Here is a 144,179-nt window from a genome sequence, read left to right on the forward strand (position 1 = left end):
TTACACTCGGTGGGCGTGTCAGCAGCCTGAACCGGAGAATGCACGTATACGAGAGAAGCGCGTAACTGCAGGTGCTAGCCCGGCCTCTCTAACGGCAACATCCATATTTCTTGCATTATCCGTAAAGACAGCAATTGTGTGATTAGGCCTTTCTAGCTGCCAATTCTGTAATCACCGACTTCAACACTTCAGCAATGTTCAACCCCGTGTGTGTTTCAAAAAGGGGGCGTTTTTGAAGCACAACATTAGCCATTTCCCACTTGCTGGTGATTACGTGGACTGTGATGGTGATAATAACTCTGTGTAGCCCTGGATGTCCAATCGCTATGCTAGCAGCATCTCTGAGTGTCTGAGCCACCTTTATATTTGTTTTGTTGTAAAGTGCCAGCATTACACGCTGGCCGAAGTGCCAGTGTGATGGGATGTGGTATTTGGGCTGAAGCGTGTTTACCAAAAGCTGAAATTCATCATTGTCAACAACGTAAAACCGCCTCATATCTTTAGCCATGAAAATAGCAATGCACCTCGTCATCTCTTTGGCTCTTGCACTTGTTTGGGCGAGCTGGGCTGCAAACCGGCCCGTCAGTGTGGTTTGTCCATTAATAATGTTTTTTTACCAAGGGGAGGTGACTGGAGCTTCTCACTGTGGTATCGGGTTAAATGCTGCATCATCCCGCAATATGCTGGAAGACTGGCATTTTGCCTTGTCCATTATTTTCTCACCTCTTTCATTTTCCATCTTGGGGAATCCAAAATGCTTCCACACCACTGACTTAAAACAAGGTGGTGCATCCTCAATTTAATTTTTTTGCTCCGCACCTGCCATGTTAACGCTTGCTCCACAGATTGTAAATGATAGGCTAGCCTACAACCAATCGTTGTGCTCTCCTGGCACTGACGCTCATGTCACGTAGGAATGGCGTAGTTCAAACAAGAGAAAGATGAATAGATACCGCCCTCTGCTGTTTAAAAAAAGTACTGTGATATATCGAGTATCGATATGAACCGTGACACCTATGAATCGATTTTTAACTGCCTTGCGATTAATCTTTACATCCCTAAAACTAATACATGACAATAATGGGTGACAATGGGGTGAATCCACTCATCCACTTTGTCACAATCTGGTTGTCTTTTTTGTTGTGTTGCTTGACACTTTCATTTTTTTTTTTTTTTCAGGGAAAGGTTGTGAGGGGTTGCTGTCACCCAAAGCAGATTATTTCTGTTGACTTCTTGTGTTTCTTTGCCAAACAAGGAGGACAGTGAGGGGGTTGACAAAATTTATCTTGTAGTTTGTTCCTGGTATTCCCCATGATATCAACTCACTTCAAAAGACATACAATGTCAGTCGGGAATCAGATTTTTCCATGTAAGCCCCCAAATAAGCATTCACCATTGTATTACCTCAACATTCAGTGAAAACACTAGAAATGTGTTGAGAAGTCACTTTGGCAGAGTTTTTAGAGTAACCTCAAGCGACCACAGAAAGAATGAAGTAAAAACACTTCTATGCCTCTGTCTACAGGACTCCACATCCCACATCGCAATGCACCAAACTTTTCCAGCATTGTCAATAAGAGAGTATTTACAGTGGAGATCAAATAAACTTTCAAGATGCATTTCAATGTGTTACATATTTAGGGGTGGAAAAAAACCTTGGATTTATTGATCAATGAGGCCTACACTATGTCTTTAGAGAGAGAGAGAGAGATGTACGTTCCTAAGCTTTTGTTCCGACTCCCTATTGGGTCTGGTATAAAAATGATATATTAGGTAAAGCAAAAAAGTGATGAAGAAGCAGAGAAAGAGGTGAAAACACCTCATTCTCACTGTGGGGTGCATAAGAAGCTTATGTCACGGTAATCTTTTCTCCCACTTTCCCGCAGCAGATCAAAGACTGTCTCTACCTTCAATTAGATGGATTAGTATCAAATGAAGTTCTGATTTGCTTCCTGCTGTGATACTTACGGCTACACAGGCAAGAGAGAACGTGAGGTCCCAACACACACTCACGCACGCGCACACACACACACACACACAGAAACAACACACACAACAGAACACAATGCTCTAATTAAAGGAGGTGGCTGGGAGGGACGTAGGGGTAGTGGAATGGGGGCCCTCGTCAGTGGGAGGCCCCGGAAACATGCCTTAATGGGTCCTCAGAGGCTTTCAGCAGCAACAATAGGTGCTGACTCTTTTTCCCCGTTGGCTTGCATTCATTTGCTTTTTCATGTGTAGCAAAGCTTCAGATGGTTTAAAAATAACACGGAACAGAAATCCAGTTCCAGCTGCTGCAAAGTCACTGGTAGCCACTGTGCCATTTGTTGGATGTACTCAAAAGTAAACATCTTTTAGTCTGCCAAATAAACTCTTAGCTTTTAACAAGTGTTGTACCGTGACTAAAATTGATTTAGACATTCTTTGACAGGAATACACACATGTGCATGCTGGACTGTGGGAGAAAACCTTAAATGCACACACAATAAGTATGTCCTACATGAACAGCATTAATGCTTTCATCATTAATGAAATTAATTAATCATGTGGGGAAAGCTGGTATGAAAGTAACAGTTTTCAAACAAGTGTTTATATCCAAGACAACATCACACATAAATGTTATTTTATATTGTGATAAACTACTAACATGTGGTCAGTAAATACAAACTGTTATATTGATCAAATGTGTAATGACTGTTGTGATGTTGACTGGACGTTGTGCATTGTTGCGTTTGTCAATCATGGTCAGGACGAAAGTAACACACAAGTATGACAAAATAACAAAGTATAAACTTGGTCTGTTTTTTATTATTTTGTTTCATTTATTTATTGAGGGATGAATGGTGGCTTAATGATTAGCATGTCGGTGTCAGTAAGAATGTCCTTGGCTCAAGCCCTGGGGTGGACGCTTTGGAGTTTGCATGTTCTCTCCGTGCTGTGTGGGTTTTCTGCGGATACTCCGGCTTCCTCCCACAATCCAAAAACAGGATTGTTAGGTTGATTGGAGTCTCTAAAGTAACTCATTACAATGATAACAGGGATTGATCCCAAAGTAAAAAATTCTTCTGTTTCAAACTTCAGGACGTGTTACAAGCCCACTAAATGATCATTAACATGTCACATGAAGCAATAAGCAACTTTTGAATCAAAAAAGTTTACCCCTCAAATGATTTACTCGCCAGCAGCAAAAATTTTATTTCGGATGTAACTTTGCCGAATTCACCAACAATTGTTCCGGGGTTGAGCACTCAGCTGGATCTGAATAAAGGCTTTGAAACTTTGCTCCTGCTCTCCCCTACTCCCTGCAGACCCTGTACAGTTCCCTATCCTCTGGCGTTTCACCTTCCACAACCACCATTAACAGTAAAAGTGTACATTTGTCTTGAGGTGAGGAAAAACAAGAAAAAATCCATTATTCATTATCATTATTCTAAAATTACAGGTAGAACCTAATCAGAGTGAGACATCAGTCAGATTTCGAGGTTGCTACTTAATGTGTTTGCTAAATGATCTGCTTGGCACAGCGGGTGTTTTTATATTAGTCAGGGGAAACACAGATCTATACAGTTCTGACAACCGGCAGCAATCAATTAATGAAGTAATTTACTGTTAAGACAGAGCTGCCAAGCCTCACGCTTTGAGTGTGACAGTCACGCAATTTGACCCATTCTCACACCACACTTGACATTTCCCCATTCAGTACTCTTTTTATTTTTTTCATAATAATGAACTTTGGTCCTCATGGCTTGCCGTAGCTCGAGTAACTCTGATTGACTGACCGAGATAACTAATCCCAGACCAATCCATGTCTCCTTGTGCCTAAATCTAACCAACCACGGCAGGTATCACACAATAATAAACCAATCAGAAGCAACGTTTGCGACTGTCTGTCAGAGGCTCAGTGCAGATGTCTGTCTGTCCTGCAAAACTCTATCAGTGTTGTAATCTGAGTGTTGAGGCACTGAGAGATGTTAGAGGAAACACTGCATGTGTTTCTCTTTTCTAACTAACTGTCGCTCCTCAGCAGAGATCTGCTGCTGCTGAAGCTAACGGGGCTGTTTACACATTCTTAAAAAGACAGTGTCTTGTATGTGATTTACTTTAAAAACTATTTTCAGCAACTCAGGCTGCCCTGACAAAAGCAACACTACATAATGCAATCACATTTCAGCCTTAATGAAGGGAAATGTCAAAAGTGACACAAAATGTTGTTATTGTGCTGCTAGTGATAAATAAAAGGGTCTTTGTGGCATTTTTCTCCACTGACTTTGACCCATTATTGTTTTTCTTGTAAAACTATTGATAAAAAAAAGATGGTTCATATCGCCTATTGCCATTTTGAGGAAAAATATAGAGATGTATTGGTCCATTTCACCCAGGCCCAATGTAACCAAAGCAGAAACGTTTTATCTTGTACAGGATATGATTGCCTAAACTGTGTGAAATGAGGAGTTCAAACACTGCTTAAAGTAGGATTTTATTAATATGTGTGTGTTACCTCAATAACAAATACAAATCACGAGACTGATATGCTGTCTTGTTATGTAGCAAGTGATGCTAATGCTACACCACTTTAGTTAAACTAAGTAAAAAATCTGTGACTTTAAGAACTTGTCAGTCATTTTGTTTGATGTTAATTGTACTTGGAACCAGTTTGATAAATTGCTTATATACAATTTTAAAAAATATTTGAAAATTACCTTCTCTTAAATTATCTTTTATTCCTTTTTTTCCATTTAGGGCGATGATTTTAAGTGAATTGGTTTGTTTTATTGGTAAATAACTTTAAAATAGTCTAAATGATTTGAATGAAAAAAAATTGTATTGTGATCGTGATTTTACAAAGAAAAAATCGTGATGTGATTTTTTTTTTCCCATATCGCCCACTCCTACGTGTGTGTGTCTGTGCTAGACATTAACTTAAATTAATTGAAACTCTTATTCAGCTACTGAATTGCACTTGTTGGTTATATCAGCATAAATACATAATAAATGAAACAAATTCCTTGTCTAATCTAATGTTCATTTGAACTGTTCTTATTTGATTATTTTTGTATGTAATAGTGTCTTTCTATGGACATTGAGTCTGCTGCTAAGACATTCATTCAATCAAAAATTGCTTGATGTTTTAATGTTTTTACATGATTAGCTTTTTAATGACCTCCTTTCTGTTGCTGACAAGGAGAGTTGAGGTAAAGGTAGCACTGCCTTGGGCCACAGTGTTTAAAGTGAGAGTCCTCTGTCATCAAGGCATCAAAATCTGAGACAAACACCTACAACATGAGACATGTCCTCAGCTAAATGATGGAGAGTTGGTTGAAATGAAAAATGTAATAAATGTATTTTGTCAAAATTCTTGTTAGTTTTCATTTCAAATTTCTGGTTGATTAAAACTAGCATTAGGAGGCCACAGTGCAGGAAGAGCTGCTGGCATGGAGGTGAAGACATCAGTCTTAAGGTATAAATCAACGTTAAAACAGGCCGAAGCGATGTTTAAAAAAGGCCACATTTTTTTCGCCGGAATGCATCATGTCACTAAAGTCTCACTCTTGTAATTTTTTAAAACTTGGCAGCCCTGGTTAAGAATAGAGGAATTGATTCTTCTGAGTTCGGAGCTTGGTGGAGGATTGTTAAACCAAAATTAAAAACCATGATGGACCTAAAGAAAGAGCGATTAGTGTCACTGCATCATGGATGGTTGAGCTAAACTGATGGATGTGAGAGAACCAGGAGACGCTGGTGAAACTGCAGGTACACACTTTCACACAGTCTGAAGTTATAACTGACGGCTTGTGTTTCTGGGAGGGAGCTGCTAATTCGGTGTCTTTAGTTTCATTGCATTCCTCCTGTTCACACTGTGCTGCTGGCAATGAAGCTAATGCTCCCACCAGGCACAGATTAACACTGTTGTTCACCCACTGGGACCCTGGTAACCTTTGACACACTCTGCAGTCTTCACTGGTTTCAGTCTAGTTTAACGGGAAAGACACAGATAAACAAACACTGCCTTACACATATGTTACATCAACAGGAATGATGGGCCAACTCACTCTGTGTGCAACATATTTATTTCTGCAAAATCAACATAAACAAGCAGTATTAACAGTTAAGACACCGCTTCGCTCATCACGTACTGACTGAGTTCTTCTTGTCAGCTATTGATGGATCCCTCTTCTGGTGAAACTGAATTTTATCCTTGTTGAACACACTTACTAAATTCAATTAATAAGGGGCAACTATTTAATGTACAATTAACCACATTGTGCCACACTCTCCACCACAAAAATAAACATCTCCTGAAATTACTGTCCATTATACAGTAGTCTTTGTACACCTTAACAGCCCAGAGTCTCCAAAAGGTTTTAGTCTTTATAACATGGGTCTTTATCTTACAGTTTCTCTGAACCAAAATTGGCTGTCCTAAAGTGTCATGACACAATACCAATGGTTGCTGTTTCTGTCGTTGAGATGACTCTTACCTACACTCTCCACTGGGATATCCGCAACCAACTCACCGCACTCTGGCCTGTCAAGGTTAACGTCAGATCCCTGGCTCTGCACTGGCATGTCCTCTAGAGTTGTTACTAGCAAATCCTCTTCTTGATTTGGTGTCCTCTTGAGGCTGGAAGAGTTTCACCGAAGGGTCGAGTATGCCCTAACTTTGTCGCCTTTCTGGAATCGGCCAAAGATGCCACTGGAATGTGCCGCTGCAGTCACTGTTAAGTCCCCCAGCTTTTTCAGGAGCTGGGGGACTTAACAGGCTATACAGCTTCACGAGAGAAGTTTGGTATAAAGACTGTTGTAGAACAGGAAATCTTGTATTTGAAATACCTCTCCAACAGTTGTAGGTGTCTTCTCTTTCAGAGCCCTTCCTGGTGCCAACTCTACCGGGTCCATAGTGTCGCCTTCTCCAGTCACACGCTTACCAAGAAAACTTTACATTGCTCTTAAAACAGTTCACATTACTTTGGGGTCAATTTTACACTGTGCTCTCTGTATCTCTGAAGGACGAGACATACTGTATATGCTCTAAGTCAGTGGTTCTCAATCTTTTTTGTCCCATCTACCCCCTTCACATTTTTGTCTCATCATGTATAGCTCTTATTCATATCATAAGTAGCCTCTCCATAATTTCATATGCTTTTTCATTTGTGGAACAGCGGGCTCTCCCAAACCCCTAAATGTGTCTCTAACTTTGGTTCCCTAAGGCTTAATCAATAATACAAATTCAAAACAATGAGTCAAATTTAGTTAAACTTTTATGTGATTACTTCAATAGTAAGAAAATACAGTCTCCTTTGTAAAATGAATAGCTAATTATTGTCTCCTATTGTCAGAACTGTGAATAAAAAAAGGCCCCTACACCATAAAATAATCCTGTTTTAATAAATTACAAGAAAATATAGTATCTTATTGAGCAATAGTTCTGTTAGTTTTTGGTGAATTTGTCAAAAGCAATAGACTAAAAAGGAATTAGGGACATTTACTCATTATTTTTAATTAAATATTCCCGATTACCCCATGTAATGTGCTCCTGCACCCCTAGGTGAACACGTACTCCAGTTTGGGAACTACTGCTCTAAGTGGTCTTCAAAATTACTGCCGTGCACTAGGTTGTCATCCAGGTACAAGAGGAAAAAAAGAGTATCTTAGCACTGTTAATACCGTCAGCAGGTGCCAAGCTCAGGCCCAATAGAATGTGCACCCATTCGTTTAGTCTCCAGGGTGATGAAGGCAGTCAGAGGGTGGCTCCCTTCATCAAGGAACCCCTCATGATAGGCTTTCCAGTGATCGAACACTGAGAACCATGAGCTAACAAGTCTTAAATCCTGGGTATAGGATGGCCATCTGCAACTGACTTGATTCAGATTCAGATCACTTTATTTATCCCCAAGGGGCAATTCAGTTTCAATTCTGTTTCCAAGAAACATGAAAAAAACAATCACATAAACATGGGAGTACAGGAGCAGGAGTGCTGTGGGTTGCCACAAAGGCAGCGCCCCGTTTCTTGGATGAAAAGTGGAAAACAGGCGTAAATGAGAGGGAAAAAGCAGATCCCAAACTACGTTCCTTTAGAGGGAGCACAGTGTAGGACTAGTAAAAAACCCCTCAGCACATACAAGCACCAAAAAGCACAATCTCAACCAAATTTCAGGACAAAGCCCATGGGCAGGGGGCGGGGGAGGGAAGGGTTATTGCAGCCAGTCGCTGGGGGGTGCGCGTGCAGCCTTATTCAAGCACCTCGCTCGCCCCTCCTGCTACCACTATCCTAGAGAATAGAGAGATAAACTGGCCTTGAACGGCTGGCTTGCGGGGGAGCCAATGTAGATAAACTATTTGATTTTGGCAGGCTAAGCACAATTTCTGTCAGCATTGGAGTCCAGGTCTCAAGCAGTATCCAATATGGTGGCCTTATCTTGAAAGCTGAGCTGTTAACTTCTCCAAGTTAGAATCAATCTCGCGTAGAGAAAGTAGCATCCTCCTTACTTTTGAGTTTGTTTACCGCATGAGTCTGAGTGTTGTCCTGCACAATACATCAGAAATGACTGGAAGCTTTCCAAAGGCAGCTGCCAATGTAATCCGAACTTTGCGATAGATCAGAAAACTGCCAGCTCCAATCAGCAGCTTACCTACTATCATAATTCCAATTATGTAGACGCCTTCCACGTCCTCAACGGAAAGAGTAGACAGACACACAATCCTCCACTTGTCCCAGGAGTCCATCTAGTATCCAGCTGGAAACGTTCCAGCGGGACAGGCGGGCTCACCACTGCCCATTCTTTTTGTCAAAAAATTTGGTCGATTGCATTGAGAGACCAGCTGATCAATTCCATAATTTCGGTTTTTAAATAGAGATGTAGAGAGAGGCTCCTAAGAGATTCTGACAAAAGACAGTACAAGACAAAACAGCAAGCAGGGGCAGATGAGGGGGGAGGGAGCCAGAGAAAAAGTGTCCGCCTTTGTTGAGAGCAAGAACAAGAATTGCGATCGAGTTCTCTGAAGTCACAGAAAAAGGCGAAGGCTGCCATCTTCCTGCCGGACACACACGACTTGTGAAGCGTATGGTGATCATGATGGTATAATCCACCCTTTTTCAAGCAGGTCCTGCAGTTACCCTTAAACTTTGTGCAGCATCTTTGGGACCAACATGTAGGTATTTTGCACTGGACTAGTGTCATGAAGAGATATGTGTATTCTTAGTGAGGGTATACAGCTCACATCATCATTGTCAATTGCAAAGGCTTCACATAAACAACTTGATCAAGCTGAAAACTACATAAAAGACAAAAAGCCACTGCTTATCATAAACAATGTAGTTGTAAGGTTATTAAATGGTTAGAATATTAAGAAGTTTGATGGATTTGGGTCACCGGGGCCCCTTCCTGGAGCCAGGCCCGAGGATGGGGCTTCTAAGTGAATGCCTGGTGACCTAGCATTTACCTTTGGGCCAAGCCCGAAGCAGAGACATGGGGCCATCTCACAGTAGGTTCACCACCTGCAGGAGGAAGGTATGCAGTCGGGTCGGGTGCAGTGTAGATCGGGAGGCATAACAAAGTAGGGGCCTTGGCAATCCAATCCTCGGATACAAAATTTAGCTCCAGGGATGAGAAACGTCACCTCTCTGGTGGGGAAGGAGCCCGAGCTGGTGTTCAACATAGCAAGGGCTTCGTCTTCTCAAGAGGGTTTGGACTCTCATCCACTCTTGAGTTGCCAATGGTGCAAGGCGCCGGACCGGGGGTAGCAATTCAAACTTGTACAGTGGAGTTTACACTGGCGGATGAAAGTGCAGCCTCCCACCACCTTTGGGTGGGGGAACAGACCCTGACTGTTGTTTGTGCCTATCAGCCAAACATCAGCTCAGAGTATCTACTTTTCTTGGATTCTGAGTAGTGTTTTGTTATTGGCCCCGTGTGATCATCACAGATTGTCTATATCAAACACCATGTTCAAGCATAAGGGTGTCCATATGGCATTTGACACCAGGACACCCAAGGCTGCAGTTTGATGATCGACTTTGTAATCGTGTCGTTGGACTTGCAATTTTGGGAGAGGATGCCGGTCAGACCCTGGCAGATACAGACGTATTGTGAGAGTCTGTCGGGAACATCTGGCAGAGTATCCTGACAGAAGAAGTTTCAACTCCTGAGGACATATTAAGCTAGCAACACTAGCACAAGTAGTATAACATCTTGACAGTGAGCCCTTTTTTTGTTTTGTCATTGTATTTGTATCCTGTCATACGTACTAAAATGCCTGACATTTTGCAATAAAGATACTGTATAAACAAAAAAAAAGAATAAGGGTTAACTCACACCTCCGGGAGAGCAACAACAATGTCTTGTGGGAAGCGGGAAACATTGAGTCCAAGTGGGCCATGTTCTGTGCCTCTATTGTTAAGGCAGCTGTGGCCGTAAGGTAGTCGGTGCCTTTCGTGGCAGCAACACCTGAATCTGTTGGTGGACACCGGTGGTGGGGGATGCCGTCAAACTGAAGAAATGAGTCTTGTGGATCCTTCTTGGCCTGTGGCACTCCGGAGGCAGCAGATAGGTTCTATGTAGGATGGCTCCTGGAACCCTCCCTAGTGAGGTGTTCAGGGCATGTCCCACTGGAAGGAGACCCTGAGGAGGACTTAAGTCACACTGGAGAGACTATGTCTCTCGGCTGTCCTGGGAATGCCTCGGGATCCCACGGGAAGAGCTGGATGAAGTAGCCGGGGAAAGATATGTCTGGGCTTCACTGCTAAGGATGCTGCCCCCACGACCTGACCACAAATATGAGGCAGAAGATTGGTTGATGATTGGATGGATGGATAGATGGATATCACTGATATCTTACCGATGCTCACACAGTTTGTGTACTATTGGACAAAAGTCCATCACTCATCTTATATACTCAAACACATCATCTGTAAAAAAAGTAACAATGTTTCACTGCAGAAGGTGGAAAGACTGTAGTGTTAGCTGTTGTTAGTCAGGGACCTCATCATATCTACATTTTTACTTATTGGTAACACACCAGGGAACTAAAACATCATGAAGATATTTAAGATGTTGATTGTCATGCACACAGATCAAAAACAGTGACCTTCAGCAGTTCACTTACTGTTTTGTGAGTGTGTGTGTGTCTGTGTGTGTGCTCACACCACTCTTTGCCTTGCACAATTATGTCCAACACGGACATTATCTTGTTTGTCGATGACATACACACAGTACAACTTAATCATTAGACTATGTTACACAAATGTCCTGATTTATTGTGGAGGTTTATTCACCACATTTGTGTGTCGCATTTGTTAACATCCAACCACACGAGCCAAACAATCCAGACTCTAGGTGACAAAGTGGCTTTGGACGTGGCACGGATTGGCTAGTGTAAATGTTTCTGCCCTACATGGTCTAAAAGGGAGAAGCATTGACAGGATGATGGAAGGATGAGTTTGATTGATGCATGTTTGAGGTGAAGGTGGAGCTCTAAACATTGAAGAAGATTATGCAGATTCTGATATTTAAGAAAAGCGTCACAACACACAGATCATCACTGTTTTTCTCAACCCAGTGGTTCATAATGTTTGGTTCATTGTTCAATGTAATTAACATAAACCAGCCCCTTCAATGATTCCATGCACAAACTGGGGTCTCACTGGGTTTTCCTAAACCTCCTGATCGGCCCTGATTTGCTGTTGGTGGCGTGTTGAAGTAAAGTCTGTGTCAGACTGGTTAATCCAGCAGCACCCAGGCCCATCTCACAGCTGAGTGGCTGGGCCTCTGTCTTTATGGTACTGGCAAGACACTCCAGTACTTTTCCATCCCTTTGAAAAAGCCCCAGACAAGAGAGAAAAGGAGAAGCCAGTAGAGAGGAGGAGGAAACAGAGATGGGGGGGGTACCAAAATAGGATCCCCCACTTTACTTGCCTCCTTTCCACCTTTCTAGACTGAAGTGTTTTTTAATTGTGTAAATCATGTGTTGCCTTGCCATGGAGTTACATGTTGCCATGAAGTTTGATATGTTGCTTAAACTTGCAGGATTTTGTTAAAGGAAAAGAGCAAACTGTGGGGAACTTGTGCTCCTCCAGCTCTTTCCCTGGCAGCTGTGGGCCATAGTGTGACTGAGAGACATTCTGTCATAACCCTGCTGCAACACAGGGACCACTGCAGTCTCAAAGGGCAAAGGACATGAAAAAAACCAAGCGGGGGCTCCAGGAAATAAAGGATAAAATCAAGCATGCAAACAAAATGTTGCTCAGCTGCAGAGAGGCTGACACAGAACGGAAGGACGGAGGGTGGGAAAGGTAGAGAGAGGAAGTGTAGATAGAAACAGATGTTTTTTAGTGAATACAGGCATACTCAACTACAACCATGCAGCAACCACATGTGGATTGAGAGGAAACCCTGCTTAAAGTTCACACGACTGCTCTGCACGACCAGCACTAGCACAGGTGGCCATAGAAGACGGTACTGGGACTAATCTTATAAAAAGTATTTGGTTTGTAACTTTAACAGCACAGACCAGATAAACTGTATGACAATGGTTCCCAACCTTTTTGTCCTGTGAACCCATTCTTCATATCATAAGTACCCCTCTATCATTTAATGTCGTGTTTCATTTGAGTATCAGCAAACTGAACTTCTTCCTGTGTCTTAACATTGGTTCCTAAAGCTAAATCTAAACTCAAAATAAGTGTTTTTAAAAAAAACAACAAAAATAACACAACTCCTTTATAAAATATATCTAACTAATTAATGTCTCCTCATCTCAGAAATGTGAATACATGGTCTCTACAGTAATTTCAACATTAATGCTCCTTAGTTTGCACATTCACGTATAAATGATATATATTACGGATGCACCGTATTGATTTGGCCCGATATCCAACATGCCGATATTTTACAAGTCATGTGGCCAATACCGGTTATTCCCTTACACCTAATTTCACGGCTCATCTAGTTACTGAGGTGGAATTAACAAACAGCTTTATACTTCAGACTCTTTATCATTTTGGCCTGATGGCAAACACAGACACAAGACAGATGTAAAATGTAACATCAGTAATCATTTCTGTGCAAAATAAGAAAAATACTTCAACTTAAGTTCTGTAAAATATGTCATACTTAATCATGACAATGTTTTCAAATGCAACAATGAAGATACTTGCAGCCATTCTTATTTAAAACACTTACTACCTACTTAAATGTTTGTATTTCAGGGTAAAAAACTGCATTTTTGTAAATCCAAGCATTCTGTGTCAGAGCTTTATATGAGGAAAAAATATAAGCGTTTGCAAATGTGTAAATTCAGTGAATAATTGTACTTTGAGGTTGTTGAGTGCCTCTTACCTCCAGTGATTTACATACCTGCAGTCTGTTCCACACGCACAAGATGGCAGCGCTAAGTCCCGTTTAGTCTACGTAAATTATGTCGACTAGTACAGTGCCCGTCGGAAGTATGCATTCATGTGGGAGCATAAGTACAGTTGTCAATTATGGCCAAAAGGGTATGTGTTTTAAGGTTGGATGTACAAAGAGGTGTATATACTCTGTACTCTGTAGTGTTATAAAGGGGTTTATTTGCAGGTGCAAAGTAAAATAATGTGATTTCCCTGGTTTAATTCTATGGGACATGCACATGACAAATGTGTTGTTTTTTTTACTCATTTTATATTTTTTTTGTTTGGTGTATTTTTATGTAATGTATGTTTTTTGGAGTCATTATGTGTATTTTTGTATCTCTCTTGTCTTTTTGTGCATTTTTTTTCTGTAATTACAATTTTTTGTTGCTATTGTAGTGTGATTCTGGAGTCATTCTGTGTGTTTTTGGAGCATTTTTGTATATTTTGCGCATTTCTGTTGTCGTTTTGTATAAATATTTTGTTTTTTGTTTTATTTTACTCATTTAGTATATTTTTATAATAAATACTGTGTGTGTGTGTCTACCTCCATCTCCTCCGTGCGTTGCCTCTCACACACGCTTGTCATGCACATAATGTTAATGTTTACATTGTAGCTGCTAGATATTAACACAGAATAATGTAAGAAGAAACACTCACCCTTGCGCAGAACAAACAATATTCATAGTGGAGCTGTGTAGTAGACCCATCCGCTCACAAAAACGTTACATACCTCTGTCTAAAGAAGCAGATAGTTTGTGATAAGGTCGGCTAATGACCATCAGCACAGCCACCGCCCACAGTCATGAGACGAAGGAGGAAGTGAAGTCCGTGACCCGAGATTTAAAGAAAGTTTGGAATCACGGGAATAATAATAAATAACCATGAAATAATAACTTAAATGACTTTTAGCGGTACAAAACCTTTTTAATATTGACCTTTTTATTTTTTTTAACCTAACTGCGACACAGTGATGTCATGAACCCGGAACCGGAAGTAGCGCACTCAATACCGCGCTCATTACCAAGAGGGCTGTAATCTTAAAATTAACGTTTTGAACGTTTTGCTACACCAAATTACTCCAAAATAACAGATGCACACACTTGGGTATTTGGAACCCGTTGACTAAGTTTCAGGTCGAACTCACGTCGGGGAGCTATTCGCTCCACACACACCACACACACACACAGACCCTTTTTTGCTTTTATAGATAGTTTCATCAAGGAAGGAAAGCCTGTTATTATATCGGAGAAATGTCCGATACTCAATTTTAATCAGCCAACACTCACAACATGCCTATAATATGTACCACACTACAATATAAAGTATAGCTGTTAACATGTTTTTATTGTGTTTATGCGTTATCATATCATCAACTAAATAATAATTTTAATGCACGTTATTCACAATTTTCTGTTATTTTTAAGGCATCCGTGGTTCATCTGAGATTAGTTCATAGCGTTGCGGGCTTGGTTCCATCTTAAATGATAATGCATCATTGGAAGTTGAGTCCTGGAAAGTGTAGTTGTAGTTCCACCGCTCTCTCTCTCTGTGCGATCCAAAGTGTGCACGGGCTGTGAACGGCGGCGAAGTGCAGCGTCCAGCTTGTGTCAGAAGAGAAAAAGAGCTCCAGATGTCATGTGACTTGTTTTGAGTCTGATTGAAAACTGTCCAAGGCTGGTTTGGTGGATATTAGACCACAAAAAAAGCCAGTGAAAGATTCAGGTAGTAAATTATGAAGGTACTGAGTAGTTAATACAGACAAACCAAGCGCTGTTTGGTACTTTTTTTTTCTGGATATCAGCGCAATCTGTTCCATAGAATAAGATGGTGTTAAAACACAAGATGTCAACTTCTGCTGGTGGTTTCTTCTTGTTCAAAGAAAGTTTCTTGTCTCATCATTGCTGATGCTGCTCATTTTGAAATGTTGACTTTTTTCCATTCAAAACATAACTTTGTATTTTGTCATTAATGATGACCTATTGTATTTGGCACTGTATAAATAAAGTTTGAGTTGAATTCAAGGGACTGCCGTGTTGTTCTCCCTGACTTCCTGTTTATTGTGTCTTTGCTTTGTGCTGACTGTAATCCAAGCCCAGAGAAATGTGCCAGTTGGCAAGTGAACAATCACCAGAGCATATAACAGTGGAATAATTACAATTCTGAACACAGAGGAAGAACTTGAACAGATGCACTTGTTCCGTCCAGGTTAACCAATCCAACGCTGTGAGCCCTGCAGCCATGGGGGATTCCGGTCAGGACGTCCCATTGAGAGCAGAGCTCGTGTGCAGGGCCTTTGATGTCTCTGTGGTGCGTGCAGAGAAAACAAGGAGCAAACACGAGCTAAACCAACCATGACCACACTCAACGACTTGTAACTTTACAAGTCAGAGGCTAGTTATGCTGCATGTTGTCGTGAGAAATCCATTTTCTCTTTTTATTGCTCACTTCTCACCAGGAGACGCTTAGTCGTTGTTTATCTTTGCCTTGCATCATCTACATCAAAAGGAGCTTATTTTACTCACACTGAGTGAGTAGAAGCTGATCTGCTGTGAGGATGAGCAGCTGGACTGATGTGTAGTGATGGGACTCCATTAAAAAAAATTATCTAATTAATTGGAAACTTTGTAATTATTTAATCGTTCATCTGAATTAATCGCCTAACAATAAATGACACCAGAAGCACAGCTTGTCAATTTCATGGATTTTGGTATATGACTGAATCAATGAAAACAATTAATGAACTAAAACTACAAATATGAATTTTTCCTCACTGAGTGCTAACTTAATGTGCAATATGAATAAAGAATATTATGATTGCAAAGCACAAATAAATTTAAGTAAGTTATATTCATGTTTTTCCGGATTGTTTGTAAACTTTGTCAAACAAATTTGTTTGTGTATTAAAGTAACAAAACAGCATTTAGTACAGAACATTCCAGAGAAGTGGAAACTGAACAGTGCAAAATAGTTAGAATATCTGTGGCATAAAATAAATAGATTGACTGATGAAGCTGATTAATTTCACTTGAAAATTGTCTTTCTACAGTACATAGCAGTTCATAAGTTGGATAGACGATGCTATCTGTAGCACTGTTTCTAGTCCCACCCACTTCCTTTACCACCGAGATGGTCGACTGTCCACTACAATCATTTATCCGCTGAGTTTGTTAATTTGTCAGTCATGGGACTTAATCATTTTTGGCTCTGAAACCCTGTGTCATCATGTCCAGTGTGGATTGGTAACACTGCCTGCTCAGACTATAGGACCGTTGTCCGTGCTAGCTGCTACATGTTTAGCACTGAAGTGGTAGCGGAGCCCCTAGAAATCCCCGGTGATCTGCCAACTTTTTCTTGCACAATTTGCACACAACTGGCTTTTGTTTTTCATCCTGTGTTTTTTTTTTTTTTTTTTTTTTTAAACTAAAATTAACAGAGAAGTCGTTGCTGTTGTGACTTCTCTGGTTCTCCTGTTTCTTGTTGTAGTCTGTGCATCTGTATATAAAAAAAGTTTTATGCTGTTTTTCTGTAATTCATTAATGGCAATTAACGCGATAAACTCCAAGGACTAGTTTAAAGTAAAGCCCAATGAGAGCCATCCATATAATTTCACATATTATTGATACTTTATGTGAACACCCTATGGATCTGATTGTTTGTGTAAAAACGTGAGAAAGACAGAGACACAATGATCTACTAATGCCACACAATCCGGAATATCTCTGTCAAACATGCAAAATAATGACGAGCAATCTATGAAGTAAGTTTTCCTCTTGTGAATATGTAATGAGCAGATCAGCTACGATGCGCTAATTATCAGGATTGCTCTGATCATTTATATATTTACAGGCAGTGTTCATTTTCAGATTTACACATGAGATCTTTTCTGTTTGAGTTTATTCTATTCTTTTTCATTTGTTTTAATATCAAGGATGGATTGATAAATAATTGAAAAGATAGATGGATGTAATTATGCAGGGGTGGATGGTTCAATAAATGGATGGATTGTTGGAAAGATGGATGGATAGATGGTTGGATCCATGGATGGAGAGTTGGGTGGATGTTGAATGGATGGATAGTTGGATGATTGAATTGATAATAGATGGAGCAATGGATGGATGGAATGGATGGATGTCTGGATAGATGAATGGTTGGATTAATTGTTGAATGGATAGGTGGTTGGATATATGGATGGATGTTTGGATAGATGGATGGTTGGATTACTTGTTGAAGGTATAGGTGGTTGGATGATTGAATTGATAATAGATGGAGCAATGGATGGATGGAATGGATGGATGTTTGGATAGATGGATGGTTGGATTAATTGTTGAATGGATAGGTGGTTGGATATATGGATGGATGGTTGGATTAATTGTTGAATGAACCATTAACACAAAGTTGTCTCATATTGAGCACTTTTCTCTTTCTCTAATCATGCTCTGCCATCTGCAGATCAGTCCAAGGTTTTTATCATTGAACAAAAAAATAAATACAAAATGATGCTTTTAATGCGTGAGCTCGTCTGTTTTTGGAAAAGTGCTTTGAATAAATCCTCTGAAAGGTGATGCACTAAACTACAACTAGTTTGAACGATGACTCACCACTGCCCCCTGTGCACTAAAGTGGTAATGCTTTGTACTTGTACTTTGTACCTTCAACAACCAGTCTGTGATTATTCATTGACATCTAACAAACCTTATCATTCTCATCTTAATAAAACAAAAACATTTCATCATTGATTTGATTACATCCTGGACCTATAAACTATCTACCGTACATTCAGTATATATATTAACAAAATAAAGTCCTGATCCAACATTAACATCAGTCTGATACATCATTTGTTTTTAAGGTTATATATTATTAAGTTAAACTAGTGGTTTTTTTGTTTTTACTGGATTTATTGAAGATATTTTTCAGGGTCTCCTTTTTTATTCTATTCAATTGTATGTATATGGTTATATTTAAGTTGAACTAGTTATTTTGCATTTTTAAAATATGTATATTTTTAGTTTTACTGGATTTATTGGGGTCTTTTTTTATATTTTAAGATTTTTTGTCATCTGTTTGATCTTTTTCTGTTCAAGGTAACAGTGGAGCTGAATGTGATAATGTGGTGAAGGAGGAAGGAGCTGAGATGCTGCCAGTCTGCACGTAGACCACCACAGGGATGGGGGTAGGGGCCACACTAGTGTCAGCTGGCAGACATGCGATGGGAAGTCCTGACCTCAAAGCATCACGTCACTGCTCAGCATGAATGATTTGAGTGAATATAATTCATTCATGTCAAGCTCAACTTTTGCCAAGCTGAATTAGAACTGGGGAGGGAGGAGGGGTTTCTATCTGAATCTCGTCATTCTCATGAAAATGCCAGTTCAAATATTGCTGGTTTAGTGAGCTTTGATATTTCCTAATCCATTAAAGTGAGAGCAGCAGGTCCCCGTGCAGGAAGACTTGAAGTCAATGTTGACATTAGTCATGATCTGTTCATCTTCCACGTTTAGCTTGTTTTTGTTTTTCCAATGGCAGAATTTTGACATTTCCACTTCAGCGAGCCTGACTGCCTGTGATGGTAATCTCTGACCAACACTGCCACATTAAACTCATTAAAACCTTGGTAACAATAGAGGGATAATATTTTAGCATGTTAGCCTTATTTTATATGTAGTTTATGGCCCTCATTTTTTCAACTGTTCATACTTTCAGGTTTGAGCGTACAACATGCGTTCAATCAAATTCACGCAAGCTTTGGTATTTATCAATTCTGACGTGATCAAACACTATGATCAGATCCCACGTCACTAGAGACTTAAATTCACGTATTAAAGAAGCCTCAGCTGTCATTGGTGCATAAGCAGACACATTCAAAACAGATCAAAAAACAATTAAAACACATTTAACTAAATAAAACAAGTTTTTAAAAAGTTATTACTGATACCACTCTTGGTTTTCCTTTTACGATATACTGTATAATAAAAGTTGGTAAATTCTACATACACACACACACACACTCCCACACCCATGATGCGCTGCTATGCTCGGCGTTGGAAAATGAGGTCCTATTTCTTCCATACAGAAAATCACTGGGGGCTGTCCAGAGGAAATTGGACCTCATTATGTAAGTAGTTCTTTAAACTTTTACTAACGGGCTGCCGTATTTAATGTGTAATGTGAGGAATTATTGGTGAAATTGTCTAATGGTAAATGGACTTGATGTTTATATAGCGCTTTACACCACACTGAAGCAGTCTCAAAGCGCTTTACATATCAGCTCATTCACCCAATCACTCTCACATTCACACACCAGTGGGACAGGACTGCCATGCAAGGCGCTAGTCGACCACTGGGAGCAACTTAGGGTTCAGTGTCTTGCCCAAGGACACTTCGACACATAGTCAGGTACTGGGATCGAACCCTCAACCTCTCGATCAGAAGACGACCCACTACCACCTGAGCACGGTCGCCTAATAGCTTTATAAACACGGTAGGGACATTTTTAAATGTTGTCCCTACTGTGTTTGATTTATTCCATGTTTGTACCATGTTTTCGGGGAGTGGACAACGGAGGTCGACATAAATGTCATATCTGTGTGTGTCTCCAGGACCTCGCAGCGCACACAGGGAGGCAGACGTCACCTGGCTGGTAACTGATCCTCTTCCACAGAGCGTTAAAATGAGTTCCTTTAAGTCCAGTTTTCAAGCGTTCAAAAAAAAATATAATCTTTGTTTTGCTCCACCTCTGATGTGAGAATGCAGATTTTTATCTTGGAAAAGCTTGTTTTTTTGTTTGACTTCAGTAGGCGGGGCCTGCGAAACAGGAGGGGTTAACAAGTTAATTATAATCGAATTCAGCTGCCGCATTATCAACGCTCGACCCTTCGTACGCTGGGATTGATTAAATACAAATATTTCATAAATCACACGTTGGTCCTGTACAACCAAACGTGAGCTCCAAGTTGCACTTGTTTTCATGCAAGGTTGATAAATGAGGGCTGATATGTGCCAGTTGTGCTGCTTCAATACTAATATCTCCTTTTGCGTTATACTGGTGCTGTTGTGTTTTAATGTATGGCTGTGCTGGTCGGCTGAGAACAGAAGTTAGCCCCCGCTACAATCCTGCATGTTTACATCTTAAATGTTAATTAACATGTACCGTCCCTTTTATAAATAAATAAGTGTCAAATGTTGGTGGTTTCACTGAACTCTTCAGTTTCTTCCAGTGGTAGATTCACTGGGAGCAAGAGCCATCATCATCTTATTTAATCTTTATCTATTTATTCAATTTTACTACCTTTTGTAGTAATTACTTGCTAAATACTAGGATACACAAATATAAAAGAAAATACAGAAACTAGCATAAAAAAAAATACTGTATACAAAATGTTTCCTTTGTCGTTTCCAGTGTTAATGCTCACATTGGTCATGATTTTAATGCTGACATGAATGCTGATTGTGTGAAAATGTTTGTGTCAGCGTGTGTTTCTCCTCAGCCTCGTGGCGAGTGATCCAACAGCCTGCCGTATCAAAACAGACTTTATTAGACTGATTTCATAACATGATACAGCTCTCATGGATAAAAATACATAATTTGGTACTGAGCACTTAGACAACATATTGACATCTCTTAAAAAAGCATTGATGAACTTACACAACACTTATCAGAGGAAAAGTCTCATGTGACACAGAATAAAAAATAAAGTGTTTTCATTGATACATTCATCATGTGATCATCATCGTTCAGCATCCAGAGTCCAGCTACTCCCAGTACACACATGTGCAACAGACAGTGCACCAAATGGAAACACTGGAAACACAACCAGTACATGTGTTGAACCCTTTTTCATTTCATACAACTCCATGTGCAGGAGGCCATGGAGAAACAAAAAGAAGAGAATTTTAAAATGGTTTCTAATCTTTGAACTGTCATTAATGAATAGAAGACTTAATTAAAGCTGCTGGAGACGATCATGTTTTATCAGAATAAAGACAAAGTGTCGGCCTCAGATCAATAAATGAATAAATCCAAAGAAAAAAATATTTATATAAAAGATTGAAATTGCTGCTCCAAAGTTTGTTCTGATCTCCGCTGTAAACACAGTTATTGAAATTGTTGGAAAAGTTTAGTGCATTGTGGGAAGTGGAGTCCCACAGAAGTGTACTCACTTCTTTCTTTCTATGATTTGTTGCGTTCCTTCTGGTTGACTTAGCCCCCATTATTTCACCTCACATTCTCTTTCAGATAGATTCAGATCTTTCTGTGTAAACCCCAAAATAAACACCTGACATTGTTTTGCTACAATGTTCAGTGAAAACAACAGAAATGTGTTGGAAGTCACTTTGGCAGAGTTTTTGAGGCAAACACAGTACCGTATTTTTCAGACTATACGGCGCATTCAAAATCCTTTAATTTTCTCGAAAATTGACAGTGTGCCTTATGTATGAAATTAACTACTGTGCTTCAACATACTGAACTGAAAAAGTGAGTGTATTGTTCTGTATTTTATGTGTTAAACCTGAACAATGTTGAGAGTTATTGTTAATGAATTGAATAAAGTTTGACTTATCTGACTATTTCATTTCGCTTAATGCGTCTTAATAATAATAATAATAACAAACCGGTGCATCTTATAGTCCAGTGCGCCTTATGTATGAAAATAGACCCAGTCAGACCCATTCATTGATAGTGCGCCTTATAATCCGGTGCGCCTTATAGTCCGAAAAACACAGTACAATAAAAAAAAACAACTTCAGTGAATTAAAGACAAAGCTTTTCTTCAAATGCAGGCTATTCTACAGGCCTCAAACATAGTTGGTGCCGACACTAAGAGATGCTCACCTTCTTTACCATATTAAGATTGGAACCAATACACTTGGCTTGATTTTTCTCAGCTACAGAAAGCAAAGAAAACACAGCAGGGAGTGAAAAAAGAAGAGCTGAAATCATATTGTTTGAGACTTTCTTAAACGTGCTGTCCACAGACACTACAGACACATTTCAGCTGTTCATGTGGCAGGTTTTAAACCAGGGTGGACAGTGACACACTGTTCTTGTGTTTCCCTTTGACTCCAGAGAGCAGCATTACAAATACCATCCATATAAATATCAACGTCTCCTGCATTGTTTTAAATAAGACATCAGATGCAGGTTATTGAGGGTTGGGATCTCTGCATATTTACCTGATGCACTCTTTCGTTGGAATACCTGAAGTGATGGAGGGTGGGGCGTTCCTCCAGCAGCTTTGATATAAACATGTTACGTCCCTTATCAGTGGAGCAGAAGCAGCACCAGAGTACAGAGGTCAGGCCATGGTGTAGCCATAGCTCCCACAGTGCAGAGCCACCAGCAGACGGTCTCTCAGGACCTCCTGACTCGGGTATTCTGGGAGCTTCAGCATGTTGATGCTGCAAAGGAAAAAAAACAAGCTTTAGACAATGATTATATACATACAGACGGGCAGCTTTAATCACAGCAGAGCCACAAACATGTGAGTGATCTGATCAGAGGGTCACATGATCAACATTCATGTCAGTATTCAAATAGTGACCAATCTACGCATTAGCAAAGGCTTTCTGTGTGTTTCTGTTGTTTTGTACATTTGCTGTTATTGTTGGATTCATTTTTGTGTTTACTTGTCATCTTGTACATTTCTATGTCATTTTGTATGTCCTTTTTTTCATTTTGTGTTTTTTATTGCCTTTTTGTGTGTTTATGGTGCCATTTTGTGGTCTTTTTGTGTATTTTTCTCTCATTTTGTACATTTAAGTTGCTGTGTTTTTCCTCATTTTGTGTTTTTTGTCATCGTTTTGTGTGTTTTTTTGGAGTCATTTTTGTGCTTTGGGAAAATTAGAGCGATGACCGCATGTGGCCATTGGTATAAATAAATCTGAATGGATTTTCCTGATATTTGGTCTTTAAATTGTAGAAAGATGTAATGTTCATTTTTAACATTTAACCATAGCGAACAGGTTGTTTCTCTTTCCACTACTGACGCTTAAGTTCACATCTCTGTTGTTTCCCAGGTTGAAAGCTGATGTTTATGTTGCAGCTTTTATGGAAAAACATTATTGGGCTGTAGCTGAATGTGTGGCAGTGACCCTAATATCAGGAAAACTATAAGCTAAATCAGAAAAAACTGGAATCAACCAATCTGGTGAAGAAACACAAGAAATTCCAGTAAGAATGAAGGAAAAACTCTTCAATATATCCGTTTACAGGACTCTACATCCCACAATGCAATACACCAAACTTTTCTGAAGCTCAAGTCACATTACTATTCATCAACAATGTTTGATTTATTGATCTTCGAGGCCACACTTTGTCTTTATCTGACAAACAAATGATTGTCTCCAGGCAAAGGTTCTTAAGCAGGTTTTTGGAAACCTCGATCCAAACACCTGCTATCAGAAACGTCCAGTTTCATCCTTAAGGATGATGATATTTTGGCACACGACAACTATAAGCACATGCACATGTGATGCAGGGGGAGTACCAGGTGCTGGAGGTAGGCAGGAGGTTAGATGTGTATGGCACCGCTGTGATGGTGAACTTCTGTAGGCCGCTGCCGCCCATCAGGAAGGCAAAGCCACCATGAGGAACTCTGGAACTGAGAGGAAAAAACATGAATTTATTAGTATTATTATTACTAGTATAGAATGGCTAAAAAACTATTTTAATTATGTTTGCACCTAATATGAACAAACTGAGCTGCAGTCAATGCCAGAGCATTAAACGCAGAGGCATCAAGCTGAAATTAGATTAGATTAGAGCAGACAAACCTTCCAGTGACAAACTGAAGCAGAAGGACCCGTTCCTCCTGGGTCAAGCTCTTTACCACCTCCCAGAACCACTGGAACAAAAACACAACACACACACACACACGTGTCCAGGTCAGACAGAGAATGTTTTAAAAAACAGAAAACCAAAAGTGAGGGTGTGTGGAAATGGATAATGACATGATTTAAAATTATAAGCAAGCAACTCTTTGGATCATTTATTCTGTAGCTTGATGAGGGTTGGTTTCTACAACCTTTTTTCCTCAATATTCATAGATTAAATAAAGGGTATTTGTATAACTTTGGCATGCTTGCTACAAGCACACCAAAGTATTGACCATCAGCATTTCTAATATGTTCACATTTACCAGTTCTCGACGGGACAAAATATGTTACATTTACTTATATTTTATCTGTGCCATCCACTCCTGTTCCTGGGAGCACGGTGGGTGCTGCGTTACGGAGCTGATTAGCTGTGTGCACCCGAGGTGTGCGCCCCGGCTACAGCTTGTTACAATGAAACTCTGACAGACGTCAGACTGATGCCCAACTATTTTAAGCCACAGTTTGATCCACTATAAGAGTAAATAAGTGAAACATTGATGACAGATGATGATGATGACGACTAATGCGCGCTGAATGCAGAAATGGAAGATGTTAATAAAACCAGGCTTTCCACACAAATAGACATTATTCTGTCATTAGTATGAGGTGAAAGAAGACAGATTTTAACTGTGGTTCTGCAATAATCCGATCAATAATCTGATCAAATCAACCTGTTACATTGTTTATCAATGAAGGCGTTTAAAATTAAAAGTGCGCTTTATAATTTTCACGGTTTTCAATGACATTTACAAGTGTTGGGAAAACTCCATGTTCCTTGATTTTCAAGACAGGCCCAAAAAATGACATCATGGCCCAGTCCTCCTCCTTTGCCTCCTTGCTTTTCTTCATAGACAGACTACGCGCTTTTGGTTGATTTACGAGCAGTGGGCGTGTCAGGAGCCTGGACTCCAGAACACGCACGGGAGAGGGGCACGTAACTGCAGGCGCGTAAAAAAGTGCTTAAGTCCAGACGGGAAAAATCTGGCCCCTATAACCCATGAGGAAATCAGCTCCAGCTAAATGGATGGTGAAGTTTTGGAAAAGTGGTTTCCAAACTTTTTTCTGCTTTGCCCCCCTTTGAAAAATGAAAAATTGGGTGCAAAACGTGTGACCTTTTTTTTGAAAAAATGTAATTAAATTTGGACTATTCTTCAAATCGCATAAAAATAAAAAGAATTGACGATTCTTCATATCACAAAAACTACATAAAAAAATGCAATCTCATATTAAAGAACAGTAAAAAAGCTCCTTATTAATAAAGTGCAAAAAAAACAAACAAGCAAAGCTAGTCTAGCATTTATTCCTTTATTTTTCTATTGAATTATTTTAAATTTACTTGTAGAATATTATTTAGTTTTAGGTTTAAACGTCTGTAATCCATTGGTTAATAATAAATAAATGAGTCAGTTTTTCTCCTACGATTCCTGCTGATGTCGTATTAGATCAAATCAGTATTTGGAATATGCGAAACAATAATATCACTATTGCATTGGTAGTAAAAAATATAGCTGTATCAAGGTCCCTATTGCAGACTGCTGGCCCGGGCGCCACATGCAGCCTTTGATCTAATTTTGTGTGGTTCCCAAAAGCAAAACAAAAAAAATTGCTTCAAAATCACACAAAATAACAGAAACAACCTAGAAAATTACAAAAAACTCAAATGTATAAATTTCCTCCAAAAACCTTAAAAATATTCACAAAATACTGACAACCCCTCTTTTTTCTATAACTTCTTCTCATCAATCTCTAATAATTCTAACTGTCCAATCATCATAGGAAGAGATTTTAATAAGTCATCGACCCATCCATAGACAGAAGTAATAACACAAACGGCACTGGCAGTCATCTGAATCAATTAAACAATTCATGAATGATCTGGGACTTGGCGATAGTTGGCGGCTTCAACATCCATCTACAAAACAATGTTCATTTTTTTCACCCGTTCACCAGTCATTCTCACGCGTTGATTTATTTCTCACCAGCAATTCAATTATTTCAAATATTTCAGAAACAAAAATCCACCCCATCATCATCAGTGATCACGCCCCTGTAACATTCACTTTAAATAAACCCACACCACACAGATCTAACACCAGATGGCGCTTCAATACATCCCTCTTAACTGAAACAGAATTTATTGATCTCATTACAAAAGAGTGGGCATCCTTCCTAGAGATAAATTATTCCCCAAAGTCATCTCCATCCGTTCTATGGGAATCCGGTAAAGCAGTACTTGGGGCCATAATCATTTATTTTCTGTACACAAAACAAGAAAGAAACAAGAAGAAGAAAACAAAATTGGAACAAAAAAATCAAAGATTTAGAAGACATTATTACAAACAACCCAACAGAAGAATCCCATAGTGAACTTAGAAATACAGATTTAAACTAATTAAATACTAAATTAAAAAAAAAAACAATTCCAGATACACAGACAAGAAAACTTCCATCAAAATAACAAATCTGGAAAATACTTGGCAAACCAAATAAAACAAAACAAAGAAAAAAATACTATTTCCACTATCCAAAACTCAGCAGGAAAACCAACAAACTAACCTGAAGAAATAAATGACATTTTTAAAGAATTCTATGCAAATTTATACTCATCAGAAAATAACCCAAACCAAGAAGACACTGTTTCATTTTTAAATAACATTAATCTACCCAAACTCAATGAAGACCATATATCCACACTAGAAAACCCAATAACACATGAAGAACTCTCCACTGCTCTGCATCTCATGCCCAACCATAAATCACCAGGACCCGATGGCTTCCCTGCTGAGTTTTATAAACATTTGTGGTCAATCTTATCCCCACTTTTAAACAAAGTAATAATTTAAATGAAACAGCACTCAAAACTACCTCCACATATGAACACAGCCACAATCTCACTCCTCCTCAAACCCAACAAAGACCCATCACTCCCATCCAGCTACCGCCCTATCTCCCTACTCAATGTAGACCTAAAAATAATAACAAAAACATTAGCACATAGAATGGAAAAAAATATTCAACACATAATCCACCCTGATCAAAAAAATATAAAAAACAGACACTCATCCACCAACACTCGCAGACTCTTTAACCTAATGGAACATTCATCACAGCAACAACATTCATCTATCATTGTCACTCTGGATGTCGAAAAAGCATTTGATAAAGTTAACTGGTCTTTTCTCATTTCCACAATGCAGAAGTTTGGCTTTGGGGAATCATTTAGCATGTGGCAATATTAGAATCGCAGATTTACCATTTATCAGCCAATCATTTAAACACCACCCATGTTTTAAAACAATAACAATATCAACAGCTCTGGCAGCCTGGTGGGAATGTTAGCTCTTGGTTTTATGTTCACCTTGCATGCCCTACAGCTAGGGGGCTCTAGCGCTCCTTTTTGAGGACACATGTTGTACACATGCTGTGTGTGGGGCGGTTATAACTTTCATCTGGACGGTGTTGTTATGTTTTTGACTGAGAAGAAAATAAAGTCCTAACGTGGAGTTGATCTTTGACTAACATTGGTAGCAGAGGATGGTTAGTAACTACAGAGTTCCGCCGCCGTTTGAAGAAGGAAAACCCTATGAAACCTGGAAAAATGAAGTCGGCATTTGGGCCAGAGTCACGGACTTGGAAAAGAAAAACAAGCTCTCGCTGTTTGCTTTGTCACTGTCGGGCAGAGCACGGAGACGTCAATGGAAATTCCGGTAGAACGATTTAAATAAAGACACCGGAATTGACACTCTGCTTGGTAAGCTTGACAATTTTATTCCTGAAAGAAGAGAAAGATTCGGATCTATGAAGCATACACTGACTTTGACCGTATTGGTTAAACATGAAAACGTGTCCATGGCGGACTATATTATTGATTTTGAACAGCGGTGTTCACGTATGCGCAATACAAAAATGGAGCTACCCGATGCAGTTTAAGCGTTTAAGCTGTTGGACACTGCGTGCTTAGATGGGACAGACAGGCAGCTGGCTTTAACAGCGTGCACAGATCTAACATTTGCCTCAATGAAGTCCGCTTTGAAGAGAATATTTGGCGGTAAAATGAATGCTACAGAAGGAATCAGTCAGGAATCCGTGTTTGTGGCGGAGCAGCGGCGGAAAAGAAACAAAACCTGGCAACAAAGCAGCAGACCTAAAACTCCACAGCCCGGTACAAACCCGCTGGACAAATTCGGACGGCGATCAAAGTGTGCAGTGTGTCAAAGCACGTTTCATTGGGCCACAGATTGTCCACACAAATGTGAAAGTGTTAATGTAAATGAAGATAAGACAGAGGAGTGTAACATTACGCTGTATGCTAAAGAATCACCAACAGATGGAGAAATATTTATGACAGAATGCTTTGGCTCAGCTATAATAGACACTGCATGTACAAGAACAGTATGTGGACAAGAGTGGTTAGACAACTACATTAGTGTGTCCGGAAAAAAAAAAAGAAAAGTCAATGAGAGCAACAGAGATACAGTCACAGGCCCTTCAAGTTTGGGGATGGAAATGTGGTGTACTCTGTTAAAAGTGTTAAAATACCAGCCAAGATTGGCAACACCAAGTGCAATATTGAAACAGAAGTGGTCCCAGTTAATATCCCCCTGCTTTTGAGTAAGACATCTTTAAAAAGGGCTGGAACTGTTCTGGACATGGAAAATGACAGTGCAGTGATGTTTAATCAAACTGTCAAACTGGACTTTACGAGCTCAGGACATTACTGTGTGAACATAATGGATAATGAGAGCAAATGTCCTACAAATGCTAATCAGATATTAGCAACTACTGAAGAAGAGGAAGAAGTGCTTACAAACACAGACAAAATGAACACAAACGAGAAGATGAAAGTTTAGGAGAAACTACACAAACAGTTTGGACATGCTTCTGCTGACAAGCTACAAAGACTTTTGAGTAGTTCTGGCAATAAAGATAAAGAGTGCATTAGCTTACTACAAAAAGTCATAGGTCAGTGTAAAGCGTGTCAAAAATACTGCAAGACCAAACCTAAACCTGCTGTCGGCTTACCACTGGCTTCAACATATAATGAGACTGTTGCTGTAGATGTACACGAACTTGAGCCAGGGGTGTGGTATGTACATGTTATTGACCAGTTCACTCGATTTAGTGCAGGAAGTGTCCTGACCACCAAGAGGTCTTCTGAAATAGTAAAACATTTTATCCACGATTGGATTAGTGTTCATGGCCCACCACAAAAGTTGTTCAGTGACAATGGAGGTGAGTTTAATAATGAAGAGGTGAGAGACATGGCTGAAAACTTTAATATTGAAGTAAAGACAACACCCGCCTACAGCCCTTGGAGTAATGGACTGTTAGAGCGCCATAATCAAACTTTGACTGAGATTATACTAAAAGTGAAAGCCAATACAGGATGTGACTGGAGCACTGCCATGGACTTGGCTCTCATGGCAAAGAACTGTATGCAAAGTGTCCATGGTTACAGTCCACATCAGCTCGTTTTTGGGTAGAATCCAAATTTACCCTCTGTGTTGATTGACAGGGCACCTGCTCTAGAGGGCACCACAAATAGCGAATGGGTTGCCAAACACATTTCAGCTCTGCACACTGCACGGAAGGCCTTTACAGAAGCAGAGTGTTCAGAAAGGATACGTAGAGCACTAAAGAAACAGGTGGGTCACAACAATGAAAGGTATGAACTCGGAGACAAGGTATTTTACAAACGTGTGGACTGTGCTGAGTGGAAAGGACCTGGAGTGGTCATTGGGCAGGACGGTGTCGTTGTTTTTGTTCGACACGGAGGCACCTGTGTCAGAGTTCACCAACTCAGGCTGAGGAAGGTCACTCAGGACCATGTGGATCCTCTGATTATCTCTGAGAAAGAAAATGGTGATAAAAAACACAACACATGTGACCTAACTGAATATACAGAAGAGACAAGTACAGAAAACATTGACAATGATCCACTGGATGCTCCTGAGAATGGGAATGCTGAAAGACAAGATGCTGGAAATGTAAATGTGAAGACTGGTCAAATTGTGACATTCAGAAATGGGGAGAGTGGTGCCTCACAAAAAGCAAAAGTGTTAGGACGTGCCGGAAAAGCAAAAGGAAAATACAATAATTGGTACAACTTGGAGCTGCTTGAGCCTGCTGAGAGGGCAGGTAACAGTGAAGCAGTTGATCTATCGCAGTTGAAGGATCTCCAAGTTCAGGATCAGACACAAAACGCTGATGCATGTGAGGATGTTTTTATCACAAAGGATGTGTCATTTGATGAAGCAAAAATCAGTGAAATGAAAATCTGGATACAAAATGATGTGTTCGAGGAGGTTGAGGACATAGGACAAACGTGCATCTCCACTCGATGGGTGTGCACTCTGAAAGAGACAGACAATGGACTAGTACCAAAAGCCAGGCTTGTTGCACGTGGATTTGAGGAGCTACAAGTTTCTGAACTGCAAAAAGACTCTCCAACCTGTGCCTAAGAGTCCCTGAGGCTCCTGGTGGCAGTGAGTTGTCAAAAACAATGGGAACTTCATTCAATGGACATCAAATCGGCCTTTTTACAAGGACTAGAACTGTCTCGAGACATTTTCATCAAACCTCCTCCTGAGGCCAATAGCACAGGGACACTTTGGAAACTAAAAAAATGTGTGTACGGTTTAGCTGATGCTTCATTGTATTGGTACAACAGAGTGAAAAGCATAATGACTGAAGCAGGGGCTGTCTTATCTAAAGTTGACCCTGCAGTTTTCTACTGGTTAGACGAGGAAAAGCGTGTAACTGGTATGTTAGCATGTCATGTTGATGATTTCATTTGGGCGGGTACACAAATGTTTACCATGAATGTCATGCCTCACCTCAGATCCAAATTTAATGTAGGTCGTGAAGCTCAGGATAGCTTTTCATATGTCGGTGTTGATTTTGTTACTTCAGAAAAACAGGTAAAAATTCACCAAGAGACATACATTCAGCATTTACAGCCCATACCTCTTGATCCTTCACGGGCCACAGAGTCAAGCTCGCCCCTCACTGAGACGGAGAGAGATCTGCTTAGATCCAAGATAGGGCAACTTTTGTGGGTTGCCAGACAAAGCAGACCCGATGCCATGTTTGATGCCAGTAACTTAGCATCAAATCTCAAACAGGCTACAGTACAGACCATTAATGAAGCAAACAGAGTTGTGTGTAAACTCAAAGCCAAATCAGTGGAGTTGAATTTTCAACACCTTGGTAAAGACAGTAACTTGAAGATAGTTACTTTCACTGATGCATCTTTTGCTAATCTGTCAGATGGGGATACTCAGGGTGGACACCTTCTTGTTTTAATGGGTGACAATGGGCACTTCTCTCCAATATCATGGCAGTCAAAGAGAATAAAGAGAGTTGTCACAAGTACACTTGCAGGAGAAACACTAGCAATGTCTGAGGGTATTGATAATGCCATTTTTCTTTCAACATTGTTTTCAGAACTTAGTGCAGGTTGTACGGATCACACTGTACCAATAATCTGTGTCACTGATAACTTTTCTCTTGTTGATGCACTGAAGTCCACCAAGTTTGTGACTGAAAAAAGACTGCGCTTAGAAATCAGTTCTATCAAGGAGCTGATCCAAACCAAAAAGGTTCAACAGGTGGTGTGGTCAGATACAAAAAATCAACTTGCAGACTGCCTAACTAAAAAAGGAGCCTCCTCAGCTATGCTCCTTAAGGCGCTCCATGAAGGACAGTGGGATGTTGAGTGAACACTTGAATGTGCTGTTTTGACACATATTTCTGTTCATTAATGTTATATGCCCATTTTGTTAGGGTAAAAAAAAAAAAAATAATAATTTTTTTTTATTTTAAGAGAGTGAGTTTGTTAGCTCTTGGTTTTATGTTCACCTTACATGCCCTACAGCTAGGGGGCTCTAGCGCTCCTTTTTGAGGACACATGTTGTACACATGCTGTGTGTGGGGCGGTTAGAACTTTCATCTGGACGGTGTTGTTATGTTTTTGACTGAGAAGAAAATAAAGTCCTAACGTGGAGTTGATCTTTGACTAACAGGAATTCCACAAAATGACTGACTCCACTGCAGCATCATGCAAACTCACACCCATCTGGAACAACCCTGACTTTCTAAGCAATAAAAAACCACTTCACTTCTGCACATGGTCAGACAAAGGCATCACACATCTGAAACACATCTTTTTAAGTAATGAACTAGTTTCCTTTTCCCACCTGGTCCAGGAGTGTGGCATAAGGAGCAATCAATACCTGGAATACCTCCAAATCAAATCATCCAATAATGCAAAATATAACACTGCAGACTTTGACCTACATCTCTCACGTCCAACTTTAGAATTTGTTAATATAACCTCTACAAAAAACCTCCTATCAAAAATGTACAAAATAATATCTAAACTAGACAGTACCATAACATTACCAACAACAAAATGGGAAACAGATTTACTGATTGCTCCTGATGCCGACTTCTGGAACCACATCATCCAAAACATCTACTCCATGTCAAAAAATGCAAACCCACAACTAATACAGTACAAGATTCTTCACCGAACACACCTCACTGGGCAGAAAATGTTTAAAATGGGATTCACTTCAGAAATCTGTAATAATTGGACCCTAAACACACCAGACACCTATACTCACGCCTTCTGGCACTGCCCACCGGTTCAACAGTTCTGGAATGAGGTCACCAAATCACTCTCCTCTCTAATGGGCTGCCACATCCCCATGTGCCCATCACTCTGTCTATTTGGCGACACATCAACAACAAACTTGAATAAACAACAATAAACTACTCCTCACAGCCCTGACTATCGCCAAGAAAACCATACTCGTTAACTGGAAATCAAAAAAAAAATACAAACTTCACACACTATATAAAACTAATCTTTGTATCATTATGTCAGCTATTATTATATGTATTTTGGTACTGTATCATGGATATTATATACAAATCTATTATATATTGGATTATGTAAATTGTATTTATTTATTTATTTTTCCCCCTTTTTCTTACTTTATATATGTGTATATATGTTTATCTTATGTTTATTATTATTATTACTCCCATAATTATTTTTATATCTTCACGCACGCACGCACGCACACACATTTCCTGTATATATACTTAGATTGGTCTTTATTCTGACTAGTACAGTGCTCGTCGGAAGTATGTATTCATATAGTGGGGGCTTAAGTAGAGTTGTCAATTATGGCCAAATGAGTATGTGTTTGAAAGTTGGTTAGTGTTATAAAGGGGTTTATGTGTGTGTGCAAAAGAAAATAGCGTGTGCGATTTCCTTGGTTTAATTCTATGGGACATGAACATGATAAATTGATAATAAAGTTTGCACCAATGCGGCGGTTTAGGTAGAAAAGATAAAAGATAAAATCTGATAAAAGACACAAATTCGTACAAATAAAACTATTAATTTAGCATTTAACATTTCTTAGTGCAGGGGTGATTTTCGTCCAAGGTTAGTAATTAATATACAAACAGATGGAACTTTGTAAGCATACTGAGAATATGTGTTATTATGGTGAGTGATGTGTATTGTAGGTGTTAAGGTCCTGTTAAAACCCTGGCAGAGGCAATCCTTACCGTACCGTTGCCATATCAATATACTGACATTCTATCCGTACACAGCGCCCCTCATTGGCCAGTTTAGGTCACGTGACTAAGACTAAACCTAACTGTAAACCTATCCCTAACCCTAAAAATTGTTTCGATATAGGGTTATACCCCAAACCTAACCCTAACCCTAAGACGCAACGTACGTGTACCAATAGCACCAGGGGTTGTCCGTAAGGCAACCGTACAAATAGATATTTTCTAAAACCTTTCCTCTTTGTGGTTGTAGTACCGCATAAAAAAAGTGCATGTACCTACGTGTGTGTGCGTGTCTCGCTACCTGTCCATCTCTCTTCCGTGGGCTCATTCTCACACACACGCACGTGCATCAACCGAGCACATGCATGCACACAGTGACTCACATCAGGTTGAAATGCGTGTGTCTCACGCCCAATGCGTGAGACTTGAGAGCTTTGCTATTATATCAGTGTGAGCGCGGCTCCTCAGACGCCCCTCCCCCCTCTCCGGTCTAACCTTCCGTCCGGTGTCATGTACTGAGTGAGCATGAACCATGATTGTATATGCGCATATATGTGCGCACATGCGCACTACCGGAAAACACATTTTTGCGAATTATTTTTGTTTTCAAAGTGAACGGACATGTGTTTTATTTGTTTATTGGATTAGGTTAGGGTTAGGGTTAGGACTATAATCTCAGTACGGAGGTAAAATCAGTAAGTGACACCGGTGAACCTGTGTTGATTCCGTGGTGATTTCAAAATAAAATAAAATAAAATAAAAAAATAAAAACGTTTTGAGACGTAATCACCAAATAAGTCCAAAATAATGGATGCACACACTCGGCGTGTGTGCAAGCTTTAAAAAAAGGTTTCAGCTCGAACAGACACCGCGTCAGTGAGATATTCACTCCACACACACACACAAAACTAAATTATTCACACAATGATTACACAACTGCACACAACCAATGGAGTTGGAGTGGAACAGTTTCATTCTGACCCGTTTTAAACAAAAATCCCACCTGGATGACGGGCTCCTGAGGGTCGTAGCCACTTGTGTACTCCGTGTTCCTGCACCAATCGTGCACATCGATCTCTGGCATCCCCGACAGCAGGAGCTCCTGTACTCACACACACATACACACGCACACACAGCATTAAGAACTCCTGCTTTATCTGATGAGACAGAACGCGCTTCAATCCAGCATGTCACCAACCAGCTCGTATTCATCAAACAGCTGAATGAGTGAGGGGGGGATGAAGGTGTGGAATCCCTGCAGGAAGGCGTTTATTTGAGGCTGAATGGCTCGTGTCATCCTCAGCTCAGTCACCAACTGCACATACTCGTCCTGAAAAACACAACACACATCCTGTTTCAGCAGAGACACAAAGACAACACTACATTACTGCCTGTGATTGGCTGAGGCTGAGCCTGGTTTGATAAACCTTTACTTCCCATAGACACTCTGTGTGCCAGCATCAATAAAATGTGGCTGTAATCAGAGCAGGACCTTAACGTGGCCAATAAAAGCACTTTATGCAAACAAGATTTCAGTCACATCAGTGGTAAGCTACATCTGTGGCCAGAGTCTGCTAGGATGATCACTCCTATTCTGCTTGGCCTTGTCAGACAGAGCCATCTACAGGAAAGTGATGGCACTGCAGCACTTTTGGAACAAATCCGAACCGATAATCAACACTAAAGAAATAAAGACTTTCCTGAAGCAAAGGCTTTGATATGATAAGATACATTTTGCTTTGGAGCAAATCATTTAACAATCACTGATTTCTAGCCACATGTGGCCCTCGCTCGAATTGTGTGTGGCTCTTAAAATAAATGCACAAAATTACTCCAAAAACACACAAAATAGTAGGAAAATATACAAAAAAACAGCAAAAGTACAGACACACAAAAAAACTACAAAAATTCACAAAATGACAAACAAAAAACATACAAAATCACAAACAAATACAACACAAGGCCAACACATATGCATGAAATTACTTAAAAAAAACTTACAAAACAACAAAAATATACTGAATGACAGAAAAATAAATACACACAATAACTAAATGACAACAAAAAACAAACCAAATGAGTCATATCCCACAAAATAACAAAAAAAATACACAAAGAGAAAAATGCACAAAATGACTCACACAAAAAACATAGAATTACAAACAAATACAAAAAAACTAACAACAATGACACAAAGGGCCTGTACTACGAAGCTGGTTTTCCTCTTATCGTGATAACTTCCAGGATTTATTCAGTGTGTGCTGTACTACGACTCGAGTTATCTTCTTACTGAGGTAAATCACCATGGTAACTGATGCTGAACACCAAACCTAGTCAGGACCAGGTTAGGATGAGGATCTGAGCGCGTATAAAGCCTCGCCCCTTGACCAATCAGAATGGCCAGGTTATTCATTCATTCAAATATTCACACTGTTATACAAATACTGTTCACTTTATGAAGTAGACGTACATCATAACATCACAGACTGCACCACAGGCAGATGCATGTATAGAAATGCGTCTGTGCCTTCATAAAGTAAAAATGACTAATCAGAGTTTATCCGTTTTTTCTCTAATGGATAATTATTGTATAATCGCTGACTTAAAGGGGACATATCATGCTTTTAAATCCTTCCTTTTTACATATAAATCATATAGTTGTGGTCTATATAAAGCGGAACTGCAATGCTTGGGTCTGAATTCCTCATTATTATAGCTCCACAGGCCCATTTCTACCCCTTTTCTGATGTGCTTCTGAGAGCAACTTGTTTTGGTGAGGTCTCTTTAAATGCAAATGAGACACTTCATACCCCACCCCCTCTCCAGGATGCAGAGGTGATACTTGGGTCAACTCCACCCTATTCGGCCATTTTTGTAGTTTGATAGAAGAGATACGATTATTTAGCGGCGCAGAAAATGTTTATTCACACGTTATTTACAAAATGTCAACAACAGAAGACTTGTCCATCCAGCCTTACATGTTCGAGCCAGAGTCTGACCCGACGGAGCGAGATGAAAATGAAGATGATGAACCTGCAGAACCCTAACAAGTGAGCTAACACAAGCACCGAGCTAACGCTAGCGCCAAGCTAACGTCATGAAATGCATTTTAATACAGTCTTTTTGGAGACAAAAACGGCAACATTTATTTATTTATTTTTATTTATTCAGTTTATTTCCGACATGGTTACATTCACTTTTTTTTTTTTTTTTTACATTTTTTGTACATGCCGAAAAAGGAGACGAGAGAAGCAGTTTGCTTATCTGGGTCCCGTCCCCTGTTTTACTTTTTTTTTTTTTTTTTTTTTTTTTTATACCATCGCAAATTTACATGGGTTTACATGTCTCTCTGGTGAAACATTCTTGAGTTGTTCTGAACAGTCCTTTCTTGTGTATTCTCATCTGTAGTCAGTGTTGTCTTGTTTTTATTCCTCTTCGTCTCTATCGTTGTTCGTGTTGGCCTTGTTCCCTGCCAGACGTTGTTAGCATTCCTCCAGTTCAAGAATAGTTCCTCTTTCGAAGTTGTTTGGAAGTTTTTTGTTTTTTTTTTTCCCTTTTCATCCATAATGTCACCACTAAATGACTAATGAAAACTTTAGACTTAAATTAAATCACGTAGGCCATATCATCAAGGATCTAAAACGAACACACAGCACTAACATATGAAGACGGTGCAACTGCTAATGCTAACAAAACAATGACAGGGACGTCTTATCATCACACTTTTTAGCGTTATTTACAGCTTACCGAAGTGCTCTGTTCGTCGTCTCCAAAGATAGAAGGAATTGAACCCTCAATCAGACAAAGTCTTTCGGCAAATCCTTCTTTATACTGGCGAAGCAGTCATCATTGAAGTGCTTCGCGCACACAAAAATGACCTTACCCACAGATGTGGGTACATTTCTGTGAAAAATAAAACTCAACCAGGCACTTTGAAAAGGTGTAATGAAGCGTGTGGGTTACTCCCGCCAACAACCGAACATTTTGACTTATCCTCTCGTAACTTCGGCATCCTTGAGCTTGGACTACAAAATAAAAGCGAGAAATAAAAATGGCTGATTGCTCAAAGTGTTGCGCCTGGAGTTGATGTCCTAATTTGGCAGTTCCGCTGCAAATACTGTGACGTTATTGTTCAAAAAACGTAATAGAGAATCAAAAAATCGAAACAGATTGAAAAATATGACCAAAACAGAATATAAAGATATCAACGGAGCACCTGAAGAGACTAATTTGAACTTTTCTGTACTTCTAAACACTCTAAATATACAACAAAATGCATTTAAGGGCTAAAAAAGTGGATTAAGCATGATATGTCCCCTTTCAGTTAACATGTTTATAACTTTGGATGTTTGGTTAAGTGAAGCTAAATGAGAAATATCTCTGATATACAGTATTTATCCAACTTCATAGTACAGGCCCTCAATGACTCATAATGACCAAAACAACAAAAGCATACAAAATGACCAAAAAATATACAAAACAGCACAAAAATGACATCAGAAATACACCAAAAAAACACTAAATGACTGATAACGCAGAGAGAAACAAACAAAATCACAGAACTCACTAAACAACAAAAACAAAAAATTATAAAAGTCATATACCACAAAATAACAAAAATATACAGAATGACAAAAATACTCCAAACACACACACACTGTTAATGCTCAGATTGGTCTTTGTTCTAATGCTGACATGAATGTCAATCATGTGACCCTCAGATCAGATACAATCCCAGTTTTTTGGACCTAATGTGATAATCTGCCCGTCTATAATCTAACTGAGTTTATGTGGCTCACACTGGCTCTCATTTATCAACTATTCGTATGTTCAGACCTTAGCGTACGGCGTGGTGCATTCGACCAAAGTCACGCAAGCTTCGGTATTTATCAATTCTGACATGAGCACACACTACGATCAGGTCTGAGCTTGTGTACGATAATCTGAATGTGTGAATTTGTGGTGCAGCAGAGTCTGAAAATAAAATATTAAACAAGCTTCAGCTGCCATTCCGGCATAAGCAGACACACATTCAGAACAGATCAAAACAAATTATTAAAACTAATTAAACGAAACAAAATTAATTTTAAAAAGCCAACTTTATAAATGATACCACTTTTTTGGTTTTCCTTTCACAGAATACTGTATAACCCCGCTAATAAACTTGAACAGGAGTGCATAGGTTCAAATGTGCTGCAGTAATCAGTAATGTGATGAATTACAGGTGAAATTGGTTGAAGGCATAATAAACACAGACAAGGGACAACATTTTGTCAATTATAAAGCTTTTTTAAAAGCGTTTTGATAGTTAATTCCTTTGAATGTGATAATTATTGCCTGAAGCGTGCCGACTAAGGTCGATATACAGTAAACGTCATATCCGTGTGTGTTTCCAGGATCTCTGCTGTAAAGTTGTTCTCAGCACACACAGGGGGACAGATTTCACCTGCTCAGTAGCTGATCCTGCACGTAGTGTTTAAATGTGCATCTTAAATTCCAGTTTTTGCACTGTCAAAAAGCAAATCTTTGTTTTGCTCCACCTCAGGTGTGAGGATGCCGATTTTCATCTTGGAAAAGTAATTTTTCTTGTTTGACCTCAGTGGGTGGGGCCTCCGAAACAAAAGGACGTAACACTTTAATAACAATCAAATTCAGCCAACATTCATCAACACCTGATCATTTATACGCTGGAATTGGTCAAATACAAATGTTTCATGTCCTTTCGTACGACCAAACAACCCATTTTCATGCAAGGTTGATAAATGAAGGCAAACGTGTGTAGTGACCAACCTTGTTGTCCTGAGTAACCAGAATGCTGGTTCCACCAGGTTTCAGAGGCACCTCCTCCATGGCGCCAAACACATCAGTCTCCACAGAGAAGGTAAGCTCCAAACCAAGGTCACTGATGTCGTTGTCCAGGATCCACTGCAGGTTCTTGGCATACTCAGGATCGATGGACGACACGTCCTGATAGTTCACTGGGATCCCTGTAGAACATTCACAGTCAGACAGAATGAAAGAAAAGCATTTAGGAAAACTGGAATGCCAGGAATACACACACACACAAGTAGTACTAGTCGACCTAATGTAAATGAAGTGGGACATTTTTAATACACAAAAACAAATTTGTTTTAGGAAGTTTACAAAAAGTCTTGAAAACCATGAATATAGCTTACTTTAATTTGTGAAAAATGCAGACATAATCTTTATTCACATTTCACATCATGTTAGTACTCAGTGATGAAAATAATATTATTAATTATATAATATATATAACTATTTTGTTATTAAAGCTCATTAATTGTTTTCATTGATTCAGTCATAAACCAAAATCCATTTAAATTGAAAAACATTGCTTCTCATGTCAAATATTGTCATGCAATTTATTTAGATTAATCGAATTAATTCATTACAAGGTCTGTAATTAATTTGATACTTATTTTAATCAATACCCACCACTAATTATAACCAAATCCAGCTCACTGATTGGTTAGAATATTTTTCAAAGCCAATGGCAAGCCTGAATTTGCTTTTAAACCAAAATAGAGTACATGTACTCCAAATGTGAGTACGAGGATCTGTTCATGAGCCGTTGTGTGTGCTCTTTACCCAGGATGTGTTTGTAGAAGGAGCGAGTGAAGTAGATGTTGACCAGCTGTCGGTGGTACAAAGCCAGGCCCAGAATTTGACCCGCAAACCTGAAGTAGTTTAGGTGGTCGGGATTGACCGATGAGTTGCTGTTGGGCTGAAACGTTGTACCTGTAAATCAGAAGCATAGTCAGCACCTGGGACAGCGCTGTGTGTAGGGTTGGGCATCAAGTATCAAGCATCGATTGGTTCCGGGACGAATATTCCTATTCTACCAGAATCATTCAAAATTTTATATTTCAATTCCTACTTTCAAAACCCAGTCCGCCGACCGGAAGAAGAAGCCACCGAACACCAACAAAAAAGAATCCACCGGAACTCACTCAATTCAGAAAGTCAAACCCATATATGATATAGGCTCATGACACAGAGTGAAACATTTCAAGCCTTCATTTCTTGAAATTTTGATGATTATGGCTTACAGATAATGAAAACCCAAATTTCAGTGTGTCGGAAAATTAGAATATTACATAAGATCAATAAAAAAGGATATTTTAAGGCTTCTGAAAAGTGTGTTCATTTCTATGCTCTCAATGCTTGGTTGGGCCTTTTGCACGAATGACTGCATCAATGCGGCGCAGCATGGAGGCCCTCAACCTGTGGCACTGCTCAGGCGTAATGGAAGCCCAGGTTGTTTTGATAGCAGCCTTCAGGTCATCTGCATTGTTGGGTCTTGTGACTCTCACCTTCCTCTTGACAATACCCTATAGAATCTTTGTGGGGTTCAGGTCAGGCACATTAACACCATGGTGATTGAACCAGCTTTTGGTACATTTGGCAGTCCTGCTGGAAAATGAAATCAGCATCTCCATAAAGCTTGTCGGCAGAAGGAAGCATGAAATGCTCTAAAATGTCCTGGTAGATGCTGTGTTGACTGTGGACTTCAGAAAACACAGGTGTGTGTGTGTGTGTTTCTTTCCCTCTCTGCTTCTCACTTAGCGCTGCGCTGAGAAGGACAGTTTTTAAAACTTTGAGAAGCAGTTTACTACTTGTTTGAATATTTATTCCTGTCAATGTTGATGCAATTTCCAACAGAAACTTGAACAGTTTGTTGCTTAATGCACATCTGACATCACATTATTTTCCTCCGCTAATTTATGTTCTGGAGTTGTGTTGGGATGGACTATTATTCATGTTTTTTTTTGTGTTTAATACTATAACTATATATCTTTATACTCAATAATCCTGTTCATAAAATATATCTTCAATCAGGCCAACTTTTGTCAAAGCTATTTCCAGGACAAGGACGAACAGTTCTCTTTCATAATATTTCATGAATGTCTCACTCTGTTTTTTATTTTGTGTCGTTCTACCTCACCTTTGTTAATTTCAATAAATGTTCCCTTTTTTAAATTGAGACTTGCACCATTTGTTATCATCATTGTGTAATTTTTATGATGTAAATTGAGGGAGCAAAAGTAGTATCGGCTCCAAATATCGGCAGTCCGTATCGGCTAAGGCTGATGAAAAAAAAAAAATCAGCATTGGCATCGGCCCTAAAAAACCCATATCGGTCGATCCCAAGTCAGTATAGTCAAGAGGAAGGTGAGAGCCACCAGACCCAACAATGTAGATGACCTGAAGGCTGCTATCAAAGTAACCTGTAATTCATGCAAAAGGCGGCCCAACCAAGTATTAAGTACATAAAAATGAACATACTTTTCAGAAGACTTACAATTTTGTTTAAAATATCCTTTTTTGTTGATCTTATGTGATATTCTAATTTTTCCACACACTGAATTTTGGGTTTTCATTATTAAGCCATAATCATCAAAATTTCTAGAAATAAAGACTTGAAATATTTTACTTAATGTGTCATGAGCCTATATCATATATGGGTTTGACTTTCTGAAATGAGCGACCAAAAATATTAAACTGTTTCAAGATATTCTATTTTCTTTAGATGTACCTCTATATACTAGTTAAAAACAGCTCTGTGAAAAATTCCTTGTGAAGTTCATAAAAAGTTAAAAGTTAAAACATGCAAACTTTTTTGATTCTGCCTCTTGACAGAATTGGAATCAAAATCATTCAAATTCAAGCAATGCCCAACCCTAGTTGAGTGTCACCATGACGACGTGCTGCGTACCATCGGCTGACTGGGTGAACAGAGCGTAGTCAGGGTTGATGATCTCATTGGACAGGATGTCAAACCACTCCCGCACCACGCCCTGGCCCTGAAACACACACATCACAGGATCAGGTTCCTCCAGCTGAAGCCATGAGAGCCACGTGGAGCCAACTCACCATGCCCTCCTCGCCATGGAAACGCACCGCAATGCCCTGTTTGAGCTTCTCATTGGTGGACTTGGAAACCATGTCACAGCTGCTCCTGAATATGGAGTCTATGAGTGAAATACAAAACTAAAATCATTGCAGCGTGCACATACAGTGCCCTTGAAGCTCTTTCACTGCGCGCGCATGAAAATGGAACATGGTGTACCTCTATGAATCAGCAGGATATCATTCTCGTTGACGGGCCGATGAACCATGTCTGAGTCTGGTTGGCTGGCCATCAGATGCTCATAAAACCACTCAGAGCGATCCTTGAAGGGCTGAGGAAGGAAACGAGGACTCTTACATCTCCCCTTTAAATGAAACTTCAGCTCAGAGTTCTATAGCATCACTTCTTCATTCTTCTATTGTTTATCTTCCTACAGAACCTTAGAATCTGCTACTAAAACTCCCTTTTTCATTTTGATCTATTCCTTACTTTGCATTCTCCAACCACGAGGTTGTGAATCAATGTTGGAGCATTTAAAGCAGAGATGGAAGCTGTTATCACAGTAGGGCCACAACACTGTGATTAAGTCTGACAGTTTGTGACACTCTGCATGTAACCGTCACATTCACGCAGGTCCGTGTGCACAATGAAAGGAACCAAAATTGACTCCAACTCAAGTAAACGTGTTACTTGATAAAGTCGTGCTTAAAGCAGCAGTTTGTAATTTTTTTTTGCTTCATTTGGTCAGAAATTCATACCAAACTTTCATCATATTGTAATTCAACGTGTTCTGAGAGGACACTGAACCTCTGCTCCTTCTCTTGGTTCTGTATTTGAGCTTTAGAAAACAAAGAGTGGGATGCTCTTTTTCAGCCAAGTTATAATACCGGTCTGTAATACCGGTCCGTCGGAAACACTTCCGTTGCGGAAACCCGGTGGCCGGGGAGTGTCAGGTGAATGCATTTAAAGAAATGAACACAAATACAAAAAGGTCACAACACGAATGCAAAATGGCCACAACGGAAGTGTTTCCGACGGACCGGTATTACAGACGAACACGTTTCTGGCGGATGTTTTTAACCCACCAGAACAGAGAAGAACAAGAAGAAGACATCGAAACGCATATGAAAGTAAGTGAAAGTTGATTAGGATACTCTTATATTTTTCAAATCAGGTTATCACATCATAATACCCGTCCGACTGTAATACCGGTCCGTCGGAAACACTTCCGTTGTGGCCGGTTTGCATTCGTGTTGTGACCTGTTTGCATTTGTGTTCGTTTCTGTAAATGCATTCACCTGACACTTCCCAGCCACCGTAAGTAAGCATATCCAAGGTGGAGAAAACGCAAGCAATTCAATTGCAGTGTGGACATGGAGTGGTGTAAATGGTAAATGGATGGACTTGATTTATATAGCGCTTTATCACCACACTGAAGCAGTCTCAAAGCGCTTTACATATCAGCTCATTCACCCAATAGGTGAATGAGAAGTGTAGGTCTTCTCTGACCTGCAACTGGGATCACTGTGACAGTCTGTGAACTTTGTGGTGGGAGAGAGGCTCACTACTGTGCCCGCTCCTCATTGAGGAAATGAGCTTTCATGTCAGAGTCTCGAAAACATCAAAACATTTCTAATAACACAAGATAAAGTTGCAGAGAGGAGTTGGAACGATACCAAAAAGCTCCACGGTTGTGCGCAATCATTAGGATGCGGGTAGATTCAAAACAGCGAGGGGAGGAGGGAGCGTGGTTTCGATCTCACCTTTCTACATACTGCAGGTTTAAGACTTGTCAAAGGTATGTCAAGATTTCAAGAGTTGCTGCAACAGTAATGAAGATGAATATCCATAAAACTACAAGTACTCACCTGTCCTTTAATGATGTGCATAAAGCGGGACATTAACTCAGGGCATTCCAAGAGAAAGTGGAAATGGTTGAAGATAATTTTTGGATTCCTAAAGAGAGTAGACACAAAAAGTGTGAAGTCAATGCAGGGTCAAATCAACTCAACGGTTTAATCCCAGACTCTAACTCACCTGGTTACAAAACACTTCAGCACCTCATCCTGCTTACAGACAAACTCAATGAAGCGAGGCGACGTCATTCTAAGGAAGGAGGGAGAGGAGATGTGATGAAGAATTTCCTGACAGTAACAGGATCAAACAGTTGCACCAAAGTTCTTACAGCCAAAACTCCAAAGAAAACTAACACCAACCCCTGTGGCATTTGAGAGGAGCAGCACATGTAGAAGGCCTGGATGACTGCGCTGAGCCGATTGGCCGTCATGGATATGACTTCCTCCCCGTCAACATATCCTTCAGCCTCCAGGTAGATCTGATGGTCCAGCAGAGAGGGAAGCTTGGGCCCAGACCCAGAATGATCTGACTCCCGCTGTTTAAGGAGCAATGAGGCTATCTCGCTGTTGGAGGAGGGCAAGGATGGGTTCTTCTTGGTTCTGTCGAGCTCTGTGGAGATGAGGACCAGCCACTCATCCAGGGAGTGCCAGAGCAGCTCCAAGGGCTGCAGAATAACAGAGAAACCATGATCCTGATCATGGCACCGTGATCATTCACACTTTGAAGGCTTGGAAGACATTTCTATCCCCATTAAAAACCACACAATAGAATCAAAATGTATGGACACGCCTATTTATTTGAGAAATCACCATGAAATGTGCAATCAGATCCAAACCAAATGGAACTCTGAGGACAACAGAGGAATCAACCCAACATAAATGAGTTAAATTTTTATAAATTATGAACTTCGATATTTTTTAAATGTCGCCATTGATGAGAGAAAAGGAATTTTAGATTTTTGAAACTCAACCAAAAATGTATATTAATCCAGATCCCCTGCAAAATTTAATGGACAATTCCATGGCCTAAGGGTCATAAAATGTCAAAATACGTTAAGTACTTTTGACATAATCCTGCTACAGACAAACAAATAAACACCAATGAAAATATATGAGCTCCTTTGTGGAGGTAATAAAATATGAAAATAATTTTTGACAAAAATACTTAAAACAAAATGAAAGGTAAATTTTGTTTTAAAAAAATGTTTAAAAATATGACATATAGGGTCAGAAAAAAATCAGAAAAAGAAAAGAAATGCATCTCTGTTCTCAGGATTTTCAAAAAATTAACACTAAAATGAAACAAAATGTCCCTTTCAGTTAAACAAAAATCACACCCTCAACAGAATCAAATATATCATGTCATATGTCATATTGATAAACTGTTTCAATAAACTACACTGCTATTTAATGAGAGAAATTAATTATTGTGTCAAACATTTGCATGCTTGCTGTGATGGTCAGCCTGAGACACTGATGCTTGTTTGTGAGACTGTTGTACTTGTTCTTCATTCAATCTGAGCCCTGATTGGTGGAATAGTATCAATTAATCAATGGCATACATTATACGCCTTTTATCTTTTTCCCTTAAAGCAGTTTCCACAGCAGATCACCGTCTGATCATCGTTTATATGACACACGCATGCACGGTCAAAGCGTCCACAATCAGAGGTGTGACCCACTGCGCTATGCAAAAGTAAAAAAGTATCTTTGCCCGACTTTAAGGGCTTCAGATTTTCAGTGATTGCAGAAGACGGACAAGAAAAAACTAATTCACGTTCTGAAAAGGAAAAATTTATCGGACTCTTTTATTTTCCCCCCTGTTTTTATTTAAAATGAGGCCAAACATGACAGACACATGCCCATTTTTTAACAATATCAAACATTCACACGCAATTTTTCATCATTTTTCATAGAAAACTAAATGTCTTGAAAGTTTGACAAACAAACAAATGTTTCCAATTCCGCCCATAATCCCATTCAAAATCTCTCACTACGTGTAATGGTTGGAGTTAGGGGTGGGAACCTCTGGGTACCTCACGATACGATACAATGCGCGATACAAAGCTTGCGATAACAATTATCTCACGGTATGACGATACTGTGATTATCGATATATTGGTCAGAAATCAATCTACAATCATTTATGACATAACAAGAAAAAAAAGATTAAGTGAAAAAATAACATTTTTATTTCATATCTCTGAAAGAAAGTAAATTGAAAAAGCGTCCTATGAACAGTGACACTATTTTAGTGCAACATTTTTGACAATAAGTGTCAACATACCAATGTAAATGAATAAGTATCTCCAATAGTGCTTTTTGTAAACAAAAAATAGGGTCTTTCTTACCAGTGACACCATTATAGTGCAATATTCCAGTAAACAATATATTGGTTCTTTCAACAAACAGTGACAAAATTTCTGTGAAGACATACCTGCACATTTTAGTGAAAAAGCAGAACAGGTTTTGAAAAAAATAAATAAATAAAATAAAAAAATAAAAATAAAAATAAAAATAAAATAATAATAATAATAATAATAATAATAATAATAATAATAATAATAATAATAATAATAATAATAATAAAAAAAATCGGAGAAAAAAAAAAAAAAAGAAAATCGGAAAAAATCGTTACTTAGCGGGAGCATATCAATAATCGATCGTGCGGAAAAAATATTGTGATATATCGCCGTATCGAGATATCGTCACACTTCTAGTTGGAGTAGTGATCCTGTTATCCTGTGACTCAAAATGAATCCAGAACTTGGTCGAAAGTGTGTTTTTAATGTGTTGTGGTGAACAAATGGCTCAGATTATGATGACTGGTACAGGTTTAGCTGATGGTGTATATGCTGGAATGGTGATCAGTTTACCTTGTGACAAATCACAGCAGAAGCATCTCCAATAACACGGCTGTGTAGGGTTAAGTATAAAACGTGAAGAGGATTGGAGGTAATTAAAGGTTTCATAAATAATGTTTGGGAACCGTATCATTAAACGAATGACAGAGTCAACGGTGTCGCGTTCGGACATTGCAAAGCTCTCCTGAGCTATTAATAATATATAATAATAATAATGGCTTAGATTTTTTCAAGGAGACTCAAAGCACGTACAAAAACCATTATTCATTCACCCCAGTCAATCACATAAGTCATAACGGTGGTGATAAGCTACAATGTAGCCACAGCTAACCTGGTGCATACTGACAGAAGTGTGACTGCCATTTCGCACCTCTGACCACCAACATTCATTCATGCACAATTCATACCCATTCATACAAGGCAATGTAGGTTAAGTGCCTTGCCCAAGGACACAATGGCAACGACTTAGATAGAGCGGGATTCGAACCCCCAACCCTTTGGTTATTGGACGACCTACTCTACCACTGGGCTACAGTCGCCATTATTTTACATTAATAACAGTGATTGACTCCATTAACCCTATTCAGCATGTTTGGTACAATGGCCACGTTTGCATGGGAGCTGTTAATACCTCTTTAAAGCAGAATAAAAGTAAATTCCTCTTTAAACTGACCATGTAAACACTTAATTCCTAATGCTAACTTAAATCCGAAATAAGTGGCTGGTTTATTCCGATTTTAATTCCGAATTAGATAATTCCTCTTTCTTGTAATCACTTAACTTGCTTAATTCCGCTTTAAGTTAACTGAAATAGTTCTGCGCTTGCGCAACTTGCGGCGATGACACGCTGGCGACGACATAATCCAAGATGGCGGCGGCCCAGACTCTAGCCTGGACTATTTAATAAGAGCCTTAAAAGACATAGATATAATGATAAGAGTGGATGGACGGAGGCATGAACATGCAGACTTTCGCACTGACAAACACGGACTTATTAAACACACGGACCTCGGTAAACGGAACAGGCTTCATCGGACGGCTGGCACTAGGACCCGGAGGCGGAGTAAATGCGTCCCCGTACTGCATTCACAGGTTGTAATATCCCCAGTTTATCATTTTACCAGTTGTTAGAGCTACTATCTTAACCAGGGAGCAAAAATTTGTTTTCCAGACTTTTACTGGGCTTTTTACCATTGATTAGTTCATATCTCTCTTCTGCACCGTGGTCCAAACTGAAACCATGTGTTATTGTCGAGCTGCTGCTTAAAAACTACAATCAAAATAAAAGTGAAAACATTTCTTATGTGTGGTCCTCTGTATTATAGCCGAAAATAAAAGGTTTGTTGTGTGTTTTTCCTGATAGACGTGATATGTCACCTTCGCCCACTGTCCAATCAGAGCCTTCCCAACCCACAGACCTAAAGCGGAATTACATGAAGCAGAAAAAAAACAGTTTTCCATGTAAACCTCAATTCAGGAATTACCATTTCCATGTAAACACGAAGCAGAACACTTTAATTCCGAATGATTTAATTCAGAAAAACTAATTCCGAATGAAAAAACATCATGTAACCGTGGCCAATGTCAGGAAGTTGAAAAGCAAGTAAAGTCATCTAAACAGAGAAAAATTATGAAACGATGCGGACGTAACGTGACTCAGAAGCCTGCGACATTGAACGCATCACTGACACGCTGCAAGTGAAGGCAGTAACGGAGCAAAGACGAGAGACCGTAGAAAGCATGTTCAGTGCAGAGATTTATGAGAATTGTTCAATAAAAGGAAGTAATTCCGCACCAGCTGCTGTGAAACATACGGATGTCTGTCTAATAAACATTACATGATCACAGCAAATTTACACTGCTGACCAAACAACACACACGTGAGTGAGTCACACACTGAACAATGCGGCTACTCACTGCTGTACACACTTCCTCTACAAACCTTAAAGACCTGGCTGCGTGGCGTCTTGTTGCCGTTGTAGCACATGTCGCTTCCATTGTTGGGTGATGAAGGTCCAAGACGATACACATGGCAGAAAATACGAACAATTCTTAGCAAACTCTTCATCTGAGCTTCAAAGCTGCTGGAAAGGCTGTGATTGGATAGAACAAAGCAAACAAATACATCATCAGCTGTTTACACCTTTAAAAATATTTGGTTAATCTGTGGTGAAAACACATAGGGCCTGTACTATGAAGCTGGATAAGTATATCCTAAAATCTCTATGTTAGATTCACCTAACCAAATATTCTCTGTCACAGAGCAGCTGTACTATGAAGGAGGATATCAACATGTTCACTTAAGCCAGGTGATTTCAGACTGACTGCGTGCGCGTTCACATGAAAAGGGTGGAGATTGCAGCATCTGACCATTCACAAACACAGAGAAACCATGTGGAGCAATTTAGGTCACAAATGAGGAATAATTCTTTAGGATTATAAGAATTAAATATAAGAATTAAAATCCATAATTCAGACCAAAACCAAGACTGGTGCTGCAGAAAAAGCAGGAAGAAAGAGACACAGACAGGAAGCTGCTGATACTATCATTGAGTAAAAGTGTAAGATTATACAATATTAATCCAGTAGATGATAAACAGACAGCGCTATGATCAGTTTCACTTTATTACAACACAGACGTGTTTCCATTCAGGTAGTCCTCAATTTATCACACACACACACACACACACACACACACACACACACACACACACACACACACACACACACACACACACTGGGATGAGAGTGCATTGTTTCACTGTAATATGTTCCTGCTGATACTGACAGTGTCATCATAGCATATGTATGAATGAATGAAAGAATGAATGACTTAATCCGGGCTTTATCAGCTCAACTTTTGAATCCAAGTACTAGTCAGACATATGTCTAACTAGAACATTTTGCTCAGAATTCTGTGGAAAATAACTTTAAAGAATAATGATGGAATGAATAAGTGATAACACACAGTCCGTCATTGTGAAAAGGGAGCTGAGCCAAAAAGCAAAGCTCTCGATTTACAGGTCGGTCTACGTTCCAACCCTCACCTATGGTCATGAACTTTGGGTCATGACCGAAAGAACAAGATCACGGGTACAAGCGGCCGAAATGAGTTTCCTCCGTAGGGTGGCTGGGCTCTCCCTTAGAGATAGGGTGAGAAGCTCAGTCATTCGGGAGGGGCTCAAAGTAGAGTCGCTGCTCCTCCGCATCGAGAAGAGCCAGATGAGGTGGCTCGGGCACCTAATTAGGATGCCCCCTGAACGCCTCCCCAGTGAGGGACGTGCCCTGAACGCCTCCCCAGTGAGGCGTTCAGGGCACGTCCCTCCGGAAGGAGGCCCCGGGGAAGACCCAGGACACGCTGGAGAGACTATGTCTCTCGGCTGGCCTGGGAACGTCTCGGGATCCCCCCGGAAGAGCTGGAGGAAGTGGCCGGGGAGAGGGAAGTCTGGGCCTCCCTACTGAGGATGCTGCCCCCGCGACCCGGAAACGGCTAAGCGGGAGAAGATGGATGGATGGATGGATGGACACATTTTGTAAATAAGTGAATGAAACAGTATTTAGTGCCTCCTGAATAGATTTATTTCTATAGTTTTTATCATTTATGGTCATCTCCCTCCTGGTGTGGGACCAAGACTGACTCTAGTATTTTCAGTTCATGTTCTAATCAAGATCATTTCTATGATCAATTTGTGGGGGGGGGTGTAATTGTGTGTGTTTCTGGCATTATTTTGTGTATTTTATTGTTGTTTGTCTGCTCTTTTTATAATTCAGTATATTTTGCTCTTACTTTGTGTGTTTTGTTGTCGTTTTGTGTTGCTGTTAATATTTAGTGTGAATATAACTTTTAACTAAAAATAAACATAATACAAAACCCCATATTTTAATAATTTGTTAATTGTTCCTCTCTCTCTTTCTCAAATACCCCCTATAATGCCATTGCGCACCCCCATTTGAAAAACACTGTCCTCGGTATATAAAAAGATTGCATTTATCCATTAACATTCTTTCTTTCCAAAGCTCAGCTGTCAGACCTGATCAACAACCAGGATCTTCTAAGAATGGGCAGCTCATTTTCCAAAATAACTAATTGGTCAGGAGGTGGGACTCAGATTTTATCCAAAACAAAACCTGGTGCCAACCAGGTTAGGTGCTGAGGTTAAGTTCCCATTGTTATTTAGCTTGGTAAAAGATTATTGCCAGCATCAAAGTAGAGGACAACCAGAAAAAACTCCAGAAGTTAGCGTGATAAGGGGAAATCCAGATTCCGGTCCAGACCTGATATGATGAGAACATGAAAATATTTACCTGAGCAGCTTGTGGCCATTGGTGGTGGCCACTTCAGCCAGACTGGTCAGGATTCTGTGGTAATGAGTGTCACTCTGCTGGGAGACATGCTCCAGAACCTGCCTGAGCTACACACACACACGCACACACGCACACACGCACACACGCACACACGCACACACACACACACACACACACACACACACACACAAAATAAACACTAACCCACATGCCCATAGGGATCCTCTGGTATGTTGCAGAGAGCCTCTTCTCACCATGGACTCTTTAATATCATCATTCTGAGTCATCTGAATGAGGGTCTGAAACAGTCTGCCGTGGTGCTGGATGAGGATCTCACAAGTCTCTCCATATCCGCCCTGATTAAAGCACGCCATCACTCACTCACAGATCCTACATGACACGTGGAATGAGAGTGAAACACACCTGCACACACAGATCCAGAGGAGTTTTTCCGTTCTTGTCGGCGAGGTACTTGGCACCACGAGACAGGAGGATCTGGGCTGTGTCCCTTTGGCCGTGGCTACAAAGGAAAAGTCACATTTTAACAGAGAACATAGAGTTGGACCCACATTCCCACATTTTTTAAAGCAGCACAGGAGCTAAATAAGCTACTTTGAGACATTCTAAAGAGTATCATTATAATAGAAGTGTTAACTTCTGGTATTATTTGTGTTCACGCGAGAGTCTGTGAGACCTGTGTGCGTCACTTCCCAATGCGGGTGTGTGTGTGGAGTGAAAACAAGAACGTGGTCTTCTATGAGTTTACACAAAGACTGTGAGGGGAAGTGATCCTAAATAAAAGCACATGCTGCTTAAAGCTGCTGGAGATGTTTATATCGGATAAATCCATAGTGTAGGCCTCACAGATCAATCTTCTATTGACAATGTTGAGAAAGTTCGTGGATGTTGGTATGGGTGGGACAGGAACCCTCCATCCACTAAAGTAGGGGTGCAGTCAGTTCCCCAAGATGAAAACCATTCACTTAAAAAGGAAGCATACGTAACAGCGCTATGCTAAATGCTATACGTACGATCACAGTGCATTAGTGAATATGATTGTTCATATTTTCTACAGTGAAAGGAAGGATTGACTTTGTGGATGCGCCTGACTGAGGCTGTTCTGAGTTGTTGTTGTTGTCGTCGTCATTCTCTGTGTTTATTCTCTGTGTTTCCAACACAAACAACGGTTGTGCTGCTGTGTCATGAGATATATCTTGTTGGGAGAGTATGGAGGCTATATTGAATAAATGTTTATGTTTCTTTAATGGTTTTTACGATGTTGATTTTGTTAGGTGGCTAAATACTTGTTCATGTGGATCTTGTTGGGTTTTTTCTTTCTCATTATGAATTTTATATTTTGATAAGCGCATTGAGATGACTTTGTGGTAAATTGCGCTATACAAATAAAGTTTAATTGAATTGAATTGAATTAACATTTGCCAGCAGAAACATGAAATTGTATCACAGGTGTACAAAAGAACTCAAATGCAACGCAGGAAGGAGTAGGAAGAAACTGAAATATCTACAGATTGAATAAACGGGCCCCAAAGAAAACAAGGAGGATAACTGAAATATGCCCCAATCGGATTTGTTTATTAAGGAACACAGATTCCACACTTTGCACTCAGAATCAGGAACTCTCAATAATTTCAATGAGCTTGAAAGTCTCTCTTCACAGGTTGACAATCTAGCAAGAGACCGACTGAACTGAGGGAGTATATACAGTGGTATGCAAAAGTTTGGGCACCCTTGTAAATGTTCATGATTTTCCTTAATAAATAATTGGTTGTTTGGATAACAAATTCCAGTTAAATTTATCATATAGGAGACAAACACAGTGATATTTGAGAAGTGAAATAAAGTTTATTCGATTTACAGAAAGTGTGCTAGAATTATTTAAACAGAATTAGGCATGTGCATAAGTTTAGGCACCCTTGCATCTTATTGATTTTAATACTCTTAGCACTAATTATTGGAACTCAAAATTGTTTTGGTAACCTCAGTGATCCTTGATCTCCATACACAGGTGAATCCAATCATGAGTCAGGGTATTTAAGTAGGAAAATTCTAGGTGTTTCCTCTTTGCATCTTCTCTGATTAGTGGCAACATGGGAGCCTCAAAACACCTCTCAAATGACCTGAAAACAAAGATAATTCAACATCATGGTTTAGGGGAGGGATACAAAAAGCTATCCCAGCGATTTAAGCTTCCAGTTTCAACTGTGAGGAACATTGCGAGGAATTGGAAGACCACAGGCACAGGTCTAGTTAAGGCCCGAAGTGGAAGACCAAGAAAGATCTCCGAAAGGCAGCGGCGCAGGATGGTGAGAACAGTCACAGTCAACCCGCAGACCAGCTCCAAAGACCTACAACATCAGCTTGCTGCAGATGGTGTCACTGTGCATCGTTCCACTATTCAGCGCACTTTACACAAGGAGATGCTGTATGGAAGAGTAATGCGGAAAAAGCCTTTTCTCTGCACACGCCACAAACGGGGTCGCTTGAGGTATGCTAAAGCACATTTGGACAAGCCAGCTTCATTTTGGAACAAGGTGCTGTGGACTGATGAAACTAAAATAGAGTTATTTGGGCATAACCAGGGGCGTTATGCATGGCGGAAAAAGAACACAGCATTCCAAGAAAAGCACTTGCTACCTACAATAAAGTTTGGTGGTGGTTCCATCATGCTGTGGGGCTGTGTGTCCAGTGCAGGCACTGGGAATCTTGTTAAAGTTGAGGAGCGCATGGATTCCTCTCAATATCAGCAGATTCTGGAGAACAATGTCCAGGAATCAGTGACAAAGTTGAAGTTGCGCCGGGGCTGGATCTTTCAACAAGACAATGATCCTAAACACTGCTCAAAATCTACTAAGGCATTCATGCAGAGGAACAAGTACAACATCCTGGAATGGCCGTCTCAGTCCCCAGACCTGAATTATTGAAAATGTATGGTGTGCTTTAAAACGGGCGGTCCATGCTCGGAAACCATCAAACCTGACTGAACTAGAGATGATCTGCAGAGAAGAATGGTCCAAAATACCTCCCACCAGAATCCAGACCCTAAGATCAAGGATCACTGAGGTTACCAAAACAATTTTGAGTTCCAATAATTAGTGCTAAGAGTATTAAAATCAATAAGATGCAAGGGTGCCTAAACTTATGCACATGCCTAATTCTGTTTAAATAATTCTAGCACACTTTCTGTAAATCGAATAAACTTTATTTCACTTCTCAAATATCACTGTGTTTGTCTCCTATATGATAAATTTAACTGGAATTTGTTATCCAAACAACCAATTATTTATTAAGGAAAATCATGAACATTTACAAGGGTGCCCAAACTTTTGCATACCACTGTATAACCTCCTCCGACTTGACGAGGGAATGAGGAGCAGCTGTGGAGAGCAGGAAAACTGGGCAGGCAGGAAAACATGGACCGGAACAGGCAAACTCAAGCAACAGGGAGACTAACTAAGCAGACTCATGACAGAACCCCCCTCTCAAGGGACGGCTCCTGCCGTCCCAACAGCAACCACCACACCGGGAGGGAGGAGGGGAACACGGTGGAGGGTCAGAACTCCTCAGAATGCCCCGAACCACCCTCCGAACAGACAGAAGAACCACCACTCGATTCCTCCACAGAACCACTGTTGTCCAGCTGGTCATCCAAGGCCGCAGGAGGAAGGACAGAAGGCACCCCAGAACCAGATCGGCCAGAAGCAGTGACGGCCGCCGAAGGTTGATCCGGATGCTGCTCATGGAAGGCTCGAATGAGACGCGGGTCCAAGATAAGAGCAAGAGGACTTTCATGGACAGGTTTAACCTTCGAGACATGGAAAGTGGCATTAATACGCATGGCCCTGGGTAACTTGAGGCGCACCGCCACAGGGTTGACCACCTTCTCAACTTCAAAAGGACCAATGAACCTTGGAGCGAGTTTCTTGGACTCAACTCTAAGAGGGAGATTCTTTGTGGAAAGCCAAACCATCTGGCCTACTTGGTATACAGGAGCCTCAGAGCGGCGGCGATTAGCAGAAGCAGAGGAACGATGTGCTGAACGGAGCAGGGCTTTTCGTGCCTGTTTCCAGGTCCTGTAGCAGCGTTTGATGAAGGCCTGAACAGATGGACAAGAACCTTCTTTCTCTTGGGATCGAAATAAGGGTGGCTGATACCCATACGCACATTGAAATGGTGAAAGGCCTGTGGCCGTACTTTGCAGAGTGTTATGCGAATACTCGACCCACACTAACTGTTGGGACCAGGAGGACGAATTTCTGGAAGCCATACAACGCATTATGGTTTGCATCTGTTGATTAATTCTTTCGGTTTGGCCATTTGATTGAGGATGGTATCCTGATGACAAGCTGACAGTGGCCCCTAGAAGCAAACAGAACTCCCGCCAGAAAATGGAGGTGAACTGTGGGCCCCGATCCGAGACAATATCAGTAGGTAGTCCGTGCAGACGAAAAACATTTAGCAACATAAGTTGGGCGGTCTCCTTCGCCGATGGAAGTTTAGGAAGAGGGATGAAATGAGCCATCTTACTAAAACGATCAACGACTGTCAGGATGGTGGTGTGTCCGTCAGAAGCAGGTAAGCCAATAACAAAGTCAAGGGATATATGGGACCAAGGTCGATGAGGAACAGGTAGGGAATGAAGATGTCCAGCAGGTGCTTGGTGTGTAGGTTTTGACTGATTGCATACAGGACAGGAATTGACAAAATCTCTGGTGTCTTCATCCAGGGAAGCCCACCAAAACCTTTGCCGCAGGAACTCTTTAGTCCGCTGGATACCAGGGTGACATGTGAGTTTAGAACTGTGGGCCCATTGCAGAACATCCGACCGGAGATGTTGAGGAACAAAGAGAAGGTTGTCAGGGCAGGTGCTGGGTCCAGGACTGTCCTCCAGAGCAGCTTTGACCCGTTCCTCCACGTCCCATGTAAGGATGTCAATCATGTGGGAGTTGGACAGGATTGTCTCGGGTTCTGCAGTGGAGACTTCCGAGGTGGAGAACTGGCGGGACAGCGAATCCGGCTTAGTGTTGCAAGAACCAGGTCGATAGGTCAGAGTGAAATTGAACCTAGTGAGAAACAGAGCCCACCGGGCCTGCCGAGAGTTGAGGCGTTTTGCAGACTGAAGATACTCCAGATTCTTGTGATCTGTCCATATCAGAAATGGCACCTTGCTGCCTTCGAGCCATTGTCTCCACTCCTCCAAGGCCAATTTAACTGCCAGCAGTTCCCGATTACCAATGTCATAGTTCCTCTCTGCCAATGTTAAACGTCGAGAGTAGAAGGCGCAGAGGTGCAACTTCTGATCATCAGGTGCTCGTTGAGACAAAACCGCCCCCACACCCACATCAGAAGCGTCGACTTCTACCACAAACTGCCCTTCAGGATCCGGAACCCTAAGAATGGGGGCAGAGGTGAAACGCTTCTTTAGTGAATTAAAGGCCTCCTCCGCCTCTGAAGACCACCTGTAGGGTACTTTGGAGGAGGTAAGTGCTGTGAGTGGAGCAGCAACCGAACTGTAACCCCGGATGAACTTTCGGTAAAAGTTTGCAAACCCAAGGAAGCGCTGTAACCTCTTACGGGACTCAGGAACAGGCCAGGACGCAACTACTTCTACCTTGGAGGAGTCCAGGGAAATGCTTCCCTGACCAATGACATAACCAAGAAAGGCAACAGATGGGGTATGGAACTCACACTTTTCTGCCTTGACAAAGAGTGAGTTTGCAAGCAGGCGTTGCAGGACGGATCGGACGTGATGAACGTGTTCTTCCTTGGACCTTGAGAAGATCAGGATGTCGTCAAGGTAAACAAAAACATACTGGTTTAACATGTCACGGAGAACATCATTAACCAGGGCCTGGAAAACTGCGTTGGTGAGACCGATTGGCATAATCAGATACTCGTAGTGTCCAGTAGGAGTGTTAAAAGCAGTCTTCCACTCATCCCCTTCCCGAATTCGGACCAAATGGTAAGCATTGCGTAGGTCAAGTTTAGTGAAAATGACCGCATCCTGCAGGAGTTCAAATGCTGATGAGATGAGCGGAAGAGGATAGCGGTTCTTGACAGTGATGTTGTTAAGCCCTCTGTAGTCGATGCACGGCCTTAGCGTCTTATCTTTCTTCTCAACAAAGAAAAAGCCTGCTCCAGCGGGAGATGAGGAGGGCCTGATTAAGCCTGCAGCCAGAGACTCGTTGACATACTTTTCCATTACTTCTCTAGTCTGTCTAGCCGCTCCATTGGACTTTCCTTCTGTGATGCTGAGTTCATAGCGTGGTATTGTACTATCACAGGTGTACAAAAGAACTCAAATGCAACGCAGGAAGGAGTAGGAAGAAACTGAAATATCTACAGATTGAATAAACGGGCCCCAAACAAAACAAGGAGGATAACTGAAATATGCCCCAATCGGATTTGTTTATTAAGGAACACAGATTCCACACTTTGCACTCAGAATCAGGAACTCTCAATAATTTCAATGAGCTTGAAAGTCTCTCTTCACAGGTTGACAATCTAGCAAGAGACTGACTGAACTGAGGGAGTATATATAACCTCCTCCGACTTGACGAGGGAATGAGGAGCAGCTGTGGAGAGCAGGAAAACTGGGCAGGCAGGAAAACATGGACCGGTACAGGCAAACTCAAGGAACAGGGAGACTAACTAAGCAGACTCATGACAAATTGTCATTGGTGTTAAAATGTGGTCTCGATTTGGAACACCCTGCCTACCCTAGTGCTCACGGCACGTCACTGATATTACTGCATTGGTAACATTGTTGGTACTTTCCACAGTGAATGGTACAAAAGGAAGGATTGACTTTGTGGATGCGCCTCACTGAGGCTGTTCTGAGTTGTTTTTCTCCGTGTTTCTGTGTTTCCAACACAAACAACGGATACGCTGCTGTGTCATGAGATATATCTTGTTGGGAGACTATGGAGGTTATATTAAATCATTGTTTCTTTAATGGTGTTTTACTATGTTGATTTGGTTTGATTAACACTTGCTAGCAGAAACATATGGAATTGTCATTGGTGGTCTCGATTTGCAACGTGCCTACCCAGCCTTAGTGGTCAAGGTTAGAGCTTTTTGTGTACTTTTCTCTCATTTTATGCATTTTTATTGTCTTGTGTATCTTTTTGTTGTCGTTTTGTATGTTTTTGTTATGTGTTTTCTTGTCATTTGGGGTTTTTTGTTGTGTGTTACGAGTCCTTTTGGATATTGTTGTTGTTTAGTAAATGTATCATTTTGTTTTTCTCTCTTTTTGTGTTTATGGAATTATTTTGTGTATATTTGTTGTCTAGTGTATTTTTCTGTTGTTCTTTGGAGTCAGTTTGTGCATTTATTTTGCATGTGGCCCTAGTCTGTTGTAAGTGAACTACACACAGGCGCGTGTTAATAAGGGGTACAAACCCCAGGGAATCAGGACTGCACGTCACTATGCACCCACAATCCATTCAGCACGTTTCCCTCTGATGAATATGTAAAGTAGGCGGATCTCATAAGGGGAGCAAACGGAGGAAATGCAAATAAATTAATGCAGTGGATGCAATGCAAGTCATCAAATCTGGAACTGTTTGCGGTGACTGCTTTCTGTGCTGGAAATACTACCACAGGCAGGTGCAAACTCACCCACAGAGATCATCCCTGCACTACATGTTTACACCAAACACATTGGAGATGGAAAAAAGGCTCCAGTTAACCTTTATAGTATAAGAAAATAATTTAAAGAAAACTACAAGCAATATTAACAGCCACTGAAGGAGAAAATGCAGAGTAAAGTGTGTGTGGGGGAGAGAAACAGCTGGAGTCCAGTGCGGCTCCGTGCACATCCTCTCTGCGGTGCTGAGAGTCGCTGTCCATGGAGATCCATGGATGTCGCTCCAGTAAACTCCTGTGTCTTCCTCTCCATGTTTTGACCATAAAACTCTCATGTCGCATTGATGCAAGAAGCGTCAAGCCAGAATCAGCTAATCAGCTGCCCAATTTACGCAGCAATGGAACAATGTTCATAAAGTTTTCCTTGAACTGATAATAGCAAAGTTACAGTCCTGACGGAGCACACACATTAAATTAGTTAATTTCACTTCTTCAAATGTCATTGTGTGCTTCTGTGCACTCACCTTTCCACATTTAATGAGAAAAATGTTCATTTAAATAGGGCGATCTCAACCACATCTATTCGCGCAACTATTAGTGCCACAATGTTAGTGAATTCCCCACAGCAGGTGAAAAAACAGCACCACCAAAGGATTTCGGGACGCACCTGGTTTACCACCCTTTTTTTCAGATCTTAGTGAATCCGCCTCACAGTGTTTATACTTTGAAGAGTGAATCTATTAATCTAATTTCACTCTTTTCTGTATTTTTCTGCCTTGGCCCACCTTAGATCAAAGTGGGTTGTTGCACTTTGTGATGTAATCACCTGCAGGCGAAGTAAAGAGGCGTGGCTCCAGTGACATTTGGTCGGTTGATGTCAGCTCCGCTGTCCAGAAGACACAACACTGTCTGAGCAGACACAGCACACATTCAAAGTGCACCACACCAGCAGTTCGAAATAACACACAACAGCAAGTCACCAGTATTATGGGATGTGAGGATTCCTCTGCACTATCAGAAAAATTCATAAACCGTGTCCTCCACTAACTCATTGCATATTTCAGCTCTACTTACCGTTTTGTGTCCGTTCTGACACGCTACATGCAGCGCAGTCTGCCCCATAGCATCCTCCACATCCACATTAGAAACGTGCTGCACCAGGTCATGCAGGAGCTCCGTTCGCCCGTTTACTGCCAACCAGTGGATCTGCAGCCATCAGACACAAGTCACACGTTCATACCTGAGAGCTTACAACCACAGTCAATCCTCACCTAACATTTGTCACTGACAAAAAACAAAACAAAAAACAATGCAGCAAGAACAAATAGATCAGGATAGAAAAATAACTGGCCTATTCTAAACTGTTTTTGGTAACACTTTATTTGAAGTTGTATACATAAGGCTGTCATTATCTGTCATTAGCATGAATAAGGTGTCATGAAGGCTGTCATTAAGTGTTGTTCGCTAAATTATGACACCTTTGGAGCTATGTTGGCATGTTTTGGGTTAGGTGGAGGGAACTAGTGGGGTTAGCTAGGGTTAGGGGTTCATGTAAAGGATTAGGGTAACACTTAATGATAGCCTTCATGACACCTTATTCATGCTAATGACTAGGGTTGCACATCTCCCTGTCCAATCCGATATACATACTTTTATGTAAAATTAAAGTTGTCGGATCTATCAAAATGGCGAATTTCACTGAAAAGCGACAGATTGACATGTATGATTATTCTAAATGCTGACATGAATGTGGATAACGTGACCCTGAGCTCTAACATGTTACATTCAACCGTCCACAAGTACAAAGGAGTTCTCACAGCAGTTAGTCCTTCGTTGTTGCAGATGTTGACATCAGCGCTGAATTCCAAAAGTCTGCCCATACACTTCTTTTGTCTGAGAAAAAGAAGAAGAAAGAACAGAAAGAGACAAAGAATAGAGGAAGCAATTTGTTTAGAAAGATATACAACGTTTAACTGAGCAGAGAAAAAATGTGAATGAACTTCAAAAGTTAGTTTTTTTTCTTTTCTTCGTTGCATTTTTATCTTGATGTTCACCCTGTTATAAACATCTAATAGCAAAGGAAAAAGGACTTTCTCTCTTTGATCGTGGCAGGATGTTTCAGCTAATGCACCACTGCTGAGGATTGATAGACAGAGCAACAATTATTTTTAAACTCTTCACAGATCCTCACAGCTTTGGAGAATAAAAGATTTCATCTATGACAGAAAAACACATCTGTAAATGACGGCTCCCTCAGCCTCAAACCACTCGCTTCTTGGAGCCTAAAATGTGGGACACTTAAAGGTAATGGGGGTGGGATTAAATCAATCTTTCTTCTTCCCACTCCCTTTTGAGCAGACATATTACAATTATAAGTGTACATGGATCTTATCTATTATTTTGAACATCTCTGATTGTTTTTTCTCTGTTGGAGTTTCCTTGTACACAGAGTTTATTGTTTCTTTTGTTTTTTGTTTTGTTGTTCCTGCTCGAAAAAAAACCTAATAAATGAAATGAACTAATGGTAAATGGACTTGATTTATATAGCGCTTTATAACCACACTGAAGCAGTCCCAAAGCGCTTTACACATCAGCTCATTCACCCAGTCACTCTCATATTCACACACCAATGGGACAGGACTGCCATGCAAGGCGCTAGTCGACCACTGGGAGCAACTTAGGGGTCAGTGTCTTGCCCAAGGACACTTCGACACATAGTCAGGTACTGGGATCGAACCCCCAACCTCTCGATCAGAAGACGACCCTCTACCACCTGAGCCACGGTCGCCCACCTGGATAATAACCTGGAGAATGTTGATGTTGTGCAGCTGGGGTCAAACCACAGCTGAGTAAGTTCAGGTGTTGAAGGTCTCGCTGCTCTGACTGAGGATTCTTTACTGTGCACTGATCTGACATGACAACACCAAATACGGCCTCGGATTTTACATTTCAAAATTTACCAAATTCTGTTTTAAGGGTTTAACCATTTTAGCGTCTCCTTACACTTCTCTGTTTGGTTTCCCTTTCATCATCTTTCCTTGTTTAGATACTTTCATGAATACTAAACTTCCTGAAATCATACCAAACATGCTAAATACTGTTAATAATTTATATATATTTATATTGATCATATAAGCATGCATGACATTTTTTTCGCAAACAAGATGATTACACTGAAATCACGCAAGATTACATTGCGAGGTTTACAATAGCCACAATGCTAACCCTCAGCCACTCGTTTAACAGAAAAAACCCATTTAATCGTGTGATAGGGCACCAAAACATTATTTGTAAAACCTTTATTTACCAGTAAAATGATCACCAGTTCAGCTAAACCTGTCTTTGTAACAGAGCTTTTTCACATTTGAATGCAGTCATAATAATCTGAACCACTTGTTCATCACAACACATTAAAACATTAGGTGAAGCGCTGCATTTATTTTCTACCACAGGATAACATGATCACTACTCGATCTGTTACACACAGCAGGAGACTGGAGGAGAATATAGTCAGTCAGCGTGAGAAAGTAAAAAGCAGCGTCAGTGTGACAATAACTGAAATGTTTTATCTGCTTTAAGTAAATATTTAAGTGCCCTTAATGTAGGGAGAACATACCTCCTACCAGGCTGCTCCTGCTGCTACTTTCTTCTCCCACATATTTGTCCATTTCTCACACGTTCTAGACATTCAGTCACTTGTTTTGTGGTGAAGAATAGCGTGAAATGTGTGATATTGTCCACAAAGCATTGTCATGTTGTGGCCTGACTTTAAACAAAGAAAGTCTGATTGCTTTTCCGTTTCAGATTTATTTTTCCATTTCAGAACCTGAATTCCATTTTTTCCTTGTAGTCATCAGAGAAAATCCGAGGCCCTAACCAAACTGACTTCTTTGAGCAGGATACTGTTGCTCTCCCTGGATGATGTAAATCCTAATAGGACATTTTTGGCATGAATAAACATACATTAAAGGTAGAATGGTTTATCATGTGACATGATATTGCAATATTAAAGTATCACATGATGTATCGCCAAGAGTATGAGTGGTATCGAATCAGATAAAAAAAAATAAAAAAAATCAACACAACCTACTACGCACCAGATTATTATTATTATTTTATATTCCTATAAAGTTGAAAAGGTCACAGCCAGAGTAAATAAATAAGTATATCCAGAGTTAAAGTCAAATAAACTGATGTGTTTTGGGTTTTTTTGCCTTTCCAAACATTATTGTCTCTTGTATTGTGAACTCAGGGCATTGTCTCTTCTTACCCTTCCTCCTCTCAGCAATCCAAAGACTTTTTACCTTCCACAGCAGAAGCTTAACTGAACAAAGAGGACCAAACACTAACCCACAAAAAAAGGATCAGCTGAGGTTTCCATGTTAAGGTTGGGAAGGACATTGATTCACAATATACAGTATCATGATTTTTATTCTTTGATAATAATGTTTTAATGATATTTCTTGCCAGAATTCTCATGTTTTATTTCTCAAAGTGATTGATTCAACTTTTCTTTTTGAAAAAGGAAATTAAGGAATTTAAAAAGGCAACAATCGATACTATGAAATTTCATTATATTATTATTTACAAAACTATATATCATAAAACCATGATGCAAAAACATATTTAAATGTATGTTGCGAGTTCATTGAGAATAGAAATGTCTATTCTTCAATTGTGTCCAAATATGACTTTTTTTCTCATCTTTAAAAGTTATTTTCAATGCACACATTGTTACATATAGCTGTAAAAAAAAATCAAACACAATTTTAAAAAAAAAAGACAAAAAAAGTAAAACTGTTCAATTGAAATGATGTGAAGCATGTTATATGGATGGTTTAAATTGGTCAGAACGTGTGTGTTAGAATAAAGTGAATGCGCCACTCTGAAAGGTAATGAGAGTAGCATCGTACCCGTTCCTGGCAGCGAGGTGAAGCGGGGTGCAGCCTGAAATGTCCTGGTAGTTTGGGTTGGCTCCTCTTTTCAGCAGTAACACCAAGCACTCCACTGACCCACAGCTAGAGAACAACGACACAAAGTAAACACTGGCTAGTAATCCTAAAACATAACAAAACTATAAAAACAACATAAAAGAACATAATCCTTAAACTATAAAAACAACAAATGATAATGAAAAAAAAATGAAAGATAACAATAGTGCATTTATGTTCACACCAGTGAGGGAAGTTCATCTTATCTCCAATTCAACCACTTAGAATTGAATTTTGTGCAGGGTTGGGAACAACTACATTTTTTGGTTACAATTACGTTTTCAATTTTCCATGTTCAATTAGAATCTAAATACGATTACCGTGACTGTCATTTTACAATGTACATGTATAGTACATGGGACCAAAGTGCTTCCCATGTACTAACTACAGTATGTATTTAGGTGTACCGTGTATGCTCATCATTTATAGGCCTGTTGTGATGATTGTATGTGCTTTTATGTTTGTACGTTACAGTTTTAGCATCTTTACATTTAAATTTTAGTGCATTGATTATAACATATTATGTAAAAGCCCAAATAGAGACAAGAGATGGAATTTAGCAATAAGTATATACTCATTAGGGGTGTGTATTGCCTGGCATTTGGCGATACAACTGGTATACCGATATTATACAATATACCCCGATATTATAGTATAGTATGATATATGACTTAAGAAACAACTAATCTGTAAATGTGTACACCATGAAAACATTATGTATGAAATATATTTTATTGGCATATTTTACACTCAAAACACTAGCTTTAACATGCCATGTGCCAACAACTTAAAATAAAAAAAAATAACATACAATCCATACAAACCAACTTTGACTTTAGTGCAATTTAACTGAGGTTTATGCCTAGAATAAGACAAATGATGACTGAAAAATGTTCCTTTATTTTTTTGTTGGAAAAAAACTAGAAAATACTGTACTATTTTCCTTTTATATGTCATTGTCAAAAGAATCACTTGATAAACTATTTAAAACAATGCAATTTAACTAAAAAATAAATCTTGAATTAAATAAATAAAGGAATAATACAAATGAAGAAGAAGTCTATTAATTTAAATTCTGATTCTATAGTAAGCAATGCAAAACGACATAATAGTTATTTTTCTTTTTAAAAGTGCAACTGAAAATGTATTTTGTGCCTTAAAGGAGACAAATCATGCTTTTAAATCCTTCCTTTTTAGATACAAATCATACAGTTGTGGTCTATATAAAGCAGAACTGCAATGCTTGGGTCTGAATTCCTCATTATTATAGCTCCACAGGCCCCTTTTCTGATGTGCTTCTGAGAGCATTTCGTTTTGGTGCGGTCTCTTTAAATGGAAATGAGACACTTCATACCCCGCCCCCTCTACAGGTTGCAGAGGTGACACTCGGTTCAACTCCACCCTGTTCGGCCATTTTTGTAGTTTGATAGAAGAGATACGATTATCTAGCGGCGCAGAAACTTTTTATTCACACGTTATTTACAAAATGTCAACAACGGAAGACTTGTCCATCCAGCCTTACATGTTCGAGCCAGAGTCGGACCCGGCGGAGCGAGATGAAAATGAAGCGAGCACACAGCGCTAACATATGAAGACGATGCAACTGCTAATGTTAACAAAACAATGACAGGGACGTCTTATCATCACACTTTTTAGCGTTATTTACAGCTTACCGAAGTGCTCTGTTCGTCGTCTCCAAAGATAGAAGGAATTGACCCCTCAATCAGACAAAGTCTTTCGGCAAATCCTTCTTTATACTGGCGAAGCAGTCATCCTTGAAGTGCTTCGCGCACACAAAAATGACCTTACCCACAGATGTGGGTACATTTCCGTGAAAAATAAAACTCAACCAGGCACTTCGAAAAGGTTCTGATGCTGGGAGACAGTGTAATGAAGCGTGTGGGTTACTACATCCAACAACCGAACATTTTGACTTGTCCTCTCGTAACTTCGGCATCCTTGAGCTTGGACTACAAAATAAAAGCGAGAAATAAAAATGGCAAATTGCTCGAAGTGTTGGGCCTGGAGTCGATGTACTAATTTGGCAGTTCCGCTGCAAATACTGTGACATTATTGTTCAAAAAACGTAATAGAGAATAGAAAAATCAAAACAGATTGCAAAATATGACCAAAACAGAATATAAAGATATCAACGGAGCACCTGAAGAAACTAATTTGAACTTTTCTGTACTTCTAAACAATCTAAATATACATCAAAATGCATTTAAGGGCTAAAAAAGTGGATTTAGCATATGTCCCCTTTAACAATTGGACTTTAAAAAAAAAAAAAAACAGTCTGCACTGTATTTACATCAGATATTTGTTTGGACCAGCAGAGGGCGCTGGTAACCCCGAGGTCGGTTGGCATGCAGATATTATTGCAGTGAGGAAAAGATGCTATGCGCTAGCAGACAGAGCTAATAGAAAAACTTGACTTTTACAGATATTCACGTAATATTACAGATATTCTTTCGGTGCTAAAGGGGTAAGGAATCATTTATGAATAGGGATGTAGCGATTCACTCAACTCCTAATACAATTCGATTCACGATACTAAGTTCACGATACGATTCTCTCACGATTTATTTTACAAAATGGGACTGTAGACCAATGATGATTGAAAAATATTCCTATTTTTTGGGGGGAAAAACTAAAACATACTGTATTATTTTCCTTTTATTTTTCATTGTCAAAATAATCCCTTGATAAACTATTCAAAACAATGCAATTTAACCAAAAATAAATCTTGAATGAAATAAATAAAGGAATAATACAAATGAAGAAGCCTATTAATTTAAATTCTGGTTCTATAGTAAACAATGCAAAACTGCATAATAGTTATTTTTCTTTTTAAAAGTGCAACTGAAAATGTATTTTGTGCCTTAACAAAAAACAGTCATTACCCTGGATTTTAAGTCAGATATTTGTTTGGACCAGCAGAGGGCGCTGGTAACCCAGTGGTCGGTTGGGATGCAGATATTCTGTGAAGTGAAGAAGAGATGCTATGCGCTAGCAGACAGAGCTAACAGAAAAATGTGACTTTTACAGATATTCACGTAATATTACAGATCTTCTTTCGGTGCTAAAGGGGTATGGAATCATTTATGAACATATTTAAGAGTAGAAGGCGGCCAGAAAGAAAGTAGTAGCAGATTCCACCCGCAGCCTCAGCATTTGAACAAGAGCCTCTGCTGTTTAAAAAAAGTACTGCGATTCAATTTTCAGAAAATCAATATCAAAAGTGATACCTATGAATCGATTTTTAACTGCCTTACGATTAATCATTACATCCCTATTTATGAACATGTTTAAGAGTAGAAGGCGGTCAGAAAGAAAGTATTAGCAGATATATATATTTATATATATATGAAACATATTTAAACATATTTAAATACTTGGTAATACATATGTGTATGTAATAAAACTGTAACATGGTTGTGCCAATTACAATTACAAAGTAAATTTCGGCCGTGGCGGAGGTCTCGCGATGATTCACCGCAAGACCATCAAAGTCTCGCCTGTGTTTGCCCCGGTTTTCACCTCATTTGAATCCACTGTATGTGAACTCTCCGTACTTACTTCCACCAGCATTGCAACAGCGCACCTAAATCCAATAGTGATTTTTTAAATGACTTTGCTGCCTCACTCATTTATCCTCCCTTTCCTCAAAAATAATAGTGCTGGGAGATTTTAACATTAATATGTTAAAATCACCCTTAATCACCCTTTTACATCCTGTTTAGATAGTTTTGGTCTTCAGCAACATATTAAGATTCCCACCCACTCAAAAGGTCACATTCTTGATTTATTCTGCTGCTCTGGTGTCACTCCTCTTGAATGGAAAACTGATGAATTCCCCATAACTGATCATTTTCTTCTCTCATTCAATGCTGCTCTGACCATTACTACCACTAAATATCAATCTTAACACCGTCACCTCCAGTATTGACCACCACCTGGACATTAATACATTTTCCACCCCTGATGAACTGGTTATGCTTTATAACACACAACACGCCATCTCCGGTTCATGAAAGCCAGAGGTCGCCAACTCGAGTGCCTCCATAAAAAAATCCACTTCACTATTCACAAAGACATGTACAATAACCACATCCTCCAGTACAAAGACTCCATTGCTAAAATGAAATCCGAATATTACTCCAGTTTAATCAGTTCAAATAAAGGCAACTCCAAGTCTCTGTTTTCTATAATAAACTCACCTGCCCCCCTGACTCACTGCCACCTCATTTCTACACCTCAAAAATCCACAACATTCATCACCACCTAAGTCAGAACTCTCCTCTCACCAGAATCCTTCCCATTTACTCATTCCTTTTCCACCTTCCAGCTCCCCACTCCCTCTGAAATCTCAGACCTCATACGTGAATCCAAACCATCCTCCTGTCAGATGGACCCTCTCCCCACATTTCTGGTCAAAGCCTCCCTCCCCTCTCTGATTCCCATCATATCTACCATCATCCACTCCTAGCTCATCACTGAAACTGTTCTCTCATCCTTCAAAACCACTGCAATAATTCCAATCCTGAAAAAACCTTCTAATCTCAATAACTTGCGTCCCATCTCAAATCTCCCCTTCATCAGTAAAATTCTCGAAAAAGAGTCGCCAGCCGACTTCACTCTCACCTATCCCACAATAACCTCTATGAACAGTTCCAGTCCAGTTTCCACCCCTCCATAGCACTGAAACAGCACTCACAAAAATAACCAACAACCTCCTCATGCCAGCTGATTCTCAACTCCTCACCATCCAAACCATCATGGTTTAATCATAATCTCCTAAAACTCAGTGACAAAACGGAGGTTCTCCTCATTGGTACAAAATCAACACTCTCTAAATCCAATAGTTTCTGCATCAAAATTGACAACTCCTCCGTCTCCCCCTTCCCACAGGTTAAGGGTCTGGGTGTCATCCTCGACAGCACTCTATCGTAAAAATCCCACATCAATAATATCACCTAGTCTGAATATTTCCACCTCAGTAACATCAATCGCCTCCGCCCCTCCCTCACCCCTTATACTGCTGTTATCCTTGTCCAGAGTTTTGCCACTTCCCGACTTGACTACTGCAATTTCCTTCTCTTTGGTCTCCCCAGCAAATCCTTCCATAAACTCCAGTTAGTCCAGAACTCAGCTGCCCGCATCATCACCAAAACCCCCTCTATCTCCCACATCACTCCTGTTCTCCACCAGCTCCACTGGCTTCCCATTCAATTCCGCATCCACTTCAAGATCCTTCTGTTAACTTTTAGGGCCAATCACCACACTGCCCCTTCTTACTTGACTGATTACATCCACGTCCACACTCCATCTCGCTCCCTCAGATCATCTTCTTCCATTCATCTGTCCACTCCCGCAGCCCGCCTTACCACCATAGGGAGCAGAGCTTTCAGCCGCTCTGCACCCCAGCTCTGGAACTCACTACCTCTGGATCTCAGGAACATGGACTCATTCTCACAATTCAAAGCCGAACTCAAAACACTTATTTAAAACAGCATTTCTCACCTGACCACCACTGCTCTGTCTCTGTGTTTTAGCTTCACTTTTACTGTTGTTTTTATACTGTTGTTTTACCTTAAATTTTACTGTGGTTTTATACTCTGCTGTTGTGGTTTTATTTTGTACTGTTAAGTGACCTTGGGTGACCTGAAAGGCGCTGAATTACAAATAAAAAAATGTATTATGACCTGAACTCAATTACAATTCAATAAAGATTACAATTGTAATCACGCCGTAATTGTAATTAATTATCAATTACGCAATTGCAATTAGAACTCACCCCAACCCTGATTTTGTGCTTTCTTCCACTCAGCTCTCCTACATACTACATGCTGAACATACGCACAAAATGATCCTTTAAATATTTAAACAGGGTCTTCTCAGACACGTCTACACATGCACAGCTTTGCGCTGCAATCTTAGTCGGTACGGTGCATGGAGTCCCTGTTATTATAAACTACATAATCATACCCTTCAGTATTTTCCTACAGCCTGAGCACAGACTGACTACTTCCTCATCGCTCTGATAGGGTTCATGTCAATGAGGCTGAATAAACATTCAAGCTGAAAGTCTATCAAATCATGCTCAGACCCAATCACTCACATCGGAGAATGAAAGCTAACCAGTTTGCAAGTGAACTTCTGCAAAAATCAAAGAGACGTCGCTTATGAGCTGAGCGTTCCACCACTGACAACACAGTCAGGCTGCTGGAATTTCAGGACGGAAGTGAAAATTATGATGTTTACTTAAAGATTACAGACAAGCTGAGCAACGTTTGGTATTTTTATCACTGTGTATCTATCAGTAGGACTTTATTAATAGAATGAGATGTTGTTAAAAACACAAGATGTGTAAAGAAACGGTGTCATAGGGACATTGAAAAATGACAAAAATGGCACAACACTGTCTTACTTGGCAGCAATGTGCAGCAGACTTCTCTTCACACGTCCAAAGGCGTAGTTCACATCAAACTTGGAGTTGAGTAGCAGCTCTGACACAGACCTTATGAATAAGAGCAGGACACTGTAAATACTTTCTCTTCTGTTTCTGCCACTAGTGAGGGGGTGGTAAATTACCTGTGTTGGTCAGCCATCACCATTGGCATGAGTGTGTACACTGCAGTCTCATTATCTGAGGAGAGAGACAGAGACAGGTTTTATAAACGTTAATGGTAAGTAGCAAGAAGATATTGGCTATTGATGATTGGTGAACCACAAATTCTATAATTAAAGCTTTTTTTTCACAAGCTTTTATTTTTCAGACAGGAAGTGCAACCACATTCCTCCTAGCGAATAAAAATATTAAAAATCTCAGCCGTATCCAAGATCAAAAACAAACATTCAATTTCTTTTAAAATGAATGTTTTTTAAAATAAACCTTGGGGAGAAACCTCAACTGTTAGTATTGTCTAGGGCTGAACGATTTTGGAAAAAAATCTAATTGCAAATTTTTTCCTCAATATTGCGATTGCAATTTAATATGCGATTACTTTTTCAAGGGCCTTTGAAACAATAAAATCTCTGATTTTAAAGCAGACTGTGAAGGGAAGCGTTTAGCATTTCTGCCTTTGTGCATATTTAATATTATATCATATTTTGTTATTATAAATAAATTATTGATTAAAAATGAATATTTTGAAAGGAACATAAATCAATATTTATGTTATTAGAAAACAGCAAATCATATAGAGATTTCCATATAGATTTGACTATTTCACACTAATAAAATCAATGTATTGTTGTTTATAAATGTATTTTGCATAGGTAACAATTGTCCACATCGAGTTTAAATATTTTATGAATAAAATTATTTGATGGATAAATGTCATTGAGAATGAAAGAGGACTTCTTTATATTTTGGTGGAATATGAAATTGTATATGTTGTTCTGATGACTGAACTTTCCAATTTATTGTAGTTTTTGAAGCTAAGTGTATTTTTCACAATAAAAGGGTAGATGGAATTTACTAAATTGTCTCAGAAATGTATTATCACACTTTTTGTCTAATAAATCTACATTATCTATTATAATCTTGTGTAACTTGGGTGTTTGACATATTAGCTACGGGTACATTACTTTTTATTGACTGGAGGAGGACATTTAGTATTTTATTTTTTACCTTATCATAAATATTTGCGGATCTCCAGATCGGACCAAATCAATACATTACCATCACGATGACATGAATATTGATAATATAATCACGTGTTTGTGGCCCTGCTGTAATAGATATCGTTCATTCTCTGCTAATCAACAGTGATATCGTGACAGCTGTCAGTGAGTCTCACGCCTCTGGCGGGACCCGAACCTATGACCTGCTGCCTTGCACCCATCCCTTTATTATCAGGGTGCGGACGGTGATGCCAGGGTCAGCGGAGGGTGTTGGCGGAGGTCTTCTTACCTTCCGGGAGTTCTACGGTCCTGGCCCGGCGGAGGGACCGCGTCAGACGGCTGAGGTGGACGTTCAACTGCTCCATGGCCCGTTCCATCATAGGTGAACGGTACCCAGGAAGGCTCACTCGGTCCAGCGGGGCTTCGGCTCACCCCAGGCCCAGGCCTCTTCCATTGGCTCTGCAGGGAGCGTTGGTAAAACGGCCTCACTGATATTATTCCTATTTCCTCTGTCCTCAGCCTCACTTCCTGTTTTGATGACGTTTAGGTGCTATGCATTGTGGAAGATGTAGTTTCATTTTTTTCTTTTCTTTTTACATGCCAGTCTGTTAGCCAGGGTTGGGGTCAGTTATAATAGTAATTGTATTTTTTATTTATTTTTTAATCCATTGCTGTTGTAATCATAATTGACTTCATAATTGTAATTGCCTTGAAAATTCTATAAAAAATGTCAATTATAATTTCACGCAAAACTGGGGAACCATGTTACAGTTCTATATGTACACACATTATTAAAATGTGTTTCATATACAAGCTTCCCCACATTTTACCATTAAAATAAAAAGTAAATTGAGGGGTATACAGACACAAAAATATTAAAACCTATATTTTCATTGATTGGGAAGCCTAACAAGGTAACCAATAGATAGGAAATAAATTAGATGATATATGTTTGTTTTTAGTGTATTTTACAGCTGATTTGGGATCTGTTTGCATAAGAGATGCTAACAGAGAGCTATCACAAGAGGACGGGTAAGTTTTATTAGGTTATTTATTTCAGGCTCAGTAATTGTGATTAATTGTAAATGACTTTCTGAGGATAACAAATAATTGTAATTTAATTGTAATTGGAAAAAATGCTGGTCATTTTAATCATAATTGAACATGGTTAATGGAAAATGTAATTGTAACTGAAAAATGTAATTGACGTCAACCCTGCTCTAAGCCTATGCTGTTATAATTTCAGACCAAATGGTGGCAGTTATGTTCTGAAAAGTTTTACCTATGTTAAAAGAAGAAGATGTAGTTCCACATATTCTTTATAATGACAGGAATACATATAAAGCCTAGTTTGAGTTTTTAGGAGAAAGTGGCTTATTAAAGATCATTTAGAAATATGTAGCCGATGAGCTCTGGCTCACACTCCAGCATAGTAGGTGGCGGTAATACACCTTAACTATGTTTGCCATCCACCATTAATCCAAATAGTTATTTGAACCTTCGCCAAGGAGGTCGTATTTTCAAGGAGGTTTATTTGTAAAAGAACAAATGGAGCACATAGGGAAGGTAAAATTATTATTATTATTTAGGTTTCCTATCATTATTTAGTACTGCCAGTCATCTCTGTACACCTGTTTTGATGTTTGCTGCATGTTACTACTTAACACCCATACACCCACATTTTGTTGATACCACATAAAGGCTCTGAAATAACAGTTGTAGGGGTTGGCCTGTGGTGTGACTGATAACTGTCCCAAACTTCTTGCACCTACCAAACTATTGTACGGGGTATGCCCAGCCCAAAAAGATAAAAAATTCTACCTCTGGACACACTCTTGCCCCAATAGACCCCTTAATGGTCGGCTGGAGGCAAAAACAGGAAGCGCTGCTGGCTAAAGCATATAAATATATATATATATAAACAGTAGATGGCGCAAGCGGGATTGGCCAACGTAGCTCAACGACGGCCATCTTACCTCAGACAACTGATGTTCTGACGAGCTTTATGGTGGCTGTTGGAAAGTGAGTGATCAGCTTAAACAAAAATACCCTTAACTCGATGAAATATTGTCGGATTTACAAACGGTTTGACTTATTACAAATCATATATGTCAGAATCAGAAAAGTTTATTTCGCCAAGTACGGTTTTAAAAAAACAGCACAGGGAATGATTCTTTAGGTATGACATAGGATGCTTGTACATGTTGAAAACTGGCGTTTGCCGTTTGAAAGTTGGTTGAAAATTGAGCAATTTAGATTTATTTAAAAAGTACATGCACCATTGACATTGATGTAATGAGCGGGGCCAGCTGTCTGAGGTAAGATGGCCGCCACGTTGCTAAGTCGCTCCCCATTATCTAACAGCTCGGTTAAGTCATTTACTGTTTATATATATCTATGGTGGTTTGCCTCCCGTCCAACAAAATACGTGACAATGTTTACAAACAATCAAATTGTCTATAGTAGGAGGAGACCTTGGGCCAATGACCCCCAGACTGGTAGAACTGGGGTTTCCAACAGATTCCAGGAACAACATCTAGGCCTCAGTCCAGAAGTGTGCAGTGCTAGAACCAGCTGAGATACTGAAGAACCCTTAGAAGCAGGACTCTGAGACAGGAGAACATACATACCATCCCAAGAAGGTGACAGGAGGATTTATTCTAGATATCATGTGCTGTTAAATGCGGTAATAAAACCAGAAACCTTTATATCACATAAATTGTATTGTTTTATGTTATTTAAACTTCAACAGTGAAAGAACAAAGGTGCCACTGTGGGCTTTTATGATGTAAGTAACATTTGGATTGGCAGAAAAATACACAACTATTGTTTTAAGCCCTATTCGCACAGGATTCGTTTTACCTAGGGACCACATGCGATTGTAATAATTGCGGAGAATGTCTAATGTTAATCCCGTGCGAATCAGCCATGTCAGTAATTTGTAAAGCAAAAATTCCCCCGCAAATGACCTACTATATTTTGCTGAACTCCAAAGTGATTACGTGTTGTTTTGTTTCCGGAACACATGTTTATTTACTTTTAAGGTTTTGTCTCGCATCCAGTGCCTACTTTTCTTCTTAGCGCCCGCCATGTTGAAAACAATGTGAGCAAATGTTACGCAATACGCAGCGCATTGACAACGTATCCGGGAGATGTCCGTAAATTTCAGCAAAATCTCAGACTTCGGTTATCCCGTGCGAATGCGCCACATAAAAAGCAGACGTTGAAGGATAATTTATTTATTACATTGGGTCCCCAGATAATACTTATCCCGTGTGAATGGAGCTTTAAAATCAATTTATAATCAAAGGAAGCAAAAAAATACATCTGTTTATTACTTAATGTTTGTCATCGAATGAGCATCTGTTCTTATTGATGCACTGTTTGAGAAAACCATGAAAAACTAAAGAAATGAGTGAAAAACACGTGCCTTAACTGTGCACTGAAACAGAAGAAGTGGCATGTAACCGGGTCTCTGGATGATGAGTCCAAATCTGACATGTTTAGATGGTTCAGTGTCTGCAGGCCACAGTAGAGCATGGTGAAGGTTCCTTCAAAGTATAGAGCTGAAAGCTGTCAAATACGGTACATGGAGATTTGGCAAGGGTGACTGTTTCCCCAAGCTGGTGTGTATTTATGATGCTACACACTGGGGAGGAGTCTGTTTGTCCCACAAAGTGACCTATAAAACACACACATTAAAGACTGGCAAAATCCTCAACAGAGAAGCTAGAGCACGTGTCAAACTCAAGGCCTGGGGGCCAAATTCGGCCCTTTAAAACATCCAACTCAGTCCACAGGAGAAAGTAAAGAAGACAGAAAAAAAAAATTCAATTAATGTGTAAATTACCAAGTAATTCAGTTGTAGATATCTCAGCCCTTCTAAATACACATATTCATTTAAACTCCACAATATTTGGAGGATCGCATTTTTCCAATGCTTTTCTTACATGTGACTGCAGCCATTTTCATTTAAGTATTTCCCAGAGTTTTCCCCAAATTAAATAAAAACTGGCCATAAAATGTAATTTAAAAGAGAAAATCCTGCAGGGACTGATCCTGTCACTATTGTTTGGATAAGTTAGGTGCAAACTCTTGTGTAATGTTGAGATTGCTTGTTTTGTGGCCCACTTCAGATCAAACTACCTCGTATTTGGCCCCTGAACTAAAATGAGTTTGACACCCCTGAGCAAGAGCGTCCAATTATTCCTTTTGGTTTCCTTAATGGTAAAAAGACAAAACAAAATTACATAACATCCTATTTTGTCCCAGTGCTAAACTTCAACAGTAATTCCTATTCTAGAGTTTTGGGAGTCAGACAGTTATCATTATGTTCTCATTCTGTTTCCTTCTTTTCTACACCTCCTCAGTGGAGGTGTTGGACAGATTATGAGCCGATTCTTCAAAAACATCATCCTCCATGCCTTCTTCAATGGGCTTCATCTTGGTGGAGGCTTTGGTGCCGGGGGACATTTCTAGAAGGAAAACACAGCAGAATTTAATCATACAAGTCGTATTTAAAGAGTACCTGTAGTGAAGATTTATATAACAAAAAAATAGTTTAGTTTTTGGTGTTCCTCCAACTTTCTCTCCCGTTATTCCGCACATGTAACTTCCTCTTCCTCCCCGACATGCAGAATGTCACTGCTTGCCCCATTTTTTATGGTTTTATCTCACCATCGCCACACTATCCATGAATTCCATACATGCTCTGGTCGAGTGTGCGCTGCTGGAAACGTCAACTCTCGTACGTAGTGCCATTTTCTGTCTCGTAAACGCCTTTCCTCTCTCCTCTCTGAGCACAGATGATCTCTCATCCAAAGGTGCGCTGCTACCTCCTATGTGTCACCTATGATTTTGCTATCTGGCTCACAGGCCGGGGGTATTTTGTACCCCCACCCCTCCTCCCCCCTCCTCCCGACACACAGGGATGACCCGTTTGGCCCGGTTAGTTGATGGTTTTATCTCACGATCACAACATTATCAATAATCCACTCAGGTCCACACATGTTCTGTGTTAGTATGTGGAGCTGTGAGCTTCTGGATACATCACAATATCACTCTGTAGCGCCATAATTTCCCTTTTTCCTGCTTTTCTGGGTAGCGTCAGTGGCTAATCTCTCTTCTAAAGGTGCACTGCTGCCATCTTCAGGGCACAGTTGGTCACTACATCACCCCACAGCTTAGATATTGATGAGGGACCTCCACCAGGGTGTTTTCTAGTAATCCCCGTGAAAAAAATGCAAATGACGAGTTATCTCGTCAATGGCACTGAGCGTTTGGATTTGAAATGACGAGTTATCTTGTCAATGGCACTGAGCATGGCACTGTTTCAGTGAAAATCAACTCGACAGCATACAACTGATCAAGAGATCTAGTCCAAACATGGGCAACTGGAGGCCACTGTGAAACATATTAAACCTATCTCCTCCCTCAATGTTGACACCAAACTTGTTACAACACATCTTCAGACTGTCCTACACAAACCACCCACACAAAATCTTTGCCTACAGTGCATGTGTAGGACAGATGTGCTGTTACAAGTTTGGTGTTAATTCAGCAAAAAAAGATGGGTATATTAAGTTTTTGATTAAAAAAAAAAAACGGGGGGGGGTTTAAATGTACAAACATTCTTCTGAGTTGGCGCTACATTTTGGTAAAAGCTGCAAATTTGAAGCACATATGAACTACAGAGGCCTGCTGTAGCGCTACCTTTAGGACACAGGAAGTAGGAGTTCCTAAAAGATGAAGAAAATGAAGGAAGAGAGAAAGAAAGAAATATAATAATTCACACTTTAAAGGCTTGGAAGCTATTTTTATCCCCATTAATAACCACACAGTGGATCCAAATTTCATAGTTGCGCAATAGAACTGATTATTTACATTAAACTATAGGCACAATGCTCTCCCATTTACAAAACAAAAATAGGGCTGCGTTGAGAGGTGGACAAAGTACTCTACTTTATTACTTTAGTGAAAGTACTGATATTCCTTGTCAAATACTACTCCAATACAGGTAAAAGTAGCTCAGCTAAAATATTACGAAAGTGAAAGTACTGAAGTATTTGCATAAAAAAGTACTTAAGTATTGAAAGTATTTAAAAATATCCACCATAATTTTCATCATTATACTTGTAAATCACTGATGCTCACACTGTTTCATTTATATAAAATCCTGTAGTACAGCTGAATAACACTGTGGTGTTTGATGAATTACTAGAACATTTAGGTTTGTGTTTAATAAAACCACATCAAACATAAATCACCATCACTCAGAATGAACACAGTTGTTCAACAAACTCAACAATAACTCAGCTGCATTCATCAAAACAACTGTTTTAAACGAAAACTAATCCATCAACAACTGTATTATTCACTAAAAACACATTTCTATTACTTATATTTGTTACTATTAGTTACATTTGAGCATCATGGGGTATTTTTTAACACTCAAGAACAAATAAAAGGCAATGTGTAATTCATCTTTTTATTGTCGCCTTTAAATCACTTTTTTTTGTTTAAAAAAACATCAACACCATCTTCCTCTCTCTGATTGGCTTGTGCACTGACGAGCCTGGCATATTAAAGAGGCAGTATTATGATAAAATCACTTTATAATGTTTTGCTACAGTGATATATAATCCTTTTGCCTAATTCAGATGGCCAAAGTTGAAAAAGTTCTGTTTCCTCCCTCCCTTGCTAGTCCACATTTTGTAAAAATTTAGCTGGATTTTTCTCGTTTTATGACTCGTATGGCAGAAACTCCTCCTCCTGACAATCCTGGCTCCTCCTACCCTACATAAAAATGTGAGCTGCTCCCTCTCAAACTACCTCACAGGTAAAACAAACATGGTGAAGGCAGGTTGATATCACAGTTAATATCTTTACGTTGAGTATAGAGATAATCCAGTATATAGATAATCCAAAGTGCAGCACGAGCGGTTACAATCAGTTTCACTTTTAGTAGCCGTGATATCGCCTCGTATCGCCTTTATGGCATGATCTGATGTGTTAGTGACCCAATACGAAGCAGCGATTGGACAAAAAAAAATGGACAACTATTTTAAATAGAATATTTCTGTGGTTAGAAGAGGTGAGGAGGAGAAGGAAGACTGTTAATGATTTAATGCTGCTGCTGTGATGCCTACTCATGCATGTGCATGACGGCCTGTTTTTAGGAGTGGTCTGAAAGTGACTTTCCAAAGGGCTAAAACTCCGTAAAACAGGCGAGTTTGGGAAAATAAATCTCAAATACTATGTTATTGGAGTTCTTAGAAAAATTGAAGATGGGTGAAAAATAGCATAATACTGGACCTATAAAAAATTTGGTTGAACTGGGACAAACCGTATGAGCAATGAAAAAGTACTCAGTAACCAGAGTAACTTCAGAAATGTATTGGAGTAAAAAGTCCAATATATGTCTTTCAAATGTTGTGAAAAGAAAGTAATAAGTATTGCCCCAAAACAATTCTCTAGCAAAGTACAGATACTTGAAAATACTACATAAGTACATTACTTAAGTAAATATACTTCGTTATTGTCCACCATTGGCAGCATTTCAAATTAAGATAATTTTACACATAATAACCAAATCTTAAAGACTTTCATAGGTTCACTTTCTTTCTCTCCTACGTTTAACTCGGTCCCTTCTTTGTTTAATGAGAACTGAGCTCTAGCTTGTTTATTTATTTATTTATGAGATATGATATAATGTGTATGGTTTGTGCACAATGTGTATAATAACATGAAATATGTTAACAAAACTCACAAAAACTATTTTAAATGTAAGAAACTGAGGGAACGTTCATGGACACGTTGTTGTGCAATAAATGTGAGGATCAGGATCCTGGTGGACTGGTCTTACTGGGACAGCTTCATTTCTGAGATCTTGTTTCAGATTTGTTTGGGTATGTTTGTTTCTTTTCATTTATTAGAGTTGAAAACCCTTTATAATCTAATGTTCAATCATTTTAGTGAAATGGTAAATGGACTTGATTTATATATAACACTTTATCCCTACACTGAAGCAGTCTCAAAGCGCTTTACATGTCGGCTCATTCACACTCACATTCACACACCATTGGGACTGAGCTGCCATGCATGATGCTAGTCGACCACTGGGAGCAACTTAGGGTTCAGTGTAACTGGTGCTGTTTTATAGCTTTAAGTTTAATTTGTTAAGTTTTAAAATTATAAAAGAATGTCCACAGCATTAAGTAACACAGCCTTTAAGTTGTAAACATTTTTTTAATATGTTATTTAACATGTAAAAGGAGTAATTTACCTGTCATGTGACCATCAACATGACAAGTGTGAATTATACCCGCGAGAGTGAGAGAGTCAGGACAGAAAATATGGTGATGAAAATAATATTTTTCTGCCTTAAAGAGACTTTTCTACAACTGGTCAACTAAAGGCACACGGTAATGTTATTTTCACTTTGTTTATGTCTTTTTGTACATTTTAAAAATGTAATTTGTGATGGAAATATAATACGTTAATGTGTAGAGTTAACAACATGGCTTTTGTGTTGTCCCATTCATAGTTTTCACAGTGTTCCACAATCATTTTCAACTGCTGTGAAGAAATAAATGCTTGTGGACATCAGTATGAGGCGTGAAGTTCTTTTTGAGCTGACCAAGAGTAGCTACATTCAGTGTCTTGCCCAAGGACGCTTTGACACAGACAGGTATAAACTGGGATCAAATCCCAAATAATAATAATAATACATCAATTTTATATAGTGCTTTTTTTCAGAATTAAGACATTATTCAGACTGACGGAAGCAAGGCTGCCATAGTGCGCCATCGGCCACTCTGACCACCACCAACACTCACTCTCACACTACATTCATACTAGGCAATGTGGGTGAAGTGCCTTGCCCAAGGACACAATAACAGATACCACTTGAGCGACTGTCCCCCACTGTGGCACCTGGAATTCTCAGTGGTCTCCCAACTACTAACCAGGCCCAGACCTGCTTAGCTTCAGCACAGTTGTGTCTGGTTGTAGACAACCCCCCACTTCTGTCCCTCATTGTATAACCCATCATACTGCTCACACTGCTTCACACCATTTACACTGATGTCCACCCCATATATATACTGTATATATATTTATAGTTTTTCCTGCTGTCTGTGCCTTCTCCTCACCCTCTTTTCTGTTTCAGGTGTCTTGATGCTGGAGCTGGCAGTTCCTGATCTATGGTTCACGACTCAACTAGTCTGGGACACTTGAATGAACTATCCTTCTATCCTATTCTGTTTGCCCTTCTGTTCACTTACCTCAACCAGTCGAAGCGGATGGCTGCCACCTCTGAACCTAGTTCCGCTGGAGATTTCTTCCCATAAAAAGAGGAAGTTTTTTTCTTCCCACTGTCGCTAAATGCTTGTTCATGTGGATCTTGTTGGGTTCTTTCTTTTTTACTATGGACTTTATATTTTGTTCAGCGCTTTGAGATGACTTTGTTGTATTTTGCGCTATATAAATAAAGTTGAATTGAATCTAACGAGATTGGGCAATGACAGGCTGGTATGGCCTCTCGATCAGAAGACAACCCCTCTACCACCCGTGTTTTGTCAAGAAAAACATTCAATGTACTGTAAATGTAAGATAGGAAACACATGGTCAAACCACCCTGGAGTACAGACTGGTTGTTATGACTACATTTACCAACTGATTTTATTAGAAAGACTCAGTGGGAGAACGCTGTACTCCTGTTGTAAGGTTTGTTTGGTAACAAAGACCAGAAAATGCTGATGTGACTGAAACTTACGGAGTGATGATCCAGTTGATCCTCCTCGTAGGATCTGATTGAGGACATCATCAGTGTCACTGGTACTGGCCATGCTGTTCCTCATCTGCATCATGGACAGTTGGGAACACAGACTGGGCTGACGCTCCATCTTCTTCACCGCCTGGAACGACACATATGAAGCCTGAGGTTGTGATGACGGTTTTCTCAATTTGTGATCGCAAATTAGCGTTTGGACTCTGCGCCATTGTGGGCATATTTCTATTATTTTATACACTATCACTAAAACCCAGGAACATGTTGGCCAGGGGGCATTTTCAGTTATTTGTAGTTCTGAAGGTGTGGATTCTAAGCTTTCTAATGGTGTCACACACACAGAAAGAAATAATATCTGAGGAGTTTAAATGTTGTTTCTCTCAAGTCCAGATGGGAAAAAAATTATTTTCAAAGATTGGGAAGTGCTTATCATCTCAGAGCAGCAGGCTGAGAGGGCAAAAACAAAGATCAGGCATCTCCAACACGTCGCTCACGAGCTACCGGTAGCTCGCTGTGCCTTTACCAGTAGCTCGTGAAAGGATTAATAATTTCATAGTACGCACAGAAACCAGTCAGTCCGTGATTCGCAAATGCTTCGCTCTGTCATCCACTTCAGCACCCTGGTCAGCTGTCAGAGCATGAAATGGAGGGTGCGGCCAGGTGGATGTCTATGGCCCCAATAGAAGCCAGCTGCAGCCCCGGAGCAGAAGCCCCTGAGCCGACTGTTAGCATGCTAACTCAGCAACAATGGCAGCAGCAGAGAGCGGTCCCACCAGTAAAAAAAAAAAAAAAAACATATTTCCATGAGGAGTGGGAAACGGACTTCTGGGAAAAGGAATTAAAAAACACACTCCAAAAACAACAGTCTCTGTTCACAAAACCTAAGAAGAAGGTCAACGCAACAACCGAGGCATCATTCAAAGTGGCGCACATCCTCACAAAGCACAAAAAGCCCTTCACTGATGGCTGGATATTTAAAGAGGCGATGACTTCAGTGGCAGAATCATTATTTGCGGACCACAAAAATAAAACAGAAATTGTTTCTGCTATTGCCGACGAGTGCGCTGTCTGCGGATGCGGTGAGACAGCTGGAGTCGGACCTGAACAATTGCTCCTGGTTTTCACTGCAGTGTGATGAGTCTGTCGACGCCAGTGATACAGCACAGCTGGCTCTTTCATTCGGATGGTATTCAATGACTTTTCTACAAAAGAGGAGTTTCTGATGCTTCTTCCACTGAAAATCACCACCAAGGGAGTTGATATATACAATGCAGTTAAACAATACTTTGTGGAAAAAAAAAGTTCCCATTGAAAAGTTGGCTGCCGTGATGACTGATGGAGCTTCAGCCATGACGGGACGTCACTCTGGATTTGGACTTTCCAAAATTCCTGAATTATCATTGCATTATCCATCAACAAGCTCTTTGCGCAAAAGTCCTGGGATTTGATTATGTTATACAGCCTGTTGTTCAAATCATCAACTCCATTCGTGCAAAGGCCAAGCAACACCAGAGCTTCAAGCTGATCCTGGAGGAATGTTCAGCAGAATACGGTGACCTCCTCCTTCACACTGAAGTCAGATGGCTGAGCAAAGGTAAGATACTACAGCGCTTTCTTTCTTTCTTTGATAGAGGACATTAAGGCTTTCATGTAGATGAAGGGAGAAGATACCATCTTGTTAAGTGATGCTGAGTGGTTGTTGGATCTGGCTTTCATGGCAGATGTGACTGAAAAAATTAACCACCTGAACCAGCAGTTGCAAGGTAAAGACAAAAATGTAACTGATATGATCAGTGCTGTAAAGGCATTCAAAGCAAAACTGTCTTTTTACATTCAGCTAATGGAAATCAAAAGATTTCAGCACTTTCTCACTGTTGCAAAGATGCTGGAGATCCATTCAGAAGTGGGAAATGTCTTTAAGGAACAGAGATATCGTGACCTATTGTCCAAGCTGAGGCACGAGTTTTCAGACAGATTCTGTGACTTTGGTAAACTGGAGCCTTGTGTGACATTTATTGTCAACCCCTTCCTGGATGTACACATTAGTGAGCTGTCAGGAGAAATGGCTGAACTATTTTGTGTTGATCCTGTGGAGCTGGAAATGGAGGTCATATATCTCCAAAGTGATGTCCAACTAAAATCCCAGCAGCATTCACAGCATTTCTGGAGTTTGGTTGAGCCATACAGTTACACACATCTTCACCAGGCTGCAATGAAAAATGGCTGCTTTATTTGGATCGACATATTTGTGTGAATCAGCCTTTTCAGACATGAACGTAATGAAATCAAAGTTCAGAAGCAGACTGACAGATGAACATTTAAATGACTGCATCAGAGTAAACCTCAGCAGATACACTCCTGCTTACATCTCTCTGGTTGAGTCCATGGAGTGCCAGTCTTCTCACTGACTGAAACTTTGCAGCAAATGGATGTGACCATATGATGGTGATATGTGTGTTCAGAAGGTTACGCTATTTCACCGTTTATAAATGTTTTGACAGCATAATTGAATGTGGATATTCAGCATGCTGCTGACTTTTCTTTGATTATATAAGTGACCTGTTTTACAATTTTGTAACTGTTGAAAATGTTTAAAATTTAGGTAGAAGAACAGTGTGCATTTGCAAGTGATTTTGATTTAAGTTTTTCAACTTGGAAAGTTTTCTTTTCACAATTTTGAAGCATTAAAAATGCATTTACAGGTGTAAGTTTTAAGTTTTGTTCTTTAATTAGTTTAAAAATGCACATGCTGGTGAACGTTATATGGACATTACGTGTTCTGTGTCAATATATTTGAATGTGTATCCAAAATAAGCACATTTACCTGTTCTATATGGAAATTAGCTATCTGAATAAATCTTACACCAGTAGCTCTCTGGCACATTCATTTTTCGAAAGTACCTCAGAGACAATAAAAGGTTGGAGACCCCTGCTATAGATTAACCCAATCCTCCCAGCAATGGTCGTCAATAGATAGTATTCACTTGACATCACAACCCACGTGACCACACCCCTGGTCGCCATCTTTAAAGGGACAGTATTATGAAAAATATTTTTATGGTTTTGCTACAGTGATATCTATTCCTTTAGCCTCATTCAGAGGGCCAACATTGAAAAAGTTCTGTTTGCTTTCTGAGTTGCTATTCCATATTTTGTAAAAAGTCAGCTCCAAATGGGCGAATTAGATTTTTCTCGCATTGTGACGTCACAATGCGGAAACTCCTCCTCCTGATAATCCTGGCTCTCCCCTACTCTACATAAGAATGTGAGCTCCTCCCTCTCAAACTACCTCACAGGTAAAACAAACATAGCAACGGCATGTTGATATTACAGTTAATATCTTTATGTTCAGCACAAAGATAATAATCCGTTCCATTTTTAGTAGTCATTATACCACCTCATATCGCTTTATGGGATGATCTGACGTGTTTATGACCCAATGCGATGCAGCGGTTGGATAAAGCAATGGACTATCATCTTAAATGGACTGTTCCTGTAGTCAGAGGAGTAAGGAAGAGAAGGAAGACTGTTAATGATTTACTGCTCCTGTTGCTGTGACAAAAACACACACTGGAGCAGCACTAGCAGCGTGTGTGTTTATGCCTACTCATGCATATGTATGAAGGCCCAAAAAACAGCCTGTTTTTAGGAGCGCTCTGAAAGTGACTTTTCACAGGGCTAAAACTCCAGATAACAGGTGAGTTTGGGAAAATAAACCTTAAATACTATGTTGTTGTGGTTCTTAGAACAAATGGAAAGGGGTGAAAAATAGCATAATACTGGACCTTTAGGGGCAAGTTGCACCTGTTGTTTACCAACAGGTGCAAATCTCCGGGTCAACAAACCCGATGGAGCAACAGTTTCTTATCCAAACATTGTTCGCTATTGAGTAAACAAAGTGTACATTTAAAAACTTACAAATCTCTGAAAGCTAGATAATGTGTATGCATAATGGCTGTATGTCAATATGTAAGCATGTTGTAGTGTTTGTATGACAAACAACATCATAACTTACCTGTGTGCATCTATTCCCTGATCTCTCTGTGACATTTATATACACTCTGTTGGTGTTTTTACTCTATTTTAATAGATTACAAGATTTTATCCAAAGCAACACAAGCAGTTAGGGTTCAGGGACTTGCTCAACATCCCACAGTGATGGGCCAGGTTGGATTTGAACCAGTGATCCTCCGATTACAAGCTTAACCGTTTCACCACCACCACCTAATAGAAGAGCTGCTAAACTGTTTATCGTGCTGTTTAACAATAACAATAAAGATCTATTGTATTATATTTAAAGATCAGTGACACACAGGCAGCACATTAACTTACCTTAGGGGAGGAGCTACATAATCTCTGTTAATGGACAATAATGGTTGAAGGCCATTCACCAATCAAATGCTAATTTTCATAACAATTTCATTTTCTTTAAATTACATTATGGTCACAAAATAGTCTCCAAATAAAGGGTGAAAGTGACAATTCATTAATCTAAAAATAATGCCTTGATTTTCATTAAAATGTCTTAAGTTACTGTTTCAAAAGTCTTAAATTTTAACACATCAGTATGATTTTATGAGTATAATTAGTCTCACATTTCAAAATAACTGGTAACATTTTTAAGATATATATATTATCACGACAGTGAAACAAACTACAAAACAGTGATGCAGCGAGACTCTCTGGAGATGTGCATCATACTTGTAGCAATTTTTAACAACATGGGGAAATGTAAATTTAATGAAAATTGCCTGCCCAATGAAGATTTTTCTTAATGGTTTAGTTTTTTTGTATTTTTGTTGTCGTTTCATAGATTTCTGGCTATTTTTGCAGTCATCTTGTGTGTTTTGAGTTATTTCGATTATTTTATTCGATTGGTTTTTTAGTGTATTTTACTGTCATTTTGTGTGTTTTCTTTGCGGGTTACCAGTTGCACGTCTGCACTAGACACTGGGAAAAATTTACCCTAACCCCGTGTAAGTAATGTGGCATTTTTTTCCCCTTAATTGTGTTTACTGTAAAGTTGGTCTTAAAATTAATTTCAAATGGTATTAAAAAGTCTGAAAGCTGTAGAAACGCTGTTTTTGTTGACAAATGAACAGTGGTTTGACGCACCTTGTCACTGAGAGTGGGATCGTTCAGAGAGTACAGTTTGTTGGTGATGTCTTTGCCGATGAGGTATCTGAACACTTCATTGAGGAAAGAGTCTGACTCCAGGAAGTAGGTGAGTCTCTCACGAGACCAACACAGGAACTTGCAGTTCTCCTCTGCTACAATAGTCACCTGAAGGTCAATGCACCAACAGGGGATCAGAAACATGTGTTAGTACCCTGTCAATATGGTTTAGTTTTACATCAGAAATACTTCAGAAGGATTTTCAACTGTTACATTTACCTGGAACTTTTCCCCTCTGTGCATCTCAGTGGACCTGAACTCTGGAGAGTCGATGAAGGAGTTTGTGTAGATGTTGTGAAGGAAGTGACTTCTGTAGGATACCTTCATCCTGCCACACAGACACAAAATTACTGATCTAATAAAGCCATTTTACTGCGGAACAGGTATTGGTCCCTGAAGTGTGTACGCTCTCCATTTTGGCTCTTTTATTAAACAATCCCCTAAAAACACTGTTTTACAAACAATAAGATGAAATAAAAGTATTTCTTTCTCTCTAAATCCATCAGGATGATTTGCTCACTATCACATCATTTCTGCTGCTTTATCTCAGGGAAGAGAGGGAAGTGAAAACCAGCCTGAAAGAGGCGAATGAGGCATACAGCAGGAAATTGGAGAGGAAGCTGAGAGACAACAACATGCGGGAAGTCTGGAGTGGCATGAAAACCATAACAGGCTGTAGTACTAAGGGCAATGTGGGCTGTTTGGACCTCCAGAGAGTGGAGGAGGGGGGAGGCAGTGCAAAGCAAAGGGACACTTAGCAGCTGAATCGGCTAATTAAAAAGGCGGTGCAGTGGTTGGACTGGGCCTGTATTCGATGGAGAAGGTGGTGGAGCAGAGGACGCTCTCCAAGATCAGGGCGATCCTGTCCAATCAGAGCCACCCTATTAACACGGTCTTCTCCTGCCAGAGAAGCACCGTGAGCACCAGACTCCTCTCTCTGGCATGCTCCAGGCACAGACTGAAAAACTCATTTGTTCCTCGGACCATCAGGCTTTATAACAGCCACTTCAGGGAGGAGCAGTGAAAAAGGGAAAGGTATTGAAAATTGTCTTGCAGCACCTTAACTGTTCTTGGACTTTTATGTATTTATTACTTTTTTGTGTTTTTAACTTCTCTTGGACTGTTATGTATTTATTGCTTTTTTTAGATGTGTTTTTAACTTCTTAAATCCTGTAGATCCTGCTCTGTTTGTGTGAATGTGAGCAACAGACTGCTGCACAATTTCCTTCGGGATCAATTAAGTATTTATCTATCTCTCTATCTATCTATCTATCTAGAAGGATTAACTATTCCTTAGAATGGACTAAAGACTACTATTCATTCTAGTTCCTTTAAAAACTGTGTCTTTGACAGCTGGTTTACGATTAGCCAGTGTGTGTGACTAACTAACAATATCATGACTTCATTAGGAGAATTTACCATGCTGTGTGTAGCCCTTCCCCTACACTGTATTGACCAATGCTTTTACGATAAAATTAAATCAAATTGAGTCCCAAGGAGCCGGCTCTCGTCATTGGTTTGTTGACGACTGACTCATCAATATTTGGCTGCATGATGCACATCAGGAGGATTTAGAAGCTGGAATATACAATGGTGACAGAACAATACGTGGGTATACATGTATACTGTATCTACAACAGGGCTGTTAAGCATTCCAAATGACCTACCAGCAAACCCTGACCTCCAAGCTGGCTCCTCTTAATCTACTCTTGAGTAAAGGAATATAAGTTACAAAATAGTGTGCTACTTACTGTATAATACTGTCACTATTAATCACATTACTATATTGTATATTGTGTCTCAGTTGCTCTATGGTGCTTTACTCCATTAAGTCAGAATGGTAAACAAATTAAGTTTTTCTTCACTCCTGTTTATATCCACACACCAAGACATTTTGTTTGGCTTTTCTGTAAGAGACAGCATGTATGAGTGATTTCTTTAGTGTAGCTTGTTTATGGGGAGGGCTGGGTTAGGACGCACTTAGCAGTCCCCTTAGCTGTGCTGTTCTGAGAAGTAGCAAAAGCAGCGACTCCTAAAATGAGTATTTTAATACAATATAAGCAATAAAACAAAAAAATTATATCGTTATAAGCAATATTGTAATTTTTGCCAAAATCATAAACTCAATGTATTTTGGATCTCGATATATTTTCACAGGCCTAGTTGTAGGTATGTTACTGTTAAAGGAACGGACAGTCATGAGACAGGATGTGAAATTATCCTCTATGGAAAAGAATACAGTAACAGTATACTGAAATAAAGAATAAGGCATTAGTTGAAGCATTTATATATGTATATATATATATATATATTTTTTTTTTTTTCTGTGAAACGACTGTATTCAGTTTCTGACATGGAAACAATTTTTTATGTGATATGACAGACTTCACCTTCTGAAATGTAAATATCTACATATATTCAATTACATTTTATTTATATAGCGTAAATTACAACAAAGTCATCTCAATGCGCTTAAAAAAATATAAAGTCCATAGTAAGAAAGAAAGAACCCAACAAGATCCATATATGACACAGACTAAACTCTCTCCCGCATGTTTTGGGACAATATCACATTTCTACCATATTTTTCACTGTAAAACGACACGGAAATTGGTGAACTTTGAAAAGGAAAATCGGAGGCTCTACACTTCTAATTATAAATTAAACATACATGTTTTTGGTTATGAGGAAAAAAGAACCCAAACAACACTTTAATTTTGTTCACACAGCAGGAAAAGGGCTGAAACCCAGGATGTGATGAAATAAGTACACCCTCAGTTAAATTAAGTTAAAAGCAGCACTGACGGCTCCACATCACGTCGAGCACATGGTAAAGTGATTCCACAGGGGGTCGAACACTGGACCTTCTGCATGTGAAGCAGACGTGATAACCGCTACACCATGGAACCCTCTTCATTAGTCAAATAGGAAATCCCACACAATGGTTTTCTGCAGTTACGACGTACCGAAATCAAGTTAGAATTGGCAGTGACCTTCCAAAGGAAAGATGGCTTTATGTTTAGCCTTTTAAAACTGTACCACATTGGTTCTGCTTAAACTAATGTCATTTGGGTAGCTTTCTTTGAAATTATTTAGGGTATGATTAGGTCTGATTACATTTGGCCAGGGCGTGGCCTCAGGTGTCAACATTTTACCCAGAAATATTTAAGTAACTCAAAATAGATCATCTGATTCCACTGGGGATTGAAACAAGGACCTTCTACGTGTTACGCAGTCAAAAAGTCATAAATCCAATACTATGGTGTACAGGAGCCAGCAATGCCTTAAATTAGGTTAAAAGCAGCACCGAAAGTTCCACATCACCTCTAATATGTGCTAAAGGGATTTCACTGGGGATTGAAACAAGGACTTTCTATGTGTTAAGCAGACATGGTAACATTTTAGAAGGTGCCGGGGAAAACAAATCAGAGCAGTGGCTTTAACTGACACTTACTTTCCTTTGAGCAGAATACTGAGACGCTCGTCCACTGAAGTCTTGTCCTCGGCAGCATACGTCTGGCCTTTCTTCAGTGTTTGGATGGTGCAGAACTGTCCTGTCAGCCTTTGAAACAAAGCCTCCCGCACATGGAGAGGCTCAAACATCCGTCTGTAAACCGACCGCAGCTCCCTGTCAATCTTGATCTGGTAGAGAGGCACAGCCTCAGAAACATGCTAGCTTTATGTGGAAACCTCTTTAAAGGCTCATCTGTTGTCTCATGCAGTCTTCGTCAGACTCCATCTTAATGGAACATTAAGCATGCCATTAGTACCATCGGAAAGCTGTTGGAGAACTTACCGGTCTGCGTTTGTACAGCAGGAAGAACAAGTGCATGAAGTTGACCACCAAAAACACCACGTTCCACACCATGACATCCAGGTTGCATCTGTACAGTGCAGCCCATGCAATGAAGAGGCCACATCCTGCAGGACAAAAACACAGCCAGGAAAGTCAAATGTTGCATTTAGCTACAGTGAATATAAAAGTCTACACATCCCTGTTCAAATGCCAGGTTTTTGTGATGTAAAAAAATGACACCAAGATAAATAATTTCACAACTTGTTCTACCTTTAATGTGACCTATAACCTGTACAATGTAATTGAAAAACAAACAAAAATAATAAACTTAAGATAACCTGGTTGCATAAACATGCACACCCTTAAACTAATACTTTGCAGCATATTTGGCTTTTATTACGGCTCTTTTTGGGTAAGAGTCTAACAGTGTGGCACATCTTGATGAGATTGCAAGGGCATCTCCTGTGTACAGCCCTCTTCAGATCATCCCACAGATGGTCAATCGGATTCAGGTCTGGACTCTGGCTGGGTCATTCCTAAACCTCAATCTTATTCTGGTGAAGCTGTTCTTTTGTTGATTTGGCTGTGTGCTTAGGGTCATTGTCGTGTTGAAAGATAAAGTTCCTTTTCATCTTTAGCTTTCTTACAGAAACCCGAAGGTTTTGTGCCAACACTGCTTGGTATGTGGAACTGTTCATAATTCCCTCCACCCTGACCAAGTCCCCAGTTCCAGCTGAAGAAAAACAAACCCAAAGCATAATACTGCCACCACCATGCTTCATTGCAAATCAATTACAGTACATATTTAAATGGATCCACCCTCAACAGTCAGATATAATATGGTTAGACATTGAACAAATGGCATGTGGCAATATTAGAATCGCAGATTGACCATTTATCAGCCAATCAATTAAACATGCTTTGGATGTTTTTCTTTGTAAGACAAGGCTTCTGTCTTGCCACCCTACCCCATAGCCCAGACATATGAAGAAGACTGTACTACACAGCCAGAACTTGCCAGAAATTCCTGCACCATCTTCAATGTTGCTGTTGGCCTCTTGACAGCCTCCCTGACCACTTTTCTTCTCGTCTTGTCATCAATTTTGGACGGACATCCTGTTCTTGGTAAAGTGAGTGGTATGCCATATTTTCTTCACTTGATGATGACTGTCTTCACTGTGTTCCATGTTTTTTTTTTAATTCCTTGGAAATTCTTTTGTACCCTTCACCTGACTGATATCTTTGAACAATGAGATCCCTCTGATGCTTTGGAAGCTCTGTGGACCATGGCTACAAACATGTCAGGAAAAGACTACTAGAACTGCTGAACTTTATTTGGGGTTAATCAGAGGCACTTTAAATGGTGGCAGGTGTGTGCTGACTCCAATTTAACATGCGTTTGAATGTTGCAACCTCATTCTATCAGTTTTTTTTTATTTTTACTTCACCTCCCTGAAAGGTTTCAATTTTTTTTTTCAATTGCATTGTACAGGTTATAGGTCACATTAAAGGTGGAAAAAGTTGTGAAATTATTTATCTTGGTGTCATTTTTTTACATTACAAAAATCTGACATTTGAACAAGGATGTGTAGACTTTTTATATCCACTGTACATGACAGTCCAGTCCAACTATACCAGGGTAACAGACACAACAACAGGTTGATGTTTGAAATGGCAATCTGACACCTTTTTTTCTCTCTCTCTTTATTTAAAATCAGACCTCAACATGACACGGAAATGCCTCACATGCATGTTTTGGGACAATATCAAACATTTAAATATTTTTTTACAAAGAAAACAGGTGATTGAAACCTGGTTGAAACCAATTTGTTGTCATCCAACTCTGCAGAAGCATAATACCAAGCATTCATTTGATTCAGGTTCCCGGTTCAAGCCCCACCTGGGCCATCACTGTGGGATGTTGAGCAAGTCCCTCAACCCCGAACTGCTCCCCAGGTGCCGCAAAAATGGCTGCAGACTGCCCCCCAGGGGATGGGTTAAATTGCAGAGGACAAATTTATACGTGTAACAATGTGTAACAACATATACCAATAAAGTTTGAGTTTTTTTTTTTTTGGAGCAGGGACACATCTAAAAGTCTCACGAATCAGGCCATCAAGGACTGGTGTTCCCCACCCCTGGTCTAGAAAGTGTGACAAATATGTCCAATTCCTAAGAGAGACAGGCTGCGTCCGAACAGTCCCTCCTATCTTTTTTTCTATCCATTGTTCTTTAACCCTCGGAAGTGTTTAAGTGGCGGCCATGATAAAAGAGTGTTAGAATTTTCTGAGGAAAGTAGGATTATTACGACACCTAGTGGAAATGTGTCCGATTGTCAAAACAAACGTGATCACCTTTTCCTAACTCCTCTCCTAACACTTTTACTTAACCCTGTGACGTCATCCGCGGGGTTATGGAAAGGTGGATAGAAAAGGAGATAGGCTGTGTGCCTATCTTCAATGAAAGACCCCCCAATCACCCCATAAATATTCGGACACAGCCACAGTTTGGTTTGTTCTCCTTTAGCACGTTCAACACAACATTCACGCTCACACATTAAATGGTTTCAAGTCTTCTGGTAATTGTCTCTGTGTGGATGTAAGTGTGAGGCAGGGCATGTCTGGAAAGATTAGAATGAGCAGTGCTTTGGAACGGGGTCGGCCACCTTTAACAACACACTTATAGGCTCCTCCCTTACTGCCAAGGGCCACCATTATTTCCCCTTTAATTGTGGAGCCACCATCTTGTCTGGTTCCGATAATAAATGATAAAGTAATGATCTTTAAATACCTTTTCCTTCGTTTGAGCAGCTTAAAGGCTACCTGTATTGGAATTGTATATGACAAAAAATGTGTTTAATGTATTATCAATTAACAAACTATGTGAACCTTTTTGTTTTATTAAAAAAAAACACTTTAAAAGGACATTTTAGAACGATTTAATACCTTGGGGCATAACTATGGAGAGCCACCATTTTGGTCAGGATATGAAGCACTATCGTTGATTCGGCACGGCCTTTCGCTTTAAAGAAATGGTGCATTGTGGGAGCTAGAGGCTTAACAGGTTAGTTTGCATTGTGGTAAGTGTAGTTTTAGCACCCAATGGTGTCCTAATGAACAAGTGGGTTCTCCTGACAGAGTTCATCATTTAGCCACAAGGAAAATAGGAAGGAACAATCTAGTGGGGATGTAGTTGGTGACATGACAGCCGCACATAGCATCCCCTGTAAGCAGAAAAGTGCTAGTGTTTTGAACAAGTATGTTTACAAGCTGCATTGAGACTTTCTGTGAAGAAATTCTGTCAGGTCCGTGTCTGGTTTCAAATGGAACTTTGGCTTTGTGCCCATTAGCTTAGCACACTAGCTTAGCCCATTAGCTTAGCCCGCAGATCCCTCTCATAGCAGCTTGGCTTGAAGCGGTCCTCGCTTACAACCGAATTTCATCCTAACGGAAACGTTTTAAGTATGAATCTCGTACTGATATTAAAGGTCATCATCTCAATGAATGTTTACAGATGTTTTCAGTTGAAGCGATCACATAACTGAACCATGTGTGTTTATTTTAGATCAGTGAATGGTGCAGTGGAAAGAGAAGGAACATTTTGCAGGTTTATAATATTGTCCATAAAAAAAGCAACACATATAATGTAATATAGTATTGAATCATCCTGGGGCGCTGCACTTATTCCAGGTTCAGAAGAGCATAGGAGGCAAAGAGCTTAAATAATAACTAAACCCCAAAACCACTTTTCTGCTGAATACAAATGTATTTGGGTATGAAGTAGTGCTGTTGATTGATCCTGGTCCAACTCTAAACATTTTAGTCAAAGTATTTAAATTTGCCATATTTTATTGTAAAATGTCAGTGACTGCCCTCTATGGGTTGAAACCCAACTATTGCAATTGATTTTTGCTATTGGCTGAGAACAAGATCATGTGACAGTTTGGAACCATTTTGCGTCACAAACAAGGACTGTTAGCCCCGGCCCTTTTATAAAAACTAGCACCTGTGGGCTCTACAATCTGTGGTGAGTAGGTTGGATTTAGAGAAGAGTGAATAGAGAGGTATATTGAGTAATGCATAGCTAGTTAAAGCAGAACTAAATAACTTGCGCTAAGCACTTCCCCTAAAGGTCCCTTTGGTTATGTCACTGTCGTAAACACTCCACACCCCCCGCTGCCTGCCCTACCCCACAGCTACATGCACCTTTACTCTCCCAAGACAGTAGCAACCGATCACTGAAAAATCCTAATACAACAGTGACACTAAGGATGCTTTCACACATATAGTTCCATGTGACCATGTGAACAGTATCAGGAAGAGAGACATGTAAAATAAAAAAAATGATGTGGTAGTAATACGGAAGGGAGTGTGGAAATGTGTGTGGTGTTTGTTTGTGTGCTGACAAAGCGGCTCTGAAAATAGATGGATGGATGGATATTTGTGTGTGTGCTACCTGATGGAGCGCAGGGTTACGAGTGTGTGTGTGCCTGTTGCCGCAACAACAGTGTGTGTGCTGCTGCTGAGATGTCACTGCATGGAGTTGCTACGTTCCTCAGACAAAGGTCTTCTTTGCCTTTTTCTTGCTGGCTCCGCCATGATAGAAGTTTGAGAAAAGTGAATTTGTAGACAACCGTGTGCAGCCATGGGGCTGGTCATAATCTAGCATTAGTTTGTATTGGGCTTCTGGCCAGAGACAGCAGAGAGAGATGAAAGACCCCCCAATCACCCCATAAATACTTGTATTACCCTCACAGGGACTATGAGAAGAATTTATTAAGGTGAAAAAGTTACTTAGTACTGCTTTAACACAGCATAGATTGTTCATTGGGGATTTTATAGTATAGACAGGGCGTGTCTTAACTGCTCCTGCTAATCAAGGCATTTTTTTTAAATGTTCCTCCTAGTGGCAGGTCAGGAGAAAACAGGGGTTGTTACTCTTTAAGCACTTGGAAGAATAGCATAAGGCCACGTTTGACTGGGAACGCTCACTGTGTAACTGGGATGAAGGAGCGCAGTGACAGACATAAGTGCAGGGGGAGAATTCAGCGCTGCTCTGCAACTTTTCTGACTTATGTACATGGGAGAATTGAGCCTTTAGAGCATATGTGTCAAACTCGGCCCGGGTACCAAATCCGGCCTTTCAACCATTTAATTCAGCCCGCAGGAGAAAAGAAAAAATGACAGAGAAAACATGAATCATTGTATGAATTACAAAATAATTCAGTTGTAGATATCTCAGCCCTTCCAAATACACATGGATACACATTTAGAATTTTATAAATTTCTTAGGCTTATATATATATATATCACATGATTGCAGTATTTATTTATTTTTTATTTATTTTTTTTATCTCACATTGATTAAATAATGTAAGTAAATTTAAGTTTAAGGTCACTGAAATAGGACACATTAATGTTGAAATTGCTCTCTTTCCACCTAAAATCTGTGGCCCAGATCAAACGGCTCCATATTTGGCCCCTTAGCTAAAATGTGTTTGACACCCCTGCTTTTGAGGGTTAATCAATTTATCACTTTTACAACTATACAACTAACTGTTTCTAAAGAACAGCCTCAAGTCTGAAGTGCAAAAAAACAAATAGAAATAAATATCTGCAGAATCTTTATACCTCCAAAAAAGTTCCAGTCCTTAATCATCAGAGATCACAGAGGCACAAAGAGATTCATATGTTCTGTGGCTTCTCCTACTTTCATTTGTTCTGTGAAACCCTCTGAGGCCATTTTGGCTTGTAGCAAAGGGCAATAAATATAGAAACTATTAGAGTTACAACCACATTTCCCAGAATTCCTGCTGCTTCCTGTCTCCTCTCTCACTCCAAGTTTAGATAAACACTCTTGAAGTATTGCTTCCATCCCCCATTCTGTCCCTCTGCTCTGAGAGAGAGAGTTCTACACCTCACTTCACAAAATCAAGTCAAATGTACCTTTAAATACTCTTAAACTTTGATTAACATCAATTTCCTCTGTTGTTTCTCCTGTTGGCGTCTTATCTGAGGAATGCTGTGTGTGTGTGTGTGTGTGGGGGGGGGGGGGGGGGCTGACCTGTCATCAGCATGATGCGCAGCAGAATCATGTGCAGACCCAGGGTGGTGGGAAGGACCAGGCCCAGAAGCAGGGACAGATTCCCCAAATGGAAGAGCAGATGCTGAGTGTGTTCCCACTCCTGACACACAGTGACATTGGGCTCCAAAGTAGGGAGAGCTGGGGTGGACAGGGGGAAGGACGGCAGCTCCAGGGTAGACGACATTCTGCTGCAGGCTCACCTTAAACACTGGGACTGGTTAGAGAAGGAGTAAATGACAGTGACGGTCTAACAACTAGCTCTACTAATGAGTGACTGGATCTGACTCTGGAACAGAGCAGACTGATACAATGTGCTGTATGTGTAAAGTGGTGTATGCATTAGTGTTCCAAATTATCTGCACTTCCTTTGTACTGTAACATGCTTTTAAGAAGTTCAGCCTGAAATCACTGATGTGTAAAAACTGTTTAATGACGAAGAATCTCTGAGTGAAAGAGATGTACGAAAACTTGAATGTGTTTGACATCATTGGATCAGAGTTTATTTAGGAAACAGGTGACGCACAAAGAACAGAACATGTAAAAACTTCAAAGCAGCTGACACTAACATTATTACTATTATTTTTAATTAATTTATTTATTTTTTTCTATTTTTCAGGAAAAGACTCAACACAAGTCCAACATCTACTGTGACTACAGTTGGAGACAAAGGTCAGAAACTAACTGCTAAGCCATGTGTGTAAAAGTCAAGGCCCAGGGGCCAAATTTGGCCCTTCAGAGCAGGGGCTCAAGTACCCGCTTTCTCTTATTTCTGAATCCAAGGACCCACTTTGTCCGACAGCAACATTTTGCTTAGAAAACTAATTAAAAACAACTATAGAGCATAATAATGGAAGAAACAGTATTTAGTGCAGTGGTTTCCAACCTTTTTTGGACCCCATTTTGATATCAACAATTTCTGGAGACCCCAAAGACATTTTTTCTAAAATTAGTTTTTGATCATGTTTGAACTCAAGTATTTATTTATTATTATTATTATTATTATTTTACTGCATTTTAGTTGAACAAGATTTATATTTGACAAAGTGAAAGTATAGAAATACACATTGTGTCTTGTTTTACTTTAGAAAAAAGAATAATAGTTAAATGCTTGCAAAAATCTATTTCAATTTTTCAGAAAGATCAGATGACGGAACATAGGGTCCCAACCCCAAGGTTTAAAAACACTGAATTAGTGGCTCATGAATAGATTTATTTCTATAATTTCTGCCATGTTCGGTCATCTCACACCTAAGGTGGGACGAACACGGACACTTTATGTGTTAATTTTCCTCTCTCTCTCAAGTACTCCCTGGCCTGTAGTGCCTACACGTACCCCCATTTGATAAACACTGCTTTAGACCATCCAAGTAGAAATGATAAAACATAAATTATTGTGTCAATTACCAAATAATTCAGATTAGATATCTCAAATTCACAATTTTAGTAAAACTCCACAATACTTTCAGAAGCTGACAGTTTTCCCATGCTTATATCACTAGAATTTTGAATTGCAAATTGTGGAGAGAACTCTGCATTTTTCCATAAATCTTGAAATTTCTCTCAAACAAGTCCAAAATCAATTTCACCTAAATTGGTTACAAAACCTAAAGTGCTATTGAAAACAAGGGCACAATGATGTTAAAAAAAACTTCCCCACCCTAAAATCTGCCTCTGTGCTAAGCTTTCTGAACTTTATACACATCAAATCTTTGTTTTCTCCTGTTTCATTTATTTTACTGGTAATAAACTATTTTTTGTCTAAGTAAGCTTCAACATAAATAAATGGTGAATATTATTATGCTGAAGCTGTGCTGCTGTAACTCTATCTGTTGCTATGTCCCAGTGTGCAGCTCATGGTATGTAAAAATAGCCGTGGGACTGGGACAGTGTCCAGTGTCCACTGGTTCACAGGCTGGAGCTTCTAACGCAGAACAACAATCGATCACTTACCGGAGAAGAAGCCGCAGTGGACGGAGCTGTTTCTCTCTCTGTGTGTGTGTGTGTGTGTGTGTGTGTGTGTGTGTGTGTGTGTGTGTGTGTGTGTGTGTGTGTGTGTGTGTGTGTGTGTGTGTGTGTGCTCTCTGATGGATCTGCTCACTGTGTGTCGCACATTCCACACCAGTGACTAAAAATGGAATAAAAGGGAGTGTAGGACCTTCTACGTCCACCAAGGGGCGCCATAGTTCACTACTGTAGACTGTTTGATCATTACTGTGATATCATCAATGACATAAACCACAGTTAAACTCTACTAGTGCTCACATTTAGAGTACAATACATGTACTAAACTTTGGTTTACTAGTACACGAGTACACTATACTAGTGAAGAAAACAAATCTCACTGGTGCAACTATTGAGCCTTATATGCTAATAAGGGGGCCAGAAAAAAGCTAATTTAGGCTTGCTATTGGCTTTTGACAACAGTAACCAATCGGGGAGCTGGATTAGGTTATAATCCCTCCTACTTAATTTGCATTATGTCTACTAGTACTAGTAATGACTCATTCAGCTTTCCTAGTACTAATAGTGAGTGTTGTGTTGGTAACTCGGTACAAACTTCAGTCACGTAGGTTTTCAAGCAACCTGTATTATTCCATACACGTAACCACCATCTTGAACCACTCTAACCTCTACCTTTCCCCCAGCTTCTTCATGCACTGAATTCTAGGTAATGAAGTTCCTTCCTAGCGCTCGTAACAACACATATGCCTTCTTTAAAAAAAAAAAAAAAAAACGTATACCTTTTTTTTTTTTTCAAGTAAACAACATGCAGGATCTTAACATAACACACCAAAGCTGCTGCGCCTTTTATTGGTATTTCTTTGTAAGAGTATGCCCATGAACTGTAAAACATTAACAATCTGAACCCACAAAACATAGCAAACATGTATCACAACAACATTTTTTTACATTATGTCAATCAGTCTTTCAGGTTTCCGAACAGCCCTTTTTGGCCTGCTGCAGGTTTCAGTGAATGCTCTAATCATACCTGTCGAGTTTTGGATTTGAAAATAAGAGACATTTTCTGGCGCCCACTACGAGCCATCCCACCCACTCAACCAAGCTCCATTATCTCTTATATTTTAAAATAGCCACTTGTCAACCACTTACTAAATACAGTTATGTGATTAGAATCTGGAGGTCGACCTTTATTAACATTAACATGCTATGAACATTCCTACTAGGGCTGGGTGATATGGACCAAAACTCATATCTTAAAATATTTTCTCAAAATGGTGATATATGATATAAATCTATATAATTTTATAAAATAAAGTCTGACCAAAAAAACAATTCTGGGTTAAATTTGCTGATGCTAAAATGCCACACAGGGACATTTTTTAACAAACAGCTGATCAATATGTGCACTCAGAAATCCTTCTAACTGAGCTTTACATGTTGTTCTGAGTAAAGTAAAAGCAGCGACTCCTAAAACTAGTATTTTGATACATAATAAACTACAATATACATATATACAGTATATATATAGAAAATAATGGATATATATATTGATATATGAAATATTATAGTTTTCTATATCGCCAAAATAGAGAATGCCATACATCTTGAATCTCGATATATCACTCAGCTCTAATTCCTAAATTATAAAACAGCCTAAATAAAAAACATAAATGGATATATGAAGCACATGTGTTTATTTAATATACTTACAGTTTATATACAAGTCAACACGTTGCATATTTACTGTTAATTTCACATTTACATTTTATTTTCATTAGATATTTTCTTTTAATTTCTCATGCTGACTCATGTGGTTCTCTGGTATTCACTAATGACTTATTAGACACATTTATTACAGACTTTACATTCTTTAACACTTTTTTTAAAGCAGTGTATATTTGTGGAACATGTGATTGGCTGATTTACGTGGTTTCTTCCGCTGTGGTAAATGTTAAAATCTCAGTTATTAATCTAACAGAAGGTGTAACTGTGTCACATCCTGCTGCTCTTTATGAAGAGAAACTCTGTCACATTTCACAACGTATTTACACCAGTTCTTGGTTTTTTTCACCAGAACGTCTTCATTCATCATCTCTGATCTGAGTTGTTTCCGGGTTTGTTGCCGCTGTCAGCTCTAATCTCGCGAGAACCAAGACAGGCCAGTTCAGGTGGAAGTTCTCGCGAGGCTAGTGACGCCGTTCAGTTCAGTAAGTATCTTTGAATTATTATTACATTAAAATACGGGATAATTACAGGACAATACTAATATGGGAAGATGGGGTCAAATACGGGAGTTTCCCGGCCAAAACGGGATACTTGACAGGTATGGCACAAACACCAAGACCTACACAGTCCTTTTGGGGCTGAGTGTCTGCACAGAACTGCTGCCTGCTGACAGGTTCCTTTTGGTATGACATCAGGAGTGTCTGTGACTTGGTTCAGCTCCTGTGGATGGAGATCCACATGGTTCCTTCTTAGGGACAGTCCATTCTCAGTTTGAATCTGATAAGAGAGTGGACCTACTTCCTTCTGTACACTTCCTCGCGTATTCCAGGTGCTCCTCACATGATCACAAATCCTTACTCGATCTCCAGGCCACATGACTGGTAGCTCTTTGCACTCCTGTGATGTCTGTTTTTGTTTCTGTTGTCCTTTTTCTTTATGAGCTTTCACTTTTTAAGTCCCTTTCAGAGTCAACAGCCCACACACGTCTGCCCATCAGCATCTGAGCTGGGGAAAACGCATTCTGTAGTGGCGCATTGCGGTAAATCAGGAGACTCTTGTGGAAATCTTCATGTGCTTCCTACGCTTTTTTTCACAAGACTTTTCACCACTTTCACAGAGCTCTCTACGAGGCCATTGGAAGAATACCCCATTCTTTTGTAAAGGCAGCAAACTCACTACCTGAGAACTGAGGACCATTGTCAGATACCAACTCAGATGGAAACCCATGTCTGGCAAAGACTGTTTTTAGGAAAACATTTAATGCTTTTCTGGATGTGGTTGGCAGTGTTGTGACTTCAGGGTAGTTGGAAAAAGTAGTCTGTTCACCATAGGCCAAGGTGGACCAAAACATACAAATTGCTTTAACATCAGCATATTTTTGGATAAAGCTTCTGCTACAACAAAAAGTGAAATATATCAAAACTAAAAAATTAACAATCTCTACTGATGTATTTAAAAAAAATAAAAATAAATTATCTTTTATTTTTAAAAAAATTAACCTTTCCATATTGTGCTTTGTTATTTTTAAATATATAACGTTACCAGTTTTTTTAAAAAAATGGGTTTATTAGATTAATTTGAACTTGTTTATTAATCTATGTGAAAAGCTGTCTGGTGTTGAGGATTGTAATACTAAAAAAGTAACTAAAGTCTTTTTGAAAAAGTGTTAAAAAATGACATACAGCAACACGTAATCATATAAAATACTTCCTAATTTGATGTAATGTAATTTCTTACTAATCTATTAATCCTAAAGGGACACCATTACGTTTTGTGACAATACCCGAAAAACATTATTGGTCAACCTTTATAAATTATTTCACAGACAAAACCTGAATGTGTCTCATGAAAATCTCTTGTTTGTCATCACTACTGCCCATATTATTTAAATTACACTGTTTTCATGAAACAACAGAACATTTCCTTTTTGTGTTGGATTTTTCTGTCTTTGATTTAATTTGTAACTGCACACTTGTAGCATGCACATACATCAACACTCACCAAGCCACATATACATTCCAAAGTAAATTAAGTTAATTTAGTGAAAAAACTTGTAAATCAGCAAACATGACAAAGAGAAGAAAATCACGTCACACCAGCAATATAAACCCTTTGGATAAAGTATGGTATGTCACTCAAGAGTATTTTTTTCACTTAAACATTTAAATAAGATTGTTTTGAAGCATTGTTTAAAAATTCAATCATGGAGTTAAAAAAATAAAATAAAATAATTACAATGCAGACATGATCATTAACTTCTTTACATTTCAAGTTGGAGAAACATCCTTCGGTTTCTAGTCAGAGGGTGAGTGACCATAACTTGGATTCAATGTAAAAATTGGTAACTAGCATCGACTGTTCTTAGCTTGTCTCTGATAGATGAGTAAATCCAGCATGTGACTAATCTTTATAAAAGCAGGGGTCACTGTGACTGTAACACAGGTGGAATTCACTGAAAAGAAGCATGAAGGAACATGCATAAATAAGAAAGATATTTACAGAGCTGTCAATAATACCTGAATGCCCCAGTATAGTCCAAATGAGACAAAAAGAGGAGATAAAATCACCAGGTGCCTCAATTTACTAACACTGCATAGCATCCACACTGAAACTGTTCTGTGTGGATGCTGCTGGATGTGTGCACATGAAAGCACCTTGTCTGCACTATAAGGGTTGTTTAATTAAAGATAAACTAAACCCCAAATCAAATGTATTTGGTATTAGGCAGCACTGTTGATTGATCATAGTCCAACTTTAGTTGTAAAATGCCAGAGTCACTGCCCTCTCAGGGTTGAACACTGACTATTACAATTGAATTTTGTTATTGGCTGGGACAGATTATTTGAACCATCTTGTGTCACCAACTTTCACTGTTGGCCCCGCCTCGCCTATAAAAGAAGGGAGGAACTAGTTTTCCTCCCATCACAGCCCACAGTGAGCACTCCAATGCGGTACTCCATGCTCCGTCCGAAGTTGCGCTCCGCTGCGTAATGTTTTTGACTCTGTGCTTCTATAAAGAGCAGATTCTGCTCTAATCAGAGGGTTCATCAAGCTGTGTGTATGTACAGACACATTATGTGTGTATCCCCGTCTGTCTCTACGTGTGCGTGAACGTGTGTGTACTGTGTGTGTCTTCCTGGTTTATGTGTGGGGGGTAGCAGTGTTTTGAGACTCATGGCGGGAGTAGAGCAGGGGAGTGATATAGTGGCCACGTTTAAACTGATTTAAACACTTAGGACTCTATTCTCCCATGTGCGCAAGTCCAAAAAGCCGCGCAGCGGCGGTGTTTTTGGCTGTGTGCTCTTCTCCTCCTGTACTTAAGTCAGTCTCTGTGCGCCTTCATCCCAGTTACGCACTGTGGGTGGAGCAGCCCTGAAATGTGGGTGTTCCCATTCAAATCTGGTTTTATGCGCATTCTCCTCTTCTAACCCTGGAATAAGCGCAGCGCCCCGATAAGGTGAAACATTATATTGCACTAGAAATATGGACTTAGCAGCTGTGATCACTCAGCTGCTGCTGCGCGATTAATTAAAACTCTGACAGACGCTGACTTCTGTCCACGTTGGTCACAGTGATTAAACTATTTTCATACTATGTCCAACATAAAGTCACAGTTTGATCCACTACAGAGTGAAACAAGCTGTCATATGTGGATGAGGATGGACCACAAACTGTTCACACACATTTTTAATGAAGCTCAGCTCAGGTCGCTTTAAACATTTGATATTTAAAACTGCGTATTATGGAAGCCAATAGTTCTGTTTCACTGCAAACATCCCTCTGTATTAAAGCAGGACGCTCTGCAGCCAGGTTATTTCCTTATATTTCCAGCGCATCGAACTCGGTCACCAAAATTATGAAATTGGTCAGCTGGTCTATCAATGCAATCAATCAAATTTTTCCGACAAAGAGACAGGGCAGGAGTGAGCCTGCGTGTCCGGACGGAACTTTTGAGGTCGGACACACAATGGATTCCTGGAATAAGTGGAAGGTCGTGTCTCTGTCCATGCTTTTCGTGGAAGACATCTACATGGTTGCATTTATGGTAGCAGGGATGCTGCTGATTGGAGCGGGCAGCTTTGTGATCTATCGCAAAGTCTGTTTTACGTTGGCAGCTGTTTTTGACAAGTGCCTTCCAGTATTGCTGCCAACGTAATCAGAATTTTGCAATAAATCAGGAAAATGCCACATCCAATCAGCAGAAACCCTGTTATCATAATTCCAATCTGGTGGTGGATGTCTTCCACATCCTCAGGATTTACAGACTCTCCCAATGCCCGTCCTAGTTGAGAAATTTGACCAAAAGCAAAGAGAGACCAGCTGATCAATTCCATGATTTAGATTTAGGATTGAGATGCAGATAAAGGGTCCTGTTAGATTAAAACAAGACAAAAAATAAGACAAAGAGAGCAAGCAGGAAAAAAAGGAGGGAGTGAGGGAAAAAGCGTCCTTCTCCTGAGTGCAAACAGGAAACGGTTGTCACACATCATTTGACTGTATCAGAGGGAAAGCAATCCGTGTGTTATTGTCTAGCTGCTGCTTCAAAAACTACAATCAAAATAAAAGTGAAAACAGTTATCATGTGGTCTTCTAAGTTGTAGCCAAAAAGAAAAGGTTTGTTGTGTTTTTTTCCCGACAGACGTGATATGACACGTTTGCCCCCTGTCCAATCAGAACCCCTCCTTCCTTGTTCTCAGCCAACAGCAAAATTCAATTGTAATAGCTGAGTTTCAACCCATAGAGGACAGTCAATCTGACATTTTACAACAAAATATATCAAACTGAATTTTTGTTTGGTTTTGCTCTGTCGGGTTTGAGTCGGACTTGGACGAAAAATGCGGCCCGATCCTCTCGGAACCAAACAGTATTGCAGAATAGCAGTACAACAGTCTGTTCAATGCAATAGGGAGAAATGTGTGTGGGCTCATTCTTTTTGGTTTTGAGCGCTTCATAACCAATTAGTATTAAAATACTTGAATGAATGTTTATTTTTTCACAAATCCTGCCCTATGCTCTTTTAAGCAGTATTTGGTTAAAGTAGTGAAATTATGTTTTGGGACTGGAGCTTGGGAACTATATTTTATTTGGAATCAGGAGCAAAAAGATTTATTAAAACTTTTCATCTCTTGCTTAGGCTGATGTGTATTTTTTTTTTTTTTTTTTTTTTGGCTGATGTGTATTTGAGCATTTTTTAATCTGCTCCATGAGGTTCATATTGTTTGTTTGTTTTGGCTGCTTGCACTACTAGTCTGACCAGGCATTTGGAGGAGGTGCGCCTCCTGTTCCGGTTTTGTGCCTGGCATGTGACAGTAACTTGGTAAGCGTAGGTCATAGCGGTGCCCGGAGCTGTTGAATGCCTTGTCGTTCAGTGAGTACAGCTTGTCTGCGATGTCATTGCGTACAACTAGAGCAAAGATCTTGGCTATGTAGCGATGCTTGGCAAACAGCAGGTAGAGTTTCTTCCTCCTCCAGGCCACGTACCGACAGGGGTTATCAGCTTGCAGGGTTACCTTAGGTAAACATAGCAGAGAAAAGATAACTAATAACATCATTAATTTCAATAAGTGCATATACTTTAAACAAACGGCACATTTTACATGGATGAATGGACCAAAAATCACAAAAGCAGGCCTTTGATTTCCTATGAAATTCACTTTGTCTATTGGAAATATTGTTAATTATATAATATTCAAATTACATTTATTTATTTGAAACTTTCTAGCAGAAAGTGCAATCCGACACTGAATATAGCCTCACATGCATGTTTTGGAAAAATATCACACACATATACACAATTTGTCTTCATAAACGAGCGATCAAAGACACCAAAATGTCAATTCTCACCCAAAATCTGAAAATATGAAGAAATATGATGGACTTCACCTTCTGAAATGTAAATATCTCTATGACAAGGACTAAACCCTCTCCCACATTGAGACAATATCACACATTTCCCCCATATTTTTCACTGTAAAACAGGAGGTCTGATGTTAACTTTTGCATGTGATGCAAATGGCTGGATGTAAACCTCACGTGATCACAGTGCATGTTTCTTTCAGTGCATTTCTGCCATGGATAAATAGGAAAATAATGACAACAGTTAACTCATTTAACGTATTAAGCAGGTTTTGCAGGGTTTCAGGACATTTGACAGCCTATAAAGTTGAAGTTTTGTTTATGCAGACAAGGTTTTTCAGGAATTTTTTTCTCTCCTGACATGTTTCGACTGTAAACTGCAAGTCTTCGTCAGAGGAGTTCTGCTGATCGCCTTTGATGGTTCCTCTGAAGTGTCACTTGATTTACATGTAATAGTTCCAGCAACATTCATTTTGTCCTCTTTTTGAACAGTATGCTAAGTTGAGGTTTTGTTTATTCAGACAAAGTTTTTCAGGAAACATGTAGGGAGATAAAAATTCAGTATGAAATACACTGTAAAAAGCATCCTGGCCAAATTGAGTGATAGGTGTGAGTTTTGCTTTGTAAAAACAGACCAAAAATTGGCTCCCCAAGTCTAAATCTTAGAAACACTGGTCAATGGTCCATAAAGTAGAGGAGTGCATCATAAAGTAACTGAAGAACCAAATGTAACATGTAATAAACAGAGACTGCAGTGAGCAGACCTGGAACAGACCCTCCTCTGACGGTCGGAGAGAGTCCCATTCAGGTGAATCCAGAAACTGGAACGGATAGATGTGATGCAGAAACTCTCCATTAACTGTCACTCGAACTCTGCCACAAACAGGAGGATATTTAGCAAGAAAAAAGCAGAGAATAATTCACATAGACCAAAGACAATGGTGCAGATGAGGAGACCAAACATGAAGCAAATATACAATTTTATGCAGAGGTGAAAGTAATGGATTACAAGTACTCAAGTTAATGTCATTGAGTTGCTTTTATGAATTCTTGTACTTTTTTTTCTAAATGAATATTTTTACTAGTACTTAAGTACATTTTAAAACAAGTAAAGTAATTTGTTACATTTCTACACACATCCATGACTGAGTAAATTATAATTTTTTGTTAGAAATGATCAGCGGACATTGTGAAACTACAATGATAGCCGACCAACCAGATTAAACGTAATGCACTGCGCCAAAACAGACACAAAACTCTAAAACATCTGTTTTAGAGTTCATACATTTAGCTATACTTAGAGCCTGAGAATGTGGTGCATTCAAAAAAATTCCATCAAATCTGAATTAATCAAGACCATCTTAAAGATTCCCCTGTAAGTCCAAATGACACCACACATAAGGAAGAATTCTTTTTTGCCCATTAAGCAAGGAAATGCTCAAGAAAACTCCAAGCAGATGAGTTCTACCTTGCATGTCCAGATGACACAATGGATGTTCTCAAATCATTTCCTGCTGTCCTAATCTAGTCACTCAAACTAAACACTATACTGCTGCTTGTGAAAGGCTTTTCAGCACAGCAACACTCAATTTCACAACAAAAAGGGCACGTTTTCAATCCAGAAACCTGGAGAACATGATTCTCTTGAGGCTAAATGAAACATATAGTTTATGGTTTTTTTTTCCTGTTAGGCAGGTCCCTGAGTTTTATGGTTAACATTTTAAAGTTTTGAGTTAAACTTAAAGCTGTTCTGGGTTCAATTGAGCGTTTGAATTTTTTTCTTCCTTGAAAGATTCAAATGTTATTTAACGAGTGCTGAATTCTCCAGGTGTTCACAAAGGGTAACAGATTTAATTTATTTCTATGTACCAGTTTTCTACAAGTTCTTAAAAATGTTCAACTCAAAACTGCTGTGGATTTTATTGAGCTTTTTTCTTTTTTCTTGACACATTTTATTTACAAATTGTATTTATTATGAGTGCTAAATTCTAAAGGTGACAGATTTAACTTGTTTCCATGTACCAGTATTCTACATGTTAAAATTAAAAAAAAAAAAAAAAGATACGGAATTTGATGGTTGAAAAACCCTGTCTTATTATTGAAGGGATATTTGTTTTACTTTTAAAAGTAAAAAGTACATTTAGTAACATATGCTGTTTAACTTTTAATCAAGTACAGGAGTAACTCCAAGCATTTTACTTTTACCAGAGTCATTTTTTCTTCAAGTATTTATACTTTTACTTGAGCCACCTCTGCTAATGACAGTTCGTTACGTACCTCCCGGACAGCAGCACAGACAGCTTGTCTATGGGGGTCTTGCCCTCGATGGCGAAGCAGTGGTCCCGCTCCAAAGTGCGGACCTCTCCGTCACAGCTGGACACTATCTTGGAGAAGTGAGTGAGCGACACTCCCAGCTTCTTAAACATGCAGCTGTAAACCTCTTGGAAATCCTGGTCCAACGAGACGCGCCTCAATCTGCGGCCGGTGAGCAGGAGCTGAGCCGCGGTCAGTCCGAACAGAGCCAGGCTCCACAGGAAGGCGTCCACGGAGCACGGCTCCCACCAAGCCCGTATAGAGCCGCACAGGAAGCCCGCGGAGAGGAGGGAAAACAGGTAGAGCAGTCCGTAGAAGCCGCTGCCCCCCATGAAGCCCAGGAAGAGCAGAATGTTGGACAGGTGGAACACGGAGCCCTCCGAGCCCGCCTTAAAGCCCTCACACAGCGGGTACGAGCTGAGGTTGGCCGCCTGGAGGTCTAAAGGTTCCATGCCCGCTGACACTCACTCACACACGGTCAATGCGAGACACATACGCACAGCACAGTGTCAGTGGTGAGAAACAGACAGCACAGCGTCTTCCTACGGCTATTAAACTGTCATTAGTAACTAGTGTCCAACTTAAGGCCCGGGGGCCAACTCCGGTCCTTTAAACCAGCCCTGTCACACTCAGGCGGAGAAAACGAGTGTGTGAGATCTTAGAGCTGCTAGAGAAGATAATTTATTATCAGATATAGAAAGTAGTGTAGGTCTCAGAAATCAATAAATTAAAGATCACTAGTACAGTGCCCGTCGGAAGTATGCATTCATGTGGGAGCATAAGTACAGTTGTCAATTATGGCCAAATGAGAATATGTTTGAAGGTTGGATGTACAAAGAGGGATACATACTCTGTACTCTGTAGTAGTGTTGTGTTCAAGACCACACTATCCGAGACCAAGACTTGCCAGAGACCAGAATGCACCGAGACCAAGACTTCCGGGAGCCGAGACCGAGTCAAGACCAAGACCGAGACAAGCCGAGATCGAGACCAAGACCATAAACATTTTTTTTTTTTTTTTAATTTAAAAAAATATATAAATAAATAAAATTATGACAAGGTTCGACAGTTAAATAACATTCTCTCTCATACATTTTACAGAGAAAAAAGGTGCCTGCAAAAAATTAACTAAAATATTAAAACTACTACTGCTACTGATAAATTCACAATTATTCTACAACAGGTCTCCAACTGTAACTGTAAAAGTGAAACTTGCTGAAATAAAACTACAAACAAGTTGTCATCAGTCTATAAAACAAAGAGCTACAGCTCAGGTAGATGTGAAACTAAATAAAAAAAACTCAAACCCTGGAACACTAGTCATGTGACAAATCAATCAATAGTTCTTGTTGAGAATTATTACTATTATTCTGGATACAGTGGAAACAGAAACTATAAAAAAAAATAGTTATATTGTGAACCTGTTTATATTGTGGGGAACATATTATATACATAAATGTAATTGGAGTCTAAAGCCACAAAAAAACACCAATTTAAAAAGAAAATGGACTAATATAAGACCTGTTTATAGTTATTTGTGTCATTCTGCGCTAGTGCAACTTGTGGTGATGACACGCTGGTGACGACATAATCCAAGATGGGGAGGCCCGGACTACAGCCGACACTATTTAATAAAAGCCTTAAAAGACATGGATATAATGAAAAGAGTAGATAGACAGAGGCATAAACATGCAGACTTTCACACAGACACACACGGACCTCGGTAAACACGGTAAACGGAACAGGCTTCACCGGGCGACAGGCACTAGGACCCAGAGGCGGAGTAAATGCGTCCCCATACTGCTGCACAGGCTGTAATATCACCAGTTTATCATTTTACCAGTTGTTAGAGCTACTGTCTTTACCAGGGAGATAATATTTATTACTGGTGATTGTTTTCTGGAGTTTTACTGGGATTTTTACCAGTGATTAGTTCATATCTCCCTTTCGCTCCACGGTCCAAACTGACACCGTAGCCAGACACACACACACACACACACACACACACACACGAGTGTGTCATACACGTCACTCAGTCACATTAAGGAAGGTTGTGGTCATTATACGGGGTGGATTAAAGAATGAATAAAGGATTGTTTTATCCTGTTTTTCTCCTTGGTATTATCACATTATAAAAAAGCTTAAAAATAGCAGGAGTTAGTGCTGGTCTCGAACGGTCTTGAGGGAAATTCCCGAGTCCGAGACAAGACCGAGTCAAAATGCTTTCAAGTCCGAGACGAGACCGAGACCTTTAAAATTTGGTTCTAAGACCGGTCTCGAGACCAAGACTGGTCTCGACTACTACAACACTACTCTGTAGTGTTATAAAGGGGTATATTTGCGAGTGCAAAGTAAAATAGGGTGTGTGATTTCCCTGGTTTCATTTTATGGGACATGCGCATGATAAATGTGTTTGTTTTGTACTTGTTTTTATATTTTTTTTGTTTGGTGTATTTTTCTTATGTATGTTTTTTGGAGTCATTATGTGTATTTTTGTATCTTTCTGTTGTCTTTTTGTATAGTTATTGTTTTTTGTTGCCATTGTAGTGTGATTCTGGAGTCATTTTGTGTATTTTTGTATAAATATTTAGTTTTGTGTATTTTGAGTCATTTTCATACTTATGTGTGTCAATCAATCAATCAATCTTTTATTTGTATAGTGCCAAATCATAACCAATGGTATCTCAAGACACTTTACACGGGCGACCGTGGCTCAGGTGGTAGTGGGTCGTCTTCTGATCGAGAGGTTGGGGGTTTGATCCCAGTACCTGACTATGTGTCGAAGTGTCCTTGGGCAAGACACTGAACCCTAAGTTGCTCCCAGTGGTCGACTAGCACCTGTGAGAATCAGAATCAGAATCAGAATCAGAAATGTTTTATTTGCCATGTACAGTTTTGAGGACAGTACAAGGAATTTGACTTGGTGGTTGGTGCACAAAACAAGCAACAAAAAGAAATAAAAGAAATAAAAACAACACAACAAAGAACAACCCAGCAACAATAATAATAATAATAATGATAAATATAAAGGATGAGGGATAAATAAAGGATAGATAGAGAATAAAGGATAAATAGGATAAATATAAATATATATATACAGTGCAGCAGGTATCAAGCTGGTGGAGGTGGTGATCGGGTGGGGGGGGGGGGGGGGGGGGTTCAGTGGGTGACTTGGGGTGTGTTCATGTGGATGGTGGCAGAGGGAAAGAAGCTGTTTTTGTGTCTGGAGGTTCTGGTCCTGATGGACCGAAACCTCCTACCAGAAGGGAGAGATTGAAACAGTTTATGACCGGGGTGGGAGGGGTCGGCCACAATCTTTCCTGCACGCCTCAAAATCCTGGAGGCGTACAGGTCCTGGAGGGAGGGCAGATTGCAGCCGATGACCTTCTCTGCAGAGTGGATGATACGCTGCAGTCTGGCCTTGTCCTTGGCCGTAGCTGCAGCGTACCAGATGGTGATGGAGGAGCAGAGGATGGACTGGATGATGGAGCTGTAGAAGTTCACCATCATCTTTGTTGGCAGACTGAACTTCCTCAGCTGCCGCAGAAAGTACATCCTCTGCTGAGCTTTTTTGATAAGGGAGCTGATGTTCAGCTCCCACTTGAGGTCCTGAGTGATGATGGTCCCCAGGAAGCAGAAGTACTCTACAGAGCTCACTGTAGAGTCTCCCAGGGTGAGGGGGGTGAGGGGGGCTGGGTTCTTCCTGAAGTCTGCTATCATCTCCACTGTCTTTAAAGCATTGAGCTCCAGGTTGTTCTGGCTGCACCAGGACACCAGCCGGTCTGTCTCCCACCTGTAGTCGGACTCGTCTCCATCAGCGATGAGACCGATGATGGTCGTGTCGTCTGCAAACTTCAGGAGTTTGACCGACTGGTGAGAGGAGGTGCAGCTGTTGGTGTACAGGGAGAAGAGCAGAGGAGAAAGAACACAGCCCTGAGGAGATCCAGTGCTGATGGTACGGGGAGCAGAGATGGTTTTTCCCAGCTTCACGTGCTGCTTCCTGTCAGACAGGAAGTCTGTGATCCACCTGCAGGTGGAGTCTGGCACGTGAGAGTGATTGGGTGAATGAGCTGATATGTAAAGCGCTTTGAGACTGCTTCAGTGTGGTGATAAAGCGCTATATAAAATCAAGTCCATCCAGTCCATTACCACAGTAGAGCAGTCTTAAGGATGGACTCTTCATTTTATGGATACACACATATGCATATATACGTATATACACATACATATGTATCCCACACCCAACATGAATTCATCATGGCAGCAAGGAAAACCTTCTGTTAAGCAGCAGGAACCTTGTGTGGATCCCATTCCTATGATGAACAGCCATCCACGTTATGCTGTGTTGGGTGTGTGCAGAGGAGAGGGTGGAGACAGAGTTGTTGAGACTCTGTAACTCCACACTGAGGATCCCACGGACCTGCAAGACAAAAGCCAGAAGGAGTACAGGAGCAAACACACAAGGGAAGAAGCAGACATAGAGGGAGTGTTTGAGAGAGGAATGGGAATGAATACAGATTATTTTCCCATGTGTGCATATGTGCTCACTTTACTGTCTTTATCGTGACAACGTCTCACTTGAGTGAGTAATCCCCCTCAGATGTTCTGAGCAGCCTTCGTCAGCTTCACCTGCTCAGAGTTTTTGAACATCTCCTCAGTGCTACAGAAGATCTGTAGGGAAAAGTTATGTTGTAGAGGTTGTAGAGTCTGAAACATCGTGGGCTAATGTTAGCTTCTAATACTGTAAAATATTTCGGCCCAAAGCGGTGAAATAACTGATGTATCCTTGTATCGATTTGTTTTTGTTTCATCATTATGGTCTGCAATGATGTCATCAGGATCATTTAAATAAAGTTGATCAAAACATAATCATTATACCTGCTCAGATTCAGTAAAGCATTGATCCCTGAGGGGAAATTAGGTGACATTAATGCTGCTGTCATACATCTTTGTATTTATAATTAATTAAAAAGAGAAGTCAAAATAATCCATGTTGTGGGTTGGCTCGTCTGGGGGCCTGGGTTGGTGGGGTTCATGGCTTCGGGACGGGGGGGTCTGGGGTGGGGGTGGCACTGGGGGTGGCTGCTCTTGGGTGCGGCGATTGCGTCCTGGGTTGTTGGGTGGCGGGGTGTTGCGGTGGGTTGCTCCACCGGCCAGTCTGGGCGCCTTGGCCTGGTTCCCTGGGGTGCGCCTTCGCTGAGGGTGCCGCTGGCGCGGTGGGCCGGGCCGGCCCCTCAAGTGAGCCCCCGGGGAGGGGGGGAAGGGGGCGGCCCGGCCCACCGCAACAGCGGCACCCTCAGCTTTGGGGGGAGAGAAGGGTGAGGTGTGGGGCCTCGCCCGCGCTGGGGCCTCCCATGGTTCGTGTTGGGTGGGTGTGTGTGGGGGCGCGGCCGGTGGCTCCTGTCCTGGCTGATCCGCGTCGGGATTGGTTGATCTGCTAGCTGGGGGCGCCGGGCCCTGTGGGTGCCGTGTCTGGGCGAGCGCCCCCCCGCCGTCTGCCAGGGGACTGGCTGCGGTTCAGCGGGGTGCCGCGCCGCATTGGGCGGGGTGGGGCTGGTGGCTGCTGTTGCTGGGGGCTCTCTTTGCGGGGTATCTCCGGGTGGTGCTGGCCTGGTGGGGCGTAGGGGTGCCCCTTCCCTACGGGTGGGGCTTGGTGCTTGTCTCGTGTCCTAGTTGCCTTGGGGGCGCGCCTCGCGGCGTGTGGGTCTGGGGTGGCCTGCCGCACCGAGGTGGGGGGTGGGCGCGCTGGGGGGTGCTGGCCTCTGCGCCGGGGTTGGGGCGGGGTTGCTTGGCACTCCGGGGTGGTGCTCTTTGCTGGGGGGCGGCTCTAGCTGTTCCGGTGGTTGAGGTTGGTATCGGTCGCTTGGTAGGTCTGTCCTGCTATCTGCAGGCTGGCAGGTGGTTGGGTTCTGCGCCTTTAGCGGGATACTGCTGCTCCGCATCGGTTATGTGCCGTTGGGGTGCCTCGCTCCCGCTTGCACCGGGGGGGGGGGGGGGGCAACTTGCAGCATCCCCTTGGTGCCCTGGGCGTGGTCGCTGACCCTGGGGGCGCTGCTCTTGGTGCTGCTTCCGTTCTGGGTCCTTCTGGCGTGGGGTCTGATCCCTGCTGGCTCTGGGCCCCCCGGCGAGTGCCCGCTGGCTGCCCGTTCGGCGTGGCTCTTGCCGTCTGCTGGGCGGGGGCCTTGGCTCCGCTGCTGGGGTCTCGGGCGGGGGGCTCTCTGGGCCCTCCCCTCGGGGATTGGGTGCTTGGGTGTGGATGGTTGGGGGGGGGGGCGGGATGCTGGCGGGGGGCCTTGGGGTTGGGGGTTGGGGTCGGTGGCGGGATGCGCTGGGTGCTCGGCTGCTTGGGGCTTCCTCGGATGTGTGTGTGGGGGGCGGTGGTTGCCTCTCAGCCTGGGATCTTGGGGGCGTCTCGGGGGTTGCTCGGCCGTGGGGGGGTGGCCTGGGGCTCCCTGGCCCCCACTCTTTCTGCTGGCCTGGCTGCATCTGCGGGCCCGGGGCAGTTCCTGGGTTTGCGGTAGCGGTTTTTTGCACATATACTGGTATACAATGCACTGGCACGCCTTGGGATGTGGGATAAAACTCATTCCTGCTTTAGGTACTACCACTCACTCATTCCCCCTGTTCACAGCCACCACCATTATAGCTAAGCTTCACACTTGTCACTATACTGGCTTGATTACACAACATAATAAGCACAATATATTCTACAACTTCACATCTCACCCTCACTGTAAAACAATCTATTCTCCCCACCCTTTCTATTTCCTACCTTGAGTTTCTCCTCCCTGCTCCCTTTCCCCTCCCCCTCCCTCTCCACTTAGGTGTAACACTGCTCTCCCTTTTTATGTCCTCCCTCTAATAAAAGATTTCTTACCCTTCCTTAGGGAGGGCTGGTGATGGTCACAATTAAGCAATACAATTTAAGCAATAAAATTTAAGCAATAAAATTTAAGCAATTTTTTTTTATTGCAATAACAAAACATGCATTGCTGTCTCACAATGATTGCACTTCTTGTAGTGTTGACCTTTGACAGCATGTGCAGACAAGAGAAAAAAAAAAAATCCATGTCACCACAACTTATATCTACCTTTTAATTGTTACTCATTATTTTAAATTACATGTTTATTTTTGACATTGATTTTTGTTCAATTATGGTTTCTTTTTTATTAGTATTTATTTTGTTTCCTCACAGGAGTTAAAAACAAATATTTTCTCAAAAAAATCCAACAGAATTTGGAAAAAAAATGTAATTAATTTTATAGGGCCGTAATTGTTGTTGAAATCAGCTAAAGGCATAATTAACGTGGAAGGGACAACATTCAGTCATTTTTTTCAGGTTTTAATCATCAATTGCTTTTAATTTATTATTTATTGCTTTTGGTGTGTGGACTGAGGCCGATATAAACGTTCTATTTTCGTGTGTCTCCAGGACCTCTGATGTGAAGCTGTTTGCAGCGCACACAGCGCTCGGTAGCTGAACCTCTTCCACAGAGCATTAAAATGAGCTCCTTTAAGTCCAGTTTTCACACGTTCAAAAAAAAAATCTTGATTTTGCTTCACTTCAGATGTGAGGATGCTGATTTTTATTTTGGAAAAGTTTCTTTCCTTGTTTGACATCAGTGGGTGGAGCCTCCAAAAAAATTACAAAGTTAATGACGATCGAATCCAGCTGCCGCATTAATCAACACAGGATCATTTATACGCTGGGATTGAATGTTTCATTAATCACACATTGGTCCTGTCTTACAACCAAATGGGAGCTCTAATTGGCTCCTGTTTTCACGCAAGGTTGATAAATGACGGCCTCTGAGTGCTCTTGTTATATTAGTAACTCAGTTACAAGTAATTATGTTACTCCCAAAACTGTGTCTTAGGGTGCCTTCACACATATAATCCGGTGGACTCCGGTGCGATTCAGGCGGTGAATCTGCAATGTTTTTGCATTTTAATTTGCTCCGGTCCGCCTTCACACATTCTATTTGCCAAGCGCACCAAACTTTCTGAACTACGTTACACAGGTGAAACAGTTGATCTCCGATTGGACAGAATAATAAAAAAAGAATACTTCAACCTCCAATGCCGTGACTATGTGGCGTTGGCGTAGGTTGTGGCATCGTGTGATTATGGGTTATTTTGAATGATACATAATGACTTTTCTGCGGGGATTGTTTTAGGATTTTCTTTGGAAAACATAGGAAGAGAAACCAAATACAGGACGTGACAACGCGAATGTCAGTAGTGACAGGGCACCGAGTCCACCGGACTATATGTGTGAAAGCACTCTTAAAAGACAATACCAATGCTGGAACCATTTAAAAAAAATTGTTCCTAGATTATGATGTTTCTAGATTTTTGAAAAGGAGTTGGTCTAAAAACAATGAGATTGGGGCTAAATTTTGTCAGATTAAAGTGAGTTGAATTCGTCCAGCTGAAATGTTGAGCTGGTAATCTAGAGAAAACATTGATCCATAGTTAACGCATCGCTTCATTAATTACTTCACATTTCATCCTGAAATGATAGCGATAGATAGATAGATAGATAGATAGATAGATAGATAGATTTATATTTGCTGTCACTCCCGGGCCTTTTTTTAATCACTGACCCACATGTTACTTGACTGCCAAGAGCATCTATAATTAGCCTTTGGCTTCCTCTGTGACCACATGTGATTATGAGCCCAAGTTGGAAAGTATGTGTGGGTGAACAGGCCAGGATCTTTATACAGCAATAGCACTCAACATTACTTATCAATTTAAGGCTTGTGTGAATGTTCCAGTTAGTCGAGAGAAGACACATTCATGTATCTTACATTAAAGACGAGTACCATTTACTTGTCTACTCGTATCAAATTCCTGACGTGTAATTTTTTACCAGCAGTGTCACTGTAGGGATAAGATCATGTCTATGTATTTATGTTCAACGAGTGCATCCAAGTCTTTAAAGCTGCAGTATGTAGAATTGTGAGACTGGAATGGATTTAACCACGCTCCTCCTCCCCTCCCTGTTTTGAATTCACCTGCATCCTCGTAAATGTGCACGATTGTGGAACTCTTAGTGACTTTTTTCTGAGTAGAGACTAGTGACAATTGTAGGAGTTTATTTTGTGTTAATGGAGAGTTTTCTGATGTTTTAGAGAGTCTGAAATGAAAGCTTGTATCTCTGTAATTACTGTCCTCAATTTGCAGCAGCGGCTGCGGGGAGCCCCTCCCCTGTTACAACAGCGCTCACAGGCAGGCGCAGCAATCCCAGCTGCTGGTCAGAGCAGACCCACACCACTCCATGTCCAGACTGCAAATGAATTGCGCATGTTCTCTCCCCCTTGGATATGCTTCTCTGAGGTTTACATGCAATTTATTCCATCTTACCACTCTCTCTCTGACACTAGTATGTAGAGCTTTGAGTCCGCGCGGACCTCTGTGGATTCTGTTTCGTCCGACTCGTCTTCCTTTTTTTGACATGCTTTGCCGTGTAACCATTGTACCTATTGTTGCGATTGGGACTTTTCCTGCTGTAACATCCACCAATCCATTTTTAGTATTGATAGGATGTGAATACACATTGACTTTTGCCGAGCAGCCAGTAGTAATGCTCAAAACAGCTCTGTTTTTAAAAAGATCTTTGATTGGCTGAAAAAAAGCGTCACGCTCCTTGTTTTCTAAAGCTTAAATTCAGAGCCAAGAGAAGGAGCAAAGGTTCACTGTCCTCTTAGAACCATTTGAATTATAATATGCTCAAAGGTTAGTATGGATTTTTGACCATACAGTATGAAGCCCCTACTGCAGCTTTAATTTGTTGCTATGCCTAACTGTACTTCACTGAAGTTACTAAGTATCAATAAGTAAATATAAATGTCTTCTTCTTGTAAATAAGTGTTTTTTGGGGCATTGTCAAGGCAAATGATGCAATCTATCGTCCTACAAAACTAGAGCAGCAGGAAGCAGGGCTCTACGGGAGGGAACTGGAGGGAACCAACACTTCCTGTATCACCTAAACTTCCGTCCCACTTGTTGGGCCCTCGCCGGTAAGTCCAGCTGTGCTTACTTTGAGAAGCAACTCTATCTCAACGTTGCGGGCTCTGGTTAGGTGCCCCTGCGTGTAAGTCCCGTGCCCTCTCTGCTCACCTATTGTCACAGCGTCCCAGCCATCTTTACCACGTCACATTTTAAACATTTTTAGCCCTGTACTGGCCTTCTGTTTTCTCTCTCTCATCTACTGCACACAAAATATGGCTCCACTCACCTCTCCGCCTGGCTGCCACGGCTGCACTGCTTGGAGGATCGCAGAACTGGAGCATCGGATACCCACGTTGCATCGGATCCGTGAAGCCGAGCAGCAGATGGACACAATTGTCTTCGGTCCCGGACAGCCGGGGTCTCCGTCCCACCGGTTCTGTGCCGTCCGTCATCGCGGCCACTGGGGCCGCTTCTGCTCCGGACACCACTGTCCCTGGTCCGACGACTGGAGTCCACTTGCCGCCGCTTCCTAATCCCGATGACACCTGGACACGGCTTGGGGCCAAACCCAAGTCCATCTCCACTCCACGTGACCATCCACCGTGGTCCATGGTCCCCCACAACAGGAGAAACACACGTCCGCCTCACACACTGCATCACGAAATCCAGCTGGAAAACAGATTTGATATCCTCAATCTATTGGAATTCCCTTTTCCTGCTGCGCCATCCACTGTGCAGTCCGAGTCCCCTCCTTCGATCCCTCCTCCAGTAAATCCTGAGCATTCCTCTTCCTCTGTGGCTCGCCGCCTTTCTGTGCCTCAGTTCACTCCAGCCCCGCAGCGCACTCATGACTTCCCCTCCCGCTGTTTTCCTCCGGTCTCGCCATCGCCGTTGATATCTCCCACTCCTCCATCACTCATCCCGGCAACCCCACTTCACCCACTTTTTCCCCCCGACTACTCTAATTGTGGGTGACTCCATTACATGGAACACCCGCTTCTTCAATGCAGTCACACTGTTTCCCTGTCATCCTCGATAAACTTCCGAGTCTTCTTCACTCACTACCACCGTCTGTCCATAGAATCATCGTCCACGTCGGCTGCGTTGATGCATCCCGTCGGCAGTCAGAAATCACCAAAACATACTTTACCAAACTCCTTCACTATCTCTCCAGTCGGCAGTCAGAAATCACCAAAACATACTTTACCAAACTCCTTCACTATCTCTCCACCTGTGGTAAATCCATATTCATCAGCGGCCCACTCTCTCGCCACTGTGGAATGGGTAATTTCAGCCACATTCTCAGCCTCCATACCTGGCTCCAGAGAACCTGCAGAGCTCAACATGTAGGCTACATTGACAATTTTTATCTCTTCTGGGGTCAGAAATCATTTTTTAATCCTGATGGTTTTCACCTTAATAAGCTGGGCAATAGTATTTTAACAGCCAATCTTCAGCACGCCGTCCAGCATTTCCCACATGATTGACTATTTACAAAACACACACCGTCCCCTTCACCTTACTCTACTGTGCCCCACCAAAGTGCCTCCTCCTGCCACAGATCCCCCTACAGGCTCCACCCGGCACTACATCCCTGTGCTCACACTTTTCCCATTCAGTCCATAATCACAGTGAGACCCCCTAAACCCTACAAAAATGACACAAAACGTATAAAACGGCCCAATTCCATCCTCCGTCCACTCCCTCGTTCCTCACAGCCACCCTCAATGCTAAAAATACTGAAACTGGCTCTCCTTAACACCCATTCACTTAATAAAGCACTCATCCTACATGAATTCATAACTGACAATAACCTGGACTTTCTCTGCATCACTGAAACCTGGCATAAACCTCTAGACTATTTCTCACTAAACCAAGCCACTCCCCCTGGTTACACTTACATTGAACAGCCCCGTCTCACTGGCCGGGGCGGTGGCTTAGCCTCAGTCCTTAAAAAAGCCCTCAACATCAGCACCATATCCACAACATCCTTTCAGTCATTCGAACACATCACCTTCAAACTCCCCAGTTCTTCTCCCCCACCCATCATTGCTGTCATTTACCGCCCTCCTAAACCCAACCCATCTTTTTTCCACAATTTATCTGATTTTATCACACAGCTCTCACCCATCTCACCTTCCATTCTCCTCCTCGGTAATTTCAACTTCCATCTGGACAACAGCAACTGCCCCCATGCCTCTGAATTCCTTGCTCTACTGGACTGCCACAACTTCACTCAGCAAGTCAACTTCCCCACACACACCCATGGCCACACCCTAGATTTAGTGTGCTCTACCGGTCTCACCATCCAGCAACTTTCCAGTACTTCCCACTCATTTAACACAGACAAATGCAACTCCTTCCTATCATTCTTCCAATCAAAAATTAACACCCTCTACAATTCCTTAAATATTCCTCTCACATCCGCTCACTCCTCACTTGCCTCCACCCCTCTTACCACTCGTTCTCTCTCCAAATTCACACCTGTCCACCCAGTCCAACTGTCAAAAATTCTCTCCACCATGAAATCCTCCACCTGCGTACTTGATCCTGTCCCATCCCCCTTTGTTAAGCACTGTTTCCCCACCATCTCCCATCTCATCGCAAAAATCATCAACTCCTCCCTCACCTTTCCCTCCGTCCCTTCATCATTGAAACTGGCTGCCGTAACCCCCGTCATCAAAAAACCTGGTTTCAACCCCGACAACATGAACAACTTCCGACCCATCTCCAACCTCCCCTTCCTGTCAAAGTTTCTGGAACGCGTTGTTGCCTCACAAATCACATCCCATCTCAACAATAATCACCTTTTCGAACAATTTCAATCTGGATTCCGCACCAAACACAGCACTGAAACAGCCCTCCTCAAAGTCACCAACGACCTCCTCCTCTCATCTGACTCCGGCCTACTCTCAATTCTCGTTCTTCTTGATCTCACTGCTGCTTTTGACACCATCAACCACTCCATCCTACTTTCCCGCTTAAAATCCCTCCTCAAGATCACTGGCAATGCCCTCACCTGGTTAGTCTTACCTCACTAACAGAAAACAATTTATCTTCATTAACAACTGCTCCTCCTCCACTGCCCCCCTATCCCAAGGAGTCCCCCAGGAGTCTGTGCTTGGTCCTCTCCTCTTCACCATCTACCTCCTCCCCCTCGGCCAAATCATTCGTCATCATGGTCTCCATTTTCATTGTTACGCCAACGACGTCCAATTATACATCTCCACCAAGTCTATCACCTATGAATATATGTATATTTGTATACAATGCTATTCATTTATTTATTTAATATTATAATTTTTTTTAGATATATATTTATGTATATAATTACAACACGTTTTTGTTTTGTTTTTTTCTAATATTTTTTTTTATTTATTGGCTTTAAATTTAGGGAACTCTGGCTTTCTTTAGATAGATATTGGCCAAGAAATGTTAAGGTCTGGAAAGAAAAAAAGAAAAAAAAGGAGCTTAGTGGTAAGTCAAATGTTAACACACCTCTCTGAGTGTATAAATAATTTTTCTTTTGGGAACATGCATTCTCTCTGTATACGTTTTGACAGAGTAGCTAGTTCAGGGAGGGGGCAGGGTTTGGTGTATTTAGAGATTTTGATTTATATTTTTGTCTTTTCTGTGTTTTCACCTGCACTTTTATTCAATATGATTTATACTTTTATTGGAGGACGTCCAAAAAAAACAAACCTGAGTAATTTTTTATTTTTCCAAATAAACAGTTATGACTACAAATAATATTTTGCATTTATCTGGACATAAACATTTGGTCAACATTATCTCCTGGAATTGTAAAGGACTCAATGGCCCTGTTAAACAAGGGAATATACTGACTCACCTTAAAAAATTAGATATGGATATTGGGTTTTTACAAGAAACACACTTGAGAGATCAGGATCATAAACGGTTGCGAACTAAATGGATTGGACAGGTGTATCATTCTAATTTCCCAGTTAAAAACAGAGGCACAGCTATAATTATTAAAAATACAATTCCTTTTATAGCATCAAAAATAATATCTGATCCTCGGGGAAGATATATTATTGTTACAGAAAAATTGCACAATAAATCAGTTACTCTAGCTAGTGTATACGCCCCCAATGTTGATGTGACTTTTTTTAGTTCTTTTTTTACAGCATTACCTAATATGGATTCCCATAAATTAATAATTGGAGGGGATTTTAACCTGGTGTTAGACCCAACAATTGATAGATCATCACAAAAATCATCTAACTTATCAAAATCTGCAAAAACCATTCTTAGATTCATGAACACCTATAAATTATTTGATCCATTTAGAGTTCTATTTTCTAACACAAGGACATATTCTTACTTCTCTCCGGCTCATCATTCGTATTCTAGAATAGATTTCTTTTTAATCGATTATGCATATTTAACAAACATTAAATATTGTGATTACAAAGCAATTGTACTATCTGACCATAGTCCGGTGTCATTCCAAATAGAGATGCGATATAGCCCGAGAACCAAAAAATGGAGGTTTAATAATGCACTTCTATCAGATGATAAAGTAATCGAAGAATTACAGAAACAAATTGAAATATGTTTTCACACAAATGATGATCCAGATATAAAAAGATCCACTTTGTGAGAAACATTTAAAGCATATATGAGAGGCCAGATTATTTATCAGAGTAGCTTAAAAAATAAACAACGAAGGGAAAAGGAGTTGAAATTGACCCAAGAACTTAAAGAAATTGACAGAGTTTATGCCAACTCCCCTACACCTGATCTACTGTATATAAAAGAAAGCAGTCGGTCCAAACTGAACTCAATTTATTATATACAGCAGAAACCATTAAATGCTTGACACAATTAAGGTACAAAAATTATGAATATGGGGAAAAAACAGGTAAATTATTAGCCCAGCAAATTAAAGAAGAAGCAGCGGCAAGGTTAATAACAGAGATACAAACAGATACTGGTCAGACAACAACAATTACTAAAATAATAAATGATACTTTCAAGAACTTCTATACAAAATTGTACTCTTCAGAATCGAATAATGATCCAAACTTAATAGAACATTTTTTCGATAACCTTCAAATACCCACCCTAAGTTTGGAAAACAAAAAGATATTAGAACAACCTATATCGAAATTAAAAATAAAACAAGCCATACAGTGCATGCAAAACTCTAAATGCCCTGGACCTGATGGTTACAGTGTCGAATTTTATAAGACTTTCATAGACCAAATTTCACCACTTCTCTTAAGCGTTTATAATGAAGCACTGACTACAGGTTCTCTACCTCCTACACTATACGATGCATGCATTTCTTTGAATCATAAATCTGGCAAGGATCCACTAGGACCAGGTTCATATAGACCCATAAGTCTCTTGAACGTAGACAATAAAATATTGGCAAAGATCTTAGCCATGCGTTTGGAAAAGGTCCTTCCAACTGTTGTGTCACCAGACCAAACAGGATTTGTTAAAGACAGGCAGTTGTTTTATAACATCAGACGACTGTTCAATATTATCTATACTCAAAATCCAAATAAGGAAGTAACGGAAATACTGCTCTCACTCGATGCCGAGAAGGCCTTTGACAGGGTCGAGTGGGATTTTCTCTTCTCGGTCCTGCCGAGGTTCGGATTTGGCCCCTACTATACTTCTTTAATTAAATTACTTTACGCTCAGCCAAAAGCGTGTGTTCGCACAAATAATATGGATTCTTACTCTTTCTCTCTCCACCGTTCAACACGACAGGGTTGCCCTTTGTCTCCCTTGTTGTTTGCGTTGGTCATAGAACCTCTTGCTATTTTGCTGCGCTCTGCGGGCGATTATAAGGGGATTGTAAGAGGGGGTATAGAACATAAAGTATCCTTGTATGCGGACGATCTGCTTTTATATATTTCAGATCCATCTTTGTCTCTACCAAAAATTATGACCATGCTATCAGATTTCAGTAGAGTATCACGATATAAAATTAATCTGTCAAAAAGCATACTGTTTCTGATTAGCTCTAAAGCAAAAATTCAAATACACACGTTCATCCCTTTTTCCTTCACTGTTTCAGACTGTTTCAAATATTTTGGAATAAATATCACACAGGAATTCTCTGGTCTTTTCAGCAAAAATTTTGTGAACCGATACAAACAAACGGAGCAACAGATCCAGAAGTGGTCTAATCTTCCGATCTCTCTCGCTGGGCGAATTAATATCATCAGAATGAATGTTCTGCCAAAATATTTGTTTTTATTTCAGTGTGTTCCAATTTTGATTAATAAGGACTTTTTTTTTTTTACCAAAATAAACTCTTTAATTACGTCCTTTATATGGAATAAAAAAACCACCAAGAATTAAAAAATCTTTTTTACAAAGACCCAAACCCATAGGAGGAATGGGATTGCCCAACTTCCAGCTTTATTATTGGTCCTACAATATTCGATGTATGTCATTTTGGAATGGATCTCTCAAACCTGATTGGGAACAGATGGAAAATCGAGCTTTCTCCCCTAATACATTGAGATCATTGATATATTATACCTCTGATCTTTCTAAATTTAAAAGTCAAAATCCAGTTGTGTCTCATTCATTAAAAATCTGGTCTCAGTTCAGAAAACACTTTCAGTGGAATCAATGTTCAGTCCTCACACCAATAACTGGTAATCAAGCACATAAGCTGTTTTCAGGTCAAACATTTCAACAATGGGACCTTAAAGGAGTGCATACAATTATAGAACTTTTCATTGACAAATTATTTCCAACATTTGAAGAACTAAAACATAAATTTAATATTGATAAAGACTTTTTAAAATATTTACAAATACGCAATTTTACTAAAACAACATTTCCCTCTTTTCCCAATTAACCTGATGTTTGTCCTATGAACAATGTATTACTGAATAACCCACTTAAAAAACGATCCATTTCTAAAATATTTATTTTATTTATTTATTTATTTATTTTTTGGAGGATATGCCCCTTGAGATGGAACATGTCGTTTTCGAGGGGGTCCTCAACTTACATAAAATGACAGATACAGCAGAGCAGACAATACAAGAATTCAATATTTCAAAATAATAAATACAACAAAATATAGATAGACACACACACATACACACCCACACACACACAGTATACATTTAACAGTTCATCAAAACAGTAAATATTTTATAGAAAGATAAATAAGTAATAATAGTGATATCATTAATAGTAGCTATCTAATGATAGTAAAAACTTTCATTAGATTAAATAAATAAAAAGGTTTAGGTTACATAGCCTATGATCAAAAACACTGACAGATATTCTGGAGATGGAGGACAAGAGCATTTTTAAACAGAGACACAGAGGTTAGAGAGCGGATCGATAATGGGAGAATGTTCCAGTCAAATGGAGCTTTATATTTGAATGAAAATTTACCGACTACTTTTTTGACTCTAGGGACTACAAGATATGGTTGATCAGCATGACGCAAACTGTATGACGATCTGAAAGGAATTATATATTGTTTTAAATAATCAGGAAAACTTAAATTAATACATTTAAATATAAATAATAGCCAGTGAAGCTGTCGTCTAGATGCCAGAGAGAGCCATGACAAATGTTCATACATTTGGCAGTGGTGAGTTCTGAAGGGACAGCGAAGGATAAATCTACACAGACTATTGTAAGTGACATTAAGTGGTTGGAGAATCGTGGCAGTGGTGTTTTGTTAAATAATATCACTGTAATCAATAATGGGAAGAATCAATTGTAAAATTATCCTTTTTCTAACTGAGTAACTAAAACAATTAACTGATTGATAAAGCAATTTTAAGCGATAAGAAATTTTGTTTGTAATAGTTTGTATATGAGTTTTAAATGACAGTGAGGAGTCTAGCCATAGACCAAGATATTTAAACTGATCAACAACTGGGACTGGTGACAAATCAGAAAAAGTGAGTTTAATCTCATTAGCTGAGACTGGGCGAACCCGCTTCTGGAACAACATAAAATTTGATTTAGAGTTATTGAGTAATAGTTTATTAGATTGTAGCCAGGATTGAACTCCATTGAAGTCATGCTGAATAGAGTGATTAATATCTGAGATATTAGATTTTACAGAATAAATCACGGTGTCATCAGCATAAAGTTGGATGTTACAGTCATTGCATGCAAGAGGGAGATCATTAATAAATATTGAAAATAAAAGTGGGCCAAGAGAAGAACCCTGCGGAACACCTTTCTCAATAAATAAAAATTCAGAGTAGCTGCCATTGTAAAACACACACTGTTGCCGATGATGAAGGTAAGAATTGAACCAGAGGAGTGAAGACCTATCCAGGCCTATAGAATGAAGCTTGTCTAAAAGCAAATAGTGATCGACCATATCAAATGCTTTGGTGAGATCTATAAATAAAGCACCAGTAAGCAGATTATTGTCAAAGCCAGAAAAAATATCATTGGTAAATTTTAATAAAGCAGATGTAGTAGAGAAGTGTTTTCTAAAGCCAGATTGAAATGGAGATAAGAGGTTATTGGTTGAGAGGTGTTCTGATAGTTGATTAAAGACTATTTTCTCATAGACTTTAACAATACTATTAATCATAGAGATTGGTCTGTAGTTATTTACATTACGAGTGTCACTCCCTTTATGCAGGGGGATGACCTTTGCACATTTCCAGGCAGAGGGAACTTCACATGTATTAAATGATAAGTTAAACAAATCGGCTAAAGGAAAACATAGAACATGAGAGGCAAGCTTAATAAACTTGGTCTCAATGCCGTCTGGACCAGCACTGCTATGAGAAAGTTCATTTATGATCTGCTCTACTACAGCTGGGCTTACCCTACTGAATGAGAAACTGCTGCAACATGGAGCATCAGAGGAAGAAAGTGAAGCATGGGGAGGAGAATGGACCTGTGGAAGTTGTGAAAAATGTTGGCTAAAGGCAGAAGCAATCGCACCAGAGTCATTAGCAATTACATCATTAATAAGCATATTATGAGTTGCAGAGTTAGATTTACTTGATAATTTGTTTATTTGCTTCCAAAACTGTTTAGGATGTTTAAAGTTATTTGTAAGACTGTTTTTGTAATAATTTGATCTAACATTTCTAGTTTGCGTGGTACATATATTTCGCAGGTGTCGATATACATCCCAGTCAGCAGCAAGCTTAGTTTGATTAAATGTTGACAAGGTCTTATCCCGTTGTCTAAACAGACTGAGGAGTTCTCCATTCACCCAGGGAAGATGGCTTCCTTTAACTCTGATTTCTGTAAATGGAGATTAATAACATTTAGAAGTTCAGAGGAGAAATAGTCCCAGGCTTCATTTATGGAAGGTATTAAATAAAGTCTGTCCCAGTTAATATTTAAAATATCGTTAATAAAGTTTTCACTGTTTAACCATTTTGTTCTACGAACTTTAATAATTTTTGGGGGGAGACATGGAGGTTTAACTTTCCATATACAATACACAATACAGTGATCGCTAAAACAGTCAGATAACACACCAGAGTCTAAAAAACGCTCAGGGTGAGTTACTAAGATCAGATCAAGAAGAGATTGTGATGTGGGAATAATTCTTGTAGGGTCATTAATCAACTGGGAAAAGTTTGAGCTATTAAAAATGTTTTGCTCAGATGCAGAGGAAGGAGCCAACCAGTTTATGTTAAAGTCACCCAGTAATATCATCTCATTATTACGGTCTAAGGATGAAACTGTAGTCAATATATTTTTCACGGAATCAGAAGGGGAGTAAGGAGGTCTGTAAATATTACCAATGATTAATTGTTTATTTTCATGCAAAATAATTTTTACAAACAGACCTTCAAAGTGCACTGGTTTTTCTTTTGGGTGAATAAGCAGAGATTGAAGATTAGATGCTATAAAGGTGGCTACGCCGCCGCCTCTAGAGCCTCGGTCTGCTCTGTACAAAGTATAATTCTCCAGATGAATATCATTGTCAGAGACACTAGAAGAAAGCCATGTTTCAGATATTGTAATAATGCTAGGTTTATTGTAAGTTATCCAGGCTCTCAATTGGTCAATTTTAGGAAATAAGCTTCTAATGTTCACATGAATCATTTTAAGACCATTAACCATACTTAATAAAAAAGAAAATATAGAGAAAAAATATAAAGCGATTTACAACAAATAAGAGTGCGAACAACCAGTCAAGAGCACTTATAATCATACATACACTTCCACACCACCACACAATCACACATACATACATAATACAAGAAACAGCAACAAAAACAAAACAGAAATCTCAGAACAGAAATCTCAGTCTGCAATATTAAATTAGGGAGATCTTCTTAGACGCGATCGCATACCAAAATGTATATCAATCAAAGACTTAGGATTAGTTAGAGAAAAATTAAATAAACCCTAATTAATGTAACAAAAACAGAAACTCCTCAACCATTAATATTATTGACTTTATAACAGTCGAATCTGCTGCTCCAAACAGTCAAATAGACGGGACATGCATCAGGTGATTAAATCACGACAGCCACCGTTTACAGCAAACAGAGAACAGCGTGCACAATAGTCAACAGTCAGCCGCAGCAGTTCAGAAACTTAAATATAAGTGACACGCAGAAAGAAGGTTTACAGACCAGAGTCGTGTAGATCATTTGGATACGTTATGGATGTACACCTCCACCTCATCAGGAGAACGGAGCAGTAGGAATTTGCCGTTGTCTGCATGGATTCGAAGAGTAGAGGGATAGACCCAGTTGTACTTATATATAATAACCTTTCACAGATAGATTGTACAACTACACTTGACCATATAAAAGATGCTTGGAATGAAGATTTGGGAATAAATATCACAGATGACCAATGGACTGAAGCTCAAAAAAAGATCCACTCCTCTTCAGTGTGTATCAGACATGGTCTGCTGCAGTTTAAAATCCTACATCGACTGCACTTTTCCAAACAAAGACTGTCCAGGATGTTTCCGGGAGTGGATCCCTCTTGTGAACGTTGTGGCTATGCCCCTGCTTCATTGTCACACACATTTTGGAACTGTCCATATATCACCCTCTACTGGTATAAAATAATTGAGACTTTGTCAGTCATTTTCAATGTTAAACTTCCAGCCGATCCAGTAATGTCATTATTTGGTGTTGTACCTACAGATATACATTTGAACAGTTGCAAAGTAATGTTTTATGTTTTGTGTTGTTGCTAGCCAGACGTCTAATTTTACTAAATTGGAAAAATAAAATCCCTCCTACTCATCGACAACTTCTCAGAGATGTAATGCAACATTTACAATTGGAAAAAATTAAATATTCTTTAAGGAAAAAAGAACAAAATGTTTTACTCAACTTGGCAACCCTTTATTACTTATTATAATGATATGTAAATTTGGATGGACCTCCTAACACTTAATTTGACATAATTATTTATTTTATACTTCAAATCTGTGCAGGATTTTTTTTTTTTTTTTTTCTTCTTCTGTTGTTTTTTTTTGTTTGTTTTGTTTTGTCTTTCTTTTTCTTTTTTTCTCAGTTTTCATTCAATGTATATATGTGAATGATAAATGATTTGTATAAAACCCTTGGAAAAAGGTAATAAAAATAATTTGGAAAAAAAAAAGTCAAGGGAATCAGGAGTGTGCCGCCGCTTTGCTTCCCAATGCGCATACAATCCATTTAGCGCGCTTCCCCCTAATGAATATGCATAGTAGGCGGACCTCCCAGGCGGAGCAAAAATATAGGAGGAAATGCAAATACATTTATGCAGGGGGAGCAATGCAATTCATGAAATCTGAAACTGTTTGCGGTGTTAGTTTTACTACCAGTTTTACAACTGACAAGCAGGCAGAAACACACACGCAGAGATCATCGCTGCAGTAAATGTTCACAGAAAACACAGCGGAGATGGATAAAAGGCTCCAGTGTGTGTGTGTACAGTATATTGGTGTAGGTTCCCCTCATCCCTCCTGTCTCCACCTAAGTTAGGGCCCTATAAAATCCACGTTAACGAAATCACGGACGGAATTGATCAATAAAAATATTTAAACGTGGAAATGGACAAAATCGGCATGAAACGCCATCACCATGGGGCAAAGAACGTTTTTTATGGGGAAATGTTTCCGGGGACCACTTATTAGGGGCACCGCCCTCTCTCCTCCTGTCCTGGCTGCATTAAACTCATCTTAAATCACCACAAACACCCTCTAAAACAACGGAAATCATTACTGACCACTAACTACAGAACCTCTAGTGCCAGTTTAACTTGGCTGTGCCTGTGAGCTCCGTCCGTGTTTCGTGTAGTGCAGCGGTGCTCCGTGAGAACGTGATCAGCTTTAATCATCTTCCCCTGCTCAGTGTTAGAACTGTTGTGTCTGGTTAACTAAGAATAACTTTGTGCTGTCCTTTAGTTCTTTTTATTCCAGCTTTTTGTCCGTGCCTTCTAAGTACACATTCACAGTCAGCAAGCTACCTCAAGTACAACCGTTTAAGATGGAAAGGCAAGGCAAGGCAAGGCAAGGCAAATTTATTTATATAGCGCATTTCATACTCAAGGCAACTCAATGTGCTTTACATGATAAAACATTCAATTGTTTAAAATCAATAAGAACATTTAAATCAATAAGAACATTTAAATCAATAAGAACATTTAAATCAATAAGAACATTTAAAATCATCAGTAAAATCAATTAAAATCATCAGTAAAATCATCATTACATCAACAACATGACAAAAAATCTCTCTCTCAATCATATGCAGTAGAGAAAAAAAGTGCCTTTAACTTTGATTTAAAAATGTTCACATTGGATGTTGACTTCAGCTCCACTGGCAGTTTGTTCCACTTCTTTGCAGCATAACAACTAAAAGCAGCATCACCATGTTTACTGTGAACTCTGGGCTCCACTATCTGATCTGTGTCCATAGATCTGAGAGACCTGCTGGGTTCATACCTGACTAACATGTCACTGATGTATTCTGGACCAAACCCATTCACAGATTTATACACCAGCAGCAGAACTTTAAAGTCTATTCTGAGGCTGACTGGGAGCCAGTGTAAAGACTTTAAAACTGGAGTAATGTGCTCTGACCTCTTTGTTCTGGTTAAGACCCGAGCTGCAGCGTTCTGAACCAGCTGTAGCTGTTTGATGCTCTTTTGGGGGATTCCTGTCAGAAGACCATTACAATAGTCCAGTCTGCTGGAGATAAAAGCATGGACCAGTTTCTCCTGGTCTTTCTGAGCCATTAAACCTTTCACTCTGGAGATGTTCTTTAGGTGATAGAAGGCTGTTTTTGTGATAGATTTGATCTGACTGCTGAATGTAAGATCTGAGTCAATCAGAACACCAAGGTTTTTGACTTGGTCTTTAGCTTTTAAAGATCGAGACTCAAGATAATTGCTGACAGCTGTCCTCTTTTCCTTGTTACCAAAGACAATCACCTCCGTCTTGTCATGGTTTAGTTGAAGGAAGTTTTCACTCATCCAGCAGTTTACTTTTTCTAAACAGTCACACAACACCTCAATGAGACCATGGTCATCTGGGTTCAGTGATAGATATAGTTGTGTGTCATCTGCATAGCTCTGATAATCAACCTTACAGTTCTGTAAAATTTGTCCTAAAGGAAGCATGTAAAGGTTAAACAGAAGGGGTCCAAGAACAGATCCCTGAGGAACCCCACAGGACATTGGTAATCTGTCAGATTCAAAGTTTCCAATGCTTACAAAATAGCTTCGCTCCTCCAAGTATGACTTAAACCATTGCATTACTTTTCCATTTAGTCCAACCCATGTTTGCAATCTGTGCAACAAAATTGTATGATCTACAGTGTCAAATGCAGCACTTAGATCCAACAGAATGAGAACAGATACTTTTCCTGAATCAGTGTTCAACCTTATGTCATTGATCACTTTGATAAGAGCAGTTTCTGTGCTGTGATGAGAACGAAAACCTGACTGAAATTTATCAAATATTTTGTTGAATGTTAAGAATTGACTCAGTTGGTTGAAGACCACCTTCTCAATGATCTTGGCCATGAATGGAAGGTTGCTGATTGGTCTATAGTTAGCCAGTATAGAGGCATCCAGTGTTCTCTTTTTTAACAGCGGTTTCACAGCAGCTACTTTCAGGGATTTTGGTACGGTGCCTGATTGGAATGAGCAGTTAATTATCTGACACAAATCAGTGACAATTGACTTTACAACAGTTTTAAAGAAGTTTGAGGGTATTGTGTCAAGGCAACACGTTGATGGATTCAGCTGCTGAACAGTCTCCTCTATTGTTTTTGGGTTCACTGTAATAAACTCTAACATTGTAGTTGACTCATCCCTCAGTGGTTGAAGCTGTTCAAGCTTTTTGTGATTTTGCTGGTTTGTTCTGATGTTTGACCTTATTGATTGTATTTTTTCATTGAAATATACAGCAAATTCATTGCATTTTCCAGCTGACAGTAATTCAGGGGCTATCTGATCTGGGGGGGTTGTGAGCTTTTCAATTACAGAAAACAACGTGCGAGAGTTGTTGACATTTTTGGCAATAATTTCAGAAAAGTATTGCTGCCTTGCTTTGAACAAGCCATCATTGAATTTTCGCAGACTTATTTTGTACAGTTCTAGATGAATTTGGAGTTTTGTTGATCTCCATTTACGCTCAGCTCTTCTACAGTCAGATTTCAAATTCTGCATTATCTCAGTCCTCCTCCAAGGTGTTTTCTGTGTGTTTGGTTTTCTCTTAGTTTTGATTGGAGCCACCACATCTATGACATTACAGACGTTTCTATTATACTCATCCAGAAGATCATCAACTGTCTCAGCACTCAATGTTGGTGTCATTGCTATGGCTTCCATAAACTGTGCACTTGTGTTCTCATTTATGTACCTTTTCTTTAAACACACATAACTAGGGGGAACAGATGTTACAGTCTCTAGGTCAAAAAAGACACAGAAATGATCAGATAGAGCTAAGTCTCTTACATCAACAGCAGAGATATCAACACCTTTAGAGATAACCAGATCCAAAGTGTGACCTTGAGTGTGTGTCGGACCAGTCACATGTTGTGTAAGACCAAAAGTATCCATTAAAGCATACAGTTCTTTGGCAGTATTGTCCATGTTATTGTCTACATGAATATTTAAGTCACCTGTTATTATTAAAAAGTTGTATTCAGTGCATACAACTGACAGCAGTTCAGCAAACTCATCCATGAATTCTCCAGAATATTTTGGGGGTCTATAAACGACTAAAAACAGAACTCTTGAATCACCCTTCAGTAAGAATGACATATATTCAAAGGAGATAAAATCACCAAATGTTATTTCTTTGCACTGAAATATTGATTTAAAAATGGCAGCAACTCCACCACCTTTCCTGCAAGTATGACACTTATTTAAATAAATAAAGTCTTGTGGTGCACTTTCATTGAGAATAGTATTACTGATACCATCATTCAACCATGTTTCATTGAGAAATAAAAAGTCCAAGTGATGTGTCAAAATAAAATCATTAATTATTAGTGACTTGTTAACAAGAGATCTAACATTAAGAAGAGCTAATTTTAAAGACTTTACTGGAGACACTGGTGGACTTTTTGGATGACATGTTATAGGAGTCAAATTTTTATCTCTATAAAGCTTTTTGCTTTTCTTTAATTTCACAATTTTACCTGTGTTACCTGTCACAGCAGGAATTAAAGAAGCTGCATTAACTCCATAGGGCCCTGACTTTTTCTGGTTGTTCCTAAAAATAGAGCTATTGCAGTCTGGACCCAGCACACATCAGGCCTGTGTCGCTCTAAGTTGAACACAGCTGGCCTGAGGAGAAGAGTGATCCTGAGCCTGGTATCGTCGAGGAGGGATGGGTGGTGCAGATTGGAACTTCCGGTTTACAAAATAAAAGTCCGTTGGAGCAACGTTATTAGAATGTTACATTCTAACATCTCATCAGAGCTACAGTAAAATGCATGTTGAAATAATAAATTAATAAAAAAATAACTAATAAAACACAATAATGAAAACAATAAAAGTTTATATTTACTTTATACTTTTTTTTTAAATTAAGCAATGAAAAATGTAATATTTTTTCTATTTAGAGAGTGCATGGCTTATTAGCCAGAACATTGTTTTGTTTTGTTGTTTTCCTTGTTTTCTTTTGTTTTTTAACTTCAGTGTATTGCATGGTGTTACTTTCGTCCTGATTATGGGGGACAAAAGTAACAAAGTGCAACATCTAGTCAACGTCAAATTCTACATTACGCAGAAGATAATTTAAATTAGGTTAATTTAAAGTAAGTTGATCAGAACTTAATTAATAAACCTGATCAGATTCAGTAAACCATTGATCCCTGAAAGGAAATCAGGTGACATTATTGCTGTTCTCATACATCCTTATATGACATATAAATAATTAAAAAGGAGCAGTCAGAATAATCCATGACACTACAACTTATATCTACCTTTCAATTGTGTTTACTTTATTTTTTACATACATTTTTGTTCAATTATTAGTTTTTTTTATTTATTATTATTTATTTTGTTTCCTCACAGGAGTTCAAAACTATATGTTCTTTAAAAAATGATAGATATTTCTAAAAAAAAAAACAGAATAAAAAAAGTTAAAGTGGAAACGGAATTTGGAAAAAATAAAACGAAATTTGGAAAAAAAATAAAACGGATTTTATAGGGCCCTACTAAGTGTGTCCAATCTTCCTGATTTCTATCACTTTTTTAAAGTGTACTTGCTTCTTTCTTGTTGGTGTGCTTTGTATGTTTGTCAGTCCTTAGCTTGTGTGGTTTGTATTTCTACAGGTCTATGCTCTTTAAAAGGATCCTCCAATGTTTTTAAAAATGTGGCCTAAAATCTTTGAAATGTCCGTATTATTAGATCTAGGCCAAATAAAATGCATTATTTTGCACCATATTTGTTTTATTAACTTTAAAAATGGGATTACTTTACGTTTTAAAACCTGTAGTGCTATAGCCTTCTACCACCAAGTTACTGGCTACAGGCATCAACCTCTAGACTACTGGCTTTTACCACCAGGCCCAGGCTACAGAATTCTACTACCAAGCTACAGTCTTCTACCACCATCCCAGGGCTACGGGCTTCTACTACCAAGCCCAGGCTATAGCCATCAGGCTCAGGCTACATCTAGAGCCATTTTCCACAAGGCCCAGACTAAAAGCTTCTACCACCAGGCCCAGGTTACAGCCAATAACAGACTATTTCTTCTGAAAAAAAGGTTGTTCCTTTTAAACATTAGTTAAAAATTTGTAGGGACTTTCCATAATCATTCAAAATGAACTTAAACAGTAGCAATGGCATTTTTCTACAAGAGTTTATTGGTTCAAATATACTGTGTCTTAAACTCTTTTGTAGATTACCTGGATAATCTTAACAATAATACAGCAGTCACTTTGCAAACATGTAACACAGGTGAAGGATCTGTTCTAAAAACATTTTCTAACTGCTTTTAAGAACAAAGACAAATAGGCTGATGCTGATTTCAGGTTGCAGAAACAAATAATTAAATCATCACCACACCTTCATCCAATAAATAAATCTCCAATGTAAAAACAAATCCAACAAAACCAGTAATCTCAGATTTCTGCTTCTATGTTTGATGGGGGAAAAGTCTTTCACAACTTGCAACGGAGTCCACAGCGTCCTCTTTTGCAGCGGAAGATACACCTCGGTTTTCGCATCTGTGTGAAAAATGAGACACATCATCACCATTATTATTTATTCTGTATTAGTTCTATTTAGTACAGAGGAGTCCATACTGGCTCCTCCTCTGTTACTACGCTCTCTGAACAACTTCAGATCAGAGTCAGGTGTGTTGGAGCAGGTTCTTACCTCCCTGTTGTCCATCCAAGTCTCATTCATGGCAGCACCTGGATTCTCTAAGGAGATAAAGTTAGCACAGGGAAAAGATGAACTATGTACAAAGATCAGGAAACAATGTGAATCAGGCTGGCCAGAAAGATGTAGGCTAGACCCAGACATAAAAGGTTATTGGCAACACAGGATGGATTTATATGTAGCACAGGGTCTTCTCATGAAAGGAGAGAGACTTGTGATACCACATCCGCTGAGAGCAGGTATTTTACAATGTCTGCATGAAGGCCACAAGGGCATTTCAAAGTGCAGAGCCAGAGCAAAAGAGGCAGTATGGTGACCAGGCATCTCAGCACAGATAGGACAAATGGTGGAAAGTTGTGAAACATGTCAAAAACATAGGTTACAGAACTGTGAACTACTGTTGCCTACTCCTGTTTCTGGCCATCCTTGGTAGAAGATTGGCATGGACCTGTTTGAGTGGTCAAAGAAACAGTACATTCTTATTATTGACTTGTCCTTTAGATACATTCAGCAGAGGTCACTATTAAAGCAGTTAAAGAGGCCTTTGCGAGACAGGTAACTGCAGAAACTGTGGTATCAGAAAACGGGCCACAGTTTTCATCAGAACAGTTCAGATGGTTTGCAAAAGAATACCAGTTCACAGATGTTACGAGCAGCCCCAGGTAGCCCCAGGCCAACGGGGAGGCTAATGGTGCTACTTCTCGCGAACCCGTGTCCACACCTGCTTATTGTATTTGGCCAGCAGGGAACACACACTTCTCCCATCAATTTGTGGTTTCAAACGACTGCCCAGTGAACCTACTGGGCAGAGACCTGCTTCTTAAACTTAAAGCAGTTCTCACCTGCACCGATGCCGGAATCGAGATCTCACGACCTTTAACCCCATCACAAATGTTCCTCAGACTCTGTAGAAGAGTCCGCTGGCACACTTTTTGTTTACAACTGGTGGGTTAGTTTTGATGATGCATGCACGCTTAAATTTTGGGCCGCACAACATGTGCCCAAGCACCTCACATTTAAGAAACCTGAGTACAGCCACTGCACAGTACACGTCTCACAACACCCAGACCATCCCTTTGCTGAGACCTTTTACGGGGACACCTGTATAAATGACACCTTAACCGCCGACTTTCTCTACTTTGACTCTCGACACGCTGCTGTTGCTGTACAGCTAACGGAAGACCAACTACCTTTGTTTGACGTACCCAACTCTTTTCCTCACATCACGGTGGCAAAAATTCCTAACCTTCAGTGGAAGGACTTGGGCCCTTTTGTTCTGCGCTGTCATCTAACCAATGACTGGCAACAAACTGAAGACCTTTTGACGTGGTATTCACCGGCCGCGAGTGCCTATCGGGTTAAGGTTCCCCCACTGATCATTGACTGCCTCCGTTCGGTTTTTGCCATCAGCCTGTCCACAGGCTATCGACTGACCTCGCTGACAGCACCGCAAACAGGGGACATCTCACCCCTGCTGTCTTCAGTGCCATTTGGCCTATGGGCCAAACACAAGTATGACGTTGGCCTCATCAGAGACTGTGCTCCTGTGGTGATCACACCTAAGTCCTCCTACAGGCCCCACAGGAAACAGTACCCCCTTCGACGTGATGCCTTAGATGGTATCCAACCGGTCTTCGACTCTCTTTTAAAAGAAAAGGTGATTGTGCCATCTGCCGACTCCCCAGTTCTGACCCCCATTTTTCCAGTGATGAAGATTCGCCCAGAAGGCCAACCGACCGAGTGGAGGTTTGTGCAGGACCTACAGGCTGTTAACTCAGCCTTCATCCCTCCTGCTCCCCTTGTTCCAAACCCCCACACCATTCTTTCGCTGATTCCATCATCAGCGAAGTACTTTTCGGTTGTGGACCTGGCCAACGCATTCTTCAGTATCCCAGTACACCCGGACTCACAGTTCTGGTTTGCCTTCATGTTCAAGGGACACCAGTACACGTGGACCAGACTGCCACATGTGCATCTCCATGTGCCTCACTGTGTCACCTCCATTCTGAGAGACATGCAGACCTCACACGTCTCAGCGGCCCGCTGGCTCAAGTACCACACTACCCTGTTGGGTCTTCCTGATGTGCATGTCCGCCGTTGTTCTACTTTGAACCCTGCTACTCTCCTACCTCTCCCGGAGGATGGAGAGCCTCACTCTTGCATTGCTGCTCTCTCTCAGGTCCTGGTTCCTCGCCCTGACCTCTCCTCTGTCCCTCTCACTAACTCTGACTACATTTTCTACGTGGATGGATCTGCATCCCGGGACCCTGACACCGGGACTAACAAAGTGGGCTTTGCTGTTGTTTCTGACTTAGCCACTGTTTCCTCTTCCTCGCTCCCTTCTCACTACTCCGCTCAAGCCGCCGAACTCTGTGCTCTCACCGAGGCGTGCCGCCAGGCCTCAGGTAAGTCCGCTACAATCTACACTGACTCTCGCTATGCCTTTGGGGAAGTGCATGACTTTGGGGCGCTCTGGAAACAGCGTGGGTTTCTCAAATCTGATGGCTCTCCTATCCTTCACTCTACCCTTGTGTCTGCTCTTCTCGATGCTATTCAGCTACCTTCCTCTGTTGCTGTTTGCAAATGTGCAGCTCACTCCTCTGCTACTGACAACGTCTCTCGTGGTAATGCACGCGCTGACGCGGCGGCCAAGTCTGCGGCCCGCACATGTGTTCCTCCCTCTTCTTCCTTTCTCTCCACTCCTCAACCGGTCGCCTCTCTGTCTGAACTCTCCGCCTTTGTCACACCAGCCGACCGCCACAAATGGCAGGCCTCAGACTGTCACCAGGTGAGTGGGGTTTGGTACGGCCCCGATTCAAAACCTTGCCTACCGACTGCTCTTTTCCCTGCTTATGCTAAATTGACACACTGTCAAGCCCATGTGTCAAAGGGTTGTATGATATCAGCTGTTCAGACAGTGTGGTACACAAAGGGATTTTCTTCCTTTGCAGCTGAGTTTTGTCAGAAATGTATGATCTGTGCTAAAAACAACCCAGGCAGAAAGAAACCTTTGACTAGCCAGACAGCCCATCCTCAGCCATCCATGCCCTTCCACCACTTGCAGATGGATTTTGTTGAGCTAACACCATGTGAAGGAAAGAAGCACTGTCTGGTCATCATAGACATGTTCTCTAAATGGGTAGAGGCCTTTCCAACCAAACACCAGACAGCCACAGCAGTAGCCAAAGCACTACTAACTGACATCATTCCTAGGTGGGGCATTCCATACAAAATCTCTTCTGATAACGGCACACATTTTGCCAGCCAAGTGATAACAGAGTTGGGACTAAGATTAGACATGGATCTTAGAAAACACTGCAGCTATCACCCTGAGTCCGCTGGGGCCGTAGAAAGAGCTAACGGTACTCTGAAAAACAGGTTGAACAAGTGCATGGACCAGACAGGGCTGAACTGGATCAAAGCTTTACCGCTTGTCCTCCTTCAAATGAGACAACAGGTTCATCCAAAGTCTAAACTTTCACCCTTTGAAATCCTTTTTGGACGCCCACCCAATGTGGGTTTATCCCCCTCAGTTTCGTCCTGGGCTGAGACAGCGCTCCAGGACGACAGTTTGATAAAATACTGTGCACAACTCTCTACGATTCTTACTCTCAACAGGTCCAGAGTACGAGCGGCCCTCCCACTGACTCCCACCGAGAACCTCCATGATATCCTTCAAGGTGACTTTGTGATCGTGCACAACGCGAGACGAAAAAGGTGGACCGACCGAAGGTGGATCGGCCCTTTTCAGGTTCAACTGACGACACACACGGCTGTGAAGGTCGCAGAGCGAGCCACGTGGATTCACGCATCACACTGCAGGAAGGTGCCAACACCAGTCGACCCTGATCTTGAGGCGACTGGTCCAACGGAGGAAGTACCAACAGCACCACTGATCGTGGAACCGCAGTAAGGAGCGTTTCCCCTTTTCTGGATTAGGAGCAGTGTTTTGAGGAGCCTTTGTTTGCCTTGAAAGTTGCAACGTAAGGCAGAAGAAAAGTCCCCGGGGTTACAAGCTAATCTTTCTAACGGGGCATATGGTCTGTTGAAACCTTTGAAATCCAACCTTGAGGACATCGTGGGAGATCACAAGCATTTTCCCGCTGTGATGAAGAGGTCACGAGCCCCTCTGTTTATGCCCCAGGAGCAGGCTGGAATTATGCCACTATTCTGTCGTTTCATGTCACTCGTGTTCTGGTCATCGATTGGCGCGATGGTCCTGTCCGCGGTTCCAGTACTCCTCTGGCTCCTGGCCTCCAGGGGGACAATCGAGGACACTGGACTTGAACCAATGAATGCAAGTGTTGTTCCTAATGTGAATGATTCTTTTTACATGGTGACTAATGCAAGCAGAAATAAACGTTGGATAAACGATATCGTCCTGCACGACACTTTAGCCGCGACCAATGTTACTCATCCGTTTTTCACAAACACCTGGTACCGATACGCGCACTATCAAGCTAAAAGTAGGGGCCTATCCAACTGTTATGTTTGTTCTTACATGCCTGTGTCATCAACACATCCCCGCTTAACCGCGATACCAATGGATGCTTCCGACTCCTTTTGTTATTTGTCTTACTCTAACTTCGGCATGGGGGACCCCAACCGTTGTTCTAAACAGCCAGTAAAAAAACTGACTATACTGCGCGATGATACATCTTCCGCTATGTATGTAGATTACACGCGAACCACACTTTTTCCCTTCTGTCTCGCAAACTAGGCCAGATTCCCGGTCACAATTGCACTATGGGCCCTGAATGCGACACCGCACATAATTCGCACACCTGTGCCCACGTTCATTCACCCGGGACTAATGGCACGTTCAATTTAGCAAAAGGGTTTTGGCTATGCGGTTACAGACTGTATACACACCTTTCCCCCAACTGGGATGGGGTGTGTGCACCCGTGCATGTGACTGATCACACATACGTAGTCTCAACTATTCCCCTTTCGTCACGACGTAAACGCGAATCACACACTCCTTTGGGTTTTGATCCACACGACGCAATCTGGGGCACGGACGTTCCCCCCGAACATAAACTGTGGTCGACAGGCCAGAAGGTTACTCTTTCGCTGTTCCCCTGGGCGGGTGTGGGCAAAACACTGCTGCGCGTCGAAACCTTAGACTACAGGTTTAAGTCTTTCGTTAACGCATCATTTTTGGCCCTTACTGGCCTCTCGGGGGAGGTCACGAATATACGTTTAATGGTCCTGCAAAATAGAATGGTTCTAGACCTACAGACCGCGGCCAAAGGAGGCGTTTGCGCAATGGTAGGTGCATCTTGTTGCAGCTTTATCCCAGATAACACGGCAGACGGTCAGATCATAGCAGAGGCAGTCAAAAACATTTCCAGGCTACGCGATGCCATGAATAAGGATAGCTTGGCCGGACCGGATTGGTTTTCCACTCTACTTGCAGGCTGGCGCCCTCTCTTGGTTAAGATCGCTATTACACTGGTGTCAGTTCTTCTTCTTCTCTGTTGCGGTATACCGATCTTGCGTCGTATGGTAGAGGGTTTAGTGCAGAGCGCTTTCCCAAGCCGGCACGTCCGCATAACCGTTCCAGAGATGGAGATCCAGCCTGAGGTGTTTATGATGCATGTTTTTGATTCTGATGATGACTCTGCTCAGTGATGCCACCTACACATGTTGTTTTATTTGTTGTGCTATGCTATGCTATGCTATGCTATGCTATGCTATGCTATGCTATGCTATGCTATGCTATGCCATGCTATGCTGACTGACATTGTTTTTGCCATGTGTATTTTCGCGATTAGTGATATATATAGTCCATATTCATTGCCGTGATCGCCAATGATTTTAGTTGCTAAGGCTTTTTGATTTTATTGTGATGGCCTCGTCTCACGTAATATTCATTATGTGTTTATGGGGTTCTTTAACTTTTCCTCCTTTTTCTTGCTCAAACTTTGGGGATGCCTGTGTCCCCTGAAAAAAAAATAATGCTTATATCCATAGTGTTATAACGGTGTCAATATCATTTGTCCTACGGACCATGAGGATGCTAAAATTACACTAATTTTGATTAATGTTTTATGTGTTTTGGGCTGTGCTTTGCTAAAGATAAACAACTTACTAATTAATTTCGCTTTTTTTGTGTTGGACTTTGTCCAAAAAGAGTGGATTGTTGGGGCGGAATAATTAGTTATGCTTAATAATATAATTACTTATATTATTTTAATCCTTAAGCCTTGGGTGTAACTTGTCATTGTGTGATTCCTCATGTCTTCAACCTTAACTTGTCTTCACTCCAGGTCAGAACAGCCTGTCCAAAGTTCCCAAACAACCCCAAGGACGAGTGCGTAGGCACTATGTGTACGCACTCACAAGTTACACACACTCACATAGTCACATTCATTCCCCATACACATTCATTCGCACACACGAACACATAAAGCGCACACACCTCCGTTTCCATAGCAATCAGATAACGGGGAGCGAACTGTTTTGACTCAAGAGGAGTAAACTGTCTCTCTTTCCATCTCAGTGCCCTCCCTCCTCTCCCTGTCTCTATCCCTATCTCTCGGGGGGGAGGAGGGAGGGGGGGACTAAGGGGAGATATACGTGGCTTTAATATTGTGTCTCGTCACTCTGTCTTTGGATCGCCTGGCCAGGGGGTCACCATTTTTGTTTCCACTTTGTATTCTTTTATTTAGTTTAGAATAAAATCATTTTTTATTAATTCACCAACTCTTCAGTCTGGTCATCACTTGCCAACGCAGAGGGTGTCATACAGCCAAAACGAGGTAACCTTCCTCTTTTTCCACCTTAACAGAAGCCACCTGAGACCAACTGGGACTATTACGAGGTCTGGTCAAGTGATGAGACCTCCGAAAGAATGGGCCTGTAAAATACTGTCAATGTCCATGATTGCATAAATGCCAAAGTTTATTATGGTGTTATAGCGGTTGTTTAAAGGAGACATATCATGCTTTTAAATCCTTCCTTTTTACATATAAATCATACAGTTGTGGTCTATATAAAGCAGAACTGCAATGCTTGGGTCTGAATTCCTCATTATTATAGCTCCACGGGCCCCTTTTCTACCCCTTTTCTGATGTGCTTCTGAGAGCAACTCGTTTTGGTGCTGTCTCTTTAAATGCAAATGAGACACTCCATACCCCGCCCCCTCTCCAGGTTGCAGAGGTGACACTCGGTTCAACTCCACCCTGTTCGGCCATTTTTGTAGTTTGATAGAAGAGATACGATAATGTAGCGGCGCATAAACTTTTTATTCAGAGGTTATTTACAAAATGTCAACAACGGAAGACTTGTCCATCCAGCCTTAGATGTTCGGGCCAGAGTCGGACCCGGCGGAGCGAGATGAAAATGAAGATGATGAAACTGCAGAACGTCTTCATATGGATGTTAACAAGGCTGGTGACGTGCTGACGTGGTGACGTGCTGACGTGGTGACGTATCGATCATTTCCTGTTTACGCTCTACCGCTGCTTGCAGCGCTCTACTACTGTGTTCTGCTAACTCTAATCAAACTTGTTGTCATTGATATTTTAGCCTTGAAAACACTTGTTTTAATTTTTTACCGTAGAGTTAAACGTACGAAGGTTAAGTAAAAAGCAATCTCGCCTCTTATAGGCAGTGTAATCTCCTTTAAACTTCCTTTTGTCCTTAGCTTAGCTTAAATTTAGCACCTATGGCTTCTCTCTCCTCCCCTCCGCTCTCCTGCCCGGTGTGTCAGATGTTTAGTTACTCCTCGTCCT

General features: G+C 40.3%; 3 protein-coding genes and 1 non-coding gene across 6 annotated transcripts; all 4 read right to left on the reverse strand.

Annotated features, from left to right (window-relative positions):
• Positions 1-22,022: 22,022 nt before the first annotated feature.
• hace1 (HECT domain and ankyrin repeat containing E3 ubiquitin protein ligase 1) lies at positions 22,023-72,498 on the reverse strand. 3 transcript variants are annotated; one of them, XM_028470610.1, is made up of 24 exons: positions 72,268-72,498; positions 70,944-70,998; positions 70,780-70,869; positions 64,272-64,376; positions 61,176-61,251; positions 60,433-60,564; positions 60,185-60,267; positions 52,177-52,273; positions 52,008-52,109; positions 51,754-51,860; positions 49,391-49,541; positions 44,945-45,249; positions 44,766-44,834; positions 44,597-44,684; positions 42,948-43,059; positions 42,752-42,849; positions 42,594-42,681; positions 40,466-40,615; positions 39,647-39,843; positions 35,055-35,186; positions 34,860-34,958; positions 24,161-24,231; positions 23,875-23,988; positions 22,023-22,786 (listed from the first exon to the last, which is right to left on the reverse strand). In XM_028470610.1, exons 1-24 carry the CDS (start codon positions 72,356-72,358, stop codon positions 22,684-22,686), a joined length of 2,715 nt encoding a protein of 904 aa, XP_028326411.1. In that variant the 5' UTR covers positions 72,359-72,498; the 3' UTR covers positions 22,023-22,683. The 3 variants fall into 3 exon arrangements, with proteins under 3 accessions (XP_028326411.1, XP_028326410.1, XP_028326413.1); XM_028470609.1 differs by having other exon boundaries at positions 44,945-45,276; XM_028470612.1 differs by lacking the exon at positions 51,754-51,860 and having other exon boundaries at positions 44,945-45,276; positions 51,958-52,109.
• A 2,119-nt stretch (positions 72,499-74,617) lies between these two features.
• Positions 74,618-98,952, reverse strand: popdc1 (popeye domain cAMP effector 1). Its single transcript, XM_028471417.1, has 8 exons — positions 98,774-98,952; positions 96,803-97,037; positions 90,740-90,864; positions 90,398-90,585; positions 87,163-87,271; positions 86,884-87,051; positions 81,754-81,895; positions 74,618-76,453 (listed from the first exon to the last, which is right to left on the reverse strand). The coding sequence occupies exons 2-8, from the start codon at positions 97,005-97,007 to the stop codon at positions 76,335-76,337; spliced, it is 1,056 nt and encodes a 351-aa protein (XP_028327218.1). The 5' UTR covers positions 97,008-97,037; positions 98,774-98,952; the 3' UTR covers positions 74,618-76,334.
• On the reverse strand, positions 89,780-89,852 carry trnav-cac (transfer RNA valine (anticodon CAC)). Its single transcript has one exon. It is a non-coding gene; the product is annotated as a tRNA-Val (tRNA).
• A 6,650-nt stretch (positions 98,953-105,602) lies between the features above and the next one.
• popdc3 (popeye domain cAMP effector 3) lies at positions 105,603-109,475 on the reverse strand. Its single transcript, XM_028470765.1, has 4 exons — positions 109,276-109,475; positions 108,644-109,228; positions 107,131-107,239; positions 105,603-106,020 (listed from the first exon to the last, which is right to left on the reverse strand). The coding sequence occupies exons 2-4, from the start codon at positions 109,129-109,131 to the stop codon at positions 105,721-105,723; spliced, it is 897 nt and encodes a 298-aa protein (XP_028326566.1). The 5' UTR covers positions 109,132-109,228; positions 109,276-109,475; the 3' UTR covers positions 105,603-105,720.
• Between the last annotated feature and the right edge of the window lie 34,704 nt (positions 109,476-144,179).

Source organism: Gouania willdenowi, chromosome 16 (assembly GCF_900634775.1).
Source record: "Gouania willdenowi chromosome 16, fGouWil2.1, whole genome shotgun sequence".
NCBI lineage: Eukaryota > Metazoa > Chordata > Actinopteri > Blenniiformes > Gobiesocidae > Gouania > Gouania willdenowi.

What these genes read in the sequence shown, in the direction of transcription:
- hace1 (XM_028470609.1), bottom strand. Translation starts at nt 72,358, where the DNA reads ATGATGGAACGGGCCATGGAGCAGTTGAACGTCCACCTCAGCCGTCTG. An exon ending in TGCACATCATTAAAGGACAG is followed by an intron (nt 43,060 to 44,596) that starts GTGAGTACTTGT and finishes TTCCTTCCTCAG; the next exon opens with CCCTTCAAGGATCGCTCTGA. An exon ending in TGTTTGATGAATACGAGCTG is followed by an intron (nt 34,959 to 35,054) that starts GTTGGTGACATG and finishes GTGTGAGTACAG; the next exon opens with GAGCTCCTGCTGTCGGGGAT.
- popdc3 (XM_028470765.1), bottom strand. Translation starts at nt 109,131, where the DNA reads ATGGAACCTTTAGACCTCCAGGCGGCCAACCTCAGCTCGTACCCGCTG. An exon ending in TCTGTGCTGCTGTCCGGGAG is followed by an intron (nt 107,240 to 108,643) that starts GTACGTAACGAA and finishes TGTTTGTGGCAG; the next exon opens with AGTTCGAGTGACAGTTAATG. An exon ending in CAGAGGAGGGTCTGTTCCAG is followed by an intron (nt 106,021 to 107,130) that starts GTCTGCTCACTG and finishes TGTTTACCTAAG; the next exon opens with GTAACCCTGCAAGCTGATAA.
- popdc1 (XM_028471417.1), bottom strand. Translation starts at nt 97,007, where the DNA reads ATGTCGTCTACCCTGGAGCTGCCGTCCTTCCCCCTGTCCACCCCAGCT. An exon ending in AGTATTCTGCTCAAAGGAAA is followed by an intron (nt 87,272 to 90,397) that starts GTAAGTGTCAGT and finishes TCTGTGTGGCAG; the next exon opens with GATGAAGGTATCCTACAGAA. An exon ending in ATCCCACTCTCAGTGACAAG is followed by an intron (nt 81,896 to 86,883) that starts GTGCGTCAAACC and finishes GTGTCGTTCCAG; the next exon opens with GCGGTGAAGAAGATGGAGCG.